The sequence below is a fragment of the Haliotis cracherodii genome, unplaced genomic scaffold (assembly GCF_022045235.1).
Source record: "Haliotis cracherodii isolate W230 unplaced genomic scaffold, xgHalCrac1.p SCAF_3, whole genome shotgun sequence".
NCBI lineage: Eukaryota > Metazoa > Mollusca > Gastropoda > Lepetellida > Haliotidae > Haliotis > Haliotis cracherodii.
The window spans coordinates 51,580,647-51,724,825 of NW_027266286.1; the positions used below are offsets into that span (position 1 = coordinate 51,580,647).

General features: G+C 40.2%; 6 protein-coding genes, 1 long non-coding RNA gene and 2 pseudogenes across 8 annotated transcripts; 7 read left to right on the top strand and 2 right to left on the bottom strand.

Annotated features, from left to right (window-relative positions):
* Positions 1 to 1,314, top strand: part of LOC139475930 (toll-like receptor 4) — a 4,371-nt pseudogene extending 3,057 nt beyond the window's left edge.
* A 7,138-nt stretch (positions 1,315 to 8,452) lies between these two features.
* On the top strand, positions 8,453 to 10,900 carry LOC139475512 (toll-like receptor 4). Its single transcript, XM_071258705.1, has one exon. The coding sequence runs from the start codon at positions 8,453 to 8,455 to the stop codon at positions 10,898 to 10,900; it is 2,448 nt and encodes an 815-aa protein (XP_071114806.1).
* Positions 10,901 to 24,168: 13,268 nt separating this feature from the next.
* On the top strand, positions 24,169 to 40,913 carry LOC139475010 (monocarboxylate transporter 1-like). The gene is made up of 9 exons (XM_071258219.1): positions 24,169 to 24,352; positions 27,574 to 27,710; positions 30,294 to 30,537; positions 32,826 to 33,092; positions 34,433 to 34,582; positions 37,054 to 37,422; positions 38,168 to 38,443; positions 39,197 to 39,322; positions 40,518 to 40,913. The coding sequence occupies exons 2-9, from the start codon at positions 27,597 to 27,599 to the stop codon at positions 40,832 to 40,834; spliced, it is 1,863 nt and encodes a 620-aa protein (XP_071114320.1). The 5' UTR covers positions 24,169 to 24,352; positions 27,574 to 27,596; the 3' UTR covers positions 40,835 to 40,913.
* Positions 40,914 to 48,115: 7,202 nt separating this feature from the next.
* Positions 48,116 to 55,774, bottom strand: LOC139474765 (uncharacterized). 2 transcript variants are annotated; one of them, XM_071257887.1, is made up of 4 exons: positions 55,666 to 55,774; positions 49,249 to 49,305; positions 48,597 to 48,854; positions 48,116 to 48,391 (listed from the first exon to the last, which is right to left on the bottom strand). In XM_071257887.1, the coding sequence occupies exons 1-3, from the start codon at positions 55,760 to 55,762 to the stop codon at positions 48,649 to 48,651; spliced, it is 360 nt and encodes a 119-aa protein (XP_071113988.1). In that variant the 5' UTR covers positions 55,763 to 55,774; the 3' UTR covers positions 48,116 to 48,391; positions 48,597 to 48,648. The 2 variants fall into 2 exon arrangements, 1 of the variants encoding a protein (XP_071113988.1); XR_011653992.1 differs by lacking the exons at positions 48,116 to 48,391; positions 55,666 to 55,774 and adding an exon at positions 55,319 to 55,553 and having other exon boundaries at positions 48,825 to 48,854.
* Positions 55,775 to 58,873: 3,099 nt separating this feature from the next.
* On the top strand, positions 58,874 to 63,127 carry LOC139475072 (uncharacterized). Its single transcript, XR_011654009.1, has 10 exons — positions 58,874 to 58,929; positions 59,255 to 59,293; positions 59,839 to 59,871; positions 60,116 to 60,157; positions 60,579 to 60,608; positions 60,717 to 60,755; positions 61,293 to 61,353; positions 62,249 to 62,351; positions 62,851 to 62,920; positions 63,071 to 63,127. It is a non-coding gene; the product is annotated as an uncharacterized lncRNA (long non-coding RNA).
* A 734-nt stretch (positions 63,128 to 63,861) lies between these two features.
* LOC139474654 (uncharacterized) lies at positions 63,862 to 77,780 on the top strand. The gene is made up of 3 exons (XM_071257751.1): positions 63,862 to 63,939; positions 74,396 to 74,684; positions 77,626 to 77,780. Exons 1-3 carry the CDS (start codon positions 63,862 to 63,864, stop codon positions 77,778 to 77,780), a joined length of 522 nt encoding a protein of 173 aa, XP_071113852.1.
* Positions 77,781 to 89,620: 11,840 nt separating this feature from the next.
* LOC139475513 (uncharacterized) lies at positions 89,621 to 90,417 on the top strand (annotated as a pseudogene).
* Positions 90,418 to 91,936: 1,519 nt separating this feature from the next.
* Positions 91,937 to 99,183, top strand: LOC139473740 (uncharacterized). The gene is made up of 3 exons (XM_071256465.1): positions 91,937 to 92,012; positions 98,091 to 98,379; positions 99,029 to 99,183. The coding sequence occupies exons 1-3, from the start codon at positions 91,950 to 91,952 to the stop codon at positions 99,181 to 99,183; spliced, it is 507 nt and encodes a 168-aa protein (XP_071112566.1). The 5' UTR covers positions 91,937 to 91,949.
* Positions 99,184 to 121,226: 22,043 nt separating this feature from the next.
* LOC139473743 (uncharacterized) lies at positions 121,227 to 122,027 on the bottom strand. The gene has a single exon (XM_071256473.1). It carries the CDS (start codon positions 122,025 to 122,027, stop codon positions 121,227 to 121,229), a length of 801 nt encoding a protein of 266 aa, XP_071112574.1.
* Between the last annotated feature and the right edge of the window lie 22,152 nt (positions 122,028 to 144,179).

Here is a 144,179-nt window from a genome sequence, read left to right on the forward strand (position 1 = left end):
ATCCTAAGATATTTTCTGGAAATCAACTGACTGCTATTGATTTATCTTTTAACCGTTTTGAAAGTATTCCCTTTGACATCACAACAACTCCGTCTCTGCAACGTATTGACCTCAGTTCCAACTCACTGCCTGTGTTATCAGAGTTAGAGAGGACCCTGTTTGATTCCCTAGCAGCAACAAATAACTTCACGTTGAACCTTGGCAACAACCTTCTGTCCTGCGGATGTGAGAATTTAGGCTTTGTGTTGTGGCTGTTCCACACAGATGTGAAAGTTGAAAGCAGAGATGCTTATACCTGTGTATCTGATAGTGGCCATATTACACCTCCATCTTATATTTATGATCATTATGATGAAATATGGAGAAAATGTTCCGGACCAACTTGGCTGTCACTATCTGTTTCTGCCTTTGCACTGATTATATTATTCATGATTCTAATCTATTTGATAAACCAGAGAAAGACATTACTCCTAAACATCATTTACCGGATGTTTGGGTTGGTAAATGTTGCCAAACCGCCAAAGCGTACTGACTTTCCAAACGATGCCTACATCGGCTACAGTGACTGCGATTATCAGTACATCTGTCACACTATGAGAGAGCACCTGGAAGACAGACATGGAGTCAAACTCTTCCTGAAGGACAGAGACACCATCCCTGGAGGACAAATAGCTGACGACATCATCAACGGTATAGATTCCAGTTGGAAAACGCTCCTAATTCTAAGCAGATCATTTCTGGAAGATCAATGGTGTAGCTTTACTGTTAATCGTGTTGTGTATTCCTCCTCTATACTACCCGCAGGAAGTGTCGTTCTTGTGCTGTATGAGGACGTGAGACAAGGGGACATCTCCCCGGCCCTGCTGAATGTTGTGGAGGAGAGACACATCTTCTATGTAAAGAAGTACATGGACGATCAGGGGAGACTTTGGAGAGACGTTAGTCAGCGTATCATGACTGAATCAGAAATATAAAGAAAACGATTACTCGCTGATCTGTGGATATGATATCATGTCTTTTGCACATACAACCTGAGACTAACATGCATTTGTTTGTCCAATGTGGTCAGTTATTTCATTAATATATGGAAGTGTCACTCGTTTTGTGAAAAGAATCGGTTCAAAAGTCTCAATGCCCCAACAAAACCTCACATGTTCAGTCTATGAAATGGAAGTATTATGCCTTCTGAATAATAAAAGAAGGTCAACGTGTTGAATCTTTTAAATCCATTCTGGACCAGGGTGCCAATTGTGGTTATAACTAACACTGTGTGCTCAAGTGTGTCTACTTGGGTTGTCATTTCTTCCCTATTCTCATGTCATATAGCCAGTAAACATTGGTGTCTTACATCATAATAGTGTTATCATTTCAGGAATTTTTAAGATCTTTTTAAACTTGTGAAATTATGAATGCCCTAATAAAAAATATTTTTATATTAGTTTCAGTTCTTTTTTCTCTCGAGTACGCATTGATTTCGGAGCCCAGGCCACATTTTTTTATATTTGCTGGGTGAATCTCACGATTCTGCTCTCAATATTTCCGGGTCATCATGTCATATTAGCAGTGATTCATATTCCGGATGTTTAACCAACATATTGACACATGTTTCATGTAGTCCTACATTTACTGACTGTATCGTGAGATAGTTCCCTGGTTAAGTCTGCAGGTTACCACATTTCCGCGGTGAACACTGTTTTCTCTACTTTGGACCCCGTGGCTTTGTGATATACATGAACAAATAACTTCCGAACATTATTTACAATATTGTCCTTTCCGACGATAGTTTTTATCGTGTCACTAAGTATTCACAATATGAGAGACAGTGTTAGAAAATAATATTTCTGGAATCTTTAATAATTGTCTTGGTTTTAAATCGCCAAGGTAATAATAATACTATTTCGAGGATCTTTTCGTTCAGCACCTTAGAAATATTTGAGTTGCAGATCAAGTACATGAACATTAAGGTTTTATTTCTCTTTCATCATTACTGTACACGTAAAAACATAATGATTCTACATTAATACGACTATATGTATATGTGACAAGGTTAAAGGTCAGCAAAAGCAGGTTTTTTTATAATAATGAAATTAACTCTGTCCCTCAGGTAAATCCCTGGTATAATTGATAGAGCGTCTGTTGGTGTTCGATCCCCTGGCCGCCTCAAACCAAAAGACAATAAAATATGGTACTTGTTACCCTGTCTGGCGCTTTATATAAAGGGGATAAAACAGGGACTTGTCGACTCGGTTTCAGAATGGTGTGTCTAAGTGGGGTATCCATGTTAAACTGTAAAACTGACACACGTCAAGACTAGAAAAGTAGACACACATACACGTGCATCACGTCGTCGCTATATGGGTGAAATAATCTTAAACGTCTTTAATAGTGTGTTCCTGCTTTCGTTATTAAAAATGACACCAATACTACTTACATCATCCGGGTCCCGAAAGAAACCTTTATATACTAATACTCACGTGAACCTATCTTTTCTTAATTGTTTTCTCACTGTATGTGTGACGCAGAAATAAGTTGAAGTATACAGTCATAAAACGCCTCTGTATTGATCCAACGTCATTTGAGCGCAGTTTTCTCAAGTACGGGACATATTAGGAAGACATTATTTGTTAACAAACCATGGTGAAAACAGCAGTCCGTTGTGTGTCAGAAGAATGGGAAAGTCATGAAAGGGAAATAACTCCTTCCGACTAAAGAAATGCAGTAAAGCCTCATAAACTATTATAACACTAACTTGTTATAATCTCGCTTATGCCTACATTCAATGCCGAAGTGTGGGGAAAATAACAACAGGAGGGTTGATTGTGGAAGAAATGGGCGCAGCCTTATTTATGAAGCAAACGTGCATAACATTGATTCGCGCACCGATTAGGTCGTTAGGTATTAGCATGTATTTTAATCCAAGAATACCCAACAGGAAATAATTTAAGGAAACTTGTTTCAGACTGGGCGTTGACAAAATAACTCAAGAGTCCTTCCAGAGAATTGATGAAAATATCGCGTTGACAAACAAACTTCTTAGCTGTTTAAGTCTTTTTTAAGAGAGTGACTGGATGAGTATTGTTTTACGCCAGCTTTAGCAATATCCCAGCAATATCACCATGGGGGACACCAGAAATAGGCTTCAAACATTGTACCCATGTGGGTAATCGAAACCGGTTCTTTGACGTGACAAGCGATCGCTTTAACCAATTGGGCTTCCCGGTCCCCCACACCCCCTCTTTTAAAACAAAACCCAGACAATAAATGAATTATTTGAGACCATATGTATCTTTTGGTTTGAGTGGGTGTGTGAGAATGTATTACGCCGCTTTTAGCAGTAGCACAGCGATATCCCATCGTGGAACCCGAGAAATGGGGACCCACATTTTGTACTTAGATAGGGAATCGAACCCGCCGGGTCTTCGGCGTGAGGAACACAATTTACAAAACACACACAACAATGCTAATTATCACTTGTGGAAATGTGCGGAATGGTGTACAATCAAAGAGCAAATGATGAGCAAAACCCTCCCCAATTTCTCTCATCCACGGGCTTTCTTCAGCCCTCCTTAATTTCTCTCACCCCGGACTTTCTTCAGCCCTCCACAATTTCCCTCAACCCCGGACTTTCTTCAGCCCTCCCCAATTTCCCTCAACCCCGGACTTTCTTCAGCCCTCCCTAATTTACCTCACCCCGGACTTTCTTCAGCCCTCCCTAATTCCCTCACCCCCGGACTTTCTACAGACCTCCCTAATTTCCCTCACCCCCGGACTTTCTTCAGCCCTCTCTAATTTCCCTCACCCCGGACTTTCTTCAGCCCTCCCTAATTTCCCTCACTTACGGACTTTCTTCAGCCCTCCCCAATTTCCCTCACCCCCGGACTTTCTTCAGCCCTCCTTAATTTCCCTCATCCCTGGTCTTTCTTCAGCCCTCCCTAATTCCCTCACCCCCGGACTTTCTACAGCCCTCCCTAATTTCCCTCACCCCCGGACTTTCTTCAGTCCTCCCTAATTTCCCTCACCCCCGGATTTTCTTCAGCCCTCCCTAATTTCCCTCACTTACGGACTTTCTTCAGCCCTCCCTAATTTCCCTCACCCCGGACTTTCTTCAGTCCCTAATTTACCTCACCCCCGGATTTTCTTCAGCCCTCCCTAATTTCCCTCACTTACGGACTTTCTTCAGCCCTCCCCAATTTCCCTCACCCCCGGACTTTCTTCAGCCCTCCTTAATTTCCCTCATCCCTGGTCTTTCTTCAGCCCTCCCTAATTTCCGGACACTCTTCAGCCCTCCTTAATTTCCCTCACCCCCGGACTTTCTTCAGCCCTCTCTAATTTCCCTCACCCCGGACTTTCTTCAGCCCTCCCTAATTTCCCTCACTTACGGACTTTCTTCAGCCCTCCCCAATTTCCCTCACCCCCGGACTTTCTTCAGCCCTCCTTAATTTCCCTCATCCCTGGTCTTTCTTCAGCCCTCCCTAATTCCCTCACCCCCGGACTTTCTACAGCCCTCCCTAATTTCCCTCACCCCCGGACTTTCTTCAGTCCTCCCTAATTTCCCTCACCCCCGGATTTTCTTCAGCCCTCCCTAATTTCCCTCACTTACGGACTTTCTTCAGCCCTCCCTAATTTCCCTCACCCCGGACTTTCTTCAGTCCCTAATTTACCTCACCCCCGGATTTTCTTCAGCCCTCCCTAATTTCCCTCACTTACGGACTTTCTTCAGCCCTCCCCAATTTCCCTCACCCCCGGACTTTCTTCAGCCCTCCTTAATTTACCTCATCCCTGGTCTTTCTTCAGCCCTCCCTAATTTCCGGACACTCTTCAGCCCTCCTTAATTTCCCTCACCCCCGGACTTTCTTCAGCCCTCCCTAATTTCCCTCATCCACGGACTTTCTACAGCCCTCCCCAATTTACCTCACTTACGGACTTTCTTCAGCCCTCCATAATTTACCTCACTTACGGACTTTCTTCAGCCCTCCCTAATTTCCCTCATACCCGGACTTTCTTCAGCCCTCCTTAATTTCCCTCACTTACGGACTTTCTTCAGCCCTCCCCAATTTCCCTCACCCCCGGACTTTCTACAGCCCACCCCAAATTCCCTCACCCCTGGACTTTCTTCGGCCCTCCCCAGTTTACCTCATCCCCGGACTTTCTTCAGCCCTCCCTTAATTCCCTCATCCCAGGACTTTCTACAACCCTCCCTAATTTCCCTCACTTACGGACTTTCTTCAGACCTCCCCAATTTACCTCATCCCCGGACTTTCTTCAGCCCTCCCTTAATTCCCTCATCCAAGGACTTTCTACAACCCTCCCTAATTTCCCTCACTTACGGACTTTCTTCAGACCTCCCCAATTTACCTCATCCCGAGACTTTCTTCAGCCCTCCCTTAATTCCCTCATCCAAGGACTTTCTACAACCCTCCCTAATTTCCCTCACTTACGGACTTTCTTCAGACCTCCCCAATTTACCTTATCCCGAGACTTTCCTCAGCCATCCCCAATTTCCCCAATCCCATGGCTGTCTTCGACCCCCGGGCTTTCTTTGCTCGATCTACAACATAAGTACTCGTATTTGAAGGCCAGTGTCTTTGGAAGTAAATCGTGTTGCATTTGCCGTTAGATCACGACATATATACTTGCCTGAAGCATATAAAGTTCGATAACAGATTTGAATCGGGGACCTGTATTAGGAAAACACTATGGGACAGCGCATAGTCAATATCAACATCTTTTATAGGGGAGTAGCACAGAGATACGGTTACTGCAGCAACGTATTGTCCAAACGGAATAGTCAACTCCTGTCTTTGACAATTTTATCAACAACGGAAGGCATAAATACATTTATCGTTGTTTGTAACTGGTTAGAGTAAGGTTAATTCAGGCTGATTAAGGGCGGAATAAGTTTTGAAAGGTATGCGTTTAGATATTTCAGTAGTTTGCTTTAAATATAACAGGATATACAAGAAGGTCGCAAAAATATTTAACGTGTATGAGTTACACATTTGGAATTAAATAAAACACTGTTTTAATAGAAATCGTTTCCTGGTTAAACATTGCCGCAAGCAGCCAACTCGGATACGGTTATGGCGCATTAGTGATGATTTACAAGTTAACAGGTTTACTACCTTATACATGCGTACCTCAAAGCTTTCCTTCTTAATTGGTCTTTATTGTACTTAATCGAGGTTTAATACCACTTGCTCCGATAACCACGCCATCTCTTATAGCAATGACATCTCGGAAAGATATAAGGGCGTAAAAATACAGCTGCTGCATTTTATTTTGCAATACAAAAAGTATTCTTGCCTTGTCATTTTATAAGGGTTCATTGTTGAAAGTATTTTAGAAATTGTTTTTAGTTTTCTTGTATAACTGAAAGGTGTCAATGCTAAATATAGACGACACAAACACATACTTAGACCAAGATCCTTGAGGATGTTTTAGAGACTCCATTAATGTGACCATACACATTTAGGTCTGCAAACAAAATATCGAAAATGTAAACATTTACTTCGGATTATAAGCTCATAGGATCTTATAGTTCACGTGAACTAAAGTGGGTCAGAATGTCAGTTCCAATACGTCTCCTTCAGGGGTTATGTATAGAATAGCATCGTTCAGTTATTATGTTGACAAATTTGAGCGAAACCAATACTTGGTTCATCCGTGGGTATCTAGGTCCTTCTAGAGGCTGATTCCGGTTTTGCACCGACAGTTTCTTAACGCCGAAGACCATTTGTATACTCCCAAGTTCCTGACCTTTCAACCACGCACAGTATTTTGCTTAACTACAACAAAACCATACTATGATCACTGATTAAAAGATTAAACAGTGAACAGATTATGTGATTAAAAGATGCTAAGGGACATAACTTACAGAAGAAGTTGGCATGATACACAAGCGTTACTGTGGAATCTCACACATAACATGACAATTCATAAATCCCCGAGGCAAGAGTGTCCATTAGCCTATATCAAAGCCTAGTTTCTACCCTTGCCATTGCAAGCAAACTGTTCTTGGCTCGATTGTTGCACCGCCCCGTGCAGAACACAACTTGTGTCTCTTGTGATGAAAACATGAAATCCAATCAGAACGATGTTCTTATTTCGAATGGCTTTACAAAGATGACTACCATATCAGACAGCGTGGTCGATAAGAAAATATTCGAGATTTCATCCCTGACAGACAAAAAAAATGACAGATTATTATAATTTGTACTCAAATATATACAAGTATATTTAAATATATATATACCTTCACAATGTCATACAATGGTGTCGTTAATTTGGCTGGTTTTGAATAGATATAAATGTTATCTCAAATGTGTACACAAACTGATCCAGTTTTCCGTGTGTGATAAGAAAATATGAAACTGCTAGTTCAATAATCTAACAGTATAGTGTACGTTTAACCGAGGGCAACATTTCTCGTAAATAGTAAATACAACATACACGTAGCGTACCCAGCACCAAAGCTTGAAACAGTAAGTAGTTTTCTGATATATTCAAGTAATCCCTGCTAAGACGAAGCTCATCATCTTTCAAACCTAGTCTCTAACATACAGTAAACCGATTATCGATAAATTGTAGCTTTTAGATATGTCTTCGATTTGTTTTTGTTTTTCAAGTATAACATACAACATACTAACAAATAATGATAATGACAAATATGCTTGAACTGCATCATCATATCTTACGTTCTCTTAATATTTCACAAAATTATTTCACTTTTTTCCGGAATATCGTTTACTCTCTTTGAAAGGTCAAGATCACTGTCTGCAAAAGGTCTGCATCTGTTTATGATGGTATGGATGTCGCCCACTTATTAAACGTTTGTGTCGTTCTCTGGCGTTGACGTTTGGTGGTTGTGTTATTGACTTAATAAGTAATTAGTGAACGTTTAATGACCTGAACGGTTAATAACTGGGCCTTTCACATAGAGAATAGACTGTGAAATTCAAAACATCGACGCCAGAGAATAATCAGTCAGTCTCGATTATATGTCGAAACAGATTCTATAGGGCGTACAAGTCAAAAGCGGGATGAAAATTATATAAATAGATCACTGAAAATCAGTGATGATTCAATGTTTTTCTCAAAACACACGTTTCATAAAAAAATAAATGTTTGATTATTGCTAACGCTGCATCCAGCAATACTCAATGAAACAATGACAGTCAATGAATCAACTTCAATACCAATCAAGTGTCAGTGGGAGTGAGTGAGTGAGTGAGTGAGTATGGTTTTAAGCCGCTTTTAGCAATATTTCAGCAATATCACGCTTTAACCACTAGGCTACCCGACCGCCCCAAGTGTCAATGTGGATGGAAAACTTTAATTACCTATGTAAGTCTCTAGTGTCTTAGCTGTTCCATTGAGCTGTCAAAAAGGGTTTCTATGTTTCTATTTTTAGATGCAAACCCACCAGAGGTGGTCACTCTACCAAGGGGGTTCAATGATCTTGTTCATTATCCTTGGATCTATCGACTCAGGATCAACACATAGCTGCAGTAGTTTACCAGATAGTATCCATCAAGGAACCTATGTAAACTGCAGTAAGAGGAATTTAACAAGCATACCCGTTGATCTACCGAGAAACACAACGATTTTGGATCTGAGCTTCAACATTATTTCAAGCCTCTCAAACAAATCACTAAATTTGTCTTCTCTAAGGTATTTGCAGATTGCATTTAACAGTGTTTCAGGTCTAGATGCTGGGGCATTTTGGCTCATACCTAACATTGAAGAGCTCTATTTGAATGACAATAATCTGTCACTAGATTCGTCTACCTACCCGGAAAATGTTTTTCTGTCTCTACAAAAGCTTCAAAAGCTCCATATCCATAACAACGACATTCGTTCTTGGGGTTCCTATCCAGACAATGCAATAGGAAAACTGAGAAATCTCAAAGAATTGAAAATTGACACATTTGGAGACACACAATTTGGATCCGGATTCGCCAGACTGCAAACCCTGAAACATTTGTTACTCGGCTTTGGTAGATGCAAACTGTCACACATATCTAATGATACATTTAAATCTTTTGCTAATGTAACACTTGAAACCGTTGACCTTCGTTACTGTCCGATTGTTTCAATACAGAGGAATGCATTCGCACACTTCAAAAGTATCAAAAATTTGAATCTGTCAAATGCGTTCCCATTAAGTCCAACTGAAGCTGTGTCTGCATTGTATGGTTTAAGACTGAGTAACATGACATCCATCAAGATTAATAACATATTCAACTATTTCAACCTTGTGAATTCAATAACGCTGAGAATAATTGACGATAAAACATGTATCAACCTGAGAGATGTCTGTGTTGAAAGGTTTGAAATGACTAATAGTAGAATTTTATGGATCACTTCAACATTGAACAATGAAGGATCACGATTCGCTTCTTGTATAAAGGTTCTTGATTTGTCTGGAAATGACATATGTGGAGACCCGAAATTTCTGTTAATGATATCCTCAATGCCAAACCTTATCTCTCTAGATGTGTCAATCAGCGATGGCGTCAAAAGAAAATCACAAACTGTAAGAAATATGCAAGTATGTCAAAAAACAAATATCACTCTTGGAATCACACTACCTGAGAAATTGGTAAATTTAAGTTTTAGCCCCAAGAATGTCGGTTGTTTTTATAATCTTATTTTCTATAATGCTTCATCTCTCAGACACCTTGATGTATCATATGCTAGCCTTGACAGATTTAGCAGCAAATTCAAGGGACTAGAAAGTTTGACCTATTTGGACATCTCAGGCAATAATGTTGCAGGATCACCCGTATCAGCTTTCGACAGTGTTCCTCAACTTGAATCTCTAATTATGGCTGATTCTAATCTTGATCAGAGGGGAGCACTATTAAGACTACAGCATAAGTTATTGTCACTAACTCATTTACACACACTAAGCATTAGTTCCAATAACCTTCAATTGTTCGATGTTAAGAATTTGCAAGGGATTGGACTGAGGCAGTTTATTTTGTCAAATAACAGATTTTCGGAGATACCATTTGACTTAACCACAACGCCCCATCTGAGTCGCCTTGACCTCAGTTTTAACTCACTGACTGTTCTTTCGTCAACTGAAATGAAACATCTGGATGATCTGGCAGCCAGAAACAACATCTCCCTGGATCTTGAGGGTAACCTTCTTGCCTGTGGATGTAAGACTTTAGACTTTATAATGTGGTTGTTCAAATCAAATGTCCAACTGCATGAAAGAAACTACCCATGTGTCAGAGACGACGGGTCAGTGGTAAATACGTCCTACATCTATGAACACCATGATGAAGAATGGCGACGGTGTTCCGGAGGTTTCTGGTTGTCTACGAGCATAATACTTTTAGCCATGTTTCTGTTAGCACTGGGTATAGTGTCAATAATAAACCAAAGAAAGACTCTTCTCGTGAATATTCTTCTTCGGATGTTCGGTTTCAAGACAATGCTGAAGTCCCTGACAAGAAATGATTTCCCCAATGATGCGTACATCGGATATAGCGACAACGACTACCAGTATATTTGTCACACTGTGAGAGATCACCTGGAGAATCAGAATGGGATTAAACTGTTCCTCAAGGACAGAGATACCATCCCTGGAGGAGAAATTGCCGAGGACATCATCGACGGTATAGACTCCAGTTGGAAAATCTTGCTAGCTCTCAGCCAATCATTTCTTGAGGATCAGTGGTGCCGCTTCATTGTCAACCGTGTAGTGTATTCCTCTTCTAGAATGCCAGTAGGGAGCATTGTTCTGGTGTTGTTTGAGGACGTGCGACGAGCGGACATCCCTCCGACCTTGCTGAACGTTGTGGAGGAGAAACACATCTTCAGTGCGGGGAAATACAGGGGCTATGAAGAGAGGCTGTGGGAGGAGGTCAGCCAGAGCATCAAGATTTGACTGTATTGTTTATTCTGATGTATGCAGATATCCCACGATGCGAGAGTTTTGTTAGTTCAAGTTTTTCCTTTAACGTTTTCGAGTTATAGGAGATATGTCTGAGTCTGTCTGTTGTTTTGGTTAGCCATCAGGAAGCAAAGATATTTGATTCTAGGCCATAGTAGAACTTTCAAAGTTTTATGGTTAACATGTTGAGGCCATTTCCAAATTTGACGAATAAGTGAGAAAAACAATGTTTGATACAATTCCCTACTTTGACTTGTAGGACATGTTCCCGTGTTTTCTTCAAGTGAACAATTGTTTTGCCTTTGAATGTGTTTGTGATGGGTGGGCCGGGATACGCTCACCTTTTCGCGAACACCTGGTATCGTTACTATTTGATTAACATTAACTGCCTTTTATTGACACTTTTGAGATGTGCCATACTCATTGCAATAGCGTTGCAATAGGTTGCTTTTCACTTGACCCAGGTTTGTTCTACTCGTGTGGGAAAATCCGCCTACATCGTTTCACTGCCAGGATGACATTGAATACCTTGGTTACTGCGATTCCATGCGATTCTCAACGTTGGTCCCCAGACACCTGATGTAATTCAATGTGGTGAATGTGGCCGATATCTTTTAATATATAGATGCTTTTTGTCGTTGTATAAAATGCTGGCTTAAACTTCCGGAAATGCATAAAGATAGAATTCCTAAGACAATTGTGGACACCAAACATATGCATCTGCTTTATTGTCAAGATTGAAAAATATCGAAGGGAGATAGGTAGGATTGAATTACGTTTAATATGTTATTGCTAGTAGGGACATACGACACCTCTATCTGCCAATAATATATTGTGAAAATCCGAATATGTATAAATTTGGAACGCTTTTGTCTTTGAGCAATGTAAGGGTTACTGAGAATTTATGTAAATATGTATGTCAAAGTTATGAAATGAGCCCAAGTTTTGCAAATACTGGAATAGTATGAAGTAAATCATGTGTGAGTCCATGTACCACTGTAATACAATGTATATATGCACCTTCTCTGTATTATACTGTATATCATCCGATGATAAATGCTTTAGATATTGTGTACACTTATCGAACTTGACCTTCATACAATCATATGCCAGGACATTGCTTACATATTGTGTGACCTTAACATTCAATACAATTGGCATATGGTTGATGTTGAATTATTCACTTAACTCTCACTGATTAGAAAATGCTTCTATTGTTCATGAATAAATCCGAATTACCTGAAACTTTAGCTATGCTTTTTGGTGTGAGCTTTAGTTACCTTGATCACCAAAGCACTGATGCGATCTAGATCTCATCTCTAGGGATGTTTGTTAAGAGATAGACTAGTATATGTGTTTGGCTACTACTTCAAAACACTCATGTTTTTCATTTACAAGAGACAAATTTAAAGTTTTACACCAAACATTTTCATGACATCCAGTATGTCAATCAAACTTCATATTATCTTCTTTCAGTACCAGTATTTGTTCGAATCAAAAGTATTCATTTACAAAACATCCCTGTCACATTAGTGATTTCAATGAAGAATAGGTCTCGGCATCTCATGCTTGTCGAAAGAGCAGATTACAGGAGATTGGTGGTTAGTTTCGCTGAATTTCGGTTAGATTGTGTATTGTCGTGGCCCAATGGCATGGATCGTTGCTTTGTGACTGGTTTAATTACAGGCCGCCATGATATATCTGGACTGCAGCTTTGAACAACATTCACTCACTTTAACCTATTGGCATTACTTCCGGTGCCGGTGCTCGTGGTTAAGCATTCGCCCGTCGCGCTGGGTTCGATTCCCCATATGGGTATGAAGTCCTTTTCTGGTGTCTCCCGCCGTGATATTGCTGGAATATTGCTGTACGTGGCGTAAAACCATACTCACTCACTCACTCACTACTTCAGGTTTTGGACACACTCCTGCTTGATATTACTTCAGTACAGAAAGCCTCTGGATCGCCCACTTTGGCACCTATGTGTACTTCCGGTCCAATAATATTTCTTCCTGTTTGATGAAAAACATACTGCATCATGTTGTTGAACCAGAAAGTTATGAGGGTTCTTTATTGGGGAACTACACAATAGGAAAACTCCTTTCTGGATTGTCTAAAGTTGATATTCAGTGAAACCTCGTTCGGACCTCGTTAACCCGGAAACACAGCCTTCGGGAAGATTATTGCTTGGAACGTTTAGATATGTCCCAAGTGATACTACTTCTTGTCCATGATTCGCTAATCCGGACATTTCTAACGGGCAGATATATTTCGTCCGGATTAACAGAGTTTCAATGTAAAATGTAGAACGAACTGGCTAAATTGGCAAACATATTCTAAAATGAACATTTTTATTAAAACATATGTTGGGAATATGAAAGTTGCAATATGTTTGGAAACGATTCAGTACCATTGACTCATGTAAACACGATCAGCATCTATCTCATACAATAATATCTTATTGTGTGTCAGCGCTACATCCCAACATGTGACGGGCCAAGTCGTCTAAGGCGGCGCAATTCGCTGCCCAGAGTTGCGTCCCTTGGCCATGCCAGAAACATATGAATGTTGGCTCGAATCCTAGTTCGCCCAGATTATGTTTCTAGGTTGGTTTGTCAGTCCATACCCGTGGGTTACAATAAGGAGATGAACGTCAAAGACCTGCGCCAAATCGGGCTTTCCTCCCACATTAGGCAGACACACCGTGAACTGGAATACTGTTCAAAGTGGCGTTAAACCCAACTCACCCTCACCAACTCTCAAGACGAGACTCAACTTACATTCAAAAGGTCGTGTAATATTGGACCAGATAAACCAATTATTGACGTTATGACCAATGTCCGACGTCGTCGGAATACGATGTCATGCAATCAAACAAGCCATCCAGCCGGACCATCCGATACATGTTTGTTTGTTTGTTTGTTTGTTTGATGTTTAACGCCGCACTCAGCAATATTCCAGCTATATGACGGCGGTCTGTAAATAGTCGCGTCTGGACCAGACAATCCAGTGATTGACATCATGAGCATCGATCCACACAATTGGGATCAATGACATCAACCAAGTCAGCGAGCCTGACCACCCGATCCTGTTAGTCGCCTCTTACGACAAACATAGTCGCCTTTTACAGCAAGCATAGGTTGCTGAAGACCTATTCTCCCCCGGATCTTCAGGGGACCGATACATGCAGCTGCCACGTGCGACATGCTAGGGAAGCTGAAAACTAATTGATACCTGTAAGACATTTTTCTAAATCTTGAACTGGTTCGATATGAGAAATTTATGTTGTGGGATGTCACTAAGTGTAATAATTTCTTTATTGCCCATAATTTCTTAATCCTTTTGAGCTCCCCTTCAGAAAAATGCGCTGATCACGACCGCCTTCTCAGAAAAAACACATTGTCGAATAACATCAACAATCTCCAGCTATTGGGTGGTTTCTAGTGTGACTTCATTCCGACCTTACAATAAGATTCGAATGACGTCAACAATGCCGCCCGGATGACGTAAACAATACACTGGTGCTCGTGAATTGATACTTGCCCTGGAGCACATGCGATTTGTTTATGAACTCGATATTTCAAACCCTAAGGATAATAAAGTGAACCATTACTGATTATTTTTCTATGTGGTTAATAAATTCAGCTAAATAACTTTTTTTCCAATTTGTTGGCACCGGTGGGCAGGACACGCTTACCTTTTCGCGAACACCTGGTACCATCACTATTTGAGAGTGATTCATTAACACATGCTCATGATATAGTCGGAATCGTACAATCGACTCTGCTTTTAGAAGAGGTTTCTAATGGCCATGGAAAGAGTTTTGTCGCTTCTATTTCAATACATCCCTTGTTTCAGTTTACAATTTTTAATGTTTGAAATTAGTTAGTTGAAATGGGGTTTAACATCGCGTTCAAAATTATTTCAATTATATTGAGACCTGCATACACGCCTGAGTGTTGGATGAACCTTGTCATGCTACTCCCACGGCGTGGGACGTTCAACATAGCAATCACTGTTTGCTGGCTTAGACTCCATTAGTTGAAGCGTATCTTGATAAAGCTGGAATACTGTAAATCATGCAACCAATGCAACAGAAATAGTTGATAAAGTTAACTAAGTGAATTTAACTATCCACTCAGACATCAACATGTTAGTAGACTTTATAATTACTAACCAGTTAGTGTTACTAATTAGACAAGTACGTGGCCTATCGTAGATTACTACAATTTGCTACAATTTACTATAATCAGTAGTAGAGATTACTATCCATCTTTCAAAGAACTACTGGTTTAAGTAGCGGATAATACTAATTTAATAAGTGATGTTTACTAATCTTCTTCTCATGACTGCAATAGTAAATTTACTAAGCATGTAATAAGTTTTACTACGCTTAATAATGTTCGTTTCTTGGTCATTCATGTTGACAACAGCAAAATACAATTTGCCAAAAAGGAAGTAAACAAAAAAATGACATAACAAAACAGGTAAAATATAACATATATTGATTTTCAGTGGCATGTTTAGTACAGGTTAGACCAATCAGGGCCGATGATATGGTCAGTTAAACCCCCAGACACGGAGAGCTGAAGGGTTTAACTGACCGTCGAAATCCGAGTGGCCTAACCTATTTACACGATGGCTAACATTCATTCAAAGAACATCCCCCCCCCCCCCCCCCCCCCCACACACACACACACACACCTTCGTTTCTTGGAACAAGAAGCTACGAAATCACATGTAGGTACAATGCATAGAATAACATAAAATGTACTTCATAAAACAGATATTTCACTGTTCATAAACTTACAAACAGTCAGGAAGCAAATATTAACATAATTAACATTACAACGTTACAAAACCAATATACACATAACACTCCAACTCATAAGCGTCTGCTTGTCTCAAAATGGCGAGCGTGACACTGACCAAGGCGGAAGTGAGGAGTGTCACGTGGTCTTGACGACGAATTGAAAAGGATACCCTTTCTCTTCACCGCTGCTGCGTGCAATCTACCAGGCAGAATAGTAAATTTGTTGTTTACTAACCTTCTGGCCCCTGTTACTAATCAAGTAGATTTCAATAAAAAAAATCTCAGTGCCTGTGACTCTTGCTGCTTAATAAAGTGGCGCACTTCTATCTGAACACAATGAAGTAGGTTCATTGCACATGGCCAGAAATAATAACAAATAGTCTGCCAAAACTGCTCAAAACTGATTTTAGATGTATATTGTCTATATCAACTGAATAATCAACTGGTGGTAATCGATCGTTCAAAATTGGCACACATCCATGTCATTGACCCAGATTCTATATGGCACACATGGAACAGTAGATTTGCAAGGTGAAGGTAAACTGTTCGCAATATCTTGTATGGCCACCATTAGCGACCAAAACTGACTGGCATCGTCGTCCCATGAAAGCAATCAGATCCCGAATTGTGGCCGGGGGAATGTTCACCCACTCTGCTTGCAGTGCTTTTGCCATCTCATTCTTTACTTTGTCTGATATTTACGATTTTACTACTTTTACGTTTCTTTTTTGCAGAGTATAAGAAACGAAGCTCACAATAAACAATCTCACTGAGCGCTAGATGTTGAGAGTGATCCTCACACAGTTCCGCGTCAAGCGTGGTCAGTTTACAGTCTTTGTGCTATCTCTTACTCATTATGTTTTATAGTAAACTGTTCAAACGCAGGGGAAATCGCATTAATTTCATGTCGTGTTTTAGGCCAGGGGTCGAAACTCGCATTAATTTGGTCATTTATTTCATGACTTACAGTTTGTGCTGACTTCGACCTTCACAAACTTCAACCGGAGAAATGTTGTAAATACAACATGAAATTGCGACTCTGCTTGAATGTAGGGTTATCATTTGAACAGATATTTGTTTTCCTAAATCCTGCTGAGTAAATGAACGTTTGTAATAAATACCTGAAGATATCGACAAGGAAATCCTGTCCAACACGACAGTTTTCCTCCTGTTTTGAAACGTGTGAGGAAAGTCCTGAACAACAAGTGGGATGGGTTTACTGTTATCTATACTCTGTTGTCTGACAAGTTTTTATTAACCGTATATGTGTCAATACATGTCGTTTCGGTCGTACTAACATTAATGTGCAAACTTTTAAAATCGATTATTCCTTTCATGTATTTATGGAAATATATCATATTGTCTAGAATATTGCTGTTTGGTTCTATTAATGGCATGTTTATAGTGAGCCGAGGTCTGGATGACCTTTAATATTTGATGTTTTCACACAAACCTTCAGTTTCATGGCAAGAAAAGGCAATACTTTAACTGACACGAGTGAGTGAGTGAGTGAGTGAGTGAGTGAGTGAGTGAGTTGGGTTTAACACCGCTTTTAACAATATTCCAGTTATATCGTGGCGTGTCAGCTTAATGTGGGAGGAAAGCCCGAAGTGACGCAGGTCTCAGACGTTTACCACTTCGGTGAAACCCACGAGCACAAGTATGGTGCTGACAAACCAAGAAACATAATCGGGGCCAACCGGGATTCGAACCCACAATCATAGGTGTCTGCCCAAGGGACGCAACTCTGCACAGCGAATCGCGGCGCCTAAGACGATTGGGCCAACCATGTCCCATAACTGACACGATCAGACACGTAGTGTTGACATAGTGTTGACTTAAATGTCCAACACACAGAATGTTTTTTTACGGGGCTCTGATATTGATATTATAATACCAGTGTGATCGCATCCAAACCTCAACACTTTACGTGTGCATTAAATAGGTAATTACACCAATACCATATCTTATCTGTGAAGTGATTTATTTAGTACGCAACCATACTCAGACTTTGTAGGTCACAGTTTATCAGCTTTTGCCAACCCCATCCCGGGACAAATGTACTGTTATCACTGACCCAGCTGCCTGACTGTGTTAGTTACTGCTCCACCCATTAAGTGTTTCCCTTCACTTGTAAGCAGTGTAAGCACTTGTACACAGCAGATGTAATTCAGCAAACTCAGTAAACGTGGCTCTGGGTAGTCTGACAACAAACACGTCTGCATGTAAAATGTATGAGCGGCGTCTGGTACCAGAAGAACAGGATATTCTTATCCTTTTCGCGAACACCTGATGTATTCTGTGATTTTCAGCGACCCTTCCATTTTTACACCCAATGGAATCAAGTTCGGCAGACAATCGAGACTCATTATTCACTGGCATTGACGTTTTTCATTTCCTTGCCCAATAACGAGTGAACATATATCATTTCAAATAAACCTATCGTTCTTTTTTTTTCCATTGATATTGTTAAACAGGACTTGACAGCGGGGCATGCGCATGCGCAAGTATTCATCAGTTTGATATACCCTTACTTGTCTTTGTCTGAGGAATTATGTTTGTGATCATCGCAGTTTGAAAATCTATCACAGAATATTTATGTAAACGATTTGAGTATACATATTTAATCATACGTATTAATACGTCTTGTTTTGACGCGCCCAGGAATCGAATGACCGTCGTCCCCGTTGCCTGTACACTTGGCCCTACATAGGGTTAATGTGGGCTGGGAAATGGGTCCTAAATGAGTAGACCGTGAAGATTCCGGGGTAGACTAGGTCTTTAGCAACCCACGCTTGCCGTAAAAGGCGACTATGCTTGATGTAAAAGGCGACTAACGGGATCGGGTGGTCAGGCTCGCTGACTTGGTTGATGCATGTCATCGTATCCCAATTGCGTGGGTCGATGCTCATGATTTCAATCACTGGATTGTCTGGTCCAGACCCGATTATTTACAGACCGCCGTCATATAGCTGGACTATTGCTGAGTGCGGTGTTAAACAACAAACCAACCAACCAACCAACCAACCAACCACCCTAAATGAGTAGCCCTGGGTAGGCATACAATGTAAACCCCCACATGGATCCCAGATTGAGTGTGACTGTGAAGGTGTTATGTTTTATCCCCTGCATGCATATAATATGAAACCCTTTTGTGGCATCACAACCTTAAACATTCTCATGTATAATTTATACAATTTTAGGTATATTTTCCACCCGCTTCTTTCACATTCCCATACTTACTTTTAGTGATATGAAAGAATCGGGTGGTCCTTAGCTTCTTTTGAGTGGCATATATGTATGGGGTTATATACATATAGATATTGATGTTAAACAAATATAGATAAGACAGAAGCACGAAAAGTATTGATGCTATACACGGTGTAGTACAATAGTGATTGATGTTTATGCCGTTGATAAGATTGATATGGGAAAGGTTGCGTGAGGTGCTGATTGATAAAGAATAATTAGAATAACGGAGAGGAACATACTTAAGAAGCCAAGTTAAGAGGGGGCCACTTAGCTGAATCATCCATATGTATATAACCCCATACTTCACCTTGCTGTACACCCCTTGCTTGTTAGAAGCTACACGAAACGTCGCTTCAGTTGTAATAAAGAATATGTTTATCAACAAGAAACTCTCCTTGTTCATCACTCCAACTTCTAAATGCCACTCAAAGAAGTGCATGTGTGTTACATGATCTTAGATCCGTTGCTGAGCATTAATCCATACATGTACCTTTACAAACTATATAGAGTTTCTTCTAAATGTTCACAGCTGGCACTATGTTCGTTATGCATATCATCAAGCATCCATATCATCCCTTTTTGGTATGTAAAGAAACAAGACCTTACATTTATTACTTCAGTGAGTGAGTGAGTGAGTGAGTAAGTGAGTGAGTGAGTGAGTGAGTGAATGAGTGAGTGGGTGAGTGACGTTTAACACTTTGATAAAACCAATTACTTCTTTTACCAGGTATATACCTTAATAAAGATATAATGGTTCTTTTAAGTATGTACTAATGTTTCCATGAATACTTCTTCAGATGAGGGTTACAACAGGGTGTCACGTCACCATATTGGTTGGATATTCATGTTTAGTATCACAGGATCTATCTGCCCAGGGTCAACACACAACTGCAGTGTATCATCGGTGAGTGTCTATCAAGGAAAGAATGTGAACTGCAGTAGGATAGGTTTGACAAATGTGCCTCAAGGCCTGCCAAGAAATACAACTTCCTTGGATTTGAGCAACAACTGTATTGCAATCCTCACGGACAAGTCGTTAAAGTTCCCATTTCTAAGGCATCTTGATATTTTCTTTTTTTCTGGTGACATCTCACATGGAGCAACTGTACCTCAATGCCAACAAACTGAGATACCCTGATGATGTTTTCCAGCCCCTGCAGAACCTACAGATGCTTCATATCCACACCATTGATGCTCGAAACCAAGGATCGTATTCGGATAACGCAATAGGAAAGCTCATAGATATTCAAGAACTAAAAATTGATACATTTGTAAAAACATCTTTTGGTGATGGACATTGTAGATATCTCTGCAATGAAACTGCATTTTGCAGACCATTGTGACATCATTGTTACCATGACGTCACAATCAAATGACCTCCCTAATGGCTCTGCTACTGAAGCTGTTAACATACTTGTTACACTTAAGACACTGCTTATTACTGTCTACAAACTGAAAACGTTGGAAGAATGATGTTTGAGGATAAATAGAATCTCACCCTTGTGTCTTTTGATATCAAATATATCAACACTCGTCGATAAAAGTTTTAAAATTTTGAGGACATTTCATTTGACGCATAAGTGAGAACAATGTCTGGTGCAATTCCCTAGTTTGACTTGTACCATATGTTCCTCTGTGGTGAACAATTGTTTTGCCTTTACATGTGTTTGTGATGAGTGGGCCGGGATATGGTCAACTTTTCGCGGACACCTGGTATCATCACTATTTGATAGTGATTCATAAACAAATGCTCATGACATGAAGGGTCTTGTCATTTATATTTCAGTGTATATTGTAGAATAGTTGTCTTTTCGTTGATTTTGGATGAGAAGTAAATACTTTGATCAAAGAAACAATACATGCAACGACCTCGATGCATTAAAAAATGGAAAGTTTTCATTAGAATTATATCAAATGTATATATAGGACAAACGCTCCATCCACTGGACCACTCGCAGAATGGGGAAGAGGGTCGTCATAATGTTTTCAAAATGATTGTAAAACAGATATGGCCCATCTCCTAGTACATACTTACAATTAAAACACACGCACATTAACGGGTTTTAACAATTTCATACTTTCCTGGTTCAGTGTGCAAAGGACTATCCACGTAACATAAGTCAAGGGGAACCCCTGACTTTCAGACAAGTTACAATTGACAAAAAACATTTCTGCAATAATCTGACTTCAAAAGCTCCCAATCTCATTAAAATAAATTTGCTGACTCCGATACGATACGTCTCAGAATCAAGATAGGACGACACCTCCAAACATCGTAAAGGACGTATAGGAGTAGAAGATCTGATTTTAATGAGATTGAAAAGCTCCTAATTACTATTATGTTTCCCCTTTTTGACAAATTATTGGAGACAGGTTGTTTTCCAATCTCCATTGCATTATTTAAACATAACTTAGATTTGAAGGTTACTTTTAAACGTTTAACATTTGCATCTGTACAAATTGGCATATGAACTTTTCCACTGAATAGCCATATCCTTTGTCCTACATGTAACTATCCTACTTGTATCAGTGGAAGGTATCTTTGATTAGGGATAGTGCTACTGTAAACCATACGAGAGGAGAGGCGTGGTCTGTCTGACATATATAGCAAGTCCAATAGAGAAACACCTAAACCCCAAAAATCTTTTATACTGTACTGAACCTCCGCTTGAACATTCTTTCCTTTTTCAATACTGCTGCACTGTATGCATACATAGTACATACCATGGCGTCAAGACTTTGACGGAGGCCTATATGGTGTAGATTGCTAAATGATAGCAATTAAAAGAATGGATCACTGACAATCAGGATGACACCAGGTGGTCGCAGGATCAGGGTTAGTATAATTATCGCCGCACACAACTTTCATTTAAAAAGGCCCAGTGAGTAAGAAGGTGTGAACAATCACTTGTCAGGGTAATCTGAACATGACCTCGGTATCAGCATGACATCATGGAGACGGCAGTTATCCCCCACTTTTACAATCATGCGTTAGCCACTAGATGCATTGGTCTTCGTGGATGATTTTGCTAATTCTTACAGATCACGTGCTGTTCTGGGATGCTTACATCAGAAAGCCACCGAGACACTTCCTAAGAAGTCCAGGGGCCGTATTCATAATGATTCTCAGAAATGTCTTAATAATACTCTTAGCGGAGAGTTACACTAAGGAGTAAAGTCATAATGGCTCTGAGAGTTACCCTTAGCCAAGAGCAAAGCAAAACTCGGAGAGAAACTGTCAGAATGAATTTCCACCGTTTCTAAGGTAAGTCCTGTGCTAATTATAGACATATCAGTTCTTTGAGGTTACATGACATAACATATCATGTGATGTGTCATGTTACTCATGAACATGTTAGCAAGAACATGTTCAAAAATTGTGTGTCTAGCATTAATATTAACTTATGATGTTAACTTTGACTAGGTGACAAATTAGTAATTCACCCAAATGTATTTGCCATGAATCCTTTTAGTTTTGCATTATTTAGTCTACCTGAACCTAACGCAATGTAGAAAATATCTACTAAAATATGGAACACTTTTGAAATGATTGAGGTTGTGAAAAGGTTGTCCAAGGGCTTGACAGCAAATATAAAAGCAAAAGGCTGTTTCAAGATCACACAGGTTTCATTTTCAAAAGCCTTTAAATCCTTGCTTTTTTTTTTATGACAAACAGGTTCTTAATTTATTGTAGACCTCTTTTCCTAATGTGTCTGGTTTGACAAATGGATCACATTTTCAAAAGATGCTTTTATAAAAAAAGTTGTGGTAATGTACGGAAGCGTAGTAGGGCCACGGTGAAATTCTTTTTTGTCTAAGTATCTCCTACGTAGGACTTATTATCTCCTACGTAGAACTTAGTATCTCCTACGTAGGACTTATTATCTCCTACGTAGAACTTAGTATCTCCTACGTAGGACTTACTATCTCCTACGTAGAACTTAGTATCTCCTACGTAGGACTTACTATCTCCTACGTAAGAGATACTAAGTCCTACGTAGGAGATAGTAAGTCATACGTAGGAGATAATAAGTCCTACGTAGGAGATACTTAGACAAAAAAGAATTTCACCGCGGCCCTACTACGCTTCCGTACATTACCACATCTTATTTTAGTAAGTCCTACGTAGGAGATACTAAGTCCTACGTAGGACTTACACTCTTACGTAGGACTTACTATGGCCTAGAATCACTATCTCCTATGCACGACTTAGTATCTCCTACGTAGGACTTCCTATCTCCTACGTAGGAGATACTAAGTCCTACGTAGGAGATATTTATTCTAGTCCATACTAAGTCATACGTAGGAGATAGTAATGCTAGGCCATACTAAGTCCTACGTAGGAGATAGTAAGTCTTACGTAGGAGATATTTATTCTAGTCCATACTAAGTCATACGTAGGAGATAGTAATTCTAGGCCATACTAAGTCATACGTAGGAGATAGTAAGTCTTACGTAGGAGATAGTGATTCTAAGCCATACTAAGTCCTACGTAAGATATAATAAGTTCTACGTAGGAGATAGTAAGTCCTACGTAGGGCACAGTAAGTCCTACGTAGGAGATAGTAAGTCCTACGTAGGGCATAGTAAGTCCTACGTATAAGATAATAAGTCCTACGTAGGAGATACTTAGACAAACAAATTCACCGTGGCCCTACTACGCTTCCGTAGTAATGGCAGTGTTAACATGATAGGTTTACTATTGTCTAGGTTCATGAAATTATAAACATGGCAACCGTGCTTAATCGCAGGTAGCATTGAATTCGAGTAATCCCGAGAGGAAAACACCCGAATAAATAGACTAATGGTAAAACCCCATCACTACCCAAACAAATTCCTTTCAGTGACATTGTGTTGAACATAATGGAATAAATACATTCTACGAAACAGATTTATCTTACATGGGTTTGAGTGTCATCGCTTATTCTAAAATTCCCAAAGCACATTCATCCATCAGTGACATTGTACATAGATCTTTAGTATGTGCTGCTTTCCCAAGAGACTGTCTTATACAAAGCTATATGGCAGTTTTATGTAGATTAGTGAATCACTATGATTACAATTCTCCTGACTGGTTCAAAACTGGAGTGTTTACCGTCAACCGTTTGGTTGCTATTATCATCCATTATGTATGAGTATGATTTGTTGTGCTTGTATTGATGTGACCGCATCTGTATGTGGCTACGTTAACTCAACGCGTAGTGTCTTAGGGATGATCATAGAAGGGCAGTGGTGACCGCCAATTCGGAATTCACAACAATATCATTTAGGTGACGAACACGACTCCCTGAAGACTTCCACATAATTATATATATATTACTATAAAACGTCAACGCAAGAGAACAACCGATTCCGACCATCCACTGAAACAGATTCCACCTGTAAGTACATATAGTTGAATGTATTAACATAAGTTTGAGAAAAGATTCAAAGAATGTAAACAAAATGTTGTTGTAACGTTGGGCACTTATTTTCAAATATATTGAGCTGAGTGAATGATTGACTTGCTGTACACGATTGGTACTAGGGCATATCCTGATCAAACATAAGTCCTGAATACCTATGCATGTAAACCTTTATTACAACCAGAAATGATATTTAGATATCATGACGCTGTAGCGTTAGTCCGTTGTGGGAATTTACATTTAGAACGTGGGTGATAATTTTTGTACATACTGCAATGTTGGCGACATTGATCAATAACACTTTTTGTTTATATGTACAGAAATAATTTGAAATGAAAATAAATAAAAAAGGAAATACTATAATTTCCAATCGAGAGAAATGTGTATGCTGTGTGCTTAATCTAATCTAACATTACAGCTAAATTATACTGCACAGAGCCCTTTAAAGACCTTCATGTCAAACTCAAAACGTCATCTTTCGCATCATGTTCCCGAGGCAAGAGAGTCAACTGACTGTAAAAGTCCAGTTTCCACCCTTGCCGAACTAGACTGGAATTCCTGGGCTCGATCGTAGCGCCACCAGTGGCTATTACGAGTTATGTCCTTTCTATGCCTCTCCTTCTGACCAATCAGATTCAACCTCTCGTATCACTTGCATTTGCTTCAAACAAAACGGTGGCGCCCAGTCAAGACGATCTGATCGATAATCAAGATCTATATTGTGAGAAAACGAGTCTTACATCACGAAGTGCATCAAATCACGTGAGCACCTTGATTAAAAACATGAAAAGATTTCGAAAATATCTGTTGACAACGAGTTAGCGGTGCACATGCTTTGCAAACCCTGCAGTCGACCGAAATCTGCATGACACTTTACGAACCGGATTTCCATTTCGGTGCGCGATTTTGATTGGACTATGCATAGATTCGTTAGTCCAGCCAAAATGTAACTCCATAATACCAGCCTAGTTCGGCAAGGGTGGAAACTGGACTTAATAGTCAGTTAACTCACTTGGTTCGGGAAGTACCCGTTGGTTGCGTTATCTTGGAGCGATACAACAACAATTATCGACAACATAGATCTGACATTAACAGAAATGTTTTCATTTGACTCCACCAACATTTATATTCTGAATATCGCTCCATCCTTTGCATGCAAGTTAGCCTATGAAGATAGTATCTCAATAATCTTATAGCCTTGGATGACTGATGACCAGAGAAAATAATTGGATCCGACTGTGTACAGCAATTGCACACGGATATAATGATGACATAAAAGGCAGTCTTTCAACATAAAAGCGACAGAAAGCATTTTCATATTCATAAGAAATCTCCATTCTCCACTGTACGATTCCCACAATATCATAAGCATATGTTTATGAATCACTATGGTGTTCGCGAAAAGGTGAGCGTACCCTGCTCTATCGGTGTCAAACATATGCAAGTCAGTTCGCCTTGAAAATATCCAACAGAGCAGCATATGGTACCAGTCAAAACAGGGAATTTCACTGGGCATAATGTTGGTCACTGATAAGTCAATTTTGAAAATGTCTATTTTTTTAAGCTTCAATGAGACCTTGAATTGTGTAGCCCTGATCAAACAACATGCTCGATTGTTCGCTAAATGTTGTAAAATGTAGACACTAAAAGGCTGGAGCTTATGGTTGGTTGGTTGGTTGGTTGGTTTATTGTTTAAAGCCGGACACAGCAATATTCAAGCTGGACCAGACAATTCAGTGATTGATATCATGAGCATCGATCCACGCAATTGGGATCGATGACATGTACCAACCAAGTCAGCGAGCCTGACCACCCGATCCCGTTAGTCGCCTTTTACGACAAGCATAGTCGCCTTTTACGGCAAGCATTGATTGCTGAAGACCTATTCTACCCCGGAATCGTCACGGGTCTGGAGCTTATGGGATACCTCCCAACTTTTGAGGTACAATCTAGCATGCTCTTTCGACGATGATTTCAAAGAGCGTCATATGACTGATGTGGGGTCCTAACGCTGCCGTTACCTCTTCCGTTGTTGTGGCGAACCTGTTGCGCAAATGCAAACTGTGCAAGCACCAGTTATCCTGTTATCCAGCTATCGTCTCGCGTGGTCTGCCTGATCGTTCCCTGACCTGTGCAATGCCAGTCCGTCTGTGATGTTTAAACAGACAGACGATGGTTGCACATGTACAGTTGAAATTCCTTTTGCAATCTTGGCGTGATGTCCCTATTTTCCTTAATATTCATTCATACAACCAACGGGTCGTGTTTTGCACTTAAAGTTTGCAGTGTTTCGGCGACTGTTTTCATCCTGGTAAGCTTTTGACAAAAGGAAGCGTTTATAATTCTTTGGTCAAATCGAAGTTTCTAGTGTATACTCGTATACCCCGGCAATTTAGTTTGAATCGTACAATGGTATTTTTGATGATTATGGAAGTTCTTTGTCGCTTTTATTTATAAGAAAAAAAACAATTAAGAAAATTTGCTACTGTCAAAAGATCTCTCTATTTGAATATTTGATTATATTAATTATAGAAACATTACCATGTGTTATGATACTAAATACATTTTTGATGAAACAATGTTTAGTAAAGTTTGACTTATGGACACAAATAATAAGAAATGTCTTGTCTATTTTCAATTGTACCGAAATTTAAAATCAAGAAATATTCTTAAATGACATGGGAACAAATATTGCTTTATTATTATGACAACACAATATAGGATTAATCAAGTCATTTTCCACTGATTACAGAATCTAATTTATTTCTGCAAACGGAGGTCCTGACGTAGACATTAATGAATACCATTAGTTAAATGTCAGTTACATCCCAAAGACATATTGGGGGCACGGGTGGCCCAGTCGTCTAAGGCGCCGCAGTTCGCTGTGCAGAGTTGCGACCCTTGGGCACGCCAGAAACCTATGATTGTGGGTTCGAATCCTGGTCCGCCCCGATTATGTTTCTAGGTTTGTCGGCACCATACCCGTGCTCGTGGGTTTCACCAAGTGGTAAACGCCTGAGACCTGCATCACTTCGGGCTTTCCTCCCACAATAAGCTGACACGCCGTGATATAACTGGAATAATGTTAAAAGCGGCGTTAAACCCAACACACTCACTCACTCACACTCACCAAAGCCATACTACCGAAATTAAAGCAAAGTAAATGTAAGATAGGTACTTTTGTGCGTGTGTTACAGGGAGACGGCTACATCACTTGAAGATGAAGGAGGAGAGTAAAGCTTCATTTGATGTGGCTTTGTCTGCATTAGGTGGCCAGTTCGGCTGTTCCATTCAAGGACCATTCGAAGCAATAGACGAGGCTGAAACCTTAAAGGTATGTGTAAGATTTACACCTGTATCTCATCAGGAATAATATTTTTTAGAACCTCTTAAAGGCTCGTTGTAAGATTGATCAATGGGCCTGACCTCTCCATGTATGTTTGTCAAAGCGAAGAAAATACATACCACACGCTAACCAGATCTTCGTCTGACATTAGGTACGGGCACGGGTGGCCCAGCTGTCGGAAGCGCCGTAATTCCTAATTATCGTCGGATGGAATCCCAGATTCGCCCAAACCCGTTCTTGTTGGGTTCACCAAAGCGGTAAAATGTCGAAGACATGTATTACCTTTGGCTTTACCAATACAACATGGTGACACACTGATTATAACTGAAATACCTTTTAAAGCAGCGTACAAAAGCCGACTCACTCACCCACGCATTTCTGAATTTCTATCAGAACGATTCTGCGATATTATATCCTGCATAATTGTACTCTGCATTTTTCTTGTGTTTTGTCTATGGCGTTTTGTGTTCATTTCTCTTTGTTAAAACCTATTTGTTTTTCATGTGAATCCTACGTTGCTGCTTCGTGGTCATTTCATTTTGTTCTGTACAATTTTGTTGAAAGAAGGAATACCTCTTCGTATTTGCTAACCCTAAGTTACGACCAAGCCACCATCAAGAAGTAATAACATCTGACGTTATTCATCACACAAGTCTAAAATGAATACTTTAACTTGTCTGCAACGCTCGGGGCGACTACTGGCTACTGGCCTGCTGGAAACTGGCAGAAGTCGACGTGCAGTGACCAATAAGCTTAATGTTTCACAGTCAATGACTAGCAGACTGTGAAACAGGTACGACCAAACTTAAAATGTTGACGATCGACCCCGTTCAGGGCGTTTCAGTTGAACGACAAGATCGACTGATCCGAAACCCTGCTCCACGAAAATTGAGCTAAAACGGCAATTCACATTGCTGCAAAAACAATTCAGGCTACTGTAGTACGAGTTACTTGTCAGGCGATTAAACATCGTCTACTTGCAGCTCATCTCCATGCTCGACGTCCAGGTGTTGTACTGACTCTTACAAATCATCAAACTGCCCGCAGACTTGACGGTCCACACAACGTCGGCACTGGGGTAATCGTCGCTGGTCACGTGTCATGTTTTCAGACGAGTTCCGATCCACTTTGCAACTCCTTGACAGGCGTGGTCGTGTCTATCGACGTCAAAATGAACGTCAATCCAACGTCAACCTGAGACCTCAGGACAGATTTGGCGGTGGACCGGCTAGGTGTGGGGCGGCATCCCTATAACTGACCGAACCCCATTCCATGCTGTTCAAGGAGGAGTCACTGAACAGTACTATCGGGACAACATACCGACATCCTTTGTTGCCTCGTTTGCAAGGCGTGTGGGTTGACGTTTTGTCTTTCAGGACGGCAACGCCCGTACTCACCGTGCACGAATCGTCAATGCTCACCTTCAGCAGCACAACATCCATAGAATGCCATGCCCAGCAATGAGCCCTGACCGTTTCCCCATTGAACACGTCTGGGACATGATAGGGAGACGTGTACGTGTACGTCATAGACAGCCGGCCATGTTGGTTGAACTTGGCCAGGCGCGTGAAGGAATGTTTGACAAATCGAGGCGGTATTACGCTCTACCAATCTTACCCCTATCATCCTTCGAGATTGTTGGCAGTCATAACATATTCTGCCATACTTCACTTCCGGTTGTAATGTGTTCCCAGTTCGTTCCACGTTTAACCACTAACACCCTGTTAGAGAGGAAAGAATTATTCCATACACACCATCAGTTCACACCACACACGCAAACGCACACGCACACACATACTACACCACACCACATATCAACACACAACACACACGCACACACATCACACATCAACACACATACACAAACACACCAACATACACGCACGCACGCGCGCACATTAACATTCACACATACGCACACATACAGACCACATGCAAGCGCATACGCACTTCATACACACAAACCACACACGCACGCACGAATTCAAGCGCATACGCACTTCATACACACAAACCACACACGCACGCACTCACGAACGCACGCACGCACGCACACACACACACACACACACACACACACACAAACAATATTGTGCCTACTGATTTCAACTTCTCTATTCATTCAATGCGGCGTCATGGTATTGATGCTAGTACTGTATGCATCAGGACCGAAACGCCGCATTAAACCACAAAGAAGTTGAAGTCCTCCATGTCTTCATATTGATACTAGACCCGTGAAGATCCGGAGTAGAATAGGTCTTCAGCAACCCTTGCTTGTCGTAAAAGGCGACTATGCTTGTTGTAAGAGGCGACTAACGGGATCGGGTGGTCAGACTCGCTGACTTGGTTGATGCATGTCATCGTATCCCAATTGCGCGGATCGATGCTCATGATATTAATCACTGGATTGTCTGGTCCAGACTCGATTATTTACAGACCGCCGTCATAGAGCTGAAAGATCGCTGAGTACGTCGTTTAACAACAAACAAACAAAACATCATATTAATACTACAGCTTTCATAATGCCACTTACCGACACAAATATATCTCTGCAACTGTTCATTTTCACAGAACCCAGATGAAAGTACAGTCACCCCTCCACCAGATGGAGGCAAAGGTTGGTTTATCTTATTGGCGGCCTGTCTTCTACTCTCCGCAAGATCCACATATATTATACTTCAGCCAAACTCATTATCAGTTGCGCAAAGTCCCGAAACAACCACACCAGCAGAAAAGACATCGAGTGTCAACGGGAACTCAGGTCTGCAGTCTACAACGGCCTTTCCCCATGGATCTCCAGCTCAGGGGCCAGGAGGTAAATATAAGCGACGAATCAATTTATCACAAGAAATCCGTCGTTGTGCGATGTGGATTATTTCATAAACACGGGACGCTCTCAAATAGTGATGATACCAAGTGTTCGAGAAAGTGTATCCTGCCCTAACGGTGACACCCGTCCCAAACACAAGCAAGCGCAAGTCAGTTGTTCACCGGAAACAACACACGTGAACATATGGTAAAAGTCAAAATAGGGAATTGCATCCGACATAATTTTTGTCACAGATGCGTCAAATTTGGAAATGTCCTCTATATGACTACCATAAAACAGTTTTTTAATACTAGTATAAGATGTATTCCCATGAATAAGAGACCCGTGAAGATCCGGGGTAGAATAGGTCTTCAGCAACCCATGCTTGTCGTAAAAGGCGACTAATGGGATCGGGTGGTCAGGCTCGCTGACTTGGTTGATGCATGTCATCGTATCCCAATTGCGTGGATCGATGCTCATGATATTAATCACTGGATTGTCTGGTCCAGACTCGATTATTTACAGACCGTCGGAATATAGCTGGAATATTGCTGAGTGCGGCGTTAAACAACAAACCAACCAACCAACCCATGAATAATATCGTTAATGTATTACATATGTTAACTTTTGGATAACACTTTCGTAGTGAAGTACAACTTCGAGCTCTTGTTGGGGTGGAATCCCATTTGAACACTCTCAGCCTAAGGCACCTACCTAATCGCCTGCACACAGTCAGCGGTCTAACCCACTCAGCCACAAAAATGGAAGTCCAAAAACTGATAAATGTAAATTGGCACGGCTCGCATTTAGAAAGTGGTCAAATGTAACATATTTTATATTTTGGATTACACTTTCTTAGCTAATATCGTTAATTATGGCTGCGTGGATGTAAGAATTAATTTCTTGTTGACCTATTTATCTATAAATCCGAATATGTATCTTTCAAAGTAATTTTCTGCTTAGTTGTCATCCTGAGGCAGTCCTATGTGATTTAATAATAAGATGGTAAGCAGAGAAATAAAATAACATCATTTACTCTGAAACGACACCTCTCTGCGTTAAGAGATGTATCTGTCGGAGTCAACGATTGGATACAGATCGTGTGGATATATACGGAAATATAGTCCATTATTAATTAGTTGCCGTGAATGTATATGTGCAATGTCAGCAAGTTATGTGTCCCATTAATGTGAAATACCAATATCAATGTCAATATCAAGACCATTCATGGTACAGTAAACTACGGTTATAACGAACTCAAAGGGACCACTAACTTTAGTTTGTTATAACCGTAGTTCGTTATAAGCATATATTCAGCATAACTATTATAGCAAATAGTCGGGACAAAAAAATCAGTTCGTTATATCCGTCAGTTCGTTATAAGCGTGTTCGTTATAAACGTCCTTTACTGTAAGTGGAAAACGTTATAAGAGTGTATGAAGAACACGTGACTTTGTTTTTTAAGTTAGCTTGACACACTGTTTGGGTTGAAGTCATTCGTGCATTGCATCTGGAATGTGACACGAACAATCATTTGTTTACATACTAATATATTTCAAAGTGACTTTTGTATCAGTGAAGAAAGGATTCCTGTATGATTCTAAGTGAGTGAGTGAGTTGGGTGTAACGCCGCATTGAACAGTTTTCCAGTAAACAGTTATATCGCGGCGTGTCAGCTTCATGTGGAAGGAAAGCCCAAAGTGATTCAGCTCTCAGACGTTTGGTGAAACCCACGAGCACGGGTATGGTGCTGACAAACCAGGAAACATTCGGGGCGAATCGGGATTCGAACTGTATGATTCTGAGTTCCTTTCATTCTTACAATGCCAATTTCAATATATTTTGTTGTACTTTTATCAAGCCAATGGTCACTTTATTGGCAGGCACATGTTTGATAAAGTAAATATTAACCAAAAGTAGCCGACTGAAAGTTGTCAGTAAGATATATTGTGCCTGATCTTGAAGCGAGGTGAGGTGAAATCGGGTTTAACGTCGCGTCCAAGATTATTGCACTTATATAGCGACGTGCATTTACGTGTGTGTGTTTGTGTGGCTGCTCGTACTAGTCCGGACTGATGCCGATTTATAGTGCTAGCTCACTGAGGTACCATGCCGTAGTTTAACATGAATACCCAACTCAGACACAGTATACTGACTCTGAGCCGACCCGTCCTAGTTTCGCCCCTTAATGCCGAGCGCCAGACAGGGTAACAACAAGTACCATCTTTTAACGTCTTTTGGTATGAAGCGGCCGGGGATCTGATCTGGAAATATCCAAATGTCTCCTCTTTCAGTGCCACCATCAGCAGGACAGCCACAAGGCGGGGGACTACTAGACAATGTCGAGAAGGTACTGATGGTGACAGAACTGATTCAGTTGATGGACAAGTTCAACACTGGAGATCACACTGTTGTTCCTAACATTACCTCGATCCTGTTTGCACTGAACAAAACCAGCGAGGCAGAACAGTTTCTCGAGGCAGTCAGGAAACTCCAGGTCCAGACAAGCCCTGTTGTAACCACTGTCATTGCCACGAACAACGTCTTCTCATCAGTATTTGGTAACTATGGGAGAAACACGTATTACTGTAACTTACTACTATGAACTTTAGTACTCAATAAGCAGGTGCTTGGTCTCGGGAACTGGTACTCCGAACCTCTCTGTACTGGATCTCTCTGTACTTTCCAGTTTTCACGGTTTTAAATTCGCATAAATACATATGCTTTTGAAATTCAACACACCCAAATCTGTAGCAATATCCCGATGGAGGGAGCTAACGAATTAGCGTCAAAAAGTGTTCAAAAATATAATATTTGTGACCAACTTGAGATAAAGGAGCTTATGGGTGAAAAATCACATTTTGTCTTATTATTTCATTCTAAAAATACAGCGTCTTCGGAACACAAAAATACATTTCAAAAACTTCAATTTATATTTATTACATAGATACATGGCATCAAACATTTTCCTGCAAAATCCCATAAAAACTTAACTGTTTATGTAATAATTGCAGTTTTTAGATTTAATGTCTGATTAACTTTGTATGCTGGGATGTTTTTGAATTATTACATTTAATTTACGAAGTAACGAGAGAAAAATAAGATGGTTTTTAACAGTACGCCCTTATGGCAATTTAGTTGACGTCCCTCTTTCTGACGTCAGAGCGCAGTCATTTCCCTTTTCTCCTGGTGGGGCACATATATAAAGAGTGAGTGAGTTGGGTTTTAACGCCGCTTTTAACATTATTCCAGTTATATCGCGGCGTGTCAGCTTAATGTGGGAGGAAAGCCCGAAATGATGCAGGTGTTAGACGTTTACCACTTCGGTGAAACCCACGAGCACGGGTATGGTGCTGACAAACCTAGAAACATAATCGGGGTGAACCGGGATTCGAACCCACAATCATAGGTTTCTGGCGAGTCCAGGGGACGCAACTCTGCACAGCGAATCGCGGCGCCTTAGACGACTGGGCCACCCGTGCCCCCACATATATATAAAGAAGATATTGATGACAGTTTCCTTACATATGCGTCACACTAGGATTTGCAAGTGTTATTGCAAATTAAACATCTTAACGAAATACACGGGGAACTGTAAACGTTACGGCTCTCAAACAATGCATCGGATATGACACGCCTGCTTTTAATTAAGATGGTCGCAGTAATTGGAATGCTGAAAATGAACGGCAAATATGTCACTGTAAAGGTTAAAGATACTTCCCTCTTCCGAAAGGTTAATGTGGTGTAAGAAGGGTTTTTTGTCATTTACTCGACCCGATCAACGGAGTTTCGGAAAAATAATAGGAGCCAAAGAGAAAGCAATGGCCAATGTGATAAATATAAGGTTTTACTTCATGAAAGCACGACCATCACACTTCATAATATACATTTTCTTCTATAGGTGTGTTTAGCAGTACACTGGTATTGCTATTTGGTTATCGTTGCACGGCGGTGGCGGGAAGTCTAGTCATTGGATGTGGGATATTGGGTACATACTTCTGTGATCACTCGAACATCGCCCTAGTTTCGTTCCTGTATGGTGTTCTGACAGGTATGTTTCCTTACACTATCTGCTGAAAACAGTAGTCTTGTCTATGGACATATTTAATACTTCACGGATTTGTATATATATTTCCTCAAGCACCCGGAAAACCACAAGTGTCACAAACACTTTGTTTTAAATATAAGGCAACTGTAGGGTTCGCGCAAAATGCATGGATGGAATAGGGTTAAGTTGACTTTGGTCAGTTATATGCGGTCGCATTTCACTGCATGACATAAGACCCGTGAAGATACGGGGTTGAATAGTTCTTCAGCAACCCATGCTTGCCGTAAAAGGCGACTATGCTTGTCGTAAGAGGCTACTAACGGGATCGGGTGACTTGGTTGATGCATGTCATCGTATCCCAATTGCGTGGATCGATGCTCATGATGTTAATCACTGGATTGTCTGGTCCAGACTCGATTATTTACAGACCGCCGTTATATAGCTGGAATATTGCCGAGTGCGGCTTTAAACAACAAACCAACCAACCAACTTGACAAACTTTTGATTCGCGCCACTATTACAACACATATGTAGTGCAGTCACGGGTGTTGGAAGCCGTCAGTATTGCTGAATGCGGCGTTAAACAACAAACAATGAGGGACCTAGGACATACAACCCCGTGACGTATTGACAATGATATTTAATGAACCAGTCGTGTATTTAGCACTGGACCTTTTGTTAAAATTTAGTCATTTTCCCTATTTGTAGTGAGTGAGTGAGTTGGGTTTATCGCCGCTTTTAACAGTATTCCAGTTATATCGAGGCCTGTCAGCTTAATGTGGGAGGAAAGCCCGAAGTGATGCAGGTCTCAGACATTTACCAATTCGGTGAAACCCACGAGCACGGGTATAGTGCTGACAAACCTAGAAACATAATCGGGGCGAACCGGGATTCGAACCCACGATCAATTTTCCTATTTGTAACCAGTGGATACAACAGAATGAACATCAAGTACAGTCCCCTCCATTATAGCCACAATGTGGTCATACGATTGACTCTCTAACTCTTCGTAATATCGCAAACAAACATATTTCTGACCATGATAAGTTGTAATAGCAATTGAGGCGTCTGATTTGTTTGTGTGATGTTGAACGCCGCACTCAGCAATATTCCAGCTATAATAGAGTCTAGACCAGACAATCCACTAATTGACATCATGAGCATCGGTTCCCGCAATTGGGATACGATGACATGTATTAACAAAGTCAGCGAGCCTGATCACCCAATCCCGTTAGTCTCCTCCAACGACAAGCATAGTCGCCTCTTATTGCAAGAATGGGCTGCTGAAGGCCTTTTCGAACCTGGATCCGTGGCGTCTGAGACAATATGGATACGATTGCAATCTTTCAGCTAGCGGCATTTGGAGCGGCTCGATTAGGTTAAATATGTTTCTTTCGTGGAATGCTGTATTGATGACCATATGCATCATTACAGCAAAGGTGGCATTGCTGAATATCCACTTCTGTTGGTCACTTCAGTGTATTAATGGCATACATCCAGGTGATATTGAGGCAGTTCCTTCATAGAATAAGCGTCACGCGAATAATATGTTCAACTTAAATAAAAGCGACAAAACACTTCCCATGTTCATGAGAAATCTCTGGCAAGAGCAGAGTCGATTGTACGGTCCCTGCGTCATCGTGAGCATGTGTCTATGTATCAGTATTAAATAGTTTTGGAACGTTCCGAACGTTTTGTCTATTAAAGGGACTGTTTTCACGTAGCGTCGTGCACCGACTCGTGCCTTTCCACGCTGTGACTCGCAGAGGAACAAAGATGGCGTCCGAGACAGAAGCAACGCTGTTCTCGTGAAGCCAATGACACATTTTGTTTGATAGCATCAACCCATTACAAGACAGTGTAATATATCTACACAAACTATTGACTGAAATGTGGAATATTTTCTTCATATTGGGATATATTTTGACGTGGTGTGAAATCATAGTTCTACTAATGGTGCTGTATGTTGTAAGAGTATAAGGCATTGTATTTTGGAAAAGGTTTGCCACAATCGTCATTAAAAAGGTTGAAAGGAACGTAGTCACACAATGGAGAAACAACACCCCTTCCCACTATTATACACGTCGGGCATCATGTGTGTCGGGGTACAGGTGGGTTGGGTTGCGGTGAATTCGTAGACACCTCCAATCCTCCATTTTGTGTGAAACGTTTGCGTAAAATAAGGCGCTTATATGGCGATACGTTATTCAATAACGTTACAGCAAAACAGGACGTTCATTAAGCGAATCAAACGCTTTTCAGAAACGGTACAAAACGGTAAAAAATGTTAGTGTATCCTGCCTCACCAATGGCGCCCGTCACAAACACATGCAAAGGCAAGATAATTGTTCCCTTGACTCGTGAACATTTGTTATAAATCGATATAGAGAATTGTATCGAAAACCATTTTTGTCCCCGATGTGTAACTTGGTACCAAACTTGTGAACTGGATATCATTATCTTTTTTATGACAGGCATTGGACAGAGCATGATCAACGTCTCTGGTCTTTCAGCGGTTCTGGAGTATTTCAAACGAAAACGGGTTATTGCTCTGATACTGTTGAGTATTGGAAATTTGCTAATGACTCTCCTGGTTTTGCTGCTGATGGTACTTGTCTTCCCATCTATTGGTATGGACAACAGCAGATCGTATTTCATCATGCAGTTTGTAATCACCGGCCTCCTCGTCCCAATCAGCTTGATGCTGAAGCCACTGAACCTAAGGATGAAAGGCCCTGCCGGTGGAAGTCTGATCTCAAGACAGATGGGAATTAAATGTTTTGTGATCTACAAGAGTCCAGCTCTTTATACAGTCACTCTAGCATTTTTCTTCTGGGAAGCAGGTAACATAACCTGTGTAGATGCATGAGGAGAAAATATGTAGAATTTGATACGGGAAATAGAGAATGAGCTTTGACTGTACATGTTTGGGATGAAACACGACTCCTCTAGAAAACAAAAGGACCCTTACATATAGTACACCACGCCCTATAAAAAATCACTTATACATATTCTTATTAGAAACAGAAATATGCAGTCGCTGGTAAGCGTGAATGTGGGTTGGGGTTATCCGCGCTTTGCGCGGTATTCCAATAATATCTTGCTGTAGGTGAAGATATGAGATCAATACTGACAATTATGATACTGACAGATTTAGGCAACCAGCAAATGCAAATTAGACCACTGGGCTATCCGACCCGTGAAGATCCGGGATAGGTCTTCAGTAACCCGTAAAAGGCGACTATGCTTGTCGTAAGAGGCGACTAACGGGATCGTGTGGTCACACTCGCTGACTTGGTTGATACATGTCATCGATCTCAATTGCGTGGATCGATGCTCATGATGTCAGTCTCTGGATTTTGTGGTTTTAGACTCGTTTATTTTACAGACCGCCGTCATAACGCTGGAATATTGCTTAGTGCGGCGTTAAACAACAAACAAACAAACAATCACTGGGCTATCCTTGTCCCACGTAATAAAAGACGAATAGCATATATTATTTGAGTTCATAAATTTGAAAACGTCATTTGATTACATACATGTGTATGTTTTATCATTTCTTGTCGAATGTTTTTATATGCTTTCCAGGTTTCGCCATCATCAACAAGAAGCTGCCTGGCTTTAAAGGGTTAATATCCATCCCTAATATGCCCGATGGAATGCTGCTGACCCTAATTCTAAGCGTCGCATTGATTTTGGGCATTGGGATCGCATGCTGCTTCATCAAGACCACCCGGCTCAGGACGACCATCATCATATTCTGTGTAAACTGCGTCATCATCTGTTTCTTCAGTGTCCTGGCTAGTCAGTTGTACAAGGAGATCTACGCTACTGTGTATTCCGCAGTGGTCGGTCTGTTCAAGGGTGAGAATATATGCAAGTATATACATGTATCTACCCACGCGAAGTGTTCAGTGGTAGGAGTGGGGTGGTATCTTGTGATATTGTAGAGGTCTTGGAACTTAAGGTGAGGTGAGGTGAAATGGGGTTTAACGTCGCGTCCAAGATTATTGCACTTATAAAGCGACGTGCATGCACGTGTATGTGTGTGTGGCTGCTTGTACTAGTCCGTGCTGATGCCGATTTATAGTGCTAGCACACTGAGATACCATGCCGCAGTTTAACATACCCCACTCAGACACAGTATACTGACTCCGAGCCGACCAGTCCTTGTTTTAGTCCCTTAATCCCTTAATGCCGAGCGCGAGACAGGGTAACAACAACTACCATGTTTTAACGTCTTTTGGTATGACGCGGCTGGGGATCGAACCCCGGACCTTCCGCTCTCCGGGCGGACGCTCGATCATTAGACCACGGAGGCGGTCGTCTTGGAACTAAGTCGAGCGTAACTAATCTTCAATCCATGAGAATATGACATGTCAGTCATGCTGCCATTTTGTAACGACGCTGGAAAAGATTGAAATATTGTTAAACTGCCCAAATAATAATACTTATATGCATAATTCAAAAAAAAATATACATTATTTCCACGTCCCTCCTCATTGCATGAGTCATGGGTTAATGACCCTCGACTTCGATAGCAGTGATATACTCAGGGATCATATATCCAAGTTGCATTTTACAGTCGAGAACTGCAAAATCTCTTCTCTTTTCAAGGGTTTACAGATCCGGTGATGCTGTTCACCGTCCCCGTGTTTGTTGGGGAAACCAACGTGGCCATCGGCGTTGGCATGGTAACAGTGGGACAGGGCCTTGGATCATTCATCCTGCCTTACCTTGCAGGTTGGTGTAAGCAAATAAGGCCACTGAACATTTGTGTTTACTGTAAACTACGCTTAAATATTTATCTTTATTTAACGTCATCCAGTGTTTGCAAATAGAACCACGTCCCTCCATGTACAGAGGTCTAGCCTTGTGAATAAAGCGTTGGCTCGTCACGCCGAAGTCTCGGGTTTCAAATTAATATATTGACAATTATCATATGTATCTTTAGTGAGTGAGTGTGAGGTTGGTTTTACGCTGCTGTGAACAGTATTAGTGTTATGTCATGGCGTGTCAGTTTAATGTAGGAGGAAAGTCCAAAGGGATGCAGGTCTTAGACGTTTACCACTTCGCTGAAACCCACGAGCATGTGTATGGTACTGACAAACCTGAAACATAATCGGGACGAACAGGTATACGAACCCACGATCCTAGGTTTCTGGCGTGCCCAAGGGACGCAACTATGCTCAGCGAATTGCGGTGCCTGAGACGACTAGGCCACCCGTACTCCTCTTTATATTTATGGGGTATTTATGAATCTGTCGTAACAAGAAGTCAGAAATATTTGACTTATGTATTTCAATTTATGGTATTCTTTGAAAGCGGCGTTTCGGAACAGATGCTGGTGTGTTTACCAAGCAAGTGATCAATAGCTGAGTTGGACATGGTTATGTAGCTAAAAATCAAATACACGGAGATTTTGAAAAAAATACCTTAAAAAGGTGACAAAATGGTGATGGAGGAGGCTTGTAACAGCAAGGAGGCTGATGTACTCTCTAGTATAACCCCATGAGGATTCTGTGACAGACAGGGCCATGAACAAATTGCTATCGTAAGAGGCGAGTCAAGATGATGGAGGCGTCGTTTTCGTGTCATTATCCCCTGAGGAGACAATTGCTCATGCTGTCAGACACTCGTTGATTTGACACAGACATGATTATATGCAGGCGTTCGTCAGAACACTGGTATAATCCAAACTGAAATTGATAACAAGAATCGCTTTCTCATTCATTACTCGGGCGACATCCGCTCCCCTCCCACATCTCCACCCTTCCTCCCGGATACTGTAAGCCTGATGTTCAAAAACGAAGCAGCCCTTGCCCTGAAATCGTTTATTGCAGTAAGGTCCAACTTACAAAATGTCATTATGACAGTCGTCCACTTCTGTATATGCTTACATCTTTCGGTAAATTGTATACCATTATTTTTTTATCAGATGAAATCGACAAAAGAACAAAGAAACTCGACCTGTGTTTCTATCTGGTGGGCGGTTTGTATCTGTTGGCTTCTGCAGCTATGCTTCTGACCTACGTCTTACAAAAACGCGCAAAGGTTGAAGATTCATCTGCAAGGAAATCTGATGAAAAGGTCGAAGACCATCAACAACCAACCAGTTCTCCAACCGAAATAAAAAATGGAGATACATCCTCTGATGAAAAGTGTAATGAACCGTCCCCTTCAAATAATCATGCAGAGGACGCGAATTCAAAAATATTTACCGTATACAATTCGGACATTGAACAGGAGAGATAAAGAGGTCATATGCCACGGAAAAGAACCAATGTTTGCTTGAGCTAAAGCATGTTTGCTTCACTAGCGTGTGCCATATTTTTTGTGTGTCAAATTGTGTTACTGTGGTTTGACTAGTGAATGTCACAAAACAATACCAATTCCATCAGTCTGTGAAAAAAAACCGTTTCCCAAGTCAGTCACAAGTACAGTTAAATATAACGGATCATTACACAGAGGAGTTAAATGCACTGCGTAAACATGATCACGAGCTTGTGTGGAACTTATACCGGGCCCGCTTGCACAAAGCGACCTTAGCGCTACGACTATTGTAAGCCTATGTTAAAATATGGGAGTTACAATCATCTTAGCGCTAAGATCGCTTTGTGCAAGTGGGTCTTGGAGTCATGTAGAATCTTCATGTAATGATAATGATCATACACCATGGGTCTATAAAAATTAAAACACAAATACAATGACGTGATTCCTTGCATGGTTGGAACTTCCTTGTAATTGTATAGCTATAGTTGTTGTATCAGTTATACAGTTAACATTTGACCTTGATATTGAATTAGTTTTGGCTGTTTTTTGTGTGTTGATATATGTTGTGAGTACTAACCTTTCGTTTATACCCGTATAATGATAAGTCGCGTTTTATTTCACCAATATCAATTTTTACACGTCAGCAACATTTCATTATAGAATATGTCTATATATTCTAGTTCCAATTTTTGTTACTTATGTATCACTTCACATTTATCAAATGATCCGCTGATATTAATTTGGACCGTTTGGGTTACTTCATTGAATATAACTATAAAATGAAATAGAAGATTATCAGTTACAGTATATAGTAAGGCTATTCAAACTGAATGTTCAGATTTTCATCCCTAGCCGTCTAACAAACGACAGCTACAGAAGAACAAAACATATAGACGTGTTCCCTTCTTACTGAACTGGATGAAACACACCATACTACAGTCCGCTCAAACATTCATAATTCATATGAATGGCACCCGTCGATAGAATTTTTCACATATGCCTTCAACTAAATCATATAAAACGGCTCAAACATACTGGACAAATTTGGTTGAAAATCTAATAATTTATTATGGCCTAATCATTTGGATTTGTCTACCAAAAAATAAGTTTAAGACACCACTTGTCTTAGTGGGAGCATGAATAACAGGCGAACAAAGGATTAAATCAAACACACCTCATTCTCATTGTTGACATATTTATTGTACACATTGACTAGATACAATGCTAAAACGTTCAGGTATTATTACAGGTATCAATAATCCATTGATTAACTGTATGTAAACGTATAATACAATACCAGTGTGTATAAGTGAGTTAAAACATTGTTAAAACCCTACAGACCATCCCATGTAATGTCGAGATTTAGGTACTTCTACACTTCTAAAGGAAATTGGTGTCACGAGGTTGCACTGTAAACGTAATCGTTTGACCCCGTTTAGTCGAACGGGTCTACATATCGAATTATGTGTTTCCTCGTTTAATGTGTGGCAGGACTGATATTTCTGTTAATACGTTTATATGTATATGTATCGGCATATGTCAAACCAATATGACTTGGAATTCTTTTCTGTATTGCTTATAGTACATGTGATATGTTATCAACTACTTTTTATCCATATATTATATACTTTCTTCTATTCAGTCTAATTTCGACACCCGCATGCCTGGGAATTCTGATAGGTCGATACTTTTTAATTTTACCTTCCATTCGCCCATCCATCCATCCATCCATCCATCCTTTCGCATATAGAAAATAATGTTTTAGTCATCCAAATGTCACTTGTAATAGATGTGTAAAATATATTTTTTAAACGTGCCATCAATAAAGATTATCTATTAAAATCCCGGTGCAAAACTATTGGTTCGTGTGGAAAGAATGTTTAAAACCGGCCAACTAGAATAATAATAATAATCGCATCAGTAAAACTTTGTTTGGTTCCCCTTGGTCATCAGGCACATACGCAAATTAAACGTTTAACTAGAAAGTCGGTTTGGTTGGTTGGTTTTTTGTTTAACACCGCACTCAGCAATATTCCAGCTATATGACGGCGGTCTGTAAATAATCGAGTCTGGACCAGACAATCCAGTGATTAATATCATGAGCATCAATTCACCCTATTGGGACCGATGACATGTATCAACCAAATCAGCGAGCCTGACCACCCGATCCCGTTAGTCGCTTTTTACGACAAGCATAGTCGCCTTTTACGGCAAGCATTGGTTGCTGAAGACCTATTCTACCCCGGAATCTTCACGGGTCTAACTAGAAAGTACCTGTATGTGAGTTCATGTGTTGTTACAATGATTCTTGTAGGCTTTTTGACGAATAAATTATTGAACTTGTTTTGAAACATGTTCTATGCACATCACCGGACTGTGTTGTAATTTTACTTCGAGTCTGTGTATTATTATGAAGTGGAGCACAGGAATTGAAAACATTCATTCTCTTATAAGTAGATGAATAGATATTTTAGCATCCTGCCCTTGATTTGCAATCAACTTGAGTCGACAGTTCTGTCTTCCACAACAATGTAATCATGATAATCACCCTAGCTTCGCTTCTTACTGACCCTATATAAGTTACTTAGGACTTAGACGACTCACCAGTTCAGTAATAACACATTCAGCCATACACATATAACACTCTTTGGTATGTGTCGACACGCATCTTTCACAAGTTTTTGATCTGATCTACATAGCATCACATCAGATTGATATGTATAGGTGTGATACCTACCTACATTTGGTGTAATCATCTCATCTAGATGTCTTGAAAAGAATAAACATACTCAGTTGACATAAAAAGTTTTCTATAAAGACAAATCAGGTTTATTTTTCTAGTTATGTCCAAATCAGAATACACTCTTAAAAAAGAAAAGCACAGTTAGTATGTTGTTCATTGAACCTGACTAAACAAAAACTCCGGTATATAAATTGGATATATGTTATGAGAAAATATCTTGAACGGCATCGTTTTCACACTTTTTAAAAAATGTCGTGGAGGAAAACAGTAAAGCAAAATGCATGAGCAAGTTATGGCATTTGAGACTTGTTGTGGTGGCTATAAAAAGGCAACGTGTTTAGCGTCGTCGAAATGAGCGTTTTGTCCCACATTGTGTACGTGAATTTGACAAATTCGGTTGCAGTAGTGTCATGGTGTGGGGGGCCATATCCTTCACCACGAGATCTAACTTGGTTGTTGTTCAGGGAAAGTTGACAGCAAATCGCTACTTGAATCAAATTCTTCAACCTCACCTTCTTCCAATCATTGACCGCCAGAGGAAGCTGTTTCACAGGACAACGCTCCACCGCACACATCTCGTGTCACGGAAGACTACCTCCATAATGCCAACATCAACGCCTTGCCCTGGCCGTCGAGATCTCCAGATCTCAACACGTCTGGGATGAACTCGATCGACGTGCACGTCAACGTCAGAACACGCCGCAGAAACTCCAACAACTGGCCAACGCGTTACAAGCAGAATGGCGCGGAATTCCGCAGGACAGAATTTTCTAAGGTTTGGGGGATGCATTTTTACCTTATAACAGAACGCACACAGGGAATTAGGCAATGTTTTCCTTGTCGGGGAATGGATCCATGATATTGCTTGGTGAAATGCCCACGTGATGGCGATCGATACCGCTTAACTTACGAATGGACCCGCGAAGATCTGGGGTAGAATAGGTCTTCAGCAACCATGCTTGCCGTGAAAGGCGACTAACGGTATCGAGTGGTCAGACTCGCTGACTTGGTTGATGCATGTCATCGTATCCCAATTGCGTAGATCGATGCTCATTATGTTAATCACTGGATTGTCTGGTCCAGACTCGATTATTTACCGACCGCCGTCATATAGCTGGAATACTGCTGAGTGCGGCGTTAAACGACAAATAAACAAACAAACAATAACCTAACAATGTCGCAATATAGAATGCAAAGTGGGGTTTGGGTTGGTTGGGATGTTTTTGAAACAATTATCACTCCACTGTGGGGCGGTCGGGTAGCCTAGGGGTATAAGCGTTCGCTCGTCACGCCGAAGACCCGGGTTCGATATCCCGACATGAGTACAATGTATGAAGCCCATTTCTCGTGTCCCCCGCTGTGATTTTGCTGGAATATTGCTAAAAGCGGCGTAAAACCATACTCACTCACTCACTCAATCCCCTGTTATATTGAGAAAAATACATATGTCTCCAATTGTGGGGAAAATATAATGTTCCCTTTTCTTGCTGACAGTGTGTGTTTAAATATTGAAAAATCAAATTTTAATTCACATAGTCTTTGATTAAACTGTAATCTGAACAAGGCTGGCATCTTAAAACTAGATGTTTCAGAAAAAGGGGTCTCGTCAGTCTTAGCTGGTGGCTCTTCTTGGCCATGGGGAAGGAAAACACTCCAGAGCACCGAAATCTGTTGCATGGACAAGAGCTGGCCCTCCACTTCAAGCTGCCCAAGCCTGTGTCCAGGAGGGGTTACTCCAGCATCGCACCACAGTGACGACACAAGCCAAGAAACAGGAGTCTACTTGTGATAAGCCTAACATTATTAGCATAGAATATATCACCAGTGTGCTGCTTCCGATGGTGGAACGGATCAATGCATTGTGCTCAGACCAGACCGCAGACTGCAAACCTTGCACCAGATAAGACAATACAGAAAGAAGAATGGAACAAAAGAAGCCAGCTCTTACGTTCCTTCCCTCGCCATCCGAAGTCTCTTCTCTCTGCTCCATCAGCGCCGGCGTAACTGGCTCGGCAACTGACATGGAGGACGGGACCACATCGAAGGACCTCCGGAAATGCCATCTCACCTCTAGGAAAAGGGCACCTTCAAACACATCTGCAAGTGGGTATTCGTAAGTAAGGAATCGATTTCGTAGGCGTGTTGTTCGAATCCAGTTGTCTTGTCGATTATTGGTTACGCGTGGCCTGCCACTCCGAGGTTGGTCTCTGGCGGCATTCGTTTGTTGCCAACGTTGCCATAAACACCAAATGGTGTTTCTGTGGACGTTAAATTGTCTTGCAACATCACGTTGACTCGATCCTGCTTCAAGCATACAAATGGCTCGCAGACGCTCATTTTCGGACAGGCGTGGCATTTCGTACTGTTGAATAATTGCGTTTGTTGTTTTTCCGAGTGGTTGTTGTCAGCATGATACTAAACAATGCATATGGCGTGGGACTCCCGTTAACGCACATGTTTTTATACCCATTCTTGGGTAGTGAAATGCATGGGGCGTGCATTAAAATCAACTTTTGCATGGAAAGCATGCTTTCCTGTAGCAGTTGCGTTTTTTGTGACTTGATTCCATACATGTACTACAATATTGAAAACCAAACTTTACTTGTTTGAAAAATACACTAAAATATTGGTGTCACGGGAACTTGTGTTGTTGAGTATATGACCGACAGGTTGGTAGGAGTCTGACGATTCGTGGCAGCCACTAGGAGTGGAATGTACGCCATGAACTGCCAAATATACTTTTTGCATCACATTCCTATAATTAACCACCTAGAGATTCGAATGGGAAAAGGAAATCGTTGATATTTCCCAAAATTTGAAATATTGAAACACAATCTTGAAACAACCATTTTAATTATTGGCAGTTTTACTGGTAAAAAGGTATATAACATACCTCCTCTTATATTACATATTATACCGTCCGTACCTAAACCCACACGCCACATTTACCAGATTTTCATTGTTCAAAAATGGACGATTGCAAAATATGAAATGCCTGGTCGTGTAAAACCATGAACTATGAGAACCCAATCAGGTCCTACATGCACCGTTTGTTGTATGTATGACAGGTATAACTACCTCTAATGAAATCACGAAAACCCAAACGTTAAGTTAATCATACAGATCATATATACCAATAGACAGTGAGCAAGAGTCAATATTTGCAAAGTAATTAGCCGTTCACACGTGCGATTGGTTCGTGGTAGAACGTGGTGCTTATTTATCTTGTCGCGTCCGCATAACAAAAAAAGCACCTCGTATTATTTGGAGTTACTAGGGTCTGATACTAATACTGCATCACCGTAAGTTTATATATACGGAAACCTGGTGACGTGTATCACAGGCTGGTAAAGCATTCATATGCAGAACTCATACTAGCCGAAATATGAGTAAAAGGACTTTTGAACAGTGATAAAACTCCGATGTCCTTTTATAGAAACAAGCTGCCCTTAGCGTGCATAGCTCCAGGTTGTTTTAAGACACTGAAATTGAATTGGCTTCATGCTAATTTGGGGCGTTATGGTAGCCAAGTGGTTAAACGTTCGCTCTTCACGCTGAAGATTCCCGACATGGGTACAATGTGTGAAGCCCATTTCTGGAGTCCCCACCGTGATATTGCTGGCATATTGCTAAAAGCGGCGTAAAATCAAACTCCCTCACTCACTCATGTTAATTTGGGGTTTTATAGTGGCTTGTATAAATTAAGGCAGGGCGGGACAACTTAGGAATGGCCAGGAGTCCGAACTTGACCACACAGAAGGAAGCGAGCTACAAAAACATGTTTTATATCATTGGAAAGATCTCGAGGAGACGAATCCAAATAATGTGTGTCCCAGTGTGTACACATGTTTACAAGCTCAAAAATTGGCTCAGAAAATGCATTACTGCAGAAATTTCTGGCAGAATTTTTTTTTTCTGCAGAAATTTCTGGCAGTATTTTTTTTTTCTACAGAAATTTCTGGCAGAATTTTTTTTTTTCTACAGAAATTTCTGGCAGAATTTTTTTCTGCAGTAATATTTAGCAGGATTGTTTAAATTCAGGAGAAATAAGGTTCTATCATTGGATAGTTTAATCTGGAGATGCTTTAAATGACCTTTTTCTACAGAAATTTCCGGCAGAATTTTTTTTTCTTAGGGAAATATCTGGCAGAATTTTTTTCTGCAGTAATATCAAGCATCAATCTTTGGAGAGTTTAAATTGAATTCAGCAATTGAATATATTTATCTTGGTATTATATTTACCAAATTTATCAGGAAAAGTTGACGTCACTCGAATTAAACAATGGAACAATAATATTATGTTGGCCTCATACCTTTGTATACTAGACAGATGCAAATCCTTGAACCTTGAGCTTACCGTATAATTATCTAAATTATTATGAGAATTTCAGTGACCATCTTCAATGGCCTTTTTACGACTTTGAAGTGTACAACATTAAAGGTGAATGTGATTCTCAAAAATTAAATTTCATAATTATTCCATGGGGCCAACCAAATATATAATCCCCTGTTGAAATTCAAAGAAACAACCTACATGTGATATACTGTACTTTGAAAGTAGGGTTAACTTCAGACATGGAAAAAAAAAGAACACAACCAAGATTTTACGATATAACTGCATATATTGTTTCATAAATTTCATTGTGCACATCTCATCTAATATATATATATGCAATCCTCGGCAATATCTTAGCCACATAGCTTAGACAAAAAATATGTACATTTCAGCAATACTTGCTGCTCCTTCATTATTGTTCTGATACTGACGCTTGTCTTCGGTGCTTTGTCAGAGTGATCTGAAAGTAATAAAATAAATGTAAAGAATATGAGAACATAATTAAAATCACAGTGCATCTATACAATAAAAGCAAAAATAGTAACCTCATGAAGTTGGGTTGTTTCTCTGCCCACATTACACATATTCTAAGTAACGCTGACTAACCCTAATATTACACATCACAATACATATTTCAAAAGAAATGCAATATTTATTGAAATTACCTTTGATTGTTTTTGCAGTTTTTCATTGTTCTTCTCTATTGCCTCTTGAACTTTAGTTGGGAGGGTTGTCGCTTCCTTTGGGGCAGGCATGAAGGGCTTGAAGTCTGATAGCTTGGTGGTGGGTGTCCGGATGTCCCCAATCTTGAAGGAGGGCATCGCGGGTTGTTGCAGGCTTCTGTCTAAGTTCCCTTGCAAATACACTAAACAGTTGATCCAAATCTTCATGCATGTGCCCCACCATGAGAAAGAAAGTTTCACCTGAAAATAGTATTTACATCAGTATTAGCACTATGAAAACAAATCAAATTGTACAAAACTTGTTTATTTACAGAATACTGATTTGAGTATTGAGAATATTGAGAGAAAAATCAATCTTATGCATTTTTCAAGTTTCAACATAGTGTGCAGATTCTTTTATACTGGGGATGAGCAATTGGACATGAAATGCTTTTGTTTCAAAACAATTCTAATGTGGTTTAAAATAATTTACATAAATTATAAAAATATTAACCACTGCTGTGATTTCAGCATTTACTTTGAATTGTATAGTATAGCCTCAAGGAATAAATACACAATACATGATATTGTATGTGGAATCATATACCAATAATTTCATTGATAACTATCTTCATGATAGCACTAAAAGTGATACCTTGGATTGCAGCGTCCACTTTTGACTGGCCGACAAAATCTTGCAGCTTTACTGGTCCTGGAAATGTCAAATAAATATTTGAACAATACATAAATTGCAACTTTAATGTAATTGGATAGTCATACAAATATAACAATTGCCAATTTCCATTCTCAGAAATCCACAATGCCTCCAAAATTAGACAAGCCTACCAGACAAACATCGAATTTATTCAACAGGCCCGTACCAAGCATTTAGCTAAGACAAAGATAAATTTCTATCCTTCTAAACGTGTGTTACAAATATAATGTACAAACAAATGTCTTGACATACATGGCACGATCCCATTACAAAACAAATCCCATTACATCCTTTACTAATAATACTGGACAAACTACAATAACATAACCCATATATGTGCACTGTGGATACTAAGCTCCATTGGTTTCTAAATAAGAATCTACATAACTCCCTACCAAAAGGATATGTAGACAGTAATATATGTTTTGGTTTAGTTTTTTGTTTACAAAAATACTGTTGCTAGGATGCAGCAGTGAACTTATTGTTGTGTTTGTTTGCTTGTTTCTATAACAATATTCCAGCTATATGACAGCAGTCTGTAAATATTTGAGTTTGGACCAGTCCATCCAGGGACTGATATCTTGAGCATCAGGTTACGCAATTGGGATACGATGACACGCATCAACCTAGTCAGGGAGCCTGACCACCCGATCCCGTTAGTCGCCTCTTACAACAAGCATAGTTGCCTCTTATGGCAAGCATGGGTTGCTGAAGACCTTTTGTGATGCATGCCATATATATAGCTAATATTAGCAAATTCCATTCAGGAGTATACAATGAGCCACAGCGGGCAGCTAATTTTGGCTTATGGCACATGTAACTAGTACTTTGGGGGAACTTTTGTACTGAAAGTGTTGTTTCATTGGTTGCCATCAGTTACAGAGACACATGGACAAATTGACTTACTATGAAACTGGATGTAACATTTAATTAAATAACTTTGTGCAACATACTTCCTTATAATAATTATGGTTTCTTTTATTCACTGTGGCACATGAACACTCGCTCACCTGGAATGAGTGAGTGAGTTAGGTTAGATGCCGCTTTGAACAGTATTTCAGGTATATCACGGCGTGTCAACTTGATGTGGGAGGAAAGCCCAGTGTGATGTAGGTCTAAGACATTTACCACTGGTCAAACCCATGAGCATGTGTATGATGCTGAACCATGAACCAAACACCGAGGAGTAAGAAGTGAAAAACACCCTTGATATTGGAAGAATTATTATGTCATTATAATGTGAAAAGGAACAAGTCATTATTTTGAGCAATAACAGAGTTATGGGTGAATTTCCAATTCAAGAAATTGGGGTTGTCAATCAGGTAAAGTTTCATTGTCCAGTGGTCTCTGAGAAGATTACTTGTATTGTGCAAAGAATTGCATTTTGAGAGAGTGCAAATTAAGGGCATGTAATGGTCAAAATATAAAACATTACGAAAACAGAATCTGTGATGATCCCCATTACAATCTCTACATACTGGATTTCATTAGAGCACTAAAATTACAGCACATGTGTCACCTTTCAAATAAAAATGACTTTAGAAGTAATGGCCGTAAATAGCTTTATCAATATTGTTGTTATGGCATCAACACACTTGAAGTTTTGGAGAATATTTGTTCTAAATCTAAGACGGCTAAGTGGCAGTCAATTCCAATTCCATTTTTGATGAGTTGATTTCCCACAAATACTTGATGGAAATAACTTGATTCTGATTGGACAATCAGGTTATGAAATCACAATAATCCCCCTCTTATTAAAAAGGCTGTTTTGAAACGGAAACTAATATTTTATAAAGTAGTACTTTTTTACAGTCATTGTCTATAAGCATTTTAAAATATTTATATTTATAGGATACAACATGCAAAGTTTCACTACAATATTGAAAGGATGTGTGGCAATACATTTTGTGCAGAAAACCATAAAAATCTACAGAGAGAATGAATTTCAAGTTTTGAGGACAACAGAGGGCTTGACATTGGCACTTTTCATTTTCGAAATGTTACGTCATATCTTTTGTGTCACAGTGAGTGATATGTCATCCTAGTGGCTAGCTTAATTTTCTTTTGGGGTGCCCACTTCATGGTAGTTTTTGTGCTACATGCTTTCAATGCCTGACCTATGTGTAAACAAACTGTTTAAGCATATACAGCACCACTGTCGGTGATTTTGTTTGTTTGTTCACTTTCTTGTTTAACACTGCACTCCAACAATATTTCAGCTATATGACGGTGGTCTGTACAGAAGTCTGGACCAGACAATAAAGTGATTGACATCATGAACATCAATCTATGAATTGGGATATGTTGACAAGCATCAACCATGTCAATTAGCCTTACCACCCAATCCCGTTAGTCGCCTCTTACGACAAGCATAAACACAACATGTTTTTAATGTGGAGCACGGTTACCTGTAGATTTATCCATGCTTAATTTAAGATTTGAAACCTCATTCTCTGTTTTCGTTTCCAAGTTCAATTTAGTGCAGTTTACAGGTTACCAAGAGAAACATTGAAAACACAGTATTTTTATCTCCTGATATACTGAATAAAATTGGTAGCATATATATAGGTATTAATAGAGTTAGATAGAGTGACAGTAACATGGGAATGATATTAATTTCAAGTCTAAAGACACTAGTTAGTCTGAAAATGTCATGTAATACTGAAAATGTCATGTTTTAATGAAAACTTGATTTTTAAACATTTTGATGATGCCATACAAAAAACATTCACAAACAAACATCTCACAAAACTGTGATGCAATAAGATCAGTGTCATGTATTTTCAAAATGGTATTCTATCATTAAGTATTGTGACAATGTCGTGCGCACTTAACATAAACTGTATGTTTTGGGCCATATTGTCAGTGCCCCAGCTGTAGTGTTCGGAACTGGTTGAAATTCACAACAAGAATGATGAATAAATCATACAACATTTGTCAAGATTAATCAAATTCTCTCAGATACATGTAGCCTATAGATCCTATAATTGCATCAGTGTTACAGTCGCGCTCGCATGTTGCTGTATATAAAAAAATTAAACCTTTGAGATATTAAAACAGTATTATCTCACGTAATTATTCCAAGCTGATGTAATTATTCCAACTTTTTTATTTCCAAGTGTATATTTTTAAATGATATTGAAGTTTAAACAATTGACATAAGAATCGCAAGTGTGTGGTTTTTTGTTGTTGCTTGAATGGGCAGTTAAAATAATAATGTGTGTGTGTGAGTGAGTATGGTTTAACGCCGCTTTTAGCAATATTCCAGCAATATCACGGCAGGGGACACCAGAAATGGGCTTCACACATTGTACCCATGTCGGGAATCGAACCCGGGTCTTCAGCGTGACGAGTGAACGCTTTAACCACTAGGCTACCCGAGCGCCCCTAAAATAATAATGTAAAAAGTATCCAGTTGGTTATTAAATTACATTCATTTTCCCTAAACCTATATCAGCAGTTATTGCTTTTGTATGACATAAGTAGAAATAAGTTATAATGTGTATTTTTATATAAAACATGAATTACCAATAAAAACATCATATTTGGAAGGCAATCTGCCATTAATATAATGTAAGTATCTTTTAGGGATCAGCAAACAGGGCAGACAAACATTAAGGATGTGCAGGGGCAACTTAAGATTAAAGATTTCTTGAAATGTTAATGGTTATCCAAAAACTTAATAAAGCATCAATTAAACATCTCTTTTATAGCACTGCTTGTGAAAAAGAATTATTGTTGATTTGTCTCACGATTTCACTACTGAAATTTTTTTTCGTGAATATCAACTTTGTCTTTCATGCATTGTACACATGCTTCCATAAAAAAACATTTTGTATAATAGAATGTTATGTTAATCATTATCAGATTTAACTCAAGAGTTACAAATATCTATTTAGATATTTATCTAGTTTACATAACCCTAACAATGACTACTGAATTTCTTCCATTTAAAATTCTTGTTATCATAAAACTTTAAAATAGGCACGTCAAGATAAGTCGTATTCTACATCTGAAATCAATGTTAGTGACGACACTTTAATAGACTTTTTAAAGCATTTTACACTGATGGACAGTCATGAACATGATTTTTTGTCCGCTTTCCTAAACTTACATTTAACCTAGCTGACAAACCCCTTGTGAAATAATAATATGAATACACTGAATGGTATGAATGACCTGACAAACATCAGACTATGTCTATTCATTGTCTTTTTCTTATGCATACTACTTTAGTATGCCAAACTCTTAAAACATGTAAACACAATATATCATATTAAAGTTAACAAGTAATGTAAAGTATGTTTTGAACTTGTGGCTAGTTCACTTACTTAATAATATTTGTATCAAAATGGATATTAAATTGAACTAAAACAGTAAAGACAAATAAACAGGCAGAGATAAAACATAACAGCAAAATGTGAGCATTCATAAAAACAAACAGATGTGTGGATTTGAATCTCTCATAGTGCATGATCCCATCTGTATTACAACCACAATTTATGCCACGCAATTCTGTTATCGATGTGCTTTGTAATGACGATTTCGCGATTTTAAGAACGAATGATTCTGTCAAAGTACCTTAATCCTTATCCACATTCTGACTGGTGATCAATGATTCTTGTCAATGTTTTTGATAACCTTGTTACCTCAGGGAGCAAAAACATGTTATTATTTTCACAAGATTATTCCTGTTTCACAAAATTTTGGTTGAAAAACTATGTACCAAGGATGATGATTTGTGAGATTTGAGAATAGATGCCTTGAACATGAATAAATCCTAAGTTATGTTTTAAGACACTTTGTCCCCAAAAGAGTTACCAGGTACATATGATCTGACACTCCCAACCTTTCGTAAGCACAACATTCAACTTTTGGCTTTTGCATAGAGAATGGAGTCTATTCATATACGTATGTGAAGGTTTTGCCTTATTGTATCAACAAGTTATTTCAATGAAAATTAATAATGTTTAACTTGTTTGTAAATTGATGAGAAATAAGTTAGGTTTATTATGCAGATAGCAAATGTGTGCTTGGTAGTAATAATGAAACAATAGTTAAAAAAAATACATTCATTGATACTGTGTATGTGCAATAGCACTAATTACTTTCAGCATGTGATACTGTGTTATCATACACGACCATATCAGACAACCCATTCACCTGTAATCAGACAACCCATTCACCTGTAATCAGACGTGACACACCTGCTTGTGAGGGCCCCTTCACGTTCTTATTACATAGGAATTAGCAATCAATGCTGTCAACCTATTTGTATGTTATGATTACTGCTCCTGTGATAATATGACATATCGTTTTATAATAAAAATGTATGATGCATGTTTGGGTAACCTAAAATATACAGTTGTGACTCATCACTAACATAGCCCCACACGCACCAGAAAACATTGGATCAACGATAAAGTTGTGAGTCTTGAATGAGTGAGTTTGGTTTAACACCGCTTTTAACAGTATTCCAGTTATATCGTGTCGTGTCAGCTTAATGTGGGAGGAAAGCCACGAGCACAGATATGGTGCTGACAACCTAGAAACATTGGACGAACCGGGATTCCAACCATAGGTTTCTGGCGTGCCCAAGGGACACAACTTTGCACGGTGAATTGCAATGCCTTAGACTACTGGTAGTGACTGTATATAATTAGTATCAGGTCTTATCCATAATACTCCTTGTCAAACCCTTACGTTTATTGAATTTTGTTTTCATGCTAAATTCGGTTCCATTTTGAAGGTCACTTTTACATGTATCCAGTTGGAAACAGCAATTATTAATATAGATCTTGCATTATTCCAGGGCTTTTAGAAATTCGATATCGACATGTCCTATAAAAAACAAAGAAAGGATTCTATCACTAGGATCACTCGACAGTGTGTCTCGTAAACTTGCCTAGCCCCACGCCTACTGTGTAAGCACCACAGAGTAGCCCGAGCGACCCACCAACTCACACCCTAATTAAGTCATGGCCTTGCCGGCAACGAGGGCAACACTTACCTGGTATACTACGTACGTAACACCAATATAATGTCACGTGAAGCCATATATAGGCTACACAATCCGCGTACTTTCACAGAGCCCTGGCTCTTCGGCTCTTCCTTTCCTAGCTCATGTTGAAATTTTGATAAAAATCATGCATCGTGCTTAGATTCCGAAACGAAATTTAAATTGGCAACACCACCGGTGATGGTAAAAACACCCAGCGAAACGCAAGACCGATGGAGTACCTCACCCCTACATTCGCCTGACATGTTTATTTTCGCGTTCGTAGCTCAACTCTATCTAATATTGCTGATGCAATAAATGAACTATATTTAACCATATTGCACATAAACATTACTTACCAATTTCAGTGCTTTTCTTTTTGGGCAGATTTCTTGAAGAAAGGTGTCTGTCTTGACTGTTGATGAGGTTTGTAATATCTGTAATGGGTAGCAACATGTTCGATGAATATGTTCATAAAGAAACCATGATACAAACAGAAGGCCAACGTTATTCAAGATATATACAGTGTTTGGTTTACAAAAATAGAATAAAATGCTTCTTACCCATGATAACGTTGTTGAAGCAGAGCTGATGAACCCTGCTTAGGCATCCAGAGCTTCTCACTGCGACCAGAACTTGGGTTTTCGATGTGATTTACCTACTTGTCGAATAGTTATCGTTTGACCGCCTGACTGAACGTTCTCGAAGATTTAACCATATTTAACGTACTTACTTACTTACTTACTTACTTACTTTGGAGATTTAACGTGCGCTTTTCGACTGATGCGTATTTCGCACACGGTAGGGTTAAATCTTTATACACCATTTTTATGGTCGGGCGTCCACGGCTGATTGGTTTTGCAAATCAAACACAAGGGTGTATATCACGCCCCCTTGAGTGTTCACTGGGTGGTCACGTAGTCTGTTGTAAGGTTTGGCACCAGCATCTCAGGTTACAATTTGATATTAATTCAAGTAATCCACTGATAATGTACATAGGTAGTTATCCTAATTACATTTAGTTTTGTCCGACAAGGAGCGAGTTTACTCTTTTTTTAGACATAGACTTTGTAACAGGCTCTTCCCCTGGAAAAACATATATTGTAAATAAATATTTTGCCGTTTCCATCAACCTTAACACGTGATGTTCTATAACTGTTGTCTTGTACACTATCCATAGTGTAAGTCAGCTCGAGGAATTTTCATATAGTATTATCATTAATCAACATATCCTATGCAACAGTTATGTTGCTATCCGGACAAAACTATTTCAACATTCTATATTGTATCGCAAATGTAAACGAATAGTTTTTATTATAAATACAAACCTACATGTTAAGCGGTAATACCAATCACGCATTAAATAACATATATGAACAACTGTCGGATTATAAAGTCTCACGTCGGTTCCTCCGTGCAACTTCATGCCTGACTTACATTCATATTGTTCTTTCAACACACTTACGCTTCTCCAAATTTAGAAAGAAGCTGTGTACACAGTGTTCTTGCGAGTTACATTTACGCGTCCGGTTTGGCGGCAACTTCAAAGAGTGGACAAATGGTTGCTCCTTCAGGTAGCTATAATTACCCTCTCTATAATGCAATATCGTATTATCCATTTGTAATGAATGGTAGTAACACTTGATTGGATTGGATTCAGTTAAATCTACATTTCTCAGGGTCTCTAACATCGAGATTTGAAATATCTTTCATGTAAATACCTTCTTTGTCTTGTGACTTGTATATATTCGTGTATATTCAGAATAGTACCTTCGCATTCCTGAAAAGTCTTTGCACAATGGCACAAGCAACGTGGTCTCTTTCTGTGAAAAATAGCACTCTTTATTTCAGCCACAGCAAAGATCCCGAACCACGCGCAGTCAGCAATGTTACGTCTGGTTACCGTCTTGCAGTTACGATACAGGTAAGTCGTCAAAATATTTATTGTTTTATTTCTGGATACGCCGACCCTAGAACGTGGAAATATACAATTTAAATGTGTGGCTTTGCTGACATGCGAAACGCGTTTTGTAAGAGTCTAAGTGTAGCGTATTTATTTCTACCAATTTTGATAAAAGATACGCAAACAAACTAATCTGAAAAGAAGATAGATCCATCTCCTGTGGTTTTATTATGTCTTGTATACTGTCTACGTGTTGTTGCTGTATGGCGACACTTGTTGTGTTTGTGTAGCTGTATGAATTTGCCTGTGGTGATCGGTGAAAGTGTAAACACGGTTACCAATCCATGCAGTATTTTGATAATTTACATGCGAGCTACTCTGTTATTTATAACGTTCGAATTATTTCGATAAAAATAACTATTAAGACCTGATGTTTATGAATATAACAAATTTGTATTAATGTTTTCCTAAAATCAACACATTTCCATCAAAGCTGGCGCTGGGGGGGGGGGCGATTTGGAATACCCACGCGATGCATATTGTACGTGCTGTGCCGCCAGACTTCCTGCCAACAAGGCAATTAAATTTTCTCGGGTATTGTCACTTCATACGGTGATACATTGTCTCGCGCGCGTGGTCGAAGGGTATTGTTTATCAGCGCCACCTTTATCATGCCATGTGATCGTTTTGTTAATTACACTGTATGTTACGGTTTCGCCGATCCTCAACTTTCAAAGCCTCCAATAAAATTTATGTGATCATTATCTTATCCTTATTCCGACTTGTCCCCCCCCCCCCCCCCCCCCCCCATGCACACACACACACACACACTCCAAAAGCAAATTCACCGAGGCTTAACCAATACCAATTAACAGTTGTCAGTTAAACAGTTCGCATCTAGTATGTTATTGTATATATTGCAAACCGTGAGCGTGCTACTATGGGGAGGGGGGAGGGTTTAGGGAGGGTGTTGGTTCTTCACCTGGTCACTCATCAATCAGACTGTATACGGTATACTTCAATAATGATAAAATATCATTAGTCCCTGGGGTGGCCGAGTTACTTTTCTTTTCGTTTGTCGATTCATATTTTGGAAAATCAAAGGGGAACCACTCCAGCTTATGCAGCACACACATTTGGGAAGGTGGCTTCAATCATTAATAATAATATTTCTTATCATGGCTTCACACTCGTTCCGAACTTTTTTAAGATCGGACACCAGGTTATGCTGTCGGAAATTCAAGACATTTCTTTATTTTCTTGAGTAGAGACAGGCCTATCGGAAATTCGAAATTGAACAGCAACGCCAAATATACATTCCGGCGCAGTGATCAGCTGGTGTCAGTGGTGAGGAGCAGCCTAGTCCTGTACCAGGCTGGCCGCATGGCGCTCTGGGTGGTTTGTGCATTATGTATGTCATGACAAGTTCAGTCCCTCGTGTTATTTAATGCCACACTTGGCAATATTCAAGCCATTTGAAGACAGCCTGGTCCGGTGATTGTTGTTATGAGCAACAATCCATGCCACCATGCCATGACACTGTCAACATAGGTGGACCAATTCTAACCTGCAATTCCCCAGTTCAGTAGCATAAGAGCCCTATCTTCTCCTACAAAATAAGAGATATATGATAAGGACCTCTGTATTTGTTGCATTGTCTTGTTTACAGGTTTATGCATTCAATGATGATGACCAGGACCTACAAGTGACCCTAGTTCAGGTGAGTTACAACAATTCATACTCAATGAAAATGAACCATGTCACCTCATATGAGCTAATACTTTTACTTTATGTTTGGGGCTTATCAGGGACAATTACTTAATTATTTCATCTTGGTCATGAGGCCATTAGCGGTGACATGATGACAACAGCAACCTACATGACATGTACAGGCTCCTAATATTGGATGAGCAATGAAGCCCAGTTGCTGATTCTTTGAGTGGATAGTCTGAACTAGGCATTTTATTTATCCTCAGAAAAAATGTCATTTATATAAAATGTACATTTTTCAACCGAATTAGTTTGACGTTGACATTATGTTGCAGGGGTTACTCCATGAGGAATCAGCACAGGAACGTCATGAGGTTAGTAAAGCAGAAACAGAAACCCAGATAGCCCACCTGTACCTGTAAAGTTTGCATACTATTGTAACCGAGGTGGCCTATTCATCTATGGCGCCGCAATTCGCTGTACAGAGTTGCATCCCCTGGGAACACCAGAAACCTATGATAGTGGGTTCGACTCCAGGTTTGCCCCGGTTCTAGGTTTGTCAGCACCATACCAGTGCTCGTGGGTTTCACCGAAGTGGTAAACGTCTGAGACCTGCATCACTTCGGTGTTTCCTCCCACATTAAGCTGACACGCTGCAATATACATGTAACTGTAATACTGTTAAAAGCGGTGTTAAACTCACTAACTTCTTTATGACCGTATACTTAATCTTGCCATAGACTTAAAATGCCAGAAGTTTATAAAGCTATTTTGACCCAATATTCAGCAGTTTTCTTTTTGCATGTATCTGCATATACTTAATGTGAAGTGAAGTGTGTTAATTGTTTGAGAAGTTCAACTGACTAGTGAGTAACATATTATGGAACCATACACCCATATGATATGTTTCTTTTATTAGAATCTACCCATCATGGAATGCCAGGATCTTCCAGTAAGTACTTTGTCAGATTTGATACTACTTTGACCTCATTTTACAGTGCATATTAAACATTGTGTGTACACATGGTTTGTTATTCTTAATTATACTAAAATATTACTACATGTATGTAACTGAAAGTTATTATGATCCACATGATCAAATAAGCTATTTTGAATACCTATGATAAGAGAAGTATGAAATTTATGTAACTTTATGTACCTACTAGGGTATCTTTTCGAAAAACTACTATTTTCAGGTGATACATTACAAAGGAAGAGCACCACAAAAGAGTTGAAAGGTAATTAAACTTTAATCATTTCATGAACAACATACCGGTATATTAAATAAATTACTATATTAGCTTGAAAAGTAATGTTATTGCTGTGATGGTAAGGCTCAGTGACTGCATGTCTTGAATATGAATACAATGTTGTTTTTGGTAATAGTTAATTTTTTAACACAAATAAATGCTCTCACTGCAATGTTCCTCAATCTATCTGTCAGTTATAAAACTTCCGTTTGTCATCTTCTCTGAACTAAGTGCCAGGTCATAGAAAAGGAATATCAATGTCAAATACATGTCAGGCAGACTGATCAAGCACCTGATTGTTTGTTTTGGTGTAGACTACATTTTAAGTACCAATTCTATAAAAAGGACCCATTTTAGGATCTTTTTATGACCTTTTATGCTTCTAATTAATCTGACCTATTATTTTCAGGCATCTAAGATTGTGCAAACTGAGAAAATGGTAAGTTAATATATATGTAACTGATTTATAGTTAATTGACTAAACCCTAATATGTTAAAAATGGTAGATAGTTCCTGATATATGTAAACCAACTGTTTGATCTTTCAGGTTGAGACATACTTGCAAAGAAGGCGGCACAATAAAAAGGTGAGCAGATTGTAGAAATAATGGGCAGTAACTGACACGTTCATATGCTAGTGTATATATGTATGTGGATTTTCATGGGCCATGGACACTGTTGCTGTGCATGCCTATAACTGAAATTGATGACTCACCCTGATTATGATCCTTGGCAACATTACTATCCACATGGGTTTCATTCAGATCAGAGCTAATGATTCACTGTCTTATCCAAATGATAATCACCACATTTCCTATAGCAAGATCAGTATTGTGAAAAACTGGAAATTAACACAGGCAATGGTACAGGCACTGTGTTAATACAATGTGGATTGTATTTGTGTATTTTTCTTCCCTTATATTTGGCTTATTTGTCATACAGCATCTGGTATAAGATATGAATTATCAGTATCCAGTTCAAACAATCTGATATGCCTTTGCTTTAAATTGTTAAAATATAAATTGAAAACTTCAAAATAGAATATACAGAAATGACTGAATCCTCTTTGTCCACTTAGTACCATGCTTTAATATAAACACATATAACACTGATTTTGTCCATAGATGTCCCCCTGCAAATTCAATGTTGGCATGATTGTGGAGGCATTGAGGAGGATGGCTTTTGGTATGTAATTACTGTTTGCATTGTTGAAGGAAATTTCATATATTGAATTGTTTTCATCACGTTTCACACAAGTATTTTTTTATGATTATGTTCAGATTGCAACGATTTGCTAAGATACTGATGGATCATGATCTTCCTTATGTATCAATATTTATTATTTCATATCAATTAATTGCTTTAACTCTCCTGACTGAAAATCAATTGTCTGTCCCCCTTTTTCATACTAGGCATTTCATCTGAACTTTTTAGCTCTTTGAAACAGAAACTTTGCTTGAAGGATCACACTTTTTGTGACTCTTGAAATTGCTCACATAAATGCATTGCGGCAGTAGTGAAAATGACATTTGTGTTCATTACGGAACCATTTCTGGAGTTTATGCTGAATAACATATGTCCTTTCTGTCTGATGATTCCCATCTGTTACCCAGCTACAACCTATGCCAAGTAACTCCAGTTTTCATCTCTTTCGAAACCTCTGGGTTTTAAGCTGACATTTTATGTGATGACATGCAGATTAACACATGTTAGTAGCATCTGAGTAGTATGATTCTTATAATTTGATGTTCTTTTTGAAGTCCAGTTCATGCTTATAGTTACTGAAAAGAACTTGTTATTGTATTATCGAAATTAGGGAGACATGTGATAGCAGTTAAATGTTTTCTGACAGGAAGTGCATAGTGGTTTGAGTTGGTTGGTTTGACTTATTGTTTTTAAAAGAACTTCTATACACTTTGTATTCCAGTAGTGTTGTGTTTTCCATCTGCTAATAATAGATTCTGGGAAAATGTCAGTGGGGCAAAAGTTATTTACAGAACAGTGAAAATGGAAATTCATGTTATCCTTCATTTTCTGCCTCAATCATGATTTATTTTTTATCTTTATAAAACAAATACAGGTATAAAGCCAAAATATTATCGGTCCAAAAGGAGAAAGTGAACCTACATTGGACTGGCTACAACTTAGACGAGTGGCTATCAACAAACAAGATTAGGTTAGAGGTAAGCAGAATACAAAGATAGAGCATAAACATAATCAGTTATAAAAGTTTTCACACAGATTACAACATGATTAATGATTTTCATACCATCAATAATTTCTTACATTGTCAATCCCTGGCCTCGTCATACCAAAAGACGTCAAAAGATGGTACTTGTTGTTACCCTGTCTCGCGCTCTGCATTAGGGAGCTAAAACAGGGACTGGTCAGCTTGGAGTCATGTACTGTGTACTGAGTAGGGTATTCATGTTAAACTGCGGAATGGTATTTTAGTGGGCTAGAATCAGTCCGGACTAGTACAAGCAGCCACACACACACACACACACACACACACACACGTGTGCATGCACGCCGCCATATATGTGCACTAATCTTGGACACGACGTTAAACCCAATTTCAACTCACCTCACCTCTCTTACATTGTTCATGTGGCTAAGGCATGTGGAATGTGTTTATTACTGAAATGAAAAGCATTTTAATGTTTTTTCATATCTTTTCAGAATATGTGCACATAGGTTTCAATGACCAGACGAAAAAAAGAATTCATTTCAAGTATGTTGAGAAGAAAACGTAAGTAAAGTAGACTATTTACATTCATTATACGTCTTATGCCGTAGGCTCTATTGTAAACTCTAAGCTGCATATAGGCTGCAATTTATCTGATGCTATATTAGACAATATGGATCCACTCATCTATACAGCTATTTTCTTCTGTGATAGGACCCATCGCTGGAAACATCGCCTCACCCATGAGACATAGTGCAAAGTCGCCCAAGGACATGTCTTGTAATATAGCATGTGAATAAATATGTTTTTGAAAGATCTCACGAAATTAGTTTTATTTTTTGTGGTTGTAATCATGTGAACTAAAACTTTTTTGGGGGGAAAAAGGTCATTTAAAGCAACTCCAGATTAAACTATCCAATGATTGAACCTTATTTCTCCTGAATTTAAACAATCCTGCTAAATATTACTGCAGAAAAAAATTCTGCCAGAAATTTCTGTAGAAAAAAAAAAATTCTGCCAGAAATTTCTGTAGAAAAAAAAAATACTGCCAGAAATTTCTGCAGAAAAAAAAAATTCTGCCAGAAATTTCTGCAGTAATGCATTTTCTGAGCCAATTTTTGAGCTTGTAAACATGTGTACACACTGGGACACACATTATTTGGATTCGTCTCCTCGAGATCTTTCCAATGATATAAAACATGTTTTTGTAGCTCGCTTCCTTCTGTGTGGTCAAGTTCGGACTCCTGGCCATTCCTAAGTTGTCCCGCCCTGCCTTTTAATTGATGGAGGTAATTGGCTTGTTAATCAGCCTTGAACACAATTCTAATGTAGAAGTGGAACAAGGAGATCGACATACTAATCTTATATCAAACTGTGGACATACTGTTCGGCGTTACCCAACGTGATAAAACACTGATACAGTTGTAACACTTATTTTAAATATTTCTCTCCAGAAACTACTAACATTACGTCCAAATTCCGCAACCGGTGAAAGGTCCGGTGCCATGAGTGGACACGAGGACAAGGACCAATGTCCCCCGGGGACATCAGAGGAAGCAGGAGCGGAGATAGGGGCTAAAACTGTCAAGACTTAAGAAGTCCATATAGTCATACAGTAAAACATGGATATAGCTTCAAGGAACCACTAAAATGTATGAATGAAGCACAGAAAATCAGTGAGAACACCAGGTGTTAGCAAAATGTGTAAGCATAGTTGCTAGCACCCACCATTCACCAAAAATCCATGAGAAAGTAAGAATTTGTTAAAGTGTAAGTGTTTGTTGTTGTTCGGTAGAGCGGTTGATTACTGGCCGGCAAAGCCACATTTCGAAAATAGATAGTCCAAATTGATGTGGCTCTCGCGGCAATGGTTATGGTTGTATAATGTGGCTCTCGCGGCTATGCTGTCAAAACATGCTTTGTGATTCTAACAGGTTACCGTATATACCGTGTTACGGCTTACATTGTAAAATGTAGCAGCCGGCGGTGAATTGTAATAAAAGTGTATTCATTTGCTGGTATATATAATTTCAATGTTCTTGTATACCAGCAAATTAATACACTTATATATATATATATATATTCCTGGCGTTAACGTTTGTAATATCTCCTAATATTGGTTCACGCGTAAATCAGATAATCCACTGGAAGTTAAGACTAGGATGCAATGATCTGAACAGTCACAAATTTACAAGAATTGTTAACCACAATGCTGAATGTACATGTGTTCATTTTAATGAAAGTGCTTTACACTACCTATACTTGCCCAAATTATGCTGAGATTAAATCTGAAAGCTATTATCATGGATACGACCTTCGAACCGTCCTGTTTGGTTACGGCAGCCTAGACAAAGAAATACTGCTGAATATCGTTGACTCTGTACATCATTTCTTCTCTATGAGCAAAACATTTGTCTAAACATGCACTCTTATATAAATCTCACTGACAACTGTTTACCCTTGATGTACCACTAATACCAAGTCTATACTACTGTATAACATATACACCACTGCTGCTTGTTCGAACTTAGATGTTTATCAATCCCCTTTCACTGTACCAAGTCGAAATGAATATCGTTTAAAAAAAACCCAAAATGTAGAACTTTCAGTTCTTTATCCAGGGGGCATTTTCTATTAAACGTGCTGACTATAGTTATATCTCTATCTACGAAAGCTCAGGACAATGCTTGTACATACATAACAAGATTCGCAATCAATGGCAATGCATTCACTGATGTGCATTGATGGCTGAAAGGTTGGTTTAACTTTTCATTTCGGAACCGCGTCAATTAGCGTGTTATCCCATGATGTGCGGTTTTGCAGTGCTTGCTATTTATCATCAATTACTGTTGTGATGAATGTAATTGAGAGGACCCACCGTCGAGAGTGGGCGCCTGTGTATACGCTGTGACATATTTCTCTGATGGGGTATTAAATGATACTTTATCTGCTCTCACTAATGCTGTTATTGATAAGCAGGTGTTCACAATTCGGCCACCAATTGTGATTCCGGCGAAGATTAGATCCCTCCCCCAGTTAAGCCAGAGTCGACGAAAGTGGGTTGGTGGGCCAGGCTCTGTGACTTGCTTGATAGCATGCCAATGTGTCTCGATGGAGTGGATCGTTCCTTATTTCTGTAATCTCGTGTGACTAGCCAAGACCCAGTTATGTACAGGCCGCGCCGTGGCGTAAAACAACATTCATTCACACGTCCGTAAACTCGCAGTTTGTTGAATCGTATACACTGTAATGAGTGCTGTCGGTGTCGGCAGGCAACAAGCATTACCTTTTTGTGTGAGTAACAGTGGCGGGTGCTACGAGCAGGGCAGGATAGTCATAATGCTTAGTACCTTTTCGCGAACAACTGCTGTCATCACTGATTTTCAATGTTCCATTCAAATCTTCACAACTATTTTGACTTTTCTGCCCAATGTATATTTTTTATTCCTGGTGTTGACGATCTCCTGATGGTAAAAGGAAATGGGACTCCGGACGAATTATCTAGAACGTAACGACGTTTTCAAGAACGAATTAACTGGCTTAACATATAAGACACTGTTTATACGGTGATCATTGTCCAATAATACTATGGTTCATCCTGAGGTGATTACATGACTTAGTACGTTTAAGACGTGAGTGAACCCTTCAAAGAATTCTATGAATTATCAAGCCAAGAATCGATCATCATTATGATTATGAACAGACCTCTTTTACAGAACACTGGTTTAATCAACTTAGTGTCCAGGGAAAAGCTAAGGTACATAACGGAAGTATATCTGGTTGTGATGTTCAGATGCGTAAACTATTCTTTCATTTAATCTCTTGTCACTGAGAGATTTTAATTCGTCTCCTTGCAAGCGATGATATTTTTTGCAAGACTGCTTGGTTGTTTATAAGGCATTGGTAGGAAGTAATAGAAAGAATCATGCAGAGATCACAAAGCCGAGATTTCTTCTAACACGGAATTTACTTTTCCAGGCTTCTGAAAATTACAATCATAAATGATACAATGTAATTGAATGTATCCATCATTCACTGACATAACAAGACATGTAATTAAACATACTGAACTACTCTTTTACAATAAAATTGCAACACAGCAATAGGATGATACCTTACACTCTATTACAATGACTGCTCCCTTGCTACGTGCAAATGTTGTTTACAAAAAAATATGTAATAAAGCATTACCACTGACCATGTGGGCAGTATGTAGTTTCCAACACAATAACAGGGGTTTTATGACATAAAACTTGCTATATATGAAGATTTTCCTGCGAGAGCGTGCACCTCTACAACGAAAATAGGATACAATATCGCACGTGGCTAAATAATTCAGCTTTCCCATAAATGTAAGTAATTTACAGACAACAGCTTATTAAATGCCCATAAATCTTAATATCATCTCATATTCATGTTTTCTGTACCTGAAGAGTGGATCTCGGCCATGTAACACTTCTCAACAGTTGAATTTCCACACTTCTCCAACTCTCTGACCATCGCGGGTCACTCGCTCGCAGTAAAACAAATACTCAAGGGAGCATCTGTTGTATCACAATAGTGCAAAACAGTCAGTGTAAAGCCATTTAATTGATATAATTATGTTTTAAATGAAATACAGGTCTCTCCATAGATGGATCTATTAGCTCGATCATATAGCAGATAATAAATCAGGTGCAACCTAGCTCTTAGTTAACATGGTATAATATTCCAAACAGGCATGTTCTGGTAAATCAGGATCTGTGGGTGAATTTTGTTTTAACATTGCTGGGCAGAGAGGCAGGTTTGATCTCACGGACCAGATCTCATGACCAGAGGATCCTGGAATGCCTAAGGGAACAAACACAGAGCAGCAAATTGTGACGCCTTACACCAAAATTGAGGGAAACCTGGTCAAGTTGACGTGTTTGTACTCATTATTGCTGGAGGAATGTATTTTTCAGGAAAACATTACCAAACTAAAATCTAGACATGTTGGGTCCAACCTCCGAATAGTGTTACAAAATGGTTGAGAATCAATCGCCCAAACACAACCAAAACAGTTTGCTGAGTAATGCACGTGCTACAAAATCCAGATCATTGGAACTTGAGTTTGAAGTGGAACTTTTACTGCACCTGCAGCATGCCAACCGACAGAGATATGGGCCTGCAAGGAACGATGTACTGTTGATTCACACCCAAATAGCATGCTAAGATTAAGGCCACAACAGAGAACAAGCCGCGGGTGTGATACATCAAGGATAAGCGCGTGAACACGTGCAAGGAGTTTGGCTTGTTACAGGCAGACGGGACCGACAAGAGACTGAAGTAGATGTGGAAGACCTCCTGAACACCGAGAAACATGTTAGAGACGTATCCTCCGTCTTCAGCTGCAGAAGTCATCCTGTCAGTCACTTGACAGTATCCAGAAAACTGTGTCAGCACAATATCAGAGTTTACAGATCACTATGAAATGTAACGCTGACACCGGAACACCGACATTGATGGGCTCAAAACATGAAACTGATATTGCTTCTGAGCACACTCCGAAAGGCTGAGGGTCGAATGGATTATAAACATGCAACCCATATATACATGTATGTTGATTTGAATTTAATACATATGTCACTTTTGTTTATTTGCCCAGGTTATGTTTTGCAATCTGTCACCTCCATACCCTTGCTTGTTTCAAAGTTGTGAACGTCTGAGACAAACATAATTTGTTCTTGAACATAATCATTGATTGGATGATCAGGTTTAAATTAACATATTCTGTAAAATTCAAAATTTTAAGATCATCCATAGCCCTGTTGTCATATTTCAGGTATTTCTCACAACCTGATCGTAGTGGCTTACCTCACGGCAATACTGCAGCGATTTAGAAAGCGCCATCTGGTGGCTCCACTCATCCCTCATGCTGGTGCGACTCTGGGGACTACGGCTTCTTCCACACTTTTTCCATTCGTTTTTGACCCCCTTGGCATGAACAACTAGAAGTGTTATCTGCTCTTGCAAGCGGGTGTTGCCAGTTTTATGATTCCGGCTAGCCTCTTTCTGAAACCACTGGATGAAACGCAAAGCCAATCAAAGCCTACTTATATGATATGTATGTATGAGCTGAAGGTCTTCCGATCTACTCTGCTCTACGCCTTTGCGGCGGTCTGTTGCTTGTGGGTCGGAGGTAGAAAATAACACTCACTAAAAGGAATTCTGATAAGGAGAGCGAACCGTACTGAAATAATATAGAACAAGTACATGGAAGATTTACGTAGTGTTTAATCTTAAATAGCAGTTTGTGTAGTCTTGTGTTTTCAACAATAAATGTGAAATGTCTACTTTGAAATGAGCATTTCATTTTACAACACACACGAAAGCTAAACGTCAGATTCTTCTTCCCAAATGACGCGAAATTGCTCAAATGTCATTGATATCCCTCCGAATTAGCAATGTCTTTACAATATAACAAGGGGTTTCTCCTTGAATTCGTCACCTTCTACCCGGCATACTTTTGTTTCCCCAATGAGTGAGTGAGTTGGTTTTAACGCCGCTTTTAACAGTATTCCAGTTAGCACGGGTATGATGCTGACAAACCTAGAAACATAATCGGGGCGAACCGGGATTCGAACCCACAATCATAGGTTTCTGGCGTGCCCAAGGGACGCAACTCTGCACAGCGAATCGCGGCGCCTTAGACGACTGGGCGACCAGAGCCCCCGTTAATTATGGTATTCTGTGCGTTGTAACCAGGACAGATTAACTGTAGTCAAATGAGAGAATCTTGTACTCTTTAACTTCTTTTAAATTGTTTATATTTATATTTTAACCTGATTTACTTGGAGAGTATTGCCATGACTGATGTCCTTGTGGTCCATAAAACCGCCAACTTGACCCATAACACAATCAATTTATTTCCCGCAATAATCCGTGGATTGTTTTAAATTAACCTACATCTGTAGGTATTATGTTTCAGTGAACAGAGAGAACATTTCAAAATTCCTTCCACAGGTAGTATTTGAAATGTGACTGGAAAGGTATCAGCTCGCTTTTATGAAGAAAAAACACATCAGCTCTACAAGTGAAGAAAACAACATGACTCCCGCCATCAATAAATGGTCATTACTGATGTTTTACGTGTATACCTTTATTCGTATAGAAACACATGACAAATGCCCCCTATCGTGACCGAGAGGGAATATTGCTTTTACACTAGATGAGACAGCGATATACAATATCGCTTTCTCGTCTCGAGTTATCGCTTTATCGCTTTATCGCGGCCGTAATTGCAATCAGTGAAACTATGTCCCCCTCGGTCATCATATAGAGTGGATGTATTCCAATTCTGTTTTCTCCTTTTCAGTTTGTGCATTCTGTCAATGACAACATCACGCACTGACTGAACCCTCTCTTAAAGGTTCTTTTGGCCCATTTTTTGTCATCACTTATCATTATTGAATAAGATCTCCTGATGTATGAGTTGGTGTAAGTATTTATGTCAGGTCATGGATTAACACACACTATATCTATGTTACTGTACAAGAACTTTGAGATGGACCATAGCTCATACCATACCACCGTTAATAAACGTAAAATATGCATCATCTGTGCCGGTGTAACTATCCACTGGGGTGAGTCAGTGAGTTTTGGTTTGTTGCTTAACACAGCATAACAGTAATCTCCCAGCTGAGTGAGTGAGTGAGTGAGTGAGTGAGTGAGTGAGTGGATACATATGTTTGAGTCACTGGGTTCATATTCCCTAAGGTATATGGTAATTGCTATGGAGATTTCCATCCCTCACTTATCAGGATTAGGTTTTCGTGGCCTCGAATCCCATATTAACTCTTCTGTCATAAATGTAAGGGTGTGTGGTTTCTATGGGTGCTGTGTTCCTACACAGAGAGATGACCGAGCGGAAGTTGCTGACAATTATCAGTGGTACTTATCTCTCTCGACCACAACGGCAAACGACAAGCCATTAAACTCAAGGATTTAAGATACCGTCAGTGACAAATATAATTAAACGTGTCCATAGTTTCGCTGTTAAATAAACACGAACCCATATTGATTATCCAGCATCGTTTGTTCTAGGCATGCCTGGAATCGGTATTTCTAATGAAATGACAATAATCGTACACGAAAACACAATAGTTAAATTTATGATATGGGCTATTATACCAATAAACAGTGAGGCAATCTTTGCAAACGAATTATCAGTTCACACGTTCAACTGATTCGTGATATGACGAAACCAATCTGGTGCCCCCAGATCCTGTACCGTTATCATCACAGAAAAGATATTATTTAGAGTTTGGATACGTTCTGACACCATTACTATATAACGGTAAGCTTTTATTCTTGGAATCTGGTGGCTCCTGCAACTGCCTTGTAATGTATTAATTTGCAGAACTGATCCAGCCGAAATATGGTTAAAAGGACACTTGAACAGTGATAAAATTGTATAAAAGATTCGAAAAACTAATGGATTATGAAACAAACTTTTTGAGGTGAGGTTTAACGTCGCGTCCAAGATTATTGCACTTATATAGCGACGTGCATGTACGTGTATGTGTGTTTGTGTGGCTACTTGTACTAGTCCGGACTGATGCCGATTTAAAGTGCTAGCTCACTGAGATACCATGCCGCAGTTTAACATGAATACCTCACTCTGACACAGTATATTGACTCCGAGCCGACCAGTCCTTGTTTTAGCCCCTTAATGCCGAGCGCCAGACAGGGTAACAACAAGTACCATCTTTCAACGTCTTTTAGGAAAGACGCGGCCGGGGATCGAACCCCGGAACTTCCGCTCTCCTGGCGGACGCTACACCACCAGCCCAAACTTTTTGAAGCGTGAATAGCTCAAGGGTGCATTCCGCACTAAAAATGTTATTTGCTTCACGCTAAACTTTGACAGCAGCTTGTTTTGTTTGTTTGATGTTTAAGGCCGCACTCAACAATATTCCAGCTATATGACGGCGGTCTGTAAATAATCGAGTCTGGACCGGACAATCCAGTGATTGGCATCATGAGCATTGTCCCACGCAAGGGATACGATGACCTGCATAAACCAATGCAGCCAGACTGACCACCCGGTCCCGTTACGACAAGCATAGTCGCCTTTTACGGCAAGCATGGGTTGCTGAATACCTCTTCTACGCCGGATCTTCACGGGACGATTGAAGTCATTGGATTGTGACTCAGCCTTTTACAGCATTCATATGTAGAACTTTAACTGGCAGATCGACATACTGATCTTATATCAAACTATGAACATGTCTTCCGCGTTGTCCAACTTGATAAAAAATCTGATAAGATTGTAACACTTATTTTAATATTCCCCTATAGATAATACTAACATGACGTACAAACGGCGATACCGATGAGTGGACACGAGGACAAAGACCATGATCCCCCGGGGACTTCAAAGGAAGCAGAGGTAGGGGCACCCGTTGTAAACTAAAACTGTCAAGACGTTACGAGTAGTTTTAGTCATATAGTAAACTGTTGGTGTAACGATTTCCAAGGGACCATTAAAGGTAAAGGCACCCGCCACACACAAAATGTGCAAAAGAAAGTAAGTGTTTAGTGTAAGTGTAAGTGTAAGTGTTAATTAGTTTGTTCGTTACACACATAAAGGACTCACTATTCTATTGTAACAAACTGTGGTGAATTGTTATAACACTACGGTATTATGTAATACTATAGTGAACTGAAATACAAACTGCAGTAAACTGTTATAACTACAATACGTTGAATATTGTAATTATAACTGAAACTGAATTGTGGTTATCCCTGACGCAAATTGTAATAAAATAGTATTCATGTGGTAGTATACAATGAAATTGGATAGGCTTCGATTTACAGTATTTGTTCGACTTACAAATAGCCCGTGAGTATGGTTTTGACGCAGTTTCTAGCAATATTCTAGCAATATCACGGCGGGGGACACCAGAATGGACTTCTCACATTGTACCCATGAGGAAAATGGAAGCCAGGCCTTCTGTGTGACGAACAAAAGCTTTAACCACTAGGCTACCCCACCGCCCCTTACACTGAGAAGCAGGCGCGGTACATCGTAACCTTTGACGTAAATTGTAATCAACTGCGATGAATTCTAAAAATATCTGTGATTCGTTGAAATACAAAAGAAATTCGACTTCCAATTTTAACCACCACCATGTAAAAAAAACCCCCAAAACTTTTGAGTAATTTCCTCCATTGCTCTCATTCATACTGATATGGAATTATTTCAATTGTCACCCAATGTCTGGCTGCTCTACATGAAACGAATGTAGTTGTTCCAAATGACAATGGCTCAAATAAGATAACCTTTATATGTTAGCAACCCTGCACGAATTGTTTGATCAAAGAGCTTGGTATAAGTGACAAATGAAATAATGTCACATGTAAGGCCAGTATGCTAAAGTGCAAGTATCATGAAAAATAGTTAATTTTTCTTACATCATGATGTAGCCGGTATTATGAAAAACAGTCCGAAAATGTGAAATTAGAGCTGTTGTGCTTAATTCAAGGTACATATTTTGAGATCTGTATTTGTATCAAGCCAAACGAATCTTAAAAACGCAAACGAGGAGGCATGGCTAATTAGCACGACCGGCTATGCCTGCAAGCTGTTTGGGTATTACCACCGGTCGGGTACTGAATATACGCACGCCGTGATATAACTGGAATACTGTTAAAAACGGCGTTAAACCCAACTCACTCACTCACTCACCCAGAATATACGCGATCGTTTCATTAGTTGTCGCGAGAACTGTGTTGTATCTATAAGACATGTATGGATTCCATGTATGTCAAATGTATGGCTCGCGAGGGCTTGTCAAGTAACCTTGATTTAACATTAAATATATAAGTTTAATTGTAAGCTATTTTCATTTTCAATTTGATGACCTCATTAATTGTAAATGGCCTTGGTCACATTTCTGTTTTTGAAAGAAAAAGGAGTACATTTTAATCCTTTAATTAAACTCACGCGAAGGAAAGTGCAGTGTACAAATGGTCATTGTTTAATTGTGGACAGGAGAATGTCTAAGGGGTAAAAAATGGTGAATAATAGGTTTGCTTTCCCGAGAACATGTGCAGTCGACCATGACAGTGAACAGAGGCTTGCCTGCTGGAGGGCGAACGGTGGGGCGGGCTTGTGCGATCGGGTAACCATGGAGGACATTTCCTCCATCAAGACCATATTTGGAGCCTCTATATACAAAGACTCCGCCTCCACTGTATTTTCGTTTCAATTGATAGACAGGATTAAAATGCAAAGAGACCTTATTATGTGCCGCTTTCGAATGTTTTGAATTCGATATTTGCATTAACGATGTTACGATCTATTCAAGTCTGCAAAATTGTAAATACCCTTGAGACTTGAAATTCAAATGAAGAAGAAAACGTCCAAAAGCACACATTAGTACTTGGCTTGACTCTAAAACTTGAACAGATGTCCATTACTCCTTTTCGCTGACTACAAAAGCTCCATAAATAACAGCTTCATGTAATCCATGTCTTCAGTCAATTTTCAACAATTCTGAAGAAACCTAGAGTCGCTCATTGCAACGTTTGTTAAAATACTCTTTTCACGACACACGAGTGAGTGAGTCAGTATTGTTTTCCGCCGCTTTTAGCAATATTCCAGCAATATCACGACGGGGGCACCAGAAATGGGCTTCACACATTGTACCCATGTGGGGAATCGAACCCGGGTAATCGACGTGTGAAGAGCGAACACTTTAACCTCAAGGCTACCCCACTGCCCAGCAGACATGAACACTGCTTCAACAAATTTTGTGTCGTGGAAAAAGTTAAAATACATAAAGGATGTGTCTCTGGTTGTAATGTCCTGATGCGTCAACTATTCTTTCACTGACATCAACTTTACTTTACTACTTGTAGTGGATGGTTTATCTTGAATATAGGAGTAGGTCGTTTGACCAGGATCCTGGCACGGCTAAGGGACACAACTCAGAACAGCGAATTGTGCCGCCGAAGACCACTCGATCACCTGATTTTGTGTCTCCTTGTGAAGGATGTGTTTTCATATTTCAGGAATTTACAATGGACCATGGCACTGGTCAAACATTGACCATCCCGACAGCCGATGCAGTTGTAGATCCGCGTGATGGGGGAAAGGCATGGTGCTCAGTATTTGTTGTTGTGATTTTAACATCTTTGATGGAAGCGCTCATCGTTCTTCAGCAACCAACTCTATTCTATATGAACAATACAAATATCTCATCTGGAGGCGACGAAGAGAGTCAATGGTTATTATCATCTAACCCGCCAGCCGATGTACTGACAGTACTGGACACGTACAAGGCTCTGTTTTCCATATCAGGTATGCCATGGATGTAAATAATTTTATCATACAATGGGTAGGTGTCTCGGCAGGATAAAGCCAACGGATAAAAACGGTATATGTGGAGGTCATATACGGATAACGATGCAAATATCAAAGGTCAGGAAGGTACTTCTTTCAATGTTTACAAACAAACATGTCGTCGCCCTTGTCAATCGTCGATCGAATCAGAATTAACCATCGGGAATTTGGAGATATTACAAGGATAGTTTCCATCACTATCAAAACATTAGTCAAAGATACTGACAATCAGTGTCCAAGTGGGAAGTAGCTAAGGCATTTTACAAATTTTGGCAACTTTGAAGATATAAATTGCGAAACAAGTTAGCGATGCCGAGGATACTATCCTTGCGGGATCACTTTCTATACCTCTGCGGCTTGGGGAGTTATCCCCAATTTAAAACAGTTGCATTTGGCCTTAATGTGTCCGATTATTTGCCTTGTATCATTTTATCGCTGTGTGTACATCAGACTCAGCACCTCGTAACGTTGTGGCAGGGTAGGCAGACTCTAAACAAACGTGACGTCTCATGCACTGAGGTTAGAGTTACTTCCCTTTGATAAAGGGCAGTTACTTTAGCGGGTGAACCGATGGAAAGGCAAGTAGAAACACTGTGTAGGCAATTCTTATTTTGCCTATATGTTATTACGCCACTGTCTAAGAAACAGGTTTCAGTTGGAACTATTTTGACTGTTGTCACTGCCCGATTGACAAATAATTGAATTTTTCTGACGTAATATATATTAATGCGCGCATTCCAGGGAAACTTGCAATATTTAGTTAATGTGTATGAGAGATGAGAACAGGTTTGGTGACGACAGAATTTAAGAATGACATTATGTGAAGAAGAGGTTATCACGCGTGTGTGTTTTGGGGTGAATGGGTGATAACATCAATATGCCATGCACACCAGAAATTGCTCAAGTGTGGAATATTACACTGGCGGCTTTCTGTAGTGATCGTGTGAGTGAGTGAGGGTTTACGCCACTTTTACCTGTACTCCAGCACTATCACGGCGTTGTACCAATGTCGGGAATCGAACCAGGGTCTTCGGCGTGACGAGCGAACGCTTTAACCACTAGTCTACCCGACCATCCCCGGCTTCCTTTAGATATAGTTACGTAGCAATTTGTAGCACGTGAATTGAATAGAACATCGCTGGTCATGACGTGTATGGTTAATTAAGAATTGACAGTAAGTTTTGCGTTTATGGAGTCACCCCATTTGTCAGACACCTTAAAATCACAAATGTCACGGTTGACTTCTCCCAATGTCCAATACATGTTACCCAAGTGGTAAAATAGATTAGTCCCGATCATACCCCGTTTGTTACACACCTCACGAACATATAAGACATAATAAACAAATATGCGTTAATAGTCATACAAATAATTTAAATAATTTAAGAGTCAACCCAATTTCACCAGTCTGCTCACATGATCCAAATACTGCATTGTGGTCCTGGCCCCATGAGTCAACTGGTCTTTGAGCATGCCAAGGCGGTTGTCTATCTTTCGGGAAACTCGTCTCCGAGGTGAAGGAACAGAACTAAAGTCCAACTGAACAATTTTCACTTTTGACTGCTTTTTCGATTTTCGTCATTATCTTGATGAGAAGGAAAAGGCTTAGGTGTCGGCAGCAGAGACTGGCATTCAAACGACTGTTGAAACCTCAAGGCTGTTATTGGTCCTAGGACCGAATATCTCATGGTGGTTCCACATTGGAATAGTGAAGAGTGATTCTTCGCCAACCCAGGTGCTGACAATATAGTCATTGAAGAGCTCAGCAGACAGCACATCTGGGCAGGTTTCTTAAGGGATGAGAAGACGGGGCAAGACCGAGGCACGACGAATCCACTTCTCAACTTCTGGATCATCCCGGTAGTCCTCCGCTAGTCCATGGGTCTGGACCTTTCTCCAAACAGCTTGCGCACAAATGATAAAGCATCCTCATATCTGCATCAGGTAACTCGATCTGTACCTGCTCGGGTGCCAGCGATCTCAGAATATGTCTGGATTTTAGCTGGAGAGAAAGGTTGACCTGCAATACGCTGAACATGCATCTTGAGGTGACTCGGGAGACGACGATAGGCAGTAATGGTACGACTGGGCTTCAGGGCATGTCCGGTAGCAGGCCAAGGGATAATCCTCATCGTGTTTGTTTAAACAATATACATTCGTACATTCGGCATTTGTTTACTATAAAATATAGAATAAACAATTGATAAAAAGAATGAACACTGTATAAAATATGGTGGTATTTGTCCAATTCCACATTTAACATTTCCATTTACACAATTCACAGTCTGACTAGATGTGAAACAGCATTGTCAAACATGATAATCGTTCTGTGGTTTCTGGTGGGCAATAAGTCGTCACTTCTCCCTCTCAAGGTCATGGTCTAGGTGTCGATACTTCTTCTTCTCGGATTGCATCAAACAAACTGGAATGTGATCACAGTATTATTCTGCTCAACCTGCAGTATCTCAATGAATTTGTACAAGTTTGGAAGCCACCCCTCGACATGACTTGTGGCGTCGTCCCACTGCTCAGAGACATGTACTCTTGGTTCGTGACAAAGTCAACTCTTAGGAGAGGGAATAAACTTTCAATCAAACTGACCATTTGTCCTCAGTGGAATACTGTTTCTTGACTGTCTGTGACTCCTTTTAGAGCCAAATCGTACTAAATAATTAAAATGTTCACGCACTCACTGCTATACATTTTAAAAAGTTTTCACCTAGTACAGTGTATGTGAAAAGAGATATTCACCAACTGTCTTTATGTGTGAGGCGGCCCTTAATCTCTTATATATATATTTTTTAAATCGAGTTAATCAAATAAAAGGCCTTTGTTAATTGTTGCATATGTTTGATAGAACATATGATCAATGTTGCTTAATTCATTAATCGCGTTACAGGAATACTAAGCGGCATTCTGACGGTCCTGGCTGGTTGCCGGTGGATGGCGCTGATAGGAAGTGTCCTGACGGCCGTGGGGTATCTCGGAGCAGCGTTTAGTGATCTTTCCAATGTCCCTCTCATCTCCTTCCTCTACGGGGCTCTGCCAGGTTAGCTCTGTCCAATAGTATGGAATAAAAACATACAACCCCCATACATACGCATTTGAATTCAATACAGAGGTCACTTTTGTTTATTTTCCCTGATTGTGTTTCTAAAATTGTCACCTCCATACGCCTGCGAGTGAGTTTCACAAAAGTTGTAAACCTATGAGACTTGCATCATTTGATCTGGAACATAATTATAGATTTGATGTAAGAATTTAACATATTCTGTTAAGATCGTCCATAGTCCTATTGTCATATTCTCAGGTATCGGCCATAACCTAATTGTAGTGGCAAACATCACGGCAATACTGCAGCATTTACGAAGGCGCCGACTGGTGGCTCTACTCATCCCTCATGCAGGTGCGACCCTTGGATCCACGGCTGTTAAGTTAACGTTACAATTTGGATCTCTTGGCATCAACAGCTGGAAGGGTTATCTGCTCTTTCAAGCGGGTGCTGCCAGTTTTATGATTCCGGCTAGCCTCTTTCTGAAACCACGGAATGTCAGAATCACAGGCAAAGCCAATCAAAGCCTTTTATCTTATGTGATGGGTATGGATGAGCTGGAGGTATTCCGATCGATTCTGCTCTACGTCTTCGCTGCGGTCTGTTGCTTGTGGGACGGAGGTAGGAGCCATACGGACATACACCAGAATATGTGTATGGCATGTATTCTTTGTGTTACGCCGTATTGTTTTCATCAATTACCTTGAAATGTCTACTTTGAAATGAACATTTTTCTTTGCGACGCCATGTAGAGCTAACCACCTAGCTCTTCCTCCCAAGGGACGCAAAATTGCCAAAATGTCATGGATATAACACCGAATTATTTCTGTCCCTACGGAACAATGAGGACCTTCTCCTTGCATTGGTCATCTTTTATCCTTGATACTTTGTTATATTTCCATCCACCTGCTTACGTGAACGGTGTCCTCAGGAAGAATTTCTTTTATTTGAAGGTATCAGTGTCATTCAGGCCAAACTTCTGAGTTTCAAGGGTCAACTCTGGTTCCTGCCCGCTGGTCACCTGGTAGACATCATCTTGATGGCCAGTCTCTTTGGCACGTGCTGCTCGTGCTGTATCTCCAGTAATATCCGTCTGAGGAGTGTGGTCATTGCGATGTTCGTCTTCAGTGGCACTCTGTTCCTCCTCAACATGACGGCCAGTCTGTTGTATAACTTACTCTATGCCATCTGCTATTCCATACTAGTCGGAGTGATAAAAGGTAAAGAACTCATGTCTGGTCAAAAGAGGCCTGTGTAAATTATATAGGTTGTCTAGAGGCACATATGACTCATTTGTCTAAAGCGTTGGAGTTTCAAGCCACTTAATCAAAGCCAGAATCGTGATCATGGTAATCGCACTGTTTATGACCATAGAAAAGATCAATTGAAACCAACTGAAAAGAAAACTAACCCGTTGTTGTTATTACCACGTCACAGGTCTAGGAAAACCTTTGCTGGAGTATTTGATTCCGCTGCTTCTCGGGGAGAACAACGCTGCCATCGGTGCAGCCATCATGACCTTTGGTCAGGGCATTGGAAGCCTGTCGATGCCTGCCATTGCCAGTAAGCACAAGATTACTACTCACATTTTGATAGAGCTGTTTGGTTAATCATTGCATAATAACGATATTCCTACAAACAGACAAGCAGTCTGTTATCGCGTTCCATACCAAGCAAGCAAACAGAACGATGATGTTTCAGATCGAAAAGTGAACGTACCGTTGCATTGTGGTAATACTCTGTATCCTATTAATATGTTCACAGTGGAATTTATCAAAGGTTTTGGTTCATAATTCACTTCGTTAATTTATTAAACACTGGTAAACACTGATTAATCTTGTGTCCACTGCCTGAATTATGAGACAATAGACGTAATTCCTATGATCACCTTAATGATCCGGACCTGTCGAGATTTTCGGTACTAGAATCCTTTCAATATCAAACCTTTTATAAGGCACCAACCATTTGATAGAGGTTGGGGTGAGACTTAGGGGAGATCGTTCCAGAAAATACTGGAAAATAATATTTTTTTCAAAATTTAAGAAACGGCCCCCAGTGGCCGGTTCATTTTCTCGATCGAAAAGATATCTTTACCTCCAGATCTCTGCAGGTTCAGCATCAACAATGTGATCTAATGTCCCAAACTACGGATAATCCCATTGACTTCGAGTTAACCATGTTTAACTGTTGGTTTAAGCAAGACTGTTCAACCCTGTATCAACTGCTTTGTAGTAGAATGTCATCACCTGACGATAAAGAGTGAATCGTGTTGAGACTAATGCTCGTCAATTGTAATGCAATATCTACCATCCTACAATGAAGTATCTTCCTGCCATATGTTGCAGATGAAATCGAAAACTCGATGAAAAAAGTTGACGGATGTTTCTACTTCGCTGGGGTTATCTTCTTCCTCTCAGCTTCCTTCATCATCTTGTCCTACCGCTTACACCTGCGTGTGACGACATTGGTGGTAACCATGGACCACCCAGTTGAAAAGTCCACTCAGGAACCACAGTGCAGTGGGGTTGACATGGAAAAATTCTGATGACACAAAGTTGAAGCAACTCAGTCCGGAAAACATGGATAAGTATTTAAAGTGATATTTCACGTAAATCCGGACATTTGTTAATGTGGACGGGAAAAAAGTTATCGTTAGTATCAAGGCCTGAGGCCAATATAGACAAAAAACATCGACAGAGGTCGTACAGATGTCACAAAATGTTAAGACACAGTGAGGTAGTAAATATTGTTGTACTTCATGATTGGTTTTACGAATATTACATATATGTTTTCCTATGGGTAAAGGGATAACCTACTTCGTCACATCAAACTGTACTTTAACCATCTTTTCTGATCAATGAGAGTGTATGAAAGGTATTGTTGTCTGTTTTGTCATTGTAAAGTGAATGCCCCTTTCTTTTTCTTTTACCTCATTTTATGCAAATATTTGTTGCCTGTTAATCTTTTACATGAATGTTATGATATTCTGTGCGTTGTAATACCCACTAGCCATGACAGATTAACTTATTTTGAGTAGTATATATTTACATTTTAACCTGATTTACTTAGAGAGTATTGCCATGACTGATGTCCTGGTGGTCCATTAAACCGCTAACTTTAACCCAAAACAAAATCAATTTATTTCCCGCAATAATCCGTAGATTGTTTTAAATTAACTTACATCCCGACATGGGTACAATGTGTGAAGCCAATTTCTGGTGTCCCCCGCCGTGATATTGCTGGAATATTGCTGAAGGCGGCGTAAATTCAAACTCACTCACTCATTTCTCTTTGCTTTTAGTAATTTTATTCAAATATCTTTCGCCTGTTTATCTTTCATATGAGTGTTATGACATCGCTGTAGTTCACCTCAGCTTAAGTGATATCATGTGCATCCACGTAGTTGTCTTCACATAGAAACGATGGTCGAGGTAACATCAATGTTTGGTTGATGTAATTACAAAATGAGTAATAATATGAATAGTGAGTGAGTGAGATGGGTTTAACGCCGCTTTTAACATTATTCCAGTCATATCACGGCGTGTCAGCTTAATGTGGCAGGAAAGCCCGAAGTGATGCAAGTCTCAGACGTTTACCACGTCGGTGAAACCCACGAGCACGGGACTGGTGCTGACAAACCTAGAAACATAATCGGGGCGAACCGGGATTCGAACCCACTATCATGGGTTACTGGCGTGGCCAGGGGACGCAACTCTGCACAGCGAATCGCGGTGCCTTAGACGGCTGGGCCACCCGTGCCCACCATAATATGAATAGTGTCCATGTCATATATATTAACAGACACAACATTGAGGCACTTGGTACCAATAACCAGATAATAAGTGATTATCATTGATTTGTATCGAGTATCATATCTGTGCTGAGTAGGCACCATTGAATTAAATGTTTGTCATAGTTGCCTCAATCTGCAATATTTTCAAAGAGGCTAAATGTTTTCGGAGAGCAAACTAGGTTTTTTTCGGCGAAATATAGAATATCAGTTTTATGTTCTTCAACGTATGGACAGAAATATCACAGGAATACGGTCAGTGTTACAAATCACAATATAATGGCAGTACTTTAAATTAACATGCCTTTCCAAAGAGAAAACGGTTACTCGCGTTTTTTAATACATGTTAGTGAGCATGTGAGCATCACGATCAAACAGTGATTATACCAGGTTTTTGCAAGTGAGCATAACCTACCCCCACCTAAGGCACCCGTCGAAAACACATGCAAAGGGAAGTCAATTGTTCCCCTGCAAAAAAACACGGGAACGGATGCGTCAAATATGGACCTCCACATATTTACCATAAAACCTTTTAAAAGCTTCACTGATGCCATGAATAATGTAACCCTCATCAAGCAACATTTGATGTGAACAAGGGAATTGCATAATTGTTGTCACTGGTGTGTTACATTTGAAAATGTCCTCCACATGTATGCCAGAAAACGTTTTGAAAGCTTTACTGAGGCCTTGAGTTTCATCACCTTGATCAAACAATGTTTCAGCAAGAGCCGTGTGGCGCTCTTTGGAATCTTGGTAGAAAGAGCATACTCGATTGTACCGCAAAAGTTATGTGGAAATGTAGACACCAAAGGCTGGAGCTGCTGGAATATTGCGCGACATGAAGGGAAGGTTCACCATTAGTTTTTTGTCACTCTGAATCTTCATGCATAGATCTAAACATTTTGATTCTGGTTCAGATGGGTAAATCAGTGGAAGGGAGTTTGCTATTTGATCTTTGTTGAACGGTAGCAGATCATCGATGTACCAGACGCTTACGTAAAACTTCTTCACTAAATTGCCTTGTTTTGACTTTGGCAATCAAAGCAGAAATTCAGATTCATATGCATAAAGAAATAAATATCTAGAAGGGGTGCACAAGTGGTGCCGATGGGAAAGCCTGCTTCCCAACGTTTACAATGATATTATCAATAAGGAAATCTAGAATTCCACATATTGTTTTCTCAGTAAACTTCAAAAGTCGTTTTTTCGGATAGTTGTTTATCCAGACGAATGAACTTTAAAAAGGAACGTTTTAATCGATCGGGTTTGCTTTATATAGTTAACAAATTGTTTTCTGATGTTATCACGATAAGTACACAATTAAAATACAAATTTACATTAGGGCAAGATATTATTGATATTAAACATTGGCACGGATGACCGCAAATTCCAAACCCTAAGATCGTCGGGTCGAATCCCAGAAGACATGCCTGACTTAGGTCTCATCATGACAGCAAGCTGATCACACGCCGTGATATAACGGAAATATCTTTAAAAGGGGAGGAAAAACAAACTTACCATCTCTCTGATTTTATATCAAAATGACTTGTGTTACACCATACATAAGTGTATACCGTACGTTTCTTGATTCTGTTTACCTGTGATGGTTCGGGTTAAATTTGGAGCGTTTATACCAACTTTTGATTCGTTTTCTAGAATGTTAATGTCATGTTATGAGATTAGGTAAATTCAACCATATCTTAGATACATGTGTCTTTGCTCTTTTTTAAAAGGGCAGTAGAGTAGCAATGTGGTTAAAGCGTTCACTCGTCACGACGAAAGCCCTAGTTTGATTCCACTGAAAATGGTAAATTTCCTTGTATCCTGAATCATGTATCTTAGGTACGCTGGACTACATCTAACAGCTTACAGCAATGACAAGGCTACATTCAGTATTTTAAGCAACCCACACGATGATGGAAAATATATTCCTTCATAGCACATTAAGCTTTGAAACTAAAATAGTGTGTGATAAGGCAATCCGCTCATGACGAATGTACAGTGTAATTTACTTGATCCTATGTTCTTGTCTCGTGGTATTTGTATTTTGTAATGTCTATTTTGTTGCAAGAAGGAATAATTTGCAAGCACCTATCACCAATAAGTTGATAAATATGATGATAATCATCATGTAGTTTTTAAAATAACTATTTTCATTTGTTTAAGTCAACCTATACAACATCGATCTGTGTATTGGTAATTCTTCACCAGAAGGAGATAAATCTGTACAATGTAATTATAATACATGTACCTCAACTGTACTGTATTCATATGAGGCTCCATGAAAACATTGCCTGCATGCAATGTCACTGTACTGTTGGCCTCACATGCAAAATAAATGTGTCTCTCTATATTGACAAGTGTAACTCCCATACTGACTTAGTCGTAGCTCTAAGATTACATTGTGAAACGGGGCCTTGGTTGAAACACCGTATGCCCTATTAGGACCTGGGCGCACTTGCACAAAACGATCTTAGCGCTAAGACTATTGTAAGCCTATGCTAAAGTATGGGACTTACGATCATCTTAGCTCTAAGATCGCTTTGTGCAAGTGGGCCCATGAGCTTGCCAATACAAAATAGAATCTGCTTGTGAATTAGCGAATGAATGCTGATGTATGCCACAAAATTGGGCCAGGCAGAATAATACTTGACTGTATGAACAATGGCCCAGGTCGTCGGGACACGGTGACAATCGTCCAGATGATATTGTGTAACCTAACCGCCTGATCGTCACCAGGAGACCCATAGAGCAAGCATGGGGCCCTGGGGACGTATTCTGTCTCGGAATAAACATGAGATGAATAATCGAGAGCTGCGAATCACATAAATATTTGATAAGAAGTCACCGTCAGATTAAATTTAGCAAACAAAATAGCAGTTTCCATGTTAAAATCTCTGTCCTTAGTTCACAAGTACTCTCATAATCATCCTCGTCTGCTTCTTTAGAACACAGAGTCCCTGGTTGGATTCCTATCAACTCTATTTTCACCATTTTGGATTGGAAGGGAAAAGTCGTTATCCTTGACGTTTTCCACGCATGCACACAAGTACCAGTATAGTAACATTCCTATAAATCTCCGCTCAATCGTCAACTTATTATCACAATGTCATCAAGGGCTTCTGTCACGGTCGTAGCCACAGTCTTACGCCGACAACAATAAACGTAACAATGGCAAGCCACCTGGAGACGAAGTACGGATCAACTGCATATACATATATTCGTCATTTCAGTATTCTGGAGGTTTTGGTGAACAAGACTAGGAATACGGTACCCCACGTCGGTTCAATCATACAGGTCATTTCAATCATACAGGTTTATTCAGTAAATCCTTCAATATTGAGACACGTTAACGTTAGTAGGACCTGTATGATATGAGCAGATAAAGCAATGAGGTCCTCGTGTCTGAGGGAGAAAAACAATAAGTAGTGTCCAGAAAGTAAAGAGGTAATCAATGACAAGGCATTGAACAATTAAAATCATGTGGTTTCACGATACAACTCTCAGAACAATTTGTTTTAGGTACGTGTGCAGTGGATAAGGCAGTGTTCTCCTTACAGTGAAATGGGACCCGTGAAGATTCCGGGGTAGAATAGGTCTTCAGCAACCCATGCTTGCCGTAAAAGGTGACTATGCTTGTCGTTAAAGGCGACTAACGGGATCGGGTGGTCAGGCTGGCTGACTTTGTTGATGCATGTCATCGATCCCAGTTGCGTGGATCGATGCTCATGATATTAATCACTGGATTGTCTGGTATTTACAGACTTCCGTCATATAGCTGGAATATTGCTGAGTGCGGCGTTAAACAACAAACCAACCAAACCAACTACAGTGAAATGGATCCATGAAATTGTTAAGCGAACTAACGAATGCCGTAATGCAGAATCAAAGTTTAGCATTGAAATTTTGCAAATGAAGCGACAAAACCCTTTCTATATCAAAAAGAAAGCTCTGCATAAAGTATATTCGATTGTACGATTCCGACAATATCAAGAGCATGCGTTAATGAATCACTATCAAATTGTGATGATACCAGCAAATCATGTCACACCGTAGCCTGGAAAGGCAAAGGGTCAGCTTTGAAAATAGCTTTGCACTGAACAATCGAAAATTCCACCCGAAGTTTTCACTTGAAAAGGTTATTAAATTTGTTATGATACTGTTTTAATGAACACGCTCATATGACTGACAAATAGAATAGGTCTTCAGCAACCCATGCTTGCCGTAAAAGGTGACTATGCTTGTCGTTAAAGGCGACTAACGGGATCGGGTGGTCAGGCTGGCTGACTTTGTTGATGCATGTCATCGATCCCAATTGCGTGGATCGATGCTCATGATATTAATCACTGGATTGTCTGGTATTTACAGACTTCCGTCATATAGCTGGAATATTGCTGAGTGCGGCGTTAAACAACAAACCAACCAAACCAACTACAGTGAAATGGATCCATGAAATTGTTAAGCGAACTAACGAATGCCGTAATGCAGAATCAAAGTTTAGCATTGAAATTTTGCAAATGAAGCGACAAAACCCTTTCTATATCAAAAAGAAAGCTCTGCATAAAGTATATTCGATTGTACGATTCCGACAATATCAAGAGCATGCGTTAATGAATCACTATCAAATTGTGATGATACCAGCAAATCATGTCACACCGTAGCCTGGAAAGGCAAAGGGTCAGCTTTGAAAATAGCTTTGCACTGAACAATCGAAAATTCCACCCGAAGTTTTCACTTGAAAAGGTTATTAAATTTGTTATGATACTGTTTTAATGAACACGCTCATATGACTGACAAATAGAATAGGTCCTTCTGTCACTTGGAATGTATGCAAATAGGATAAGGAACACCAATGAGCTTTGAGTAAGTCCGTTACCCACATATCTTAACTGTTTTGATCTAGTTTATGAAGAGTGTCACTTTGGGTTAAAGATTGCTAAGTTTAAACATAAGAAAAAACATTTCTTCTGTACATGGTGGTGTTAGATATCCGAAACCCTCAAGTATTTAAAAAATAGGCAATGTTGAAAACGTTTTCATCCATTCTGGTAATTGATAGTTTTAGTGTTAAAAAGACCTATGTCATACCTCGTCCTTTATTACATGGATTGACAGTCTATTTCCCTACCAAAGCCCTCATGCTACAATTACCCCATTGTCATTGTCTAAAAAGGGTAATTAAATCAGGAGTTAAGTATGTAATCTCATACGTGATTTCATTTCGGAATAAGGCCTCCACACGTAGCATTACTATTTGGTGAAACCATTGCCAGGTCATGGAGCAACACAAACCTATCTATGTAACCGAACAAGAACGTTGTCATTTCACACTACTTCGCCTATAACCGTGTATAACCACCTATACATGTCGGTGTAACTACCCTGCGGAGATAGTGAGTGAGTGGATGCATTTGAGTGAGTTTCAGTAAGTGAGTGAGTGTGCGAGACGTGTGCTTTAAACAATATTCAGTTATATGACTGCGTTCAGGTTTATGTTGAAAAGGCCGAAGTGTTACAGGTCTTGGGCGTTTATCACGTGGGTGAAACCAACAAACCGACACATTGCTGACAAACGTCGGAACATAGGCAGGGCGAATCTGGGATTCGTACCACACACTGTACAATCACTTTGAACAGTATTCCACTTATATCACAGAGGACCCTTGAAGATTCCGCATAGAATAGGTCTTCAGCAACCCATGCTTGCCGTAAAAGGTGACTATGCTTGTCGTAAAAGGCGACTAACGGGATCGGGTGGTCAGGCTCGCTGACCTGGTTGATGCATGTCATCGATCCCAATTGCGTGGATCGATGCTCATGATATTAATCACTGGATTGTCTGGTCCAGACTCGATTATTTATAGACCGCCGTCATATAGCTGGAATATTGCTGAACGCGGCGTTAAACAAAACCAACCAACCAACCAACCAATATATCGCAGAGTTTCAGCTTGATGTGGGAAGAAAGCCCGAAGTGATGCAGGTCTCAGACGTTTACCACTTTGGTGAAACCAACAACACAGGTTTGTCCTGACAAACCTAGAAATATAATCGAGTCGAACCGGGATTCAAACCCACCTGCCCAAGGGACGCAACTCCGCACTGCGAACTAGTAGCGTCTTAGACCACTGGGCCACCTGTCACGCTAATAATCCAATTTGTGAAAGACAGTATGAAACAAATTTGTTCAAGTGGGAGGTGAGGCACCCTACCACAGTTCAGTGGATTTGCCTCCCTTCTACCAGTGTGTGTGGGTAATCGCAATCCGATCACGTGACGCACGTGACTGCATCAAGCTTCTTTCCGCAAACACCAGCAAGCAGCCAAACGCATATCTCATAGGAAACATATTATTTATGATCTTAGGGTAATGTCTTGTCTGTGCGTTTGGTAAGAAGAACGATGTCAGGTCGGAGATCGAGGAAGCGGAAGATCCAACACCCAGTGACCGGAGATCATCGCGGAAATCGGCTCGAGTCAACAAATCAACGAATCGAAGTTCTCAACCTGGCGACGCAGACAACATTCTGTCAACTACCGCAGCCCGTCGACACGAGGAATGGATCAGGTGATGTATTACCTCATGTTTTCGATAATGATTCACGATCTCATGTAGTGACAGGCATACATACGGTAGACACAATTTTATGGATTACATATTTTTCAATACTGTTAAAAGCGACGTTTCGGTATAGATCCTTATACCGTTGTCAAGCAACGTTGCTTATAGCTTTGCTTGACAAATCCATGTCAAATCCAAACAACCAAACAGCAAGTCTCATTGGTTCACTAAATTACATTGGTAGGGTCCATTCCCATCGGCAGGGCCTTCCTACGGTTCGATTTGTGGTATTACGAAACCTCATCATAAAGTTAGGGTTACTAGGAATATGAAAGACTTCAGATTTGGCGTTCATTCCTGGAACGTTTTATTGTTCCTGGATCAATGCTGGATTACCAATGAAGCATTACACCTCTACACAGACAGTGCACCAGGAGAGTCATGTGGGTTCGGAGTGTACTTTCATGGACGCTGGACCAACGGTTTATGGCCAGAACATTGGAGGCCTAACACGAAACATCACACTGCTGGAATTCTTCCCAGCCTATGTTGCGGTTAACTATTGGCTGATACCCTCAGGAGCAAAAAGTTAATAATAAAAAGTGATAAACAAGCAGTTGTTTCCATACTGAACAAGCAGTCAACTAAATGTAAGAATACTATGCGGTTTGTAAGGCAGTGTGTCCTTTATTATCGCAACATAAATTTATAAGTCATAGGTCAGTATTTACCTGGTTTTAAAAACAGCATTACAGATTCTTTATCTCGTGTTGATCCTCAGATCGCAGCTGAAACCAGAAGACAGAACCATACCGACACCAGTTCCCAAAAATCTGTGGCTTATCTAAAATCCGAGGCTTTTGTTTTAATAAAAGTATCAGTGTCGAGCAATACTCAACACAACTTTGCAGCTGCATTAAGGTCATTTTCCTCACGATCATAAAGTACCTCTGATTTGGCCTGCGCCGGCAGATGTCAAGTATGTCCAGGGAGGCCTTTGCAAGTTCAAATATAGCTCAGCATCTCTCAGCTCTTGGAAGACATGACAAAATAAAAAGCTTGTCCGATCCTTATGAAAACCTTTTAGTTCGCAAATGCATGCAGGGATACAGAAATACAGCAGCTCTGGTGTCGACGCCTGACACAAGACACTCAATCACAATTGACATGTTGAAGAGACTTCCCAGTGCCCTCCAGGCTATTTGTACATCAGGTTAAACGTGGCAATTTTTGCATTCCTACGGATTGGTGAGAAAGCGCTGGTGTCCAAGGTGAATGACAACAGAACACTGAAACTGACAGATGTTGGTATTGCACGGGCAGTACACGTTAAGATTCGCTTTTCAAAGAAATGATTAACATGGCAAAGGCACAACTCTGATGATCCCAGCTAAGTCTTATCCTACAACTGGCCCAGTCAGGTCATTAAACGCATATCTGTCTGTACGCTCAGCCCAACAAGGCCAGATCGTCATCCATTGAACGGTACCATGTCACCAGATATCAGTTCTCGGCAGTACTCCAGAAAGCCTTACAGTTCCCCAACTTTCACACAAAAGCTACAACACACATTCATTCAGGATTGGAGCCGCTATATATGCAGCAACGCAGGGAATACCACATGAACTACATTGAACATGGGCGGATGGACATCTGTTGCATACGCTAAGTACATTCGAATCTATATGTTGTAACAACTCATTTTTGACAGAAATATGGCTTGTCGGCTCCAGCCTTATCAAATGGGCTCACCGAAGAGCAGTTGCAAGGCCAGTGGAATTGGACCTGGATCTACACAAGTATGGACTCAGCTTAACATGGTACGGTAGAAAAGGAATGAAGTGGAAATCATTGTTGCCATTTCTACAGCAAAAACGAAGGCACTCTCCTCCACCATGCCAGCATGGCTCCTCCTTCATTTGGGAGGTAACGACCTAGGGGACTTGCCAAACACAGTACTATTACAAACGGCGAGTCAGGATCTTAGAAACATTCATCACATGATGTCCTAAACACAAGTCATATGGTCAGATGTTCTGCAGAGTCAGACGGCAGAGTGATGGAGCAGAAGAGGAAGAGATTTAATAGATTTGGTAGGAAGGGTGTACTAGACCTTGGAGGTCGCGTTCTCGGACACAATGAAATTAACATAGCAGACAGGGGTTTGTTCAAACAGGATGGTGTCCACCTGTCGTACATTGGCAATTACATTTTCATGAACTCATTGCAGGGGTGTCTTGAGTTATTTGCTGGTTTGTCCGCGTCCGGGCGCTCATGTCAAATCTAGTGTCGCTTGTATTCAGGTCTTATGGTTAATCCTCAGGGGAATGAGCTTGCTATAAACCATGCTCAGTGGCGGAGGTCGGGGCAGGCAACTCTGTTTTCTCATAAACACTCACTAACGGTAAGAAAGTTGAGCCTCAAGGTACTAACTGCACATCATGTAGTGTAAAAAAACACCCATAGAGGATGGCAGTGTATGCAATGACACATGATTGACTGGAGCTCACGCCTCACGTTGTGTTTAGCCACGGAGGATGAACTGAACTGTCATCTCTATTCTGGCCAATTCATGATGTGTATATTCCGGCCCATTTTGGCATGATTTTGTAGTTACCCCATTGCGTCACGACGTGTACCCAGCGAAGCCTCGGACGCAAACAATCTAACCGCATTAGTGACACTGCTTGTCGCGACTTCCGCCTGTATTGTTATGTAATAAAGTTGCGCCCGTATTTTGCCACCTAAGCACCATGTTATATTTTGTATTATTTCATTCACACTTAAACTACTAGTAACTAGTGGTAATATAATTTATGATTTTTGAATATATATCCTCCAGATGACAGCATCCCAACTTCGTTGATCGATGCTCATGATATCAATCACTGGATTGTCTTGTCCAGACTCGATTATTTACAGACCGCCGTCATATAGCTGGGATATTGCTCAGTGCGGCGTAAAACATTAACAAACAAACAAAACCATTGCAGAAATCATCAACGACTACCACTACATCTTCAGTCGAGCTCCTCCCACCATCACCAACGTTTGCTTCATGCGCGTCCTAGATCAACGACTACAACTACCTGCTGTCTGTTATGTATAGATGTTGTGAACTTATCTGTTTGAGCGGAAGGTGCGAGTACTGACATATCCAACTGCTCGTCGACTACAACATCAAATAACAAGCCATTATCCTGATTGCATTTGCAATCCCATCAGTGGCAGATACGATTAAATGTGTTTATAGTTTGACTGCGGTGCATCGTTTGTTCTAGGTGTGACTGGAATCAGTATCTCTGTTGGCAGTGATCGCACACAGCACGTAACACATCAACAAGTAATGTGCCAAATGCTGCGCAATTTGAAATATGTACACCACAGCATATGCCATTAAACACGCAGGGGAGAGACAGAGAGAGTCACACTTTGCATCTAATAGCCGTTGTCACGTTCGATTGGTTGGCTTGACTTAGATAATCTGGTCCTGACATATTTCATATTATTAAGTGTGGACACCTCATGGTAGCATTACAGAGTCTGTATTACGGTAAGTTTGTTTATTTAATGGAAAAGGGTCTTGTATTCATACGCAGAACTGATACTCGCCGACATCAGGATAACAGGAAATTTCAACATTTAGTAATCTCTGGATCATATTATCAAAATTTCTAAAAAACTGTTGGATTGTAAAGCAAACTTCCAAATCGTAAGGGGCGCCAACGTGATAACCGCACAGTTGTATTTTGATATATTCCGCTCCAGATACTTCTAACATTACGTCAAAACTGCACTGTCGGTGAAAGGTCCCCTGCCATGAGTGGACACGAGGACAAGGACCAATGTCCCCCGGGGACATCAGAGGAAGCAGGAGCGGAGGTAGGGGTGTCTACTGGAGGCTGAAACTGTCAATACTAAAGGAGGACTTGTAGTCGTGTTCGCGTTTCTGTTGCTATAAATAAGAATCTATAAATCAAGAAAATTTGACCTTATTGTTGGAAGTGTGGTATTTGTTTGTTGCTTGAGTCACTTTAATGGCGGCGATCTGTATATTCGGATTTGGACAAGACAATCCAGTGATTGAAAACATGAGCATCGATCCACGCAACTTGGATACGACGACATGCATCAACCAAGTCAGCGAGCCTGTCAACCCGATCCGTTTAGTCGCCTCTTACGTTAAAACATAGTTTGTAGGGACTTATATTCGTCATGAAGTATAGCAAATGGATTTCAGTCATTATCGAGTTGTATAATGATCCACGTCTCTATGACCACATTTTCCAATAATATATTATGCAAAGTTGTTTTTTGTCTACATAAGTTCGGGCTTTTCTCCAACATCAAGCTTACAACTGAAAGTACCGTTCATCGATGCGTTAACCCCCGCGTTAAACTCATACATTCATCCGTATGCTAATTGTGCAGTTTTACAAAGGTGGTTCGCTAAGTATTATGTAAGTAGTGAGTGAGTTTGGTTTAACGCCGCTTTTAACAGTATTCCAGTTATATCGCGGCGTGTCAGCTTAATGTGGGAGGAAAGCCCGAAGTGATGCAGGTCTCAGACGTTTACCACTTCGGTGAAACCCACGAGCACGGGTATGGTGCTGACAAACCTAGAAACATAATCGGGGCGAACCGGGATTCGAACCCACAATCATAGGTTTCTGGCGTGCCCAAGGGACGCAACTCTGCACAGCGAATCGCGGCGCCTTAGACGACTGGGCCACCCGTGCCCCCTATTATATAAGTAGGACCCCCGCAAACATGTACACATTAGCCCTGTTGGGGTTAATTTCGGTTTCGGAAATGGGTCTTAAATGGGTAGCCCTTCTGGGCCCCGTTCGTGTTCCAACAGGGTCCATATGGGCATTTATTTTACAGCCTATATGCGACTATAGATGGAGTGTGTCTGTGATGGTGTTTATATGGTTTGTTCTCTGCATGTATATCATATGTAACCCTTTTGTGGCATCACTACATCATACATTAACACGGATGTAAAATAATATATCTTATATTTATTATGTATTTCATAAATATATGCGTTACAAAGGTAGAATGTAACCCATTCAAACATTACCGCGCGGGTCACTTTTGTAAATCATTGTAAACTCTTTATTTTAGCAAATGTTATGATTCAAATTCAACATAAAAATACTGAGTAAAATTGATCTCGGCCTAATTTATATTATCTTTAAGATGAACAATATAGTTGAGCACAAGAACAAATGACAACATTGTACCGTATTTTAATAATGAGACAGACAACGTTCTTCACTCAATGTGTGAAGCCCATTTCTGGTGTCCCCCGCCGTGGTATTGCTGGAATATTGCTAAAAGTGGCGTAAAACCACACTCACTCACTCCAATAACGCAAACAGTCATGACAACAGTTGTCATTCAACACAAAGGACAACTGTTTTGGTTGTATTTTGTATTTTGTATATTTATTTCCTTCATGAACAGCATTAATGCATAGTTCGACCTTTTTGTTGTGAAATGTTAACCTGATCCATGAAACCAAGGAAATAATGGGTTGTCCCTACTGTAAGTAAACGTTCCTGCTTTGATTACTAAAGTAATTACTTTGCCTGATGTGATTATATATACATATATGTATATATATATATATGTGTGTGTGTGTGTGTGTGTGTACATGAGTCTTTATCTCAGATAATTGTCATCATTGTAAAAGAAATAGTCTAAGTTACCAGAAGTCGTTGGCGTAGCTTTCACCTTTTGCAATTGTACAGGCAATTTGGAAACATGGATTGCGAAGACATTTTACGATGACGATCTGGGTATCAGTTCCCATAACTGTGCTTGTTAACCTCTGCCACTTGGTGGCATTTTCCCGAATATGAGACAGTTTACTTTATTTAGTGGGCGGTTTGTTTGTTGTTTAACGCCGCACTCGGCAATATTCCAGCTATATGACGGTGGTCTGTAAATAATTTAGTCTGAACCAGACAATCCAGTGATTAATATCATGAGCATCGATCCACACAATTGGAATCGATGACATGCATCAACCAAATCAGCGAGCCTGAGAACCCGATCCCGTTAGTCGACTCTTACGACAAGCATAGTCGCCTTTTACGGCAAGCATGGGTTGATGAAGACCTATTCTACCCCGGATCTTCACGGGTCCCAACATGACGGAAAGTGTCCATACCTTGCTGTGTATCACTGTGACTACATTTCTTAACGAAATAACAGTGTAATGACCAGGCAGACTCTAAAGAAACGTGATGCCTCATTCACTGGGTTCTGGTACTAGCCAGATTAGACACAGCGACGATTGACCGCGGGAACCAGCTAAGATGCCCAATAGACGGGAGTAGCCTCCCTTTGATAAAGGGAAATAACTGCGAAATTGATAATTGATTACCGCGAAAGGTGATCATTGACATTGTGTGTAGGCTGTCTTTTTGCCTACAAGGTTGTTAGGCTTCTGCCTAAAAAACAGTTTCAGTTGAAACTACATTGTCTGTTGTCACTGTCCAACTGACTAAGCGCTGACCTTTTGACGCAATATATTGATAGCACATTCCAGGAAAACTTGCAATTGTGAGGAACTGTTTTTAATGATAGAATTTAAGAATAACATTATGTGATAAAGAGGTTATAGTTTTGTGAGTTTTGGGATGATAAATATGCTTTATGAGGAGTGAGTGAGTGTAGTTTTTACGTCGCTTTAAGCAATATACCAGCAACATCACAACGGGGGACGCCAGAAATGGGCTTCACACGTTGTACCTATGTCGGGAATCGAACCTGGGTCGTCAGCGTGACGAGCGAACGCTATAACCACTAGGCTCACAAAACGTTCTCCCATTACACTGTTTATTCATAATACATTACGCTAGTAAACAACATCAACAAACATCCATAATACATGACACTAGCCATCCAAATTCACACTCAAGTGATAACCGCTGTGCATTAATATAAGTAATATTGGTTGGGACCCATGTTGAACCCAGTCGGCAAAACCCATGACTAGTTTCTTCTCCTGGCCCACACTTAACGCAGGTGGGGCCATGTGTACATGCTGGCGGGGACGGTGGAGCAATTACTAACATCAAAATATGGAGATGTAAACAAGTATATCATTGACGACGTTTTATTTCATTCACTGGCTTGATAACAATTTAAGAACTTCCGCCGAAACGTTGCTGACAATAGAGCAAGGGGTTGATATCACTATACTCACAACTTACGTTGTTATGTTGAACATTTATGAAATATCGTTTGTGAATATTTGTTACAATCACCAAGTGTGATTAGGACAGATAGGTTTCACTCATTTTATGTAAGTGAGATATGTAGATATTTGTTTCGTTTTTTCACTGTTTTAATTGCTTACATTGCCCAATATTTTTCGGCTCATCACATTTCCTGCCTTGGACCTACTTGAACAAAGTGATCTTTGTAGTATTTGAATTTCTTTATTTCACATACTGAAGAGGCCACAGGCCTATAGTACAAGTTGAAGAATATACAGTTTTATACAATTTATGTACATATCTCACCAGATCACCTCACGTCATTCCACCTCGCATTTCAACGCAGTCACATAATTTCACACATTCAGTACAATACCATGCCCTGTAATTTCATAATTCCTATATTACCATATCACAACTTGTTATATCATACAACATATTCTATAACATCATATCATATTGTATCATTATTATAAGATCATATTATATAGTATTATTTCATATAACATTATCATAACATACTATACATTCCATCGTACCATATATCACAACTATATTGTATCACATTTCAACATGTCATATCACACAACACATTAGCAATGTCATAGCTTGTCCCATCATATCTTATCATATCATACCATATAATGCCATGTCATTCCATGCCAATTTATTTCATATCAATCAATCAATATTTATTCAACACTGGAAGACCGCAAGCCATATAATATGTACACTAAAAACAGTATTTACACAATTTCTATAATACACATAATATATTGCATCATATCCCCTCATGCATCATATCACACCACATCACTTCATATCATATCACATCATGTCATGTCCCATCATATCATTTCATATACATATAACTTTACTTAACCATTTGTAATATCACGTCCCACAATATCATATGACAGCCTAGTAGTTTAATACCATTTCTAACTCTTTTGTTTGTAGTTTATTCAGATGGCAAATATCTATAAATATGTACTTAATGTATATACACAATAGTTTCCTAATACCAAGCATCTAAGATTATTCTTTCATAAGGTTCTGTCGGTATAAAGAGGCATAATATACTACTCAAAAGAAGTTAAGGATCACCGGATTCTTTCATATTACTATCGTAAGTCTCTCATTACATGAGAGTTTAACTTTACCATTATGAAAGAATCGGGTGATCCTTAACTTCTTTTGAGTAGTATATATGAACATGGACACATTTTGTAAGATACTTCTTTTTGTGTTTGACAGCAATGTAACAAATTTAATAATATTAGGGTACCTGTAATAATAAGCTTGCAGGTATTTTTCTCTAAGGTGTAAATACACTGGACATACAAGTAAGAAATGAAATTCATCTTCTACTGAGTTTAAACTACATAGATTACAGATTCTTTCTTCACGAGGAATGTTTACATAGCGCCCTGTTTCTATTAAAAGGTCGTGAGAAGAACATCTAAAACGTGATCGTATCACTAAGACGATCGCAACTCTCTTAATTTAACACTGACTTACTGCCGCCGTAGCGCCAAGATCACTTTTCAGTACGGCGATAAACACAACTCACTCACCCACTATCACAGTTCAGAAAAACGGTAAATAACGACAAAACTTTTCCAACGGAGTATGTCGCTGAAGTAGATTTTTAATGTTTCATCACAAATGCGTGTGACTGCTGAATGCTTGTACACGATTAACTAGCAGTAGCAACGCATTAGTGATTCCATTTGATAGCTGTGATGCAGATTTAATTTTGTAACAAGCTCTACATTATACTAGTTCCACAGACAAACGCACCTAACCGTTATGGGTAGATTCAACCTTTCATGTCCTAACCACGTGTATTAGCGTGTCCTTCTATGATGTCAGCAATTACTGGGGTGATAAACGTGATTGAGAGGACCCCACCCTTCACTCCCAGAACCGAGTGGACGGCCTGTCACTACTCTGTGATATGGGGTATTGTTGTGTGTAGTCATTTCCATCCATTGTGACCCTGGGGAAGAATTAGATCGCCAATTAACCCCGAGCAGACTAAAGGGGATTGTTCGATGGAGTTGATCGTCCCTCATTTCTGTAATCGACCGCCTACGTGGTCTAGTGGTAGATCGTCCGCCCGGAGAGCGGAAGGTCCGGGCTTCTATCCCCGGCCGCGTCTTTCCAAAAGACGTTGAAAGATGGTACTTTTTGTTACCCTGTCTGGCGCTCGGCATAAAGGGGCTAAAACAAGGACTGGTCAGTATACTGTGTCTGAGCGGGGTATCCATGTTAAACTGCGGCATGGTATCTCAGTGAGCTAGCTCTAAATCGGCATTAGTCGGACTAGTACAAGCGGCCACACACGCACACGTGCATCCACGTCGCAATGTAAGTGCAATAATCTTGGACGCGACGTTAAGCACAATTTCACCTCACTTCACCATTTCTGTAATCTCTCGTGTGCCATTATGTGCAGGCCGCGCTTACACAGCTGGAAGACTCATTGTTGAAGCATTGACAATGTACTGATCGGGTGGTCAGGCTCGCTGACTTGGTTGATGCATGTCATCGTATTTCAATTGCGCGGCTCGATGCTCATGATGGCAATCACTGGATTGTCTGGTCCAGACTCGATTATTTACAGACCGCTCTCGTTTTGCCTGACTATTGCTGAGTGCTGTGTTAAACAACTAACAAACTCAAACTGTATCTCCTTGTGAAAGTTTCTTCCATATTTCAGGAATTTACCATGGACTACGGAACTGGGCAAGAACTGACCATCCCGACAGCCGATGCGATTGTAGATCCCCCTGATGGAGGAAAGGCATGGTGCTTAGTATTCTTTTCTATGATTTTAGCATCTTTGACGGAAGCATTCATCGTTCTTCAGCAGCCGACTCTATTTTTGATGAAAAGTGCAAATATCTCATCTGGACAGAGCCAGGGGTTATTTTTACCTACCTTAGATTCTCTGTCAGCCGAAGCAAGAACAGTACTGGACACTTACAAGGCTCTGTTTTCCATATCAGGTATGCCATGAAAATAAATAATTAAATCAAAGTATATGCATGGTCATTTTCAATCATCATTTATTCCGTTCAGACCAGCTATTGTTCAAGGAGAGCTATTATAATAGGGTGTGTAACGTTACCCAAGCGACTTGCGACCCCAAGCTGAGTGCGGCGTAAAACAACAAACAAACAACATTTAAATCCTGCAGTTTTTGAACAATAATTCAAACGCCTGTTGGTGTAAAAGCGTTTATGCTCGACAGTGATCTGAATCTTCTTGTTAAGGCTATGTGTCTCAACGCAACGTTGGCGAAAGTCGAAGAACAACTTTAGTTTCTCTGTCACAATTATTGAATCTCATAAAATTAATTTAGCATTTAATTCTTTGGCTATGCCCAACAAGTCTCCAACAATGTTTCCATACAATGTAACGTAAAAGGTCAATAGAGCGTAGTATGTATGAGAATTGTTACCGGTCCTTGCAGTATAGGGAAGGTTTTGCTTTAATAGTTTTAAACCTGGTCATGTATTTTATGTTTTCGTTACCCTACCAACTATTTAGTGAGCACTTAAAACAATAATGTTAAGCAATTATATTTGTGTGAAAGGCCTTAGTTAACTGTTGCATGTGTTTGATCAATTTTCTTTTTTATCAATCCCGTTAAAGGAATACTTAGCGGCACTCTGACAGTCTGGATTGGTTACCGGTGGGTGGCACTGATCGGAAGTGTTCTGACGGCCGTGGGGTATCTCGGAGCCGCGTTTAGTGATATTTCCAATGTCCATCTCATCTCCTTCCTCTACGGGGCACTGCCAGGTTAGCTCTGTCCAATAGTATGTCAGTAGAGACTACAACCTGAGCTTTGAATATTTTGACAATTGCATAACATCTTTTTTATGAGCTGATAACATGAAACTTACATGCCGAATCAAGTTGTGGAATTAAAATACAGGCCACACATATGCACATTTGAATTGAATATAGATGTCACGTTTTTATTTTTCTCCAAAATCAAGCTTGTAGGTCTTGATATAACTGAAATGTCGTTCACATTGGCGTGAAACCAAACTTACCAACTCACTCACAATGTCAAACGTAATCAAAGATCGATGATCGGGTCATTAATCAATACATTCTGTTGAGCTGAAAATGCTAAGATCGACTATAAGAAAGTTAAGACAGTCCTCTGATCATATTTCAGGTATGGGTCATAACTTGATCGTAGTAGCATACATCACAGCAATACTGCAGTATTTTAGAAGGCGCCGACTGGTGGCTCTACTCATCCCTCATGTTGGTGTCATCCTGGGATCTATGGCTTTTTCCATTATGTCATTTCTCCTTTTTGGATCCCTTGGCATCAACAGCTGGAAAAGTTATCTGATTTTTCAAGCGGGTGCTGCTGCTGTTATGATTCCGACTAGCCTTTTTCTGAAACCCCTCAATGCCCGGATGAAAGGCCAAGCCAATCAAAGCCTAATGTCTTATATGATGGGTATGGATGAGCTGAAGGTCTTCCGATCAACTCTGCTCTACGTCTTCGCTGCGGTCTGTTGCTTTTGGGGCGGAGGTAGGAAATAACGAACACCCCAAATATTCTGATAAAGAGAGGGAACCATACCGACAAAGAATTAGTAATATATACTTGGTGTTTATGTTGTACTTTGTGAAATTTTGTGTTTTCACCAATAAACTTGTCTACTTTGAAATGGGTATTTGTCTTTGCGGCAGCCTTTAATACTCTCCCCCAAATTCTTGTTTATGTAATGCCCAACCAAAATACATCCGACCAAATTATAAATATCTTCACCATATATTAAAGCATTTCTCTTGGGACGTCTAATGTTTTTCCCTTGACACTTTGTATTGTCTGCCCATCACGTCCAGCGACCTGCTTACTGAACTGTGTCTGCAGGAAAAATCATGACAATTGGATAGATGTTAAAACACAGAATTACAATTGAACAACCAAACTGTTTTCTATTTGAAGGTATCAGTGTCATTGAGGCCAAACTACCGAGTTTCAAGGGTCTACTCTGGTTCCTGCCCGCTGGACAGTTGTTGGTATACGTCATATTGCTGGCCAGTCTCGTGGGCACGTGCTGCTCGTGCTGTATCTCCAGTAATATCCGTGTGAGGAGTGTGGTCATTGCGATGGTCGTCTTCAGTGGCATCCTGTTCCTCCTCAACATGATGGCCAGCCTGTTGTACAACTTCATCTATGCCATCTGCTATTCCATTCTAGTCGGAGTGATAAAAGGTAAAGAATCCATGTGAGGTCAATAGAGGTCTGTCTAATTATATAGGTTGTCTGGGGGCACTAATGGATCATTTGTCTAAAGCGTCGGAATTCCAGTAGAGTTTCAAGTCAATTAATCAAGCCAGAATCCTGATAATTGTACTCGCCCTGATTATGACCATATGTGTGACAGCACCATACTTTGAGCTGGGTACACCAAAATGGCGTCACTTTGAGTGTCAGCCCGGACATACACCCGGCTAACATTTGGGTGCTGTATTTTTGTTAAGCGAATATAAATCAATCAATGGAATCTTGAATTTTGCATCTGTTGTAAGTTTAACCATTTTTTTATAACCTTTATATGAGCGTCTATGTACAATGGACATCTGTCAACATTCACCATATACCATAACATTTGGTTTAACACCGAGATGGTTCCTTCAAGCATACTTATGAATCTTTTCAATAGCATCTATATTTCTGAATCCCCACATGTCGGATCCACACATCGAACTTGGGCTAATTTTAGTGTAAAAGATACATATATTATAAGTTACATTCCCAAGTTGCTTAAGGTTTTGAAAAACCTCCATAAAAATATCCGTAGCTTGCAAAGAAGCCTTATGAATATGCGTAGACCATGACAATCTGTAAGTAAAATAGACACCAAGGTATTTATTCAGAGTAATGACTTGTAGAGGTTGTCCTCTGTAAAACCATTTTTCTCTTCCCGATGATCTGTCACTACTTTTGTCTTTTTTTTCAATTCACAGAGGGTTTCCATTTATCGCAGTAGGATTCAAGTTCAAATATATACGTTGTACTTGAAAACATTAAGTACTATGTTTCAGGCTGTACCTGTATACCACCTGTACAATTTGCCTTGATTTGCTCTGCTAATCCATTTATAAAGAAGGAAAAGAGAAAAGGACTTATAATATATCCTTAGCGAACACCAATATTACAAGCAGGCGTATCTGACACAGACCGTATTACATTATGGTAGATACAGCACAATAATTACCCCATTTTGCTACCAGGTCCATACGTTATAAATAGCTTCCAGTGTTTATCTCTATGAAGAGAGTAATTTATTTTCGCAAAATCTACAAATAAGGCATATAATTTGCCTCCCTTTCTTTTTAGATATCTTTGTATAATTGTCTGTAAATAAACGTTATCAATTGTGCTATATATCTGTCTAAATCCAGATTGGGTCTCGTTGAATTTTTAAAATGTGTCTGCTCAAAGCAAAAAAACGTGTGTATGATATCTGTAAACACTTTACTGAATACGCTTAAAAGAACAATTCCTCTCTAGTTATTTGTATCAGTCACAGTTCACATTTCCTTGACCAATTGTCAGGAAAGTAAGACTTTTCTAAGATCAGATCGAGACAAGGAATCAATATGTCTGATGAAGTTTTGAACTTTATCCGCACCTGATGTCTTATAATTCTTTAAGTGATTAATACTGTCACAAATTTCTTTCTTGGTAATTGGAGATTCGAGAATGCCTGTTGTCACTTCATTAGAATTATTATCATCGAAATTAATCACGCCCAAATCATCTTCGTTTCTTTAATTAGGATTAGAGAATATTTTTGTTTATTTTAATCTTGTTCTGAGGCTGTCTATTTGAACTGAGAAGTTTTACAGTAGACCAAAACAGTTTAGAATTGTTAATTCTCTTCTCCAGAACTTCTTGTATACGTTTGTAATATTCATCTTTCTTTTTCCTACAGTATCATTGCAGGCTTGTAGTTATTCAATGATTCAATAGAATTCAATGTCTTTATACCTGCTAAACGTATTTAAACATCTAAATCGTTTTTCTTAAGGAATTGGCATTCACTATCAAACCATTGCTGATGTGGTTTCTTTTTGCAATTACTCGCATAAGGCATCTGTGATGTATCTAATGCTTTCATCGATGTTATCAAATGCTGTGTCAACTCTCTTCTTCGGTAAATCTTCGACCATGTCAGAAAATAAGTTATCTCTAAACTAATCAACCTTACTGTCTTCCCAAACAAATTTGAATGAAGTGTTCTTTGCAATGTCTGATTCATCATTCATTAAGTTCGTGAAGCGTACGTAATCCAATGGTGACTGGAAGATGTGACGACTCGGTGCGAGACGGTATTTTAAAACGTTCACATTTATCAAACAAATCAGTTGAACTGATTACGAAGTCAACCACACTGGCGCCCAGGTTTCCTTCAAATGTGAAATCTCCAATACCGGTGTCTGTACCACATCTTTCAGCAAATATTATAAAGAAACAACATTGCACAGATGTGTGTCTCCTCCTCGCCGTGCCAGAATCAGTTAATTGGGGTTCGAATCCAATCAAAAGCACGAAGATGACCTTAAGCCTGTTATCACATATCCTGTCTCTCTGTTACGCTGACTCGCCGTGGATGAGGCAGCCGTTGGCTTATCGCGCCGTGATACAACTGAAGTACTGTTCGCCGTGGATGAGACAGCCGTTGGCTTATCGCGCCGTGATACAACTGAAGTACTGCTCATAGTGGATGAGGCAGCCGTTGGCTTATCGCGCCGTGATACAACTGAAGTACTGTTCGTAGTGGGTGAGACAGCCGTTGGCTTATCGCGCCTTGATACAACCGAAGTACTGTTCGTAGTCGGTGGGGAAACCGTTGGCTCGTCAGCTGGGTTCGACTCCCCACAAGGGTACAATATGGAAATCCCATAGTTTCATTCCCATAATATGTCAGGAATTGTGATAGAACGGACTTAAGTCCCGCTCACTTACTAACTGGACCCGTGAAGATCCGGAGTAGAATAGGTCTTCAGCAACCCATGCTTGCCGTAAAAGGCGACTATGCTTGTCGTAAAAGGCGACTAACGGGATCGGGTGGTCAGGCTCGCTGACTCAGTTGATGCATGTCATCGATCCCAATTGCGTGGATCGATGTTCATGATGTAAATCACTGGATTGTCTGGTCCAGACTCTATTATTTGCAGACCGCCGTCATATAGCTGGAATATTGCTGAGTGCGGCGTTAAACAACAAACAAACAAACAAACAAACAAAATTGCCATGTGCGGTTTTAAACCAAACTGGAGCATTACATTCCTCATCATGGCGATCAACATCATCATGAAATAGGATAGGAAGAAATTCCCCCTTTATTACTAATGCTAACGTGTTTCGTCATCAATAGAATCATGGTTGAAAACAAAACTAACCCCTGGTTGTTGTTGCTACGTTGAAGGCCTAGGAGAGCCCATGCTGGAGTATCTGATTCCGCTGCTTCTCGGGGAGAACAACGCTGCCATCGGTGCAGGCATCTTGACCTTTGGCCAGGGCATTGGAAGCCTGTCGATGCCAGCCATTGCCAGTAAGCACATCATTACGACTCACATTTGGAGAGTTGCTTTATGGTATTACTGTGTAACCTATAAATGTGTTTACGATTGAACTAAGTGTTCGGTCAATAATTTACTACGTTATTTTTTTTATCAATTATTGATTCATTGGTTACTCATCAATCTGACGTTCACTGTCGAAATTGCCTGACAAACGACGTAATGACTGTGATAACCTCAATAATCCGGATCCTGTCTACACCAAATTGGGTTGTTGATGGGAACTGGGGTTTGATGTGTTGGAATTGTTTTGAAATAAACCTGTTCCGGAAAATGCTAGAAAATAAGAAAAGACACACACGATATTAAATGGCCGGGCCGTTTCCTCGATCGATCGTTTAAGATTTCATAACCTCAATGTCTATATCGCAATTCATGTGTCAAACTTCAGATTGATTAAGCGTTAACCAGATTTCACTGTTGGTTAAAGTAGAACAGTTCACCCGTGTCAACAGAATGTCATCACACAGTAAATAAATATCTAAGTACCGTTGGTGTTCCCACAATGATGTATTTTCCTTTAATGTTACAGACGAAATCGAAAAATCGATGGAAAAAGTTGACGGATGTTTCTACTTCACTGGGGTTATCTTCTTCCTCTCAGCTTCCTTCATCATTTTGACCTACCGCTTACACCTACGTGTAACCAAGCGGACAGTGAGCCCATGTGACCCAGACGAAAAGCCCACGCAGGAACCAGAGTGCAGTGGGATGGACATGGAAAGATTCTGATGACAGCAAGTTGAAGCATCCTAACTTGAGAAACATACACCATTCGAGCTTTAAAAAGCTTTACGCTTCACATGCGGACTATTCATTTAAACAAGTCGGGAAACAGCTGAACGTCTTTCATTGTCATTCAAGATGTTTTGTGCCAGCAGTAATATGTTCTTGAAGCAAAAGCATATACTTTATATTTTTCTGATGAAATTCACAGCTTAATGCATAAGTATGCTCTTGTGTTTGCATTACTCATGGAAGGGAAGCGGATGATTGAGCGAACCATGTTGTACGAGATGGTGTAGATGTTGTTGTGTGTGACTTTGTATGATTATGTGAAGGTATATTTGCTTAGTTTAATCAAGGTAATGTTCATCTCAAGTCTCTATATTCAAACACCACCAGGCTGGAGACATCTATGTGTATTTTAAGTGACATTTCAAGGTTAATCTGTAAATTTGTTGATGTCAACGAGAAGAAAATATTTTTAGCCTGATGTTCACAGGCCCATACACAAAAACAAAAACACAGATACACATATTGTAAAATATCAAACATGTCTTGCATTACAACTATTTTCTTTGTTCATAATCATAATAAAGGTAATGTGATACATCTTTCAAGAAATGTTTGCTGTTATTAATAATCTAATCTCGATCAGTCAAACCAGTGGTTTATAGCATGAGCAACGACCCATGCCGTCGGTGTAGGATGATACAATCACAATCCGACAGTCCACATATTGTAATAAACCGATCGTCATGTTAGTCATGTCTGTCATCCTTGCACCGGGTACTGTGATCCTCTCTTTGGAATACGGACACGTTGGTTTCTTCATAAAATGTCATACAAGAAGGAACGTGACAATCCTATATTTGTGTCATGTCTTAGCTATGTAAGTATTGGCATGAGCAACATCAAGCATTGTCTCAGCGTCTATTATTCACCGATAAGTCAGGTGTTTAAGTTGCCATGGTTAATAAACAAATGTCACAAAATGTTGTTCATATTGTTGTATCCCCAAAGTATTGTTCATTATTGGTTTTACGACAATTATGAAGCTCTTTGAAGTTTTGGTAGAAAGAGCATGCTCAATTGTACCTCAAAATTTGTGAAATGTAGACACCATGGCTGGAGCTTCTAGATAGTACTGATGTATGGTTTTGGAAGATTTCTTCTGGAATATTGCTCGACATGTAGGGAATGTTTACTATTGGAAAGTTGAAGTCACCCCTCTTGACATATAGTCCTGTGAGGAGTGTTTTGTCACTCTGAATATGTCTACATAGATCTAAATGTGAAACAGATGAAGCTGTCTCACTGGTCGCCTATATTTCTAGTTCAGGTGGGTAAAACGGTGGAAGAGACTGGCTATTTGATGGTTATCGAACGATTTCAGATCATCGAAAATCTTGGCCAAATTACCTTGAATATATAGAAAGTCCTCCCTTTGATTGTATTTAGGATTATGGGTAATCGCCGAGACAAGGATTTTGTGGAACATTTGCTGAACCCAGCAATATATCTCGCTTTGTACGAATTTTTATGGAACTTTGGAATCCAGTTCAAAAGGGGAATTGACATATCTTCAGGTTTCAGAGCCAGGTAAAAGGTTGATAGTACTGATGCGTGGTTTTGGAAGATTTCTTCCCAGTTAATATTCTGGCCTTATACGTGGCATTATTTGATATGTCACTTATACCAAGTTCTTTGATCAAACAATTAAGGTAGTAATGCCTTCATATAATGATTATGCTATTTGAGGCCTTGTGACTGGGGACAACTACAAACCTTTCATGTCGGGCAGCCAGGTTTTTTTCCGTTTCTGTTTCCTCTTTTTCATTTTAAGCATTCTACCAAATACAACATTATGTACTGACTTGACCCACTCTGAAAGACATTAAACATTAACTCCCTTTAGCGATAATGATCATACCCCTTACAAAGAACGTGATAATTTAAAAGTTAATTTACAAGAAATACAACAATATATTTATTTGCATGGTTAAAGTAACCCTGTTGTAATTATATATATGTAGATTAGAGTTTATTTTAGTTGTACATGTAACAGTTGTTGCTGTTCTTAAATGAATTCTGATTATTGTTTGTTATTTTAGTGGGTTGATATCTGTTTAGAGAAATAACTTTTTGTGTGTATCTCATATGTACAACAGTATATCTTGTGTCCATTCACCATGTCCATGGTTTTACATGCATTCAACATTTGATTAAATTGAATGTTTAACTCGACCGATATCCCGGATCCAATCTTTGAGACTGTTGTGACACTTCATATTGACATATATCAAAGGATCAGCTAATATTTTTTCTATACTGTTTGGATAACTTAATTGCATATAGACTTTAAAATGAAATATAAGATGACCACAGTTACAGAATGAAAATCTGTCAATAGAATTTTACGCGGACGCCTTTTTCTGAAACATATAAAATACCTATAGCCTCACGTAATCGGCAAATTGGGTTGAAAATGTAATATGTATATATTGTCACCACCCGGCACATTGGGAGCATTTATCAGAGATGAACAATAGATTAAATCAAATACACCTGATTGTGATTGTTGACATATTTATTGTAACATTGACTAGATACAGTGATAGCAGAAACAGGTATCATTACATATAGCAATACCCCATTGTAAACTGTAGCTAAACATATACAATTCCAATGTATAAAAGTCAGTTGACTTTCGTCATACATCCTTGATTTCTACGGCTTTGTTTCGCACTATTCATTCTACTGTGTCACAGATTTGATTAACCTACATTGTCACAATGGGCTTATAGTATACGTATGGGCATCCGAAAAACCAATTTGCCTTGGATGCCTGTTCTGTCATGCTAATAGTACACTGCCTATGGTATTAACATTTTCATTTTCACAAGTATTATATTACTTTCTTCCTTTCAGCCTAGTACTGACAACCTGCTTGTCTAGGATCCCTGATAAACCGATACACATGCAATAGTCTCCATCATTTCGAGTTTCAAAGTTCAATGTTTTTTTCTTAGTACGTTTGTAACAACTCTGTTTACCTATCAAACACCCATCCATTCACCTTCCCAACACATGTATGTATCATATCTTCCTAAGGAAATAATGCTTTTTACATCCAAATGGCACTCACAAACGAGTTGTTGTTTTTTGTTTGTAAAAAACGTGCCATTACACGGATTTTAACAAACGAAATGTAATTTGTTTTCTTTAATTTCAGTGCTAAAATATTTGTTCGTGTGGAAAGAATGTTTGAGACCGGATAATTAGGATCGTGAAAGTCGAAAGCATCGCGTTTTAACCATACAGAGGTTACTAAAGGCGTAGATGATTCACCAGTGCAGCAATATCCAACTCAGTCATAGATACATGAAACACTCTAGTATGCTTGACTACTAGCTTCACAAGCTGCTTGACTGTTCCATATGGGATCACATTAGAATGGAATGGATGTATTACTTATCTACATTTCACGCCTGAAGTCCATTATCCGATGATGTAATTGTGTTGACAAGAATATACATACACAGTTGACATAAAATGTGATCTTTGAAGACAAATCAGTTTTCGTTTTTCTCGTTATGTCAAAAAATAAATACAATCACCTTATTGTACCACGAAAGAGTATCCACGCTCTGTATATTGAGACTGTGTATTGTTTTTAGAAACTATAATTGCGTACTTAATATTACCTTTGTGTCAACTGGTTTTACCAACTGGGGAAGGTTGGTAGGTAACAAAATGTGTCCCACGGACATTAAATGCATGCATAAACCCGACGATTACATAATATCCAGACTAGAAGCGACTCAGTTATGTAATTCACTGATATAAGCGGACTACTTCAACTGAGTCTTTGAGGGAGGCGAGTTCGGGAAGTCCAGATCCTTGGATACCGAGATGAAGTATTGGAACTTCCGGTTATGTGTCGATATCCGGATGTTCTGAACGCTCTAACGGTATGTTGACGTCTGTTCAGCAATGGCGGGTGAAGTGAGAAGGTATCATGGTCGTACACAAGACCTTTCAAGTCACGTTTTCTAGACACAGGGAACACATTCTTTCCATTTCCATCCTTTATACCTTTGATCTTTCTCTCATCCTTTTGCGGGGTGAAGTTGGACATGTATACACGAACAGGGCCCAGGAGTCTACCATACACACAGTAGCAGCATCCATGTGGGCACGGCAGTGACAACCTACACATCAGATCATCTCTCATAGCACCTTTCTTCACCACAGGGCCACTATTAGGGGTGCATCCGCGACTTAACATAGCACTTCTCCTCCCAGTCAGTTTGGTGCCTTGAGTCTTTAAGGCAGTGAAACTGGATGACACGACAGAGTTTGTGGTAAGGTTCGGTCTGAGTGTGGGACTTGGTGTAGGGAGCTTAGATAAGCTGGCCCGTGGAATTAAAGATCTACTGGACATTCTCCGGAACAGGCTCTGTTCTGCTTCTTTAGAACACAGAGTCCCTGGTTGGATTCCCATCAACTCTATTTTCACCATTTTGGATTGGAACGGAAAAGTATTTCACAAAAACCGATTAATAGCACATTTTGTACGTACATGTGTCACTAACTGATGTAGAGATATGATTTTAATAGTTTTTTGCAGTGAGAATAGTATCCATCCCATTAGTGCGACTCCGTCGTCATCGAAACTATATTTGGACTATCACTATCGTCCCGTCGTCCACACAACACTGACATCACGCGGTTCGCATAAGAATCCTCATCTAAGGTTCTCCTTGGATGAGAATGTACAACATCGCTGTTTGACCATGGTTGCTTGCGTAATGTAATAAAAGGGTTAAGAATTACACAAACCTCAATGGTTCCTTAACTCAAGTTAATCCAACACACAACAACAATTCCTTGGTGTTTTCCAGTTCACACACAACCATATAATGTCCCAAAGTCCACGCTCACGCCATATGTACACACACATTGTTCCACTAATAAAGGTCTACTCCAAACAAACCACTTGTATTCTGACATGTCATAATTCTCAACTGCCTGGCGTTTTGCTATTAGCCATACGTTAAGTAAACTTTGTGAGAGGAGCCTGGCTCCGACTAAAGTATCCCATAACGATTGGCTGAGGCCACTCCTCGCTAAGTTAATAACATTCCTATAAATCTCCGCTCAATCGTCGTCTCATTATCACATCAAGGGCTTCTGTCACGGTCGTAGCCACGGCCTAACGCTGACTACAATAAAAGCACATTCTCAATGTCGGGCCACCCAAAGAAAGAAGTATGGATCAACTGTATTAATATTCATCATTTCAATATTCTGGAGTTTTTGGTAAACAAGATTAGGAATACGGTACCTCACGTCCGTTCAATCATACAAGCCTATTTCAAACCAATATTCAGTAAATCCTTCAATATTGAGACCTGTATACTTTATTAGTTTCAGCACGATTTGAGCAGATAAATCAATGAGGATATCGTGCCAAAGGGAGTTAATAGCTGTTGGATTAGGGAACAGTATGTGTGGTTTCAATAAAGTAACGATGTAATCAATGACAAAGCCTCGAAGAACTGGAGTCATATGGTTTACGATTCTACTCACAGAACAGCTTTTAAGTATGCGTGCAGGAAATTGGGCAATTTTCTCCTTACAGTGAAATGGATCCATAAGTGAGATGCTCTTGTGGTGGAGATCGATACTGGTTAACCTATGAATGTCATAATGTCGAATCAAAGTTTAGTGTTGAAATGTTACAAATTATATCACACCGTAGCTGTAAAAGACACATCATCAGATTTGCAATGGGCTTTGACCCACGGAAAAATTGCCAATGTCATACAAAGTTGTTATTAAAATGTTATTAAAATTGTTATGAAACATATTGGACATACTCAGCCACTGACAAATAGGATCTGCCCTTCTGTCACTTGCAAATTCTGCAGAAGTATAGCAAACATGTGTAAGGGATGAGCATTTAACTTTGAACAAGCCCATAACACCAAATATCTGCACTGTTTTGATCGAATTTGTGGAGAAAATCAATTTGGGTTAAAGCATGTTCGTGTTTAAACATGAGAAACACACTGTCTTCTGCATATGTTGGCCTTAGAAGTCCAAAACAAGCGAGTATTGATAAATATGCGAATTCTCTGGTATATGAAAACTGCAGTAATCCTGAAAAAGTGTTCATCTATATGAAAAAAGTGTGGTGATAATTGCAAGTTTTAGTGTAAAAAGGGCCTATATCATGCCTTGTCCTTGGCATGGATTGATAATATGTGTCCCTACCAAAGTCATAATGCTGCAGGGGCGGCCGGGTAGCCTAGTGGTTAAAGCGTTCGCTCATCACGCCGAAGACCCCGGTTCGATTCCCGACATCAATACAATGTGTGATGTCCATTTCTGGTGTCCCCTACCGTGATATTGCTGGAATATTGCTAAAACCGGCGTAAACCCATACTCACTCACTCACTCACTCATAATGCTGCAATTTCCCCATTGTCATTTAAAAAAACATAATTGCAAAAAATGAAATAGCTTGTCGTGTGAAGCAATGAGCTTTGGGAACTTAACATGTTAAATCAGATGCTCAGCATATAAACTCACACGTGTTGTTTGTATAGTCGGTCCTGGATATCATAACGGAATAATACTTTCATGATACTTTCATGACAAAACTGTGTCTTTTTACGACAGTCTGGTGTTTTTAAAACCTAGTCAGTAATTCTGACTTTTTCTGTCAATCACATACGGACCTAAGTACGTAACGGTTGACCAGGGATTGGCACAAAATACGAAGACTTTATCGCATGGACCGAAATTTCTCTCTTGAGACTTTTTGTTTCATTTGGTCCTGGGATTCCTTCAAGTTATCCCTAGCAACTTCATAAGCTTTACAAGTGAGTGAGTGAGTTTGATTTAACGCCGCTGTTAACAGTATTCCAGTTATATCACGGCATGTCAGCTTAATGTGGGAGGAAAGCCTGAAGTGATGCAGGTCTCAGTCGTTTACCACTTCGGGGAAACCCACGAGCACGGGTATGGTGCTGACAAACCTAGAAACATAATCGGGGCGAACCGGGATTCGAACCCACAATCATAGGTCTCTGGCGTGCCCAAGGGACGCAACTCTGCACAGCGAATCACGGCGCCATAGACGCCACCCGTGCCCCCTCATAAGCTTTTGAAAGCCTAGCACGAAATGATAAGACATACTCAAACAACCTCATTTCCGACCTATCGTTAAACCAGTTCTCCTACAAGTGCTTTAAAGATCCACGAATTGCATTGCCTAAAACAAGGTCAAAAGGACTAAAACATTCGGACTCCTGAACTCCAAACAATAATAAATGGATGTTTTTATCCCAATCCTTCTCAGTCTCAAAACAGAAAGTCCTTATCATATTCTTAAGAGCCTGATGAAACCTCTCTAAGGCTTCTTGAGATTCAGGATGATATGCACTAGACTAAACCTGAGTTATGCCAAGCTGGTACATAGCTTGTTAACGCCTGACAGGAACTGATCTGACTGAATGGTCTTGGGCAAACCAACAATGGTGAAGAACTTGACGAATGCCTTCATAATAACCTGAGCTGTAATGTTACGTAAAGGAATAGCGTCTGGAAACCTTGTGGAAGCACACATGATAGTAAGCATGTTCTGATTTCTTGACTAAGTCTTAGGCTAAAGACCAACACAATAAATGATGACCCTGCTGAAAGGTTCTTTAAAGGCTGGAATGGGTTTCAAAATTGCGGCTAGGTTTTTTCTAATTAGGTTTGCCAACCATTTGACACATATGACAACTTTTGCACATTTCAGCCACAGTATGCCGTACGTTAGGTCAAAAGAAATGGGATAGAATGTTGTCACAAGTCTCTTTCACACACAAATGAGTTGCCAAAGGAGTTTCGTATGCCAAACTCAAAACATGCTTTCGATATGAATTTGGAAGAACAATTTGATGGAACACTTTCCAGAAGGTACACCCGACCGCCTCCATTTCCTCATCAAAATGTTATCCTTCTAAAGAGAGTACCCTGTTGGCAAGAACTTTGAGTTCTGGATCTGTCTCCTGTAAGTTATCTTACTGCTCCCTACCCAGAACTGGTTCCTCAACGGCCATACTGTCAGAATGTTTAGTACTCTCCCTCAAACATTTAGACCGGTCAAGAGAATGATCCATAAAAGTGACAGCCAAATCCAAACTTGAATCATTCTCAGAAGAACTTTGCTCAGCCATAGCTTGAGTAACAACACACGAAGGAAAAATAGCTGGAATTTCTTTTTCAAGATGTATAGTACTTTCCGAAGTGCTAGGCTCAAGACAAACAATAGGATCAACCAAACATCAAATCATTCCCAATGAGCAATCTACATCTTTAACAGGTAGAATTTCTACAACCTCCACCTTGACCAACCCTGACACCAAATCTGCCTTCACAAAATGGAGATGTGCACTGGTACAACCACAAAACCCTCTAACAAAACCTCAGAGTTCACTGATGACTCATCAGAAAGTGGCAAAATGCCAAACAAAATTGAAAATTGAAGCGCTGTAAATGGGTTTAACATTGGAACTGTCACCTTTAGCTGACACAAAACCATAACTAACGAAAGGTAAGTCCTCCTCTCTCACAACAGACTTTGATGACTGGTCTAGAGCAGCTAACTCCTTATTAGCTGAACCACATAAAGGCTGGGACTTGACATTCACAAAAGCATTCGGGGAAGAATGACTGTTTTTGAAAGTGAGTCTTTCTACACTCAGAAAGTATAAACCCTGGCTTGTGGCAATGTCTACAGGTAGGCTCTGGTGAAAAGAAGTATTTTCAGAACAAACTGGAGTGGAACTTGACTTTATGGCAACAAACTCAGAACCAGGCTTGTCAGAACTAGATCTAGGAGGGGATGAACTACGCTTTTCTGATTTGTATCCTTGACTGCTCAAAACTAACCGTGTGAGTTAGCGAATAATCATAAGCCAAAATAGCAGCCTTGTGGAACCGATCATCTTGCTGCTCAACCAGATATGTCCGAAAGTCTGTTGATACACCCTGCTTAACATCCTCCAGCAAACCTAACTGCCTCAAACTATCAAGATCACCACTGACCTCCTTTGAAGTACACCACCTATCAAACATAATTTCCTTCTCTCTTGCAAACTCAACAAAACTCAACTCAACCTAAACGTTTGCCTGTAAGCTGCAGAAACCATGTCATAAGCCTCCAAAACTTCCGCCTTAACAACTGGGTAATCAGAACTCCTGTAAATATGTAAGGCAGAATTAACCAATTTTTCTCTTTCAATATCTAAATTCTTTAAAGCGAAAACATCCGTTTTTCTTTAAGCAAGCCAAAGCATCATCATCCAAAATATCTTCCTCAACCAGGTAAGATATCAAAATTATCTTAACATCAGCCTTGAACATAGCTGATATGATGTTTAGTTCATAATGTTTGGCCAATTCGGCCAGTTCAGACTTCTTGAGCACAGAGACTTGTTCCGCTGAAGGCTGGCTAACAAATTCCTCTACACTAAACTCCACAGTGCCCAAATTGAAACAATACGTTAATCCAGAAATCTTACAGTGAAACCGACAAACGACCAACAAGTAACATACAATCATCAAATGTGTTACAAAATTCACTACATTTACAAATCAACACAAATTACTGCACAGCAATTACAGTGGCAGTAAACAATAGAGTGGCAGTACAATATTCAATGGTAATAAATAATATGATAACAGTGGTCAGGATCAAATACAAAAATACAGTGGTGATATCTCAGTGATATGAAAAAATAAATATTCACCCAGCGGCGACAGTGGTGAAGCTCCCGAGATGTGCTAGGCAGGGAATCAGGGATGGTGGGCGATCCTCACATGAAAGCTGCTACCGGCGCGCGAGTGGCGATGTGTGTGAGAGATATGTAAACACGCTCTTGTACCACTATATATACAGTCTATTACCAGATACTGGAAGGTTCCACCCTGCCATCACCAGTCCATCGGCACGAGAACATTAAAGTAGTGTCCACAATATGCTATCACTGTCTACGGTAACCGGAAGTTTACATAACACCCTAGCATCTCAATATAGTAACTTCCTGACGACTGCTTAGATCAAATGGCACTCAATTTCTGACCACTAATCACTGCCCAAACACAACGCAGTGACCCCTTCCCGAATCTCAACCAAAACAATGTAACACCATAACAATCATTGTTAAACAACAATACACACTGCCATTTAACAATACGTACACTTTGTAATCTGATAGCCTTTCTCACGTTCAATTGGTTGGTGTGACGTCAGTAGTCTAGTCCTTACGTACCTTGTAACGTCCTCATAAAGTTAAAGGACCTCACAGTATTAAGAGTGTGGATACTTCAGATAGTATTACAGTTTGGTTTTATTAATCGAAAGGACAATACAATAGTTATAAATCGATTCTGCATCATTTATGGAAGATGCGAAAAGCTGATGGACACAAGCTTCTTTCAAGCTTGAAAAGCTTCAGATAGCATTATGGCAATAAAATTAAGATGGTTTAATTCTAAACTTGGTTTTTAAAGTGGTTTGGTGGAAGCGGATGGGTTGCGGATCAGCCTTGCACACCATTCTTATTCGAAGTGACACTAGCAGATGGACATACTGATCTTTTGTCGACCTGGTGAACATGACGTCTTACCCGTCATTCAACGTGATAACCACACTGATAAAGTTGTGACACTTATTTTAAATACCCGTCTCCAGATACAACTAATATTGCATCCAAACTGCGATACTGATGAAAGGTGCACCTGCTATGAGTCCACACGAGGGCAAAGGCCAAGGTCCCCCAGGGAAACAGCAGCAGAGGTAGGATTTCTGTGGTACGCTTAAACTCTAAAGACTTACAGAGTGCGTGTAGTCATTTTCCTATTCCTGTTGTTCCAAACCGCAATATTGCAAGGAATATCGAGTCTGGGCCAGGCAATTTGGTAATTGACAAAATGGGCATCGATCCACGCCATTGGGATATGATGACATGGAATCAATGAAGTCACTGAGGCTCACCATCCGATTCATTTATTCCCCTTTTACGACAAGCATAGGTTGCTTGGGACCTTTATTCTTACCCTGAATGCCCAAGTGGTAGACACTGGGCCTGACCACCCGATCCATTTAGTCGCCTCTTACGATAAGCACAGGTTGCTGGGTACGTTCGGGAATAGTGGCCTCTCAATTCTATTAGTATACAGGACATTTCGATTCGTGGTAATTGTTATTAATTTGATACATGCAATATCGTGCAGTGTAGCAACTTGACTTCATACAGTAACGATTTGTATAATGCTCGCGTCTCTATGACCACAATTACCGCTAACATTTTATGCAATGTTGTTTCTATTGTATCCACAGCCTCAAGCTTTCCTCCCACAAAAAGCTGACATGCTTTGAAATAACTTAACTGCTGTCTTAAGAAGAATTGAACCTGGCATTAACTCATTCATATGTATGCTGACTTTGCAATTTCATAAAAGTTGTTTGTTAAGTGTCAAATATACGACTTTGGAATAATTAGTAAAGTGTAAACATGTGAATGCATTATTTTTGTATAATGCCTTCATGAATATTACTTGCACAAGAGCTCGTCGCTATATTGCAGAGGAAATGACGATGCGACGTAAAATTTCAACTCAATCACTCACTCACTTGCCCAAGAGATTAATTAACATGGGGCGTTTAATTAATTATACATATGTATAATTAATCAAATAGATAAATACTAAAGACAAAACAAAACGATATGTAAACTGATCGATGATCAGTGACGTTTTATTGCTTTGAATGGATTGATACCATTTTAAGGATTTAAACCGAAAGGTTGGAGAGCAATGGGGTCAATATGATTACACCCGTCTCGTTCCTTTGGGACCCGTGAAGATCTGGGGTAGATCAGGTCTTCAGCAACATGTTTGCTGTAAAACGCGACTGTGCTTGTCGTAAGAGGTGACTAACGGGCTCGCTGACTTGGTTGATGCATGTCATCGATCCCAATTGCGTGGATCGATGCTCATGATGTCAATCACTGGAATGTCTGGTCCTAGACTCGATTATTTACAGACGGCGGTCATATAGATGGAATATTGCTGAGTTCGACGTTAAACAACAAATCCAAACAAAAAAACCCCGTTCCTTTTGAAGCCTCAAAATATATGTTAAACATTTATGAAGTATGGCATGTAACACAATAACCAAGATACTAATGTAAGTGTGATAGCTAGTGGTACATTTGGATATCTGTTGTATTGAGGCTGTTGGTGAAATGGGATATAGGGTGATCGGGAACACACAGTGTCGCTTAGATGGATTGTGGAACTGCTTATCCCGATGCACAATTACAAGCAATGCATTAGGTGATCCGATTTCATAGCTCTGACGTAAAGGTGGTTTTAGAATAAAGCGACAAAACCCTTTCTATATCCAAAAAAATCTCTGCATAAAGCAGAGTCGATTGTACAATTCCATTCCGACTACATCATGAGCATGTGTTTATGAATCACTATCAAAAAGTAATGATAGTAAGCTATGTTTACTTAATACAGACAAATGGATCTAATGGTTATTGGGTAGATTCGACCTTCTGTTTCCTGTAATGTCAGTGTCGGCCTGTTCATCATTAATTACTGGGGTGATAAACGTGATTGAGAGAACCCCAACTTCACTCTCAGAACCGGGCGGGCGGCCTGGGTCTACTCTGTGACATCGTTGTGTGTTGTCATTTCCATGTGCTTAATAGTACATTTATCTGCTGTCATTAATGCTGTTATTAATCAGCACCTGCTCACAAACACGCCACCCATTGTGATTATTAATCAAAATAGATCCCCAATGCCCCAGGCATTATTGTTTCAATGTTTGGTGTATCGGTGTATCCGGCTCAGATCCGGTGATACACTGATTGCGGCATGAAACAACAATCACGCACACGCTGATAAAATCGCAGTTCTTTTAATTGTATACAATTTAATTAGTTTTTTTCCTCGTAATAAAAAGAAACGGGGCCGAGAAAGGTTGGAAAAGATGGGGGCCGAGATGTTTCTTTCATAACCCAGTCCTCGAATAAAGAATGTGCATTTATCTATGCAGACGATATTTCTAATCTCTCTCTCTCTCTCTCTCTCTCTCTCTCTCTCTCTCTCTCTCTCTCTCTCTCTCTCTCTTGTAATTATACTGTAATGGGAATAAACATTAAAAAAATAAAGTCATGTTTTCTACGTGCTTATGAAAATTGTATTATAATAGTATCCCTATTGTAACGGTTTCTTTTTATCGATATTTGGAACTAGTTTGAACATCTAAACTTATACGGAGCAAACTTCAAACATGTCTGGCATTTCTGTTTCGAAACTGGATTCATTAGGTAACATTAGGTGTTCAGGTCTATTTACATTTTGGATGCAATGATAATACCTTTCCTTTGTATGGTGGTGAAATTGGGAGCAATTCTCACTGATAGATCATAGAGGCTGTTCAGCTTAACGTTTGTAAATGCTATCTTAAAGTGAATAAGGCAACGTTTAAGGGCATGGTCCTTAGTGAGTGTAGCTCCCGGTACAATGTTTATCTGCGACGTGTAATTAAATATTTGTGTTGTATGAGACTCTCTCTACAGAATAGACCACCCAACCAATGCTACGTACTGCTGACATCACTTCATGATGTTGAGGGGCAGTCGGGTAGCCTAGAGGTTAAAGCGTCCGCTCGTCACGCTGAAGACCCGGGTTCAATTCCCGATATGGGTACAGTGTCTGAAGCCAATTTCTGATGTCCTCCGGCGTGATATTGCTGGAACATTGCTAAAAAGCGGAGTAAAACGATACTCACTCACTCACTGATGATGTTGAATCACACGGGTGTGGCTTCAAGGCTTAAGACATATACTATATCAATATGGATTTTGTTACTCCCGGTTTCTTGCCAAAAGATGTCATGCAAGACGAAAATGTAACAAAATCCTATATTTGTGCTATTTCGAAGCAATTTAAATATTGGCACGTGCAACATCAAGCATTGTGTCATCCTCTATTGTTTACTGATAATTCAGTAGCCTATGTTGGCGTGGTTATAACACTAATGTCACAAAATGTTAAGACACTAAATGGTAGTAAATATTGTGCTGCTTCATTATTGGTTTTACGACAATTACATATATGTTCTTTTCCATTAGGTAAAGGGACACCCTACTTCATCATTGTGCTTAATATGTGCTTAACCATCTTTTCTAATGAATGGGACTGTATGGACGTTATTGTTGTCTGTTTCGTTATTATAAAGTGAATGTCACCCATGTTCCTTCACGTTATTCCATCCAAAGGGGGCACGGGAGGCCCAGTCGTCTAAGGCGCCGCGATTCGCTGTGCAGAGTTGCGTCCCTTGGGCACGCCAGAGACCTATGATTGTGGGTTCGAATCCCGGTTCGCCCCGATTATGCTTCTAGGTTTGTCAGCACCATACCCGTGCACATGGGTTTCACCGAAGTGGTAAACGTCTGAGACCTGCATCACTTCGGGCTTTCCTCCCACATTAAGCTGACACGCCGCGATATAACTGTTTTACTGTTAAAAGCGGTTTTGAATCAAAACTCACTCACACTCATTCGATACAAATATTTGTTGCATATTAATCTTTAACCTGATTCTTGTGGCATCACTGAATTTCAACCGAGCTTTAGTGATAGCGTGTGCTTCTACATAATTGTGTCTCCAGATAAAAAAAAAAACATGGCCGAACTGACTTCAATGTTTGTGAGATGTAATTACAAAATGAGTCATAATGTGAATAGTGTCTGTGTCATTTATAGCAACAGACACAACATTGAGGCACTTGGTAACAATAACCTAGGAATAAGTGATTATCATTGATTATTGGTTATCATATCAGTGCGTTCATGCCTGAATGGGCGCTATCAGGTTAAATGTTAATTATAGTTGCCTTAATGGATGTATTCGAGGTGAGGTAAATATTTCTGAGTGCAAACTAGCGTCTTTCTACCGGGAAAGATAGAATGCGATTTTATAGACGTCATCGTATGGCCAGGGGTATCACGACAATACGGTCGGTGTGACAAATTATGATATGATGGCAGTTAAAAATTATTTCTATTTCTAAAGTGAAAGCAGCGCTTGAATACGTGTTGGTGACACCGTATTAGTCTGTCAACATCTCTCCTGTGCGTCTTTCTTCAGTACGTACATAATATATCAAAAGCCATATACTCTGTGAAAAAGATTCGTTAATCCGGAAAGTTGTTTACAGGTTGGTTGGTTTGTTTGTTTGTTGTTTAACACCGCACTCAGCAATATTCCAGACAATCCAGTGATTGATATCATGAGCATCGAACCACGCAATTGGGAACGATGACATGCATCAACCAAGTCAGCGAGCCTGACCACCCGATCCCGTTAGTCGCTTTTTACGACAAGCATAGTCACCTTTTACGGCAAGCATAGTCACCTTTTACGGGAAGCATGGGTTGCTGAAGACCTATTCTACCCCGGAATCTTCACGGTTGTTTACAGGACGAACTCTGAATAAACCGGGTTATCCTTATATGGTTTTCTTATGTTGGTATGAAAAGTACGCGATGTAAAACATTAAAAAAATTGCACTAGATATGGAAGTAATCCTCCAGGAAAAACAATCTTTTGAAAATCAAACCTCGTCTATTTTATTGCTAGCCCATAAGTATTGTTTTCAGACGTATCTCCGTCGACTGGTTTCAAAAGTAATATGTGACAGCTTCACATGGAAGGAATGCCTGAAGTGATGCAGGTCTCTGACGTTTACCACTTTGGCGAAACCGACGAGCATGTTGCCGACAAACCAAGAAACGTAATCGGGGAGTTAGGGGTTCGAACCCACAACAATCGGTTTCTGGCGTGCCCAAAGAACGGAATTCTGCGCAGCTAATTGCTGCGCCCTAGACGACTTGGCCATCCGTGGCTTCATATCTTTTAAGCATCACAGCAATAATAGTTAATGAACACACGTGTACATTTATTAGAGTTTTTGTTTCATGTCAGCAAGTTTACATTTAACTAAAGTTTCTGAAATTCGAAACCCTACTACATAAGCGGTTACATATGGGGAGTATGGTTTTACGCCGCTTTTAGCAATATTATAGCAATATCACGGCGGGGCAAACCAGAAATGGTCTGCACACATTGTACCCTTGTTGGGAACGGATCCCGGGTCTTCGGCGTGACGAGCGAACGCTTTAACCACTAGGCTAACCGACCGCCCCTACATATACCAAATACTAGTATAACAGTTACAATAGTTTCGATCACAGTTTTGTTTTAAATCAACATTTCCCATTCCCATGCATAAGCAAAAGCATTTTACACTTGTAAAAACGAAATTTACTCCGACAACAAAATTAAAATTTAATGTTATAGATCCAGTGCCAGGGTACGTTCGAACACTAAAACAGCGACAGGGCACACGCCATCATCCCTAAACATTGAAAAATCGCTTTCCTTCTTCTGTTGGGGAGTTAAAGTGAACTGAGACACGGATATTCTCAACGTTGTAGGACTCCGGTTCCTCAGTATTCAACAATTCAAGTCTGCCGGGGTTCGTTTTAGTAGACGGCACAGCTTTTCTATGTACCAAGCTACATCCGGCCTTGTGCGCATGTCTGACCCTGTTATGAACGTCGTGCTGTGTGTAAACGACAGGTATGTGAAGAGCACTCCCTACATCGACGACGCATCCACAAGAAAGTACCCTTTTGTCTTTGAAAGACGACATGGACATAGCGGAATTAAACTGCATCACTTTTTCAGGTGCCACTAGAGCTCGCTGGTGAACTGCAATTTGAGGATACATTGCCTTGTGAGTCTCACAGTTCGTGTCTTGGCGTCGCGTTTTGGAACAATCCGCACAGAAGAACGGGCCTAGGACTTCGCACTGTAGATTAGTCAAGGAAGTTCTGTCTGGTTTCAATTTTCGGTTGCATATTGAGGTCGTCTGTCGAAACAATCCATCATTTTCTCTAAGTTCAGGGCTGATCACTCTATCGGGAACATTGTTGTAATATTTGGCAATGTTGGCGTCGTTCATTCTCGTTGATGTCTTCATGGTGGCTCGTGCTCGTTCCTTCATGCCGTCTCCGTAGTGAATGAGGTCGGAGATTGTTTGAAGACCGTCCCTGAACTCGGTTTTCTCTCTTTCCAAGGAGGACGGGTTCCGGATTGGAACGTAGCCGAGGGGGCGTGTGCGGGGACGTTTTGGCCGATTCCCCATGCTTGCCATTTTTATCTGAAATATGAGTTCATTGTATGAGTGAGTGAGTGAGTTAAAATTTAACGTCGCATCGGCATTATTTCAGCCATATAGCGACTCGAGATGAATCAGTACCTTCCATGCATTGCAAGCATTAGTGTATTTTATCAACTTCAAACGTATGCAGGAGATGCGCTCAACACTTTCGGTAACACTAAGTGAACACAATGTCCAGTGGTCGCCTGCGATTGCAACTGTACATACCAACTCTGTCAAACAGAAGTCAGAACGACTGACCTTAGTGTCCTCATCCTGGTTGACCGTAGTGTGGTCAGTAGTACTAATTTAGTGTATTCAATACAGTAATCAATGGTACAGAAACTCGCTGATATCGTAACCTGTCTGCGTGCGGACAAAAAGTTCTAAGCCTGACTATCAACTATGGGCCATAACAAAGTGAACTGGTCAATGTAGTTCATTGTTTGTGTAGTTCATTGCAGGTGTATTTGGTCTGTTTTGGCCGTTTGTATATTAGTGACAGCCAGTGTTGAACGTGATAGGGGTCCAAATGGACACAGAAATGGAAAAGAACGAGTACCGAGCAGTCATCAAGATTTTTACTTTAGAGAATAACACTCACAAGTGTATGGGTATAAATGCCCTTGCTATTTTGCTTCTTTAAGAAGACATTGTTTTAAAAGAATAGTTTTCGCATACAGATATCAGATAATGTCACATTAAAATTTTCTCCAAATTATAAATAAAAGTGCATCTTTTAGAGAGAAAGGTGAGGGTAATCAGTTCTATTGGCAGTAGGCAACATGAGCCTTATACCACGGCGCCCTGAGCACAGACCTGTACTGTCAAAGTGAACGTACCTTCCTTTATGGCCGCATTGTGTTGTGTAAGTCACAGTTCAAACACAACACTCTTATATAGACTCGCGCCTGCCTCGACGGTTGAATGCGGTTGACTATTAAATGTTTGACTTAATGCTCAAAATAAACTACTTCAATGAAGAGTTCACTCTCTCTTGTTGGTTTCTGTGATATCCACACCGAGAGCAGTCCCTTATCGCACAAGATTAAGCCACGAGAGAAATGCACCCGTAAATTTGTTCAAATCTGGCTTGGGGGTTTGGTTTTGTTAATGCCAAGGAGGTCTTCGTCGTTGTTCTGCCATTTCTTATATTTGGCTTATCGTGGGCTCTAACTGTCGGGGTAGGGGCGTTATTGCTCGGGTTTTATTAAGAGGGATGTCTGTGTCGTTGTGTTAACAGTGGCGTGGGGTTGATAAGGACTGGAATATGGCTGTAAGATACTGGTCCAGGTGTGTGTGTGTGTGTGTGTGTGTGTGACACTTGACTATGAATAATTTTATCATATCGGAGTTAACACAATTTATTTGTCATGGGTATCTTTATTCTATTTGTTATCAAGCTGAAATTGGTTTCATTTTTTCCCCAAACTATCATCTCTTGTCGGAACATTTCCTATTTCATTGACTTGACGTAGTCTCCTTTGCCATGGGCAAACTGCCTGGCTCTTCTAAACATTGAGACATCCACACTGAAGTTTTACTTTAATCATATCAGACAGACAGAAGTTTTACTAATATTTTAGGCCATATGACCTACAGAAATGGTGTGTTTTTTTGTATCAACATTGTACAGTCACGTGTAGGTAATAATAAGTTTACATATGATATTAACGTCTAATTTCAAAAATCTTCTTCAGGAATATTGACAGAGATGATATTGCATTAACATTGCGGGAGTTCAACAAGTTTTTCATCTGTTGTTCATCTTTGTACATAGTTGAAATCATAGGGAGGGATCTATTTCTAAGAAACTGTTAATATTTACAAATGAGAAATACATGAAACTCATCCTCAACATAGCCTTCATTACAATAACGGCATAAACTACTTTCTTTATCTTGTACATTTTTCTTTCTGAGATTATTAACATTAAAATTATGTAATGATATACGTAATTTACACAAAGATCTTCTCAATGTTCTCTCCTGAAGTTCAGATACATATCTTTCAGGAACAAGTAATGATTTTATATTCGTATGATGGCATAAAAACCTTGATCATATCGAACAATAAGGACACTCAAAAACGTTTCTGATCATTTGATTTATTTTAATGTTTAAAAACATAATTCTTTAATTTTTAAAACAATGACAGTTAGCATGAGAATATTGCTCAGGTGACCATGTCGGTTTACTCCTGGTCATAACGACTCTATGGGACCGCTTCCCTAGTAACCATATGGCGGCGGTATCTTGGTTGACAAAGTGATATTTACAGAACATCAATCATAGTCATTGACTTCGGCAGACTTGAAGTGCCTGCCTTTCACTGATTTCTTCCTAAATATTTACATTAACCCTTTAACAGTTCAGTGCATACTGATTAGGGTGTTGTACGGAGATCACGAATGTATAGCGTGTATTCAACAGTGGAAAACGACACGGCCACCCCAGCAGGGGTTGAGTCATAATGACGTTGGTCTGTCTGAGACCAGCTAGAGACTAGTTGTGTATAATGTTACCTGTGGGTCGAGGAGATAACACTGAACACCGAAGTCTGTACTGTCACTGAGTACAGACACAGTTAACAATTGATGCATACTAGATGTGTATACAAAATATATGGATCGAGTCTAATTTTTTGGATTGGGAATGTATTTGAGAGGTATTTTTCTTATGTTATATATTTTTTTTAAAATTTGAAACAGGTATTAATTGTTTAAGACCTAGAACGAGGGTGTATTAGTTGGGTCGCGGAAACCTAGCTGTGATGTCACTGTTCATTTAGTCAGTGCATTTATTTCGTAATGCATTATTTTTGTATGTTGGTTTCACTGCATATGTGTGTTGGTTTCACTGCATGTGTATGTTGGTTTCACTGCATTTGTACATTGGTATCACTGCACATGTACATTGGTATCACTGCACATGTACATTGATTTCATTACATATGTATGTAGGTTTCACTGCATATGTATGTTGGTTTCACTGCATGTGTATGTTGGTTTCACTGCATTTGAACATTGGTATCACTGCACATGTACATTGGTATCACTGCACATGTACATTGGTTTCATTACATATGTATGTTGGTTTCACTGCACATTTACATGGGTTTCACTGCATATGTATGTCGGTGTCACTGCATATATACATTGGTTTCACTGCATATGTGCATGGGTTTCACTGCATATGTACACGGGTTTCACTGCATATGTACATTGGTTTCACTCCGTATGTATATGGGTTTCACTGCATATGTACATTGATTTCACTGCGTATGCATATGGGTTTCACTGCATATGTACATTGGTTTCACTGCATATGTGCATGGCTTTCACTGCATGTGTATATTGGTTTCACTGCATATGTATGTTGGTTTCAGCGCATATGTGCATTAGTTTCACTGCATATGTACATGGGTTTCACGACACATGTACACTGCTTTCATTGCATAGCGTTATGTGTGACCCAGACCCATACTTGCAATGATTGAGAGCGTACAGAGCTAAGGTGTGTCAGGGTGTGTACATGAGTTGTGGGGTGAATGTTTAAAGTGATGCAGGCCGTTGACGTTGGCCACAGAGTAAAACCTACAGGTACACCAAGCCTACAGGCATACCAAGGGTCATCATCGAGACAAATCTGATGACTGCAGCATTACCCATTTGGGGCACCGATAAGTCGTGGATACTCTGACCCATGTAGGGAAATCTAACCCCAGCTGTCGACATGTGAGAAAGTGTTTGTCAAATGTACTTACTACTCCACTGCCATGGCGGTTCACGGAAAGGGACGAGTGGCGCTGAATGTTATATCATGATCAACAAAGCCGAGTGTTTATCCTGTTTCATAACACCGCAGTACAAGTACGAAGTACCTCTTCTACACACCAGGTGTAAGGCCCCCCCTGGCTGGACTGGCGTGACGGCAACTAGAGTGTTACAATCGGTCTTGTCACAGGGTTCGCGTTCGTCACTTGATAGCGGCTGTGTCACCATGATAGCATGACATCAATGTTCAACCATCTTTACTGGTTTTACTTGTCAACATGTTCAGAGCCCCAACGTTAATCAGCATAAAATCCTTAGAAGTAGTAGTAGTAGTAGTAGTAGTTAGTAGTACTTAGCAGCAGTATTTCGTAATGGTAGTAGTACTAAGTAGTAGTAGTAGTAGTAGTAGTAGTAATAGTAGTAGTAGTAGTAGTTAGTAGTACTTGGCAGCAGTATTTCGTAATGGTAGTAGTACTAAGTAGTAGTAGTAGTAGTAGTAGTAATAGTAGTAGTAGTAGTAGTTAGTAGTACTTGGCTGCAGTATTTCGTAATGGTAGTATTACTAAGTAGTAGTAGTAGTAGTAGTAGTAATAGTAGTAGTTAGTAGTACTTGGCAGCAGTATTTCGTAATGGTAGTAGTATTAAGTAGTAGTTAGTAGTACTTGGCTGCAGTATTTCGTAATGGTAGTATTACTAAGTAGTAGTAGTAGTAGTAGTAATAGTAGTAGTAGTAGTAGTTAGTAGTACTTGGCAGCAGTATTTCGTAATGGTAGTAGTACTAAGTAGTAGTTAGTAGTACTTGGCTGCAGTATTTCGTAATGGTAGTATTACTAAGTAGTAGTACTTGTAGTATTTTTAAAGATTGTAGACGTAGTACTTAGTAGTAGTAGTAGTAGTAGTAGTACTATTAGTAGCAGTACTAAGTAGTAGTAGTAGTAGTAGTAGTTAGTAGTAGTAGTTAGTGGTACTTAGCAGCAGTATTTCGTAATATTGGCAGTACTTAGTAGTAGTAGTAGTAGTAGTAGTATTAATGGTAGTAGAAGTAGTACTTAGTAGTAGTTGTAGTATTACTATTAGTAGCAGTACTAAGTAGTAGTAGTAGTAGTAGTAGTAATGGTAGTAGATGTATCACTTAGTATTAGTAGTAGTAGTTAGTAGTACTTATTCGTACTATTTCGTAATAGTAGTAGTATTAAGTAGTAGTAGTAGTATTAATGGTCGTAGAAGTAGTACATGGTATTAGTAGTGGTAGTAGTAGTAGCAGTAAGTAGTAAATAGTACTTAGCAGCAGTATTTCGTAATATTAGCAGTAAGTAGTAGTAGAAGTAGTATTAATGGTAGTAGAAGTAGTTCTTCGAAACAACTCGAAACAACGAGATACGCGTCCATATTGCTCAGGTAATTGGGATATCTCTCTTTAAGGTCTTGTTATCAAACGTATCTTAATAACATGATAATAAACATCACCAGTGAGAGCATGGGTAATGTGAAAAAAACATTATTACAAGTTTTCCTAATTCCGAATATCTGCCGATTAGGAATAGCAATAAATAACATCCACAGCCCATTGACAGATATACTGAAAGAGAATCATGTCTTACCTACTGCCTCGGTCAGTTCATGACTGTGTGGTGTGTCCGTCTACCTAGAGGGATTGTAATCTGACGCTGTCGACTCCCGATTTCTCTTCAATTGTTTCCGCTAGCCTAATATTTACAGTACTCTTTGTGATCAACGCCCGGTTGACCTGACCATTGTAAGTGGACGTTAAGCTCAATTAATCGCGATTTTAAACACTCTGGTGCGTAGGAGATATCGGTATATTAAGTACCCCTTCTTTCAAGCAAGAGCAAATATTGACTGCGTTATTGTTGAGCGCTGTATTGATATAGACAACCAGCCGTAGATAGGCGAACATTACAGCGGCTGTCGATTACTTTAATCCCTCCACGGTCTGGTGGGCTCACAAATACAGGGCGAGGGTTGAGAGTAGGTAGAAGTGGGAAGGAAGTGGGTGAAGGTAAATGAAATGACTTTCGGGTACACCTTTCTTGTCTTCGTCACTCAAGGCAAAGAGATTATGTGGGATATATTGAGCTTTGAGGAGCCAGAATAGTGACTGCCACCTGGCGCTGTCGTCCCCGTGCTAGGGTGGTGGTGGTTGTTCCTGGTAAGTTCCTGGTAGGTTCCTGGTAAGTTCCTGTAAGGCTGCAATGCTCATGATATTTCTCTGTTCTACATGCAGCAGAGAACGGGTGGCCCAGTCGTCTCTGGCGCCGCATTTCGCTGTGCAGAGTCGCGTCCCTTCGGCACGCCAGGAACCTATGATCAAAATTCTGGTTTTCGATCCCCGATTATGTTTCTAGGTTTGTCAACACCATACCCGTGCTTTGGGGGACGGGGGGCAAATATTTATACAAGTATCACTTGTCCCCAACTTGTATTTTCGTGATTCAAATAAAACTGTTTTCTATGAAAAAAAATCGTGTGGGGGGAGGGGGGGGGGGGGGGGAGGGAGCAACTACAACTGCAACTTACCTCCGGCTGGCTACGGCACTGTATACTGTTCGAAGCGGCGAAAAATCCAACTAACTCGCTCATTTACTCACTCACTCTACACGCTGTTGTTTGCAAACTGAAATCACAGTCAGCCATCAGCTCGATTAATTATATATTCGTTGGACGTTGTGGTCAAGGGTTTATTATATATTAATATATATGTAAATATTCCCCATGAACGATCTCTCCGTGCATGCATGTGTAGTTTAACCTTTGTTACATACTGTATTTAACAACACATTACCTATGGATGGCGTGAAGGGTTCTTAGAGCTTAGCTCGCTCGGCCCGAACTGTGCTTAAGTCGCAAGGAGACGCCCGGCATTATTGTTGTCGTCATCTCCATAGATGGAATGTGTTTAGAGACGGATACCACAAAGCCTAAAACCTGCTACTTTGTATGTGCGTGCGTGTGTGCGTGCGTGCGTGCGTGCGTGCGTGTGTACATGCAGCTGCTTGTTCTTGTCATGACTAATGCCGGTTTTATAGTGAGATACCAAGCCGCAATTTGACATGGATACCCCAACCAGACACTTTAAACTGGCTCCGAGCCGACCAGACCCTGATTTATCCAGTTGCAACAAGTACCATCTTTTTACGTCTGTTGATATGATGCGGCTAGCGAATCGAACCACGACTCTCAGCTCTCCGGGCAGATGCTCTATCCTCTGGACCACGGAGGCGGTAAATACCAAATGTAATGTGTAAATACCACATGATTCCTAAATATAGCACAGTTACATGCCGAGCAAATACAACAAGCGTGATTAGTTTAAGCAGGTAGGAAATAAGCTTATAGAAACGATGAAGTGGGTTAGATCGGTAGTTCAGTTACACAACTAAGTGCAGGCTTCATTTCATGTCCAGATTGACAGAACGTATTTGTGTATCCCACTGTGAAATCATGATACGTGGTGCTGGCAGATAAAGGGTCCTTGAGGAGAGTGCCAAGCAGTCCGGAAAAAATCCATTGTGTAGCTGCTGTGACACAAAGTGAAGATGTTGGTTGATGATTGTGGATGAACTTTCTCAGTTACCTCATCCGATAGATAAGCCCTTTCACCAAAATACAATTTCCATTGAGCTTCGGATACCAGCAGGACATTGGACCGGTGTGAGTGAATGTTGTTCTACGCCGTAGCACTATTCCCGCTATATCACTGTGACCTGTGAATCATCGAGTCTAGACCAGGTCAACCATGAACTGAAAGCGCACGCCATCGTGACAATGACACGCAGTCAGCCAAGCCACAGAACCTCACCACCGTGCGAAGCCTGGTTCAAATGCACACATTTACCCCATAGGGTAACTAACACCCGGAGCCTGTACCCTCAGGGGTAAATGTCAGGGGGTTAAAGACCCCAAACTTGATATAGGTGAAGCGCATTTTGCACACCTAAGAGGTATATTTTCCCCCTGTGGGTAACCCCCCCCCCCCCCCCCCCCCCCTTGGGCATCTTCCCGAGGCAAGAATGAGTGAGTGAGTGGGTTGTGTTTAACGCCGCTTTTAACAATATTCAAGTTATGTCACGGCGTGTCAGCTTAATGTGGGAGGAAAGCCCGAAGTGATGCAGGTCTCGGACGTTTACCACTTCGGTGAAACCCACGAGCACGGGTACGGTGCTGACAAACCTAGAAACATAATCGGGGTGAACCGGGATTCGAACCCATAACCATAGGTTTCTGGCGTGCCCAAGGGAAGCAACTCTGCACAGCAAATCGCGGCGCCTTAGACGACTGTCTGTGGTCAACACGGCATGGTTACCATGGTCGTAGTTAGTGTTACAGTTGGCGTTGTTAATTATTAGAGGTCGGATTGACTCTGTTAGATCAAAGGTTTAGCAACGATACATATAATGTTTGGTCAGTCAACGAGCGATTGATCAAAGCGGAGCCCAGGTTGATGTGACTAATCGGTGGCGGCGGTGTCGTGTGAATGTCTAAGACCTTAAGAATCTTAGCGCTAAGACAATCGTAACTCCCATACTTTAACATGGACTTATGTTAGCCGTAGCGCTAATATCGCTTTGTGCAAGTGGACCCTGGGCCCCGTTCCCCTAAGCGATCTTAGCGCTTATGTTGTCGTAACTCCTATACTTTAACATAGGCTTACGACGGTTAGCACTAAGCTCGCTTTGTGGAACGGGGCCCTGCTTTACTTTGGTTTTTCCTCCCACTATAAGTTGACACAGTGTAACTAAAATATTGCAACGTAAAACACAACTCACGCACTCGATCTCCGTCTCGGGAATGTTTATGAATCACTCGATATAACGCCGCAGATCGACCGACGGGTACAAAACGTTCCAAGATGGTGAAATAAGTCAGTTCTGTAAGACTTCACCTCTATGAGTTCAGCAGGGTTATCTGTTCTTCTTCTATGGTGACCTTGCCCTTCATCTGTGGTCGTCACTGACACGGTTCTAAGTGTCTTGATTTCTACTGCTTCGCCGGGACCGAACGTACCAAAAACATGAAATATTCTGGGGTCTCTTTTACAAATAGTAAGTAGGATCACAAGCTACACTGGTGGCAAGACTACTCGACTGCAGTGAGATCAGTCACACTTGAATGTTCTCGCAAAACGGGTGTACTTGTAACCATGGTAAGATGCTCGAGGTAAAGGGGCACGTTATAGAAACGCGTTTGTAACTTTCGAATATGACACAGTGGTATAAATGCAATTATTTTCTCGTTTAATACTTTTTCACGATACTCGCGATTTTCTGGTCAACCATGTTCTTTTCTCTTCTGACAAATATCCTTCGAGAAGGAGTGTGGTGTTATCTGTTTGTGTGATAACTTGAATTTGAAATGCCCCCTACTCAATACAAAGCATAAATACTTCAGAGACTTCGAAGAAGACCAACATGTAAGCCTATGTGGATCTGTGGGGTACAAGATGCAAGGTGCAAGGTTGCAAGCGGGCAAGGGGTCAAGGGAGGGGGGCACACTTACAAGTTCAAGATTGATCAGGCATACGCATTGTAAACAAATTACAATAGAGAGGACTAACTTGGCGATATTTTCCACAGAATTAACACAACTATCAAACTCTAAACCCTAGAAGGTCAGGGTTAGAATAGGTTAAGAATATTAAGTCAAGACTTTGTACAAAATTAAATTAAAAACGTAATGCTCTTTTATCACTATAGAGAGACAATTTTGACCAGTCATCCGTGTTTTATTTGATGACCCGTGAAGATTCGGGGTAGAACAGGTATTCAGCAACCCATGCTTGCCGTAAAAGAAGACTATGTTTGGCGTGAGAGGCGACTAACGGGATCGGGTGGTCAGGCTCGCAGACTTGGTTGATGCTGTCGTCGTATCCCAATTGCGTGGATCGATGCTCATGATGTCAATCAGTGGATTGCCTGGTCCGTCGTCATATAGCTGGAATATAGCTGAAAGCGGTGTTAAACAACAAACAAAAACAAAACTGGCTTTTTGACCACAAAATGCACTGTAGTTTCATGAAAAGGCGTAACCGCTCGTGTAAAGCATTTCAAAAGACAACCAAATGGTTTTGCTATTCGTGTTTCCCAATTTGACAAATGGTGAGCGAACAGCACCCGTGACGATAAACAAGGCACCGTCCCGACCTAACTTCGTAACTGTGAAATGATCATGACCCAATCTCATTCAAATCTGATCTATAGATAGTAACTGCTATGCATGTCCTCGTATGTGAAGATCTTACAACCATCGAGGGGAGGATACGTGTGTTCTCACGACAGTTTATAATAGATGTCAGCTGGCTAAAATAATTCTATTTCATTTCTTTACAGCCTCAATTTCGGCCTCAACAAAAGAAATCCTATACACAGTTCACAAACATTCCCTCGATATTACACGTGTTGGTTGCAGATGCCATGGCGCTAAGAAACGACAGGATACATAAAATATTCACAACTAATATAACGCGGCCTGTGTTCCTTTTCGAGCTATGGAAATCAGACAAGCTTTACTGAATGCTTCGCTCACTCGTTCCGAAGATTTAGCAGCTTCGACGCTGATTGGCTTCTTTGAAAGTGCACCTGACGCGACTTTCAATGGGGATGTTCTCTAATCTTCATGCAACCAGGTATCGTATCAATGTAAAAGATCGGATGAGAAAACAGATTGAAGTTGCTCTGGGAGGATAATTTGCTTGTCACAATAGGTTCTGTGCAGGAGTACTCTTTGGTCTTGGATGGGTTAAACTATTACAAACAAACGTGGACAATATTTTGTGAAAAGAAAAGTTTAAAAGGGATTTACGAAGGGAGGCAACTCTTTTCTCCATGACAGCCAAAAATCTATTTGTACAAAATTATTTTACTGTTGCTTCAAATTAGACGTCGGCCCAAGATAAGGTGTCGACGTCTGGTACAGCGTCTGGGCAGCTGGTCGGCTGATTACATTACATTAGGTGTTAGTCCAGTGGTTTTCAACTCTTTAATACCTAACACTATCCCTCACTCTCACACACAAACTAACACCGTCACTCACACCCACACTAACACCCTTATTCACATCCACACTAACACCTTCACTCACTTCCACACCCACAATAACACTCACACCCTCACAACACCTTCACTCACACCCACACTATCACTCTCACCCACACCCACAATAACTCTCACACCCTCACTAACACCCTCATTCACACTCTCACGCACACCCACACTAACACCGCATGAACACAACACACACACACACACACACACACACACGCTTTCACACACACACACACACGCTTTCACACACACAACCACATACACACTCGAAACCACACACACACTCACAACCACACACACACAACACACTCACGTCGACACAGTCACAACCACATATTCACAACGGCACCCTAACGCACACTCACACACCCACGCTTTCACACCCACACTCACGCCCCCACACATACACACTCACACATACACGCTTACACACCAACACACGCACATCCACACACTCATACCCACATCCAAGTGTAAGCTCAGTGTGATCCAAGTGAAGACACTAACTGAAGGTGGAGACAGTAGCAGTAGGGGTTGTCTTTCTGGTGTGTAATCTCTTGCCTGGTGCACAATGAATAAGTGTCCCTGCTCCAACACTTTCACCAAGGCTCACCAAGAAACGGATGTGAAAATATTTTCATTGTCTCATATGATTCCACGCGGATTCCACGCGGAACAAAATGGGGCATGTACAGTAGACCTGTACGCGGTAAAAACGACCAAATTATGCCTGGGACATGCAGGCAGATATCCACTGTCCTGATCTCGCCAAACTTGTTATTTATTGCTTATATTACATGGTATTATAATACATTAAATTTTAGATCAAATCATTTTTTTTTAAATTTCAAATAATACAAATATCAAGTGATATGGTATCGTGTATATAGAAATATATAACATATACGACTAAGGATTTACTGGCTCAAGAGATTATCACATGGGTTGTATCTCATGCGTGATATAACTTGAGCTAGTATCACCTTAATACACTTGGCACAAAGAGGGCGAATGCAATCTGACGTCATTCGGCAATACCCACAACCGCTACATTTACAAGGATTAAGAGTAGCAACTGTCTTGATACGTTTGAAGACTTAAAACGATACACTCTCATACCACAACCATTGTTGGAGATGACAATAGTTTCATCTCAGGATTACATGGGAACTTTATGCCGACAAGCATAAGCCTTGAACGCTTAATCCACCTCCAATTAACAACTGCACAGAACCCCATACTGCCCACATTACCGTCTTACTTCAAAGCGGAGTAATCGGCATAGCTCGCGACCTAATCACCACTTGGCTGTGTGTCCCTCCACGTTGGCCACTGTAGGTGGCCGTGTCAGCGAAGCATGAACAGGGTATTTGTTCTTAGCTCGACAACGTCATAACCCGCTGGTTAAAACCCAACACCCCTGTCATATAGTTCGGCGTGTGCTTGTGAACATATGATCATATCGTGTCACTTATCTGCCAAACGTCAAACAACCCCTCGCGGATGAATATGCCTGATTAGCACGTGCAGTACACATGACGGGACTCCCTGACACGATAAAATACTTCATCTCTATCACGTGTGACATCTTGGCAATTAGGGCTATCAGTTCAGGTAGTTTATTTGGCAATATGTTGGTAGACTTGTCACAGCTTCGATACACGAAGACACAATTACGGCTGCGTCTAGACCGACAGATAGTCTGATTGTACTTAACGTTGTGCACGAAATCATTGACGTCGATCACAATGAGTGAGTGAGTTACGGTTTACGCCGCTTTTAGCAATATTCTAGCAATATCACGGCAGGGGACACCAGAAAATGGGCTTCACACATTGTACCAATCTAGGGAATCGAACCCGGGTATTCGGCGTGACGAGCGAACGCTTCAACCACTAGGCTACCCGATTGATCCTTGATCATAAAGTTAGGCATCATATCCACCAGCAGCGTTGAACCAGATATGTATGCATGTCTACAATTAAACCACAGCACACTGTTACCGAATATTCCTGAAGCAAAGATCATTCTCAGTCATATTGTTACTGGTGTATATAGCGGTTACAACTGGAAATCAATCGCGTGATATTTCACTACAGATCAGACAAGAGATGGGAAGGAGGTGGGGTTCGTTTTATGCAGCAGTCAGGATTATCAAAGCTAAACGTACCAAGTCAGTATGATCAAAACTATGCCATGTTAGCCCATAGAGCCTACGCAATAATAACACGTTAGTCCAGAGCGACATGACCGCCTCCGTGGTCTAGTGGTAGAGCGTCCGCCCGGAGAGCGGAAGGTCCGGGGTTCGATCCCAGCCGCGTCATAAGACGTTAAAAGATTGTACTTGTTGTTACCCTGTCTGGCGCTAGGCATTAAGGGGCTAAAACAAGGACTGGTCGGCTCGGAGTCATTTTACTGTGTCTGAGTGGGGTATTTATGTTAAATTGCGGCATGGTATCTCAGTGGGCTAGCACTATAAATCGGCATTAGTCCGGACTAGTACAAGCAGCCACACACACGTATATGCACGTCGCTATATAAGTGCAATAATATTGGACGCGACGTTAAACGGCATTTCACCTCACCTCACCTGAGCGACATGATCAAAGCTGTACATACCACGTCAACCTGATCAAAGCTACACCATGTCAACCCAGGCAGGCCAGCATGACAGTAGCCAATAAGCCGAGGGCACACATTTAACGCATGGTCCCCCGAATAGGTGGATCGTTGCTCTCAATGGATTGTCAGGTCCATATTCGATTATTTACAGGCCGCCGTCATATTGCGGGAATACTGCCAACGGTTGCGTTGTAGACAAAAAGACAAACAAACAAATGCCACATTGTAACCACCCAGTCCTTACTAGTCGTGGCCATCAAACACTGAGACCTCTGTCTTCCAAGTACCTTCTCGTCTCCTTATGGTTACAATAGCGTAGACTAAGAAGATTTACATCACTATCTCATCCTGCCGGGCTACCATTCCCTACATGGTGAACAGAGGCAAGTTGCAGCTACTTGCCTACTCCAGTCTCCCCGCAATAGATTATTGCGTCAACAGCGCTGCCCAGTGCGTTGACATAAGACGGCTCAGCCATACCGTATCTTCCCGACATATGATTTACCACAATTTGAAAACAAACGAGTGAAACGTTTGTTTGTCGCCATATTTCTAAACGACAAATTGTAATGTTAAGGCTCTGTGCATCGCGTAAATTTTAAGTAAACGATAATAATACATTACGCGACGCCGTTTCGCTGTAAGGAATTGCCGAGACTACCGAACCGGCATAATGTCTTTAGTCATGATGGCGCGGTATATTTTGCCAAAACGTCAATGACCAATAATGTATGTTACATGTAAGGTAAGATAAAAACATATATAAACACGAGAAACCCCTAATTATAGTGTCTGTTTATTGGAACATAATCATAATAATATATCATAGAAAACATCAGCTGCGCAAGTGAGATGAACATATTGTTCTGGTGTTTGCTTCGTATGGGGAGTACAGAAGAGAGAGACCTCGTGTTTGATAAACTGTGTTTCGGTAAACTCTAGAACCACCCATCCACCTTCTCTCCGTCGCCGGGGTGGGGTTGGGGAGGAAGGCGGTAACCTAGTGGTGAAAGTGTTCGCTCGTCACGTCGAAGACCCGGTTTCGATTCCCGACATGGTTACAATGTGTGAAGCCTATTTCTGGTGTCCCTCGCCGTGCTGTTGCTGAAATATTGGTACAAGTGTCTTAAAACCATACCCACTGATCCTCTCCGTCGCCAGCGTTGCTTCGCCTGATTTGTGATCACAGGACCACGTGCCCCAATATAACATTATACAGTTATGACACGCATGTGTTCATTCCATCTTAAATGAATCAGAATGTTGCAGATGCTGAGTGACGTGAGGGTCAAGTGCGATGGTGTCAGATGAGGCTCAGCAGACGTGAGAACGGTAGCATCAGTAAAGTTGCATTTGAGGAGTTAAAAACAACTCCTTATCATCAGGTCGAGGTCAAACATATACCAGATAAATCACGGCTGCCTATAATTAATCGAGCCTGGGGCTTTTAAACCTGTGGTTGAGAGAAGGAAGGTCGGGATACGACGACACATATCCAGATAAGTCAGGTAGCCTCACCATACGATCTTCGTCATGGTTCTTTCATCATGTGATGCTGGGAACAAAGTTTGACCCGAGGGTTCAACCGGTCATTTACAGTAATGAAATGAACTTTGTTTGTTTGTTTGTTGTTTAACGCCGCACTCAGCAATATTCCAGCTGTAAGACGGTGGTCTGTAAATAATCGAGTCTGGACCAGACAATCTAGTGATTGATATCATGAGCATCGATTCACGCAATTGGGATACGATGACATGCATCAAACAAGTCAGCTAGCCTGATCACCCGATCCCTTTAGTCGCCTCTTACGACAAGCAGGGGTTGCTGAAGACCTATTCTGACCCGGATCCTGACAGGTCTGATCTGAACTAATGTGTGATATACAGAAAATATAGATATTTCATTCGTAACCATCTATTCCATCACTGCTGACGTCAGATGGCAGTGATGCAGTTCATGGAGACATATTTATATATCAACGACTTATTAGATCTGATAGCCCATTCGATGATATCATTTGCTCAGAACTGATATAGAACAATACATATGAACAAATCTGACCGATAAAAGAAAATATACACTTTAAATTGGATTTACAAATCCTATGTAAACGTTACAAGGTGAAAACAGTCGCCGAAACTTTAGGTTCAAAACACAACTACTGATATCTATATCAAATACATCACCATCGAATAACTATTTCTTGTTAATTTCGTTTTTAGCCACCATCAAACATGTGTGTATACTTTCTTTTGCCCGGCAGTAAATGTCAAGTGTTTATGTTTATCTGTTTGTTGTTGAGCAATATTCTAGCTATATGACGGCGGTCTGTAGATAATCGAGTCTGGACCAGACAATCCAGTGGCTGACATCATGAGCATCGATCTACGCAATTGAGATACGATGACATGCATCAAACAAGTCACAAAGCCTGACCTCCCGATCCCGTTAGTCGCCTCTTACAACATGCACTGTCGCCTGTTAGGGCAAGCATGGGTTGCTGAAGACCTATTCTCTACCCGGATTTTCCCAGTGCCCAGTATTCAAGTTATGTCACGGCGTGTCAGCTTAATGTGGGAAGAAAGCTTGAAGTGATGCAGGTCTCCGACGTTTACCACTTCGGCGAAACCCACGAGCACAGGTATGGTTCTGACAAACCTAGAAACATAATCGGGGCGAACCGGGATTCGAACCCACAAGCATAAGTTTCTAGTGTGCCAAGCGGCGCAACTCTGTACAGTGAGTTGCTGCACCTTAGAAGACTAGGCCACCCGTGCCCTAACAAAAGAAAAAATGAAGAACAAGCGAATGTCGTGGGAAAAAAGGTATGGAAACTGAATAAATGGATGGGGGAATTCAACAATTCATTCAGAATTCCCATAATTGTTCTGCAGATTGATTCCTCTGGGAGCAGCACACACCACATTACGCATTAAAACATGACTTGCACTGTTCACACGTGTAATACCACCAACGGTTTAATCAAGCGAGATCAGCGCATTGGTCTTAAGGACATTACGTCAACGACACCTGGTACCTGATTGATCTACCCGCTGTACAAAGGCCCCGTGTAGCCGTTCACACGGTGACGGTATACCAGGAAAATATGAGACTGAAATTCAGTGATGCATGTCACGCGGTAGCATATTACAACATATACACGACATGACTTTCTTATTACTTTTTTTAATCGATTTTTCTTAAACATGATTTTCTATGTCAGTGTACCGTTGTAAATTATGTATGGGCAAAAGCGTTTATCATCCCAAACTGGCTCCCACAGGAGATATCGCAAGGGTGAGATCAAGCGATATCTACACTGTAAAATATCGCTGCAATGAAATTGAATCACAATGCTTTGCAGACCATTGTGACATCATTGTTACCATGACGTCACAATCATTTGACATCACTAATGGATCTGCTACTGAAGCTGTAAGCAGTACTTTTTACACTTAAGACACTGCTAATTTCTGTCTACAAACTGAAAAAGTTGGAAGAATGATGTTGGATGATAAATAAAATCTCACCCTCGTGTCTTTTGATATCAAATATATCAACACTCGTTGATAAATGTGGAAAAAATCCTCGGCGAGGCTCGGAGATTTCCCACTTTTATCAACTCGTTCTTTGCATTTCAACTGATTGGTTAAAAAACGGTAATGTGATTATTCAAGTGACAGTTAGGAATACAGGTGATTGGTTTCGCGTTAATGTCAGCGAAAGCATCTGTTTCAATTGCCGTCTACTGTGCCATTTTCACCCACGCGTATGTGAATTATTTTCTATTATTAACCATGTAGAAAGTATTGACCGAAGAGTTCATCGAACGATTGAAATAGTATATGTCCCCAAACATTGTTGCGAGGATATCATGAAATGTCTGAACGCTCGACCCAAACAATACCGAACCCCCTGTGTCTTGATCAATAACCAATCACGCTAACACCCGAGAACAGGTGCGTGATATAGATTACCTGCCTCAGACAAGCACACTCTAACATCAGAATGAGGGGAAGGTCAACATTGAATGTGTACGTATGAATATGTGCAATCGTGTGTGCAGGGTTGTTTAAGTATGCATGGGGGTGTATTTGCAAGAATATGCGTTGGTGTCTTGTGGAGTTTCACTCCCACATGACTATTCCTATTATGATGGCTGAAAAAGAAGGGTGTAAAATGAGCCTACCTATAGAATAATGGACTACTCCAGGCGTCATCTTCACTCTGCCCATATATACATGAACAATGAAAGACGTTATTTCGATGCATCATTTGTTCTGATATTCTATCTTTTCACAACAATTACATACCTCACCGAGAAGTATGTTAGGACATTGTTAGGACACTGTTTGGACAATGTTAGGACAATGTTAGGACATTAACAAAATCTTTGTTGGCATTGCTAAATAAAGCACGAAATATTAACTTGCCTCTTGATCGTATGTTATCAGCATTTGACATAATGATTACCCCGATTTTAAAATATGGTAAGGAAATTTAGGGATTTGAAAATACAAACGTTTAAGAATTGACTTTCACTTAATTTGTGTGAGTTCATTGGAGTATGAACCTTCATAGAATGAGGGCCAAACTGTATGAACGCCGGGACGTCGGAGAACACGGCCTCGTGAAAAACGTATGAACGTCAAATTGTGTCGCTCATACACATATGAACGTCAATTTCGCGGTCATGTGACCGACCTCTCGTCCAATGGAAAAGCCGTATATAGTGTAAACTTCAAATTAAAAAATTATAAGTGAATGAGTGCATGTAACTTTTCTAGCAGCTGGCCTTCGTTACTCCTACTTGCATAGTCTACGATGAATTCATATGATTGTCGTCGATGTTTTTCATTTTACGCTGAATGGAATCTTTTTCACTGGGAAATTGAGACTTAGGCATACTTTAGCTTTGACGTTTATTTTATATTTGGAAGAGAACCACCGTATATTAAAATGTATGAACGGATTATCATATTTTTGAATTTAACAAAAAGTTCTAGAGAAACGAGTATGTAAACTATGTAACGCTCCTTAAATGAATAAATCAAATGAAAACCACAAGGAATCTGTTTTGTCTTTTTCTCCATTTTGACTACTCCAACTCACCAAGAAACAGGGGTGATATGTTGTAAGCAGCAGTCGCTGAGTCATGAAGTATAGGTATTGAAACTGTAGTCATGATGGGAAGTAGTTATAATGAAGGCAGTTATAATGGGAAGAGGATATAAAGGGAAGTAGTTATAATGGAGGTAGTCATAATGGAAGGTAGCTATAATGGGAAGTAGTCATAATGGGAAGTAGGCATATGGAAGGTAGTCATAATGGAAGGTAGTCATAATGGAAAGTAGTCATAATGGAAGGTAGGCATAATGGGAAGTAGTCATAATGGAAAGTAGTCATAATGGAAGGTAGGCATAATGGAAAGTAGTCATAATGGAAGGTAGCTATAATGGGAAGTAGTCATAATGGAAAGTAGTCATAATGGAAGGTAGGCATAATGGGAAGTAGTCATAATGGAAAGTAGTCATAATGGAAGGTAGGCATAATGGGAAGTAGTCATAATGGAAAGTAGTCATAATGGAAGGTAGGCATAATGGGAAGTAGTCATAATGGAAGGTAGGCATAATGGGAAGTAGTCATAATGGGAAGTAGTCATAATGGAAGGTAGGCATAATGGGAAGTAGTCATAATGGGAAGTAGTCATAATGGAAGGTAGGCATAATGGAAGGTAGTCATAATGGAAAGTAGTCATAATGGAAGGTAGGCATAATGGGAAGTCGTCATAATGGAAGGTAGGCATAATGGGAAGTAGTCATAATGGAAAGTAGTCATAATGGAAGGTAGGCATAATCGGAAGTAGTCATAATGGAAAGTAGTCATAATGGAAGGTAGTCATAATGGGAAGTAGTCATAATGGGAAGTAGTCATAATGGAAGGTAGTCATAATGGGAAGTCGTCACACTGGAAAGTAGTCATAATGGGAAGTCGTCACACTGGAAAGTAGTCATAATGGAAGGTAGTCATAATGGGAAGTAGTCATAATGGGAAGAAGTCACACCAGAAAGTAGTTATAATGGGAAGTAGTCATAATGGAAGGTAGGCATAATGGAAGGTAGTCATAATGGGAAGTAGTCATAATGGGAAGTAGTCATAATGGAAGGTAGACATAATGGGAAGTAGTCATAATGGAAAGTAGTCATAATGGAAGGTAGTCATAATGGAAGGTAGTCATAATGGGAAGTAGTCATAATGGGAAGTAGTCATAATGGAAGGTAGTCATAATGGAAGGTAGTCATAATGGGAAGTAGTCATAATGGGAAGTAGTCATAATGGAAGGTAGTCATAATGGGAAGTAGTCATAATGGGAAGTAGTCATAATGGGAAGTAGTCACACCAGAAAGTAGTTATAATGGGAAGTAGTCATAATGGAAGGTAGTCATAATGGGAAGTAGTCACACCAGAAAGTAGTTATAATGGGAAGTAGTCATAATGGGAAGTAGTCATAATGGAAGGTAGTCATAATGGGAAGTAGTCATAATGGGAAGTAGTCATAATGGAAGGTAGTCATAATGGAAGGTAGTCATAATGGGAAGTAGTCACACCAGAAAGTAGTTATAATGGGAAGTAGTCATAATGGGAAGTAGGCATAATGGGAAGTAGTCACACCAGAAAGTAGTTATAATGGGAAGTAGTCATAATGGGAAGTAGTCATAATGGGAAGTAGTCATAATGGGAAGTAGTCACACTAGAAAGTAGTTATCATGGGAAGTAGTCATAATGGAAGGTGGTCATAATGGGAAGTAGTCATAAGGTTTAAAATCAAATCTGCAATAAGAGGCGCCGTAAATTGAAAATCCACGAACAGGGCTGCCCCACTTAATTTCTTGCACCCTATCGTTAACAGACAAAATAAACGTTTTAAACATGATATAACATCACTAAAATCTATGTGTAGATTATGGATAAATGAGTCACAGTGTATTATTCTTTCAGTGTGTGATTAACCATGATCCCATGCAGCAATGATTTATACTTTTTAATTTTTTTTCTATTAATTTGTTTCAGCTTAGTCACATGACTGAACCTAGCCGATGTTGTGTGTCGCTGGTTATTGTAAGATGAGGTATTTTCTGTCGTAAAAGTCGCAACTTTTGTTTACACCACTAATGTTATCATAATGCATTCCGTGAATTACTGTACTTACCGACCCGCCGTGATATTGCTGGAATATTGCTAAAAGCGGCGTAAAACCATACTCACTTACTCACTGTACTTACCGAGCTAGTTGCGCTGCATGATACTGTAACCGACGTGAAGCAACGGCCTGATGCGTTATATGACGTAAGAAAAGTGACAGTGGTCGTTTGGTTTGACTGCAGTATGTTGCTAATTGCCTGTATCTCAGCCTGTGTCCAGAGACAACCATAATTCCTAGTTGCACCAACGCCCGCCACGGACATCTTTGTGGCTGCTGTGACGCGGACACAGTGGTTGGAACACGTTTGGGTAACCCCAGCAGTATGAGCGAGAGTTGACATCATCTTGTCATATTTCTTCCCAGGTAGTAATATTCAAATATTCGACAAGTTTCGGGAAACTATTTCAGCGATAATTGATGTGAATGCGCCATCTTGCTTGACAGTAATCAAAGGACGATGTTACCAAGGATACCAGGTAATTTGAACAGCGTTATGACGTCAGCCTAGTATGACGTAACAGTCGGTGCCTTTGATCTTTTAGCGAAGCATCTAAGAAAATGTTTTATATAGCATTTGTGCAAACATGAGTGTGGGTGTTGGTAGTTCACCGGTAGGCTCACAAGCATGTGTACAGACATATGGGTAGATATGTTTAGTTTCACAGGTGTGCTACCACACATTTGTACAGACATGTATGAAGGTGTGGTTGGTTCACGGGTGGGCTCACACACATTTGTACAGACATGTATGAAGGTGTGTTTGGTTCACAGGTGGGCTCACACACATTTGTACAGACGTGTGTAGGTGTGGTTGGTTCACAGGTGGGCTCACACACATTTGTACAGACATGTATGAAGGTGTGGTTGGTTCACGGGTGGGCTCACATACATTTGTACAGACATGTGTGTAGGTGTCTTTTGTTCACAGATGGGCTCACACACATTTGTACAGACGTGTGTAGGTGTGTTTTGTTCACAGATGGGCTCACACACATTTGTACAGACGTGTGTAGGTGTGTTTTGTTCACAGATGGGCTCACACACATTTGTACAGACGTGTGTAGGTGTGTTTTGTTCACAGATTGGCTCACACACATTTGTACAGACATGTGTGTAGGTGTGTTTTGTTCACAGATGGGCTCACACACATTTGTACAGACATGTGTGTAGGTGTGTTTTGTTCACAGATGGGCTCACACACATTTGTACAGACGTGTGTAGGTGTGTTTTGTTCACAGATGGGCTCACACACATTTGTACAGACGTGTGTAGGTGTGTTTTGTTCACAGATGGGCTCACACACATTTGTACAGACGTGTGTAGGTGTGTTTTGTTCACAGATAGGCGCATACACATTTGTACAGACATGTATGAAGGTGTGTTTTGTTCACAGATGGGCTCACACACATTGGTGCAGACATGTGTGTACTGTGGTTGATTCACAGATGGGCTCACACACATTTGTTCAGACATGTATGAAGATG

Coding starts and splice junctions, on each gene's coding strand:
- LOC139475512 (XM_071258705.1), top strand. CDS start 8,453: ATGATCTTGTTCATTATCCTTGGATCTATCGACTCAGGATCAACACAT.
- LOC139475010 (XM_071258219.1), top strand. CDS start 27,597: ATGAAGGAGGAGAGTAAAGCTTCATTTGATGTGGCTTTGTCTGCATTA. Junction 33,093..34,432: donor CGTCTTCTCATCAGTATTTG/GTAACTATGGGA, acceptor TTTCTTCTATAG/GTGTGTTTAGCAGTACACTG. Junction 34,583..37,053: donor CCTGTATGGTGTTCTGACAG/GTATGTTTCCTT, acceptor TTTTTATGACAG/GCATTGGACAGAGCATGATC.
- LOC139474765 (XM_071257887.1), bottom strand. CDS start 55,762: ATGTTGCTACCCATTACAGATATTACAAACCTCATCAACAGTCAAGAC. Junction 49,306..55,665: donor AAAGAAAAGCACTGAAATTG/GTAAGTAATGTT, acceptor TGACATTTCCAG/GACCAGTAAAGCTGCAAGAT. Junction 48,855..49,248: donor AGTGGACGCTGCAATCCAAG/GTATCACTTTTA, acceptor TACTATTTTCAG/GTGAAACTTTCTTTCTCATG.
- LOC139474654 (XM_071257751.1), top strand. CDS start 63,862: ATGAGTGGACACGAGGACAAGGACCAATGTCCCCCGGGGACATCAGAG. Junction 63,940..74,395: donor CGGAGATAGGGGCTAAAACT/GTCAAGACTTAA, acceptor TTCATATTTCAG/GAATTTACAATGGACCATGG. Junction 74,685..77,625: donor GGCTCTGTTTTCCATATCAG/GTATGCCATGGA, acceptor ATCGCGTTACAG/GAATACTAAGCGGCATTCTG.
- LOC139473740 (XM_071256465.1), top strand. CDS start 91,950: ATGAGTGGACACGAGGACAAGGACCAATGTCCCCCGGGGACATCAGAG. Junction 92,013..98,090: donor CAGAGGAAGCAGGAGCGGAG/GTAGGGGTGTCT, acceptor TCCATATTTCAG/GAATTTACCATGGACTACGG. Junction 98,380..99,028: donor GGCTCTGTTTTCCATATCAG/GTATGCCATGAA, acceptor ATCCCGTTAAAG/GAATACTTAGCGGCACTCTG.
- LOC139473743 (XM_071256473.1), bottom strand. CDS start 122,027: ATGGCAAGCATGGGGAATCGGCCAAAACGTCCCCGCACACGCCCCCTC.